General features: G+C 40.2%; 2 protein-coding genes across 12 annotated transcripts in view; both read left to right on the forward strand.

The window, feature by feature from the left end:
* Positions 1-3,232: 3,232 nt before the first annotated feature.
* mast4 (microtubule associated serine/threonine kinase family member 4) lies at positions 3,233-100,425 on the forward strand. Of its 9 annotated transcripts, XM_071466729.1 has the most exons (31): positions 3,233-3,789; positions 20,967-21,120; positions 27,525-27,658; positions 50,514-50,545; positions 59,689-59,769; positions 70,901-70,989; positions 74,557-74,626; positions 74,845-74,865; positions 75,339-75,417; positions 77,771-77,925; positions 78,014-78,089; positions 78,180-78,389; positions 79,382-79,483; positions 80,281-80,413; positions 81,630-81,691; positions 81,813-81,904; positions 82,180-82,388; positions 82,468-82,606; positions 83,981-84,113; positions 84,483-84,648; positions 86,876-86,977; positions 87,635-87,757; positions 87,982-88,091; positions 88,748-88,869; positions 89,705-89,919; positions 90,738-90,938; positions 91,400-91,626; positions 92,538-92,660; positions 93,102-93,238; positions 93,784-93,968; positions 94,059-100,425. In XM_071466729.1, the coding sequence occupies exons 1-31, from the start codon at positions 3,568-3,570 to the stop codon at positions 97,766-97,768; spliced, it is 7,614 nt and encodes a 2,537-aa protein (XP_071322830.1). In that variant the 5' UTR covers positions 3,233-3,567; the 3' UTR covers positions 97,769-100,425. The 9 variants fall into 9 exon arrangements, with proteins under 9 accessions (XP_071322830.1, XP_071322831.1, XP_071322832.1 ...); XM_071466730.1 differs by lacking the exon at positions 74,845-74,865; XM_071466731.1 differs by lacking the exon at positions 74,845-74,865 and having other exon boundaries at positions 77,789-77,925.
* Positions 100,426-125,475: 25,050 nt separating this feature from the next.
* Positions 125,476-144,179, forward strand: part of pik3r1 (phosphoinositide-3-kinase, regulatory subunit 1 (alpha)) — a 22,613-nt gene continuing 3,909 nt past the window's right edge. The window contains exons 1-7 of one of the 3 annotated variants that reach the window (XM_071465569.1): positions 125,476-125,722; positions 126,890-127,529; positions 137,790-137,882; positions 137,995-138,069; positions 138,414-138,545; positions 139,185-139,386; positions 139,740-139,822. In XM_071465569.1, coding sequence (XP_071321670.1) covers positions 127,193-127,529; positions 137,790-137,882; positions 137,995-138,069; positions 138,414-138,545; positions 139,185-139,386; positions 139,740-139,822 — 922 coding nt within the window. In that variant the 5' untranslated portion in view covers positions 125,476-125,722; positions 126,890-127,192. Of the gene's footprint in view, positions 125,723-126,889; positions 127,530-137,789; positions 137,883-137,994; positions 138,070-138,413; positions 138,546-139,184; positions 139,387-139,739; positions 139,823-141,282; positions 141,718-142,744; positions 142,886-144,179 lie in introns of those variants that run through there. The other 2 variants (XM_071465570.1, XM_071465571.1) reach the window with 2 other exon arrangements.

Below are 144,179 nucleotides of genomic sequence, written 5' to 3' on the forward strand. Positions count from 1 at the left end.
TAATGACAACCTCATTGTTGAAGAGGCTAAAGTGAAGTGGATCACTTCAAACACTGAGGCCATCATTCAACATCTGTACAATAACGGGGCAAAATCAAAGACACCAATTTTCTATATTGCCCTGAATCATACTAATAACCTCCATCAGGCCATTTTCAAAGCTCAGTGCAGAGATGGTGCTGGCTTCCAAAAGTCACCTGACACATCGTATCACCATCTCTACATTCAGGACCGGCTTCAGATGCTGTGTCATGTAGATGAAGAGCCACACCAGTTTAAAAAAGATTCACTAGAACAATCTGTAATGCCATTACTGTCTGAATTTAATTTATTCAGTTCATTTTTACACTGAATTTAATACACGAGAGACACAAACTGGAGCTAAAGCTTAACAGCCCTGCTGAGCTATGATAGGACCATCACTGTTCAGGTGAGAGGTTCTGACAGACTATCATCACCTACTGGATGTTGAGCAGAGAGGAGCAGCAGAGCGCACCTGAACTCCTCCTCCTCTGAAGCATGATGGGAGGTGCTGAGCCAGCTGGCTGTTGTACTGCAGACAGGCCAGCAGGAGGCGACAGTGCTCGACGGGGCTGGGGACCAACTCCTGCAGGTCTGACTGAACCAGCACCACCTGCTGGGCCTGGAGACCGATGAAGGGCAGCTGCAGACAGAACAGATGTAGTTTAGAGTGTGATTGAAAATAGAGCAGAGTCAGAAATATCTCCACAGTGTCATCTGTCCTCTGAAAGTTTGACAAGATGTGTAATTTCAATGCAAACAATTGTAAACAGGAAATAAAAACATCCACAACATTTTGAGTCCTGATTATAGTAAGAAATATTTTTAATTTTGTTTCATTTAAATACAATTTTTAATATATATATTGTGATTTACATTACTTTACATTACACCTCCTGAGGCGTCCACCTTGGTGTTCTGTTTGCATCTTTACTACAAAGAGTCAAAGTGTCATTTGCTGCTTCATCTATGTATGATGTTCAATCCTAGTGTCTTTTAGGAGAATATCAACACAAACCAGAAACTGTGAAAAACATGCAGAGGGGTTGGAGGTAGTTTTTGCCACTGTTAATGCTGCAGCCTGTCCTCCACTGCATGTAGCCCCATTAACCTCCACTACTGAAGCAGAGCAGCCTGTATGACGTCAGAAGAGATCCAGGCAGAAAAGAAAAAAAAGTAAAGCACTCCCTTGACACTTTATGATTTGTAATTGTCCAAAACATCACTTTCCACCCCTACTACACCATCCCACAGTGGAAATTATGCTCTGCTGCTAACAAACACCCATCTATCAACTGAATGACAGGATTGATGTGGTGGGAAATCTTGAGCAAACACTGGAAACCAGAGAGATGTTTCCTGGGTGTAGCCTATAGACTGTGTAACCCTGTACCAACAAAAGTCAGTAATGATAGTTTCACTGGTTGTATCGGATCCTCCATAACTAAACTCTTGGGAATTTGTCTTCAATTTGATAACAGGAAGAAAGTTGAAAGCTACAAATAATGTTTTTCTTGTGTTATTTCTTCGTGTATTTTCTATTTGAAAATCTATGTAACATAAATAATGAAAAATGCAGTAAATGCTCATGGTTGTGGTGCCTGTCATTTCCTTTTTGTCATTTAACAGTATTTGCAAATATTTGTACAAGTGGGCCCTCTAGTGGACCCTCTGTATGGTGTGGGGTGATAATCCCACAGTGCAGCTGGTATACAGTATCCAGAGGGATGGAGTGAATTACCTGGAAAACACAATCAAATAAAGACAAATACTTTCTAAGAAGATAAAACAGTGTGATCTGAGGGTGTGCTGGTGAACACGGATATGTTAATGCCAGCAACCGCTATTCTGGGAAATGTCTAAATTACAGTTTTCATGGCTGAAGTGAGAAAAAACCATTTCTGAGAAACAGTCATAGACCTGGGCAGGCCTGTAAGTGGAGAGTATGTGAAAGAACAGATAAACAAATCAACCCACACAAACAGCATTTCTCCTTTGCTGAAGGTTGTCAAGGGTAAAGAACATATACTGGTTGATAAATCTCACCTTATCACATGTTTTATTTATCACCTGCACAGTTTTCTACCACACAGTCGCTAAGCTCCTGGAGCTGCTCTCCACGAGCTGTCAGGGGTTCATTGTGCTGTTCACTTTGTTGTTTAAGAAGAAAAGACCTGACCATGCTGAATGTCCTGAGTGCATTTTATAGAAAAAAAAATCATAATTAAATCTATCTTTGACTACAACTCAGCTGCAGTTAGTGGTGGAAAGCAACAAGAACAAAGTCTTATACATAAATACATTTTTGTGGTACTTGTACTTTACTTGACTATATAGTTTGCTACTTTATACTTCTGCTTAACTCCATTTCAAAGGAAGGTAATGTGCTTTTTGCTCCACATTTATATGACAGCCATAATGACCTTTGTAGCTTAAACATACAAAGCAGTTAAGCTCCACCTCAGTTGCAACATTAAAATGCTGCTTAGGTGATAATCTATCAACAATAATGATAAAACAATGTACTATGTAACGATGATAACAGCAATTCTGCATAATGAGTGAGAATACTTTGAGTTTTGAATTTTTCCAAAAGTACATGTGCACTTCTACTTAAAGTTTGAGCTTCACTGTGCAGATTGATGTACTTGTACTTGTAATCCACTTTTTCTAAAGAAATAACCCTGAAGTTCACTGCAGTCTTTTGTTTTACCGTACACTTTATAAACATGACTGATGCATACAGAAATATCATGAAAACCAAATAAAACATGACTCCGGTCAGGTCATCTTTTGATTTCTCACTGTGGGGGTTCTGCACATTTATTTTATACCCAGACTATAATGAAGACCTAAACTGTGATAAAAATCATGCTCTATAATGTAAAACCTGAAATATGCAAAGACTGCAGACTGTAGAGATTTTCTTAAATGTGTTATGAAAACTTCATGACTAATGAGTCTTTTCATTTATAATTCTAATAATTCTGCATGCATTTTTGAGCTACACCTATAATATAATATAATATAATATAATATAATATAACAGTAGCCTATTTCTGCACTCTTGGCGTCTTGATTGTCCCCCTGGATATTAGCTGCTCATCTGAAGATGGTTCAACTATCTCTCTGGTTTGGCAGCAGCTTTGATCTGATTGGTCCGCCCTCGCACCTTGTGGGCGGGGTTTATTTTGGGCACCAGGCTTCACTGGTGCGCCGGGGACGCAGCAGCATGGACTCACGCTGCCTTCAAAGTCATGAGCGACAACTTACAATAACAGGGGGCAACTTTTAACTCAAGCGGACTCCTTAGCCCGGCGGTGGACTTAATGTTCAGCAGGGTCGATAAGTATTTTAATCGATATCCTCCACTTCGGGCAGCGTCGTGGCTTTGGTTTTACTCGGTGTTATCCTTCTATGGGCTCCCGCTGCAGAAAAGTGAAGCCGCAGGTGTGTTGACAGGTTAATTAATGGCTGCGTGCCGCTTTGACGTCGCTTCTTAATGGAGTTGTCTTGGCTCAGAAACTGCTGCTATTAGTTGACACAATGGAGCGGGACCAGTTTTTGGCAGAAGTTTCTGGAGGCAGCGAAAGTCTGTCGTCGTCCGGTTCACACACCTTGTCTGAGAGTGAAGAAATTACGGCCGTGCTGCGCATTGAAGTCTCCGGAGATGGAGGCGAGAGTCTCCACTCGGGCTCTGGAAGTGTCCGCGGAAATACAGGGTACGACAAGGAGGCAGCAGAGGATGAGGAGGAAGAAGACGAGAAGGTAAACACACAAACTGATGCGTTTTGAAGCCAGAGAAGATGCAAATGTGACTGGTCTTGCCTAAAAAGAAGAGTACACAAAGACACAGAGTTAATTGGAGGCGTGTCGGTAATCCCTTTAATACCCGGAGGAAGCGGAACAGAACATGTGAAGACAGTAAAACTCATTAATTTTTGGCCCCAGCTCCTGTCAGAGTATTTGCAAACAACCACCTGCACCAGCTTAGCTCATGTCTGGTGGGTTGCACATGTCATGAAGTCAGTGAGCAGCTCACAGTCTAAGTATAATCCATGCTGTGTGCTCCTTTGACTCCATTGACAAGTCCTATTAGTCTTTCAGGGCAGTGTGTGAACGGCTGCACAGCTGTCTGTTTAACTTCAGTGAGTCCACTCTCATTCTGCCAGAGCCCAGTTGGATATAGGCCATATTTCTATTGCTTGAATATCATTTAATTGCCCAACTTAAGCCCCAGTTTGTGCCTCTCCTGTATCGCCATCACATTTAAGCCTGCTCTAACCATCTGGATGAGAAAAGTATTTTGTCAGCTGCACTGAAATCAGGATTTCTAACCCATTTCCCAAGTTGCTCATTTGTTTCCTAATCCAAACAAAGATGTTCGCCGGAAGTGGTGTACATCCTTGCTCAAGTTGCACAATAAGAACCAAAGAAATACTGATGTACACTCAGTCTATTACAACAGTCCTGCAATAAATTCTCCCTCCATTGAGCTTATAATGTTCAGTTTTCATTTTACTGGGAGATGTTTCTAATATCTTACCCCCCCCCCCCATGTTTATCAATGAGTGCTGGCTACATTTTTAAACACCACTTAGTGTGACACCACATAATATAACAGCACGACAAACTACTTATAGTTTAATAAATGCATCAATTAAGGCAGGAGCTATTGCTGTTTTAGACTGCACTACTTTAATCTAGGTGTATCTAATAAACTGCCAATTAAGTAAATAATTTCATGCAAAAAATGTTGTGTTAATGTTTGATTGCTTTTACAAACAGAGCAAGGGCAAGTCATTTCTGGCCGCCCAGATTTGGAAATACAGTAGCAACTTGAGAAACAACAGATGGAATATAAGGAAATTTAGGAAATGTCCTCATAATAGCGTTCAGTATTGCTAAATGACCTGCGTTTTTCAAAGATCTCTGGGTATCCACACATAGATGCTTGGCTCTATGTAATATAACGGTAATGCATGAGAGGCACAGACTGGGACCTGCCTGAACTGCAGTCATTTAGACAAGGGTGCAGATACTGTGGTGTCTATTCAGGAAACAGATGGGGAAAATGAGGAAGACAGAGTTCATGTCTCAGCCTTTTTATTTCGTACGACAGTAGGCTGCTACATACTGGTTTGACTTGCTCAGATGTGTACAGTGCAGCCTGATGTGTGCAAGGGTGTGTTTGAGAATTCAAGCGTTCGTCAAACCCATAAATCTTTTCATCATGCAGCATGACTTTAGGCTGTAGGTGTGGTCGGCTGTCATCCTGTATGATGTCCAATATAAGCAGCGGCAAAATACATAAAATTGTGCAACGTTATCCATCCATTACTCCACACTTTTTGACTCATGATGTCTTGGATGCAGTGCGCCAAGGCAGTACAGCAATAGATACCTCATTGCTGCTTTTTTGCATGACCGAAGGCCCCGTCATGAAACAGAAAACTGAATAATCACTTTGTCATACGCAGACCTGAAGACCAGGCCCAAGCCATATTTCCTGTGAGGGTGCTGAAAGTATGAACCTAGAATGGAATTTTTTTTTTTTTTTCTTTCAGTATTTGTAAAGTGACTCTCCTCTCATGCACAGACATCCCCTGGAACATGCTCCCTGGGTGGTGCCATGTTTGCTAACAGCGGTTATAGCTGAGACACAGAGGATGGCAAGGACTAAGTCTGATCTCTTATTTTATTTTCTCTTAGTGAGCCATTGAAATATATTTATTTGACTAAAATAATAATAATGTCTTTTCCCCTTTTTGGAAAGCAGATGTAATATAATATTGGTGTTTCAGATTATATGTCTCCCAACAATAATTTTACTAAAATAAAACCAAATGTATTAGACTTTGAAAACATGCCTGCTGTTCTCTTGAACCAGTGCGGCATGTATGGGATGAACCCTGTGGCCTTTTCCCCTCATCCCTTTGAAATGTCAGTTTGAAGTTCATTTAAAACCGGTGACCTCTCGTACACAGGCTACAGAGGAGATGTAATTTGAACTGTTACACTGAACTAAATAGACACCAGCACCACAAAGCAGGTTAGGTGACCTGTCAGTGATATTACAGTGGGGTTAATCAGGGAACTCTGACCTTTGACGTATGATTTGGCGCTGTGGAGTTAAACATGGAAAGACTTCAGAGAACTTGGATGACATCATGCTGACGGGCTCAGTTACCACTCTGTTTCCAGACTTAGCTCTGTGCACTGTTTCAAGCAGTGCACTGCTTTCTATGGAGCTTAATCCAAAGTTTTTTTTTTAATATCTATCTTCACAAAATCTCAGTGTCATTGCATCTTTGTCCATCACAGAAATCTAAATCAGTCCAGTGTTGTGGGCAGTGACAAAGAACATTATCTACAGTCAGGATGAGATTATCCCACGCGTAATCCTTTCTTTCATGCACAAGATAAAATAAAAGAAATAGATAAAAATATTTAGAATAGAGTCCAGATTTATTTTGGCTCAAGCTCGCTGGATGTGAACTGTCACTGTCAATTATGACACATCATTACAAGTTTGAGATCAGGAGTATCAGTAGCAGTTGCGCCTGCTTTTCACCATTCAAATATAAAGATAACGGCATTACGTTTTTTTTTTTTTTGTTATTTTTCAGCTTCAGAAAATATGTTACTTGGTCTGCCATTCAGAAGCCTTATACAGCATAGTGTTCAGTTTTTGTAGTGACTTTTTTAGTTTCCCGTCTGTCTGATTTAAGGATCCAAATTGACATTTGTCAGACCAACAGTCCGAAAAGCCAAAAACATTTAATTTACTATCATATGTGACAAAAACAAGCCTCATTTGTGAGAAGCTGGAACCTGCAGATATTTGACTTTTGTGCCAGAGATAATTGAGTTAAATTCTTTCTTTTTGAAAGAAAATTGGTAAATGAAGGATTTACTTCATCTGCCTAAACATGAATTTTGTATCATACAAAAAAATCCTCCCTTGATACAGACATTTGAACATGACTTGAAGAACATTTCTGTGCTTTCACTGCATGTAGGACTATTAGAGTTTTCAGATAATACTTGTGTCCAACACACATTGAGTCTGACACACTGTTTGTCAAGTTACACGATCTGTCAGTGTGTTAATCATTGTATTTCTTATCTTTATACGGTCTGTCATTCTGCTTTTATATCTTCTCATAATCGTAAATCCATACTTTATTTCTGCCTCCCATGTTGTGATAGCAGAGGACAAAGTGCCTAATCCCACCTTTTCCTATTTTCTTGCATTTTTATTTGTTGCTGCAATAACAAATGTGTTTCCCACACAGAATCTCTAAAGATCAGATTATCCTGTGGATTTCAGCTTTAAATGTATGATATTTGAAACCTGTATTCCCACTGACACATGATTAGTAATAAAAGCTTGAAGTGGGAAGCTCATTTTGGCATAAATCAGTGAACATCTTTTAACAAAAATGACAGATTATTGTCAGGAGAATTACCTTTTTCCTGTTCTTCCCACACGCTGGCTTATTCTTTCAGCCTTGGCAATGGCTGCAGATGTTGGTGTAGAGGTTACTAGACAGTTAGGTGGATTATATTCAGAACACAGTCTAAGCATCAACACAAACTGAATGACTTCCACTGTGGTGGGGTAAGATTCAAATGTGTTTCGTCATGTCCTCCTCTGTGTGAAAACAATATAACCACATGATGACCCTACAAAGAATCTGTAGCTCCTAAACATACAGCAGTCAGTATTGGGCTTATATTCACCAAGTGGCTGGTAACATGACTCCAAATGAATGATAATGTTGCTTCGTAACTGCTGGATGTGTAAATAAACTGTTTAAACCAACAAATTCACCGTATCAGTTTAAAAGGTTTAAACCAAGGTTTAAATGAACGCATTCAAAGAGGAAGTTAAGAAATAGTTTGGAATGGTACCATGGTTTTTACGAGCAACTTTATTGTACATTAAAGATGGTTTATTTGCTTCTAACCCTCTTTTTTTATCCATTACTCCCTTTCAGCGACACAAAATTTATTACTCAGACTTTATATCCATTCATCTTTATCTGTCAGCGAACTGGCAGCTGCTGTCAACTGTGACATTCAACTATATTTGCCCTTGCATGGGTGTTACTCTGAATGGTGTATAGAGCAGTTAAACCTTTTACAACAGGACTGCACCAGCCAAATAAAAAAATAACTTCCCTATAAGCAAAATCAATAATGTTAGGTGGCTGTAAAAAAACAAAGAAAAACAAACAGGTGTAAGCAAGAAAATGACTTCACTGAAATGAAATATCTTCTTCAGCACTTTCTGTGGAACAGCTTGGTTTGAACAGGCACTCCTCAGCAGTGTGTAATGAGTTTGTTCAGTCGAGGACTAACCATGTGTGACACTTGGCACTCAGCAGACTGCATTAACTGGAGGATTAAAACAGCCACAAAGCTTTGTTGAATTGGAGCTGCTCTGTTTAGTTTAGCAGAACACTCATTTATCTCATGAAAGACATGTTCGTTTGGTCGAGCTACACAAGTTTAACACAGACTGTAGACGCTTCTGGAGAGAGGTTTGTTTGTTTAAAAATGTCTGTATGATGAGGAAAAATGTTTTTACAAGGGCAGTGCCTGTTCAAAACATGCTTGTCATCTCATTAATAGTTCAACATTGTATTCAGTCATCACTGTTGAATTTCCACATCACTGCTGTGGTATGATATTATCAATAATAATAATAAAAATAGACCCACATACACTCACTTCTCAGTTTTATTAAGAACACCTCACTGAAACTAATGCACTATAATAATCAGTTTGTATTGAATCTTAGGCTTTAGTTTGAGGAACCATATGACAACAGAAGTTCAGGAAGGAACAGAATTCATTTACAGTTATATCATTAAAACACTTTACAATCATAACCTTTCTCTTGTCCTCCATGTAAACAGACTCAGTGTTTATGTTTGTATACAAGAGTCATTTTCTACAACAAATATCTTCAGTGTCCCAGTTAATGTCCAAACAATATGTAGGTTTAAGTTACGGCCGTCAGTTTGAATTATTCCAACTTTGTCATTTTCATATGGCAGCTAGGTAAAATACTACAATACCCAGGAGCCTTGGTCACCGTTGCTATGGAGAAAAAGCCTGTCAAATAGTGTCAATCAAAGCAGGAGTGAATTTATAACATTTTTTGATTAATTTTTCACAGTGCCAGTTGCTGAATTCATCAGAAATGTATCCAGAATCTGGAAGTGAAGTGATTAAAGCTACAGACCTTATTGTCAGTTTTTTTTTTTTTTCAGCGTTGTAATCTTCAGGTTCAGTCAGTGGTTAACAACACCGGCCATAGAGTTTTAACCTCAGTGATATTTTTCACAGAAATTTACTTGGAAGTTGAAGTTAACTTCTCCACCAAAGTTTTTTTTTTAAATTTAATTATGAGAGTTTCATTCATAGAAATGAATGTGTGATTTTGTCGTCAAAAAAATGAATGGGACTTTGTGCTACTTCCTTTCTGCTACACCAGTTAGTGCTGAAATTAGTCAGGTGGTTAGTATTACTCATTTATCAGCATCAAACACAGTAGTTTCAGTGTCTCAAATGTGAGAGTTTGCACAATTAGAAGTTGTCACCTTGATCTGTGGAAATTGTCACATTTTACTATTCTAGACATATTAGAGACTAAGAAGTAGATTATAGATAAAACGATGTACAGCAACAGATTTATTGATAAAGAAAATAACTGGTAGTTGCAGCCTTATGTTTAACCTTCCTCCACCACCTCTGCTTCAGTCAGTTTTCCTCTGTCCCAAAGTGCCTGAACATTGTAAATATTTGTAGGGTTAAATGTGGCCACTGATCTCGGTTGTGTTTGTTCATCTTATGCAATGGACTGACACATGTTCATTGTTTTATTTATATATTGATATGGCGCATGTTTCCTACAGTTCAGTCCCTGTTGTTAACTAGCTGCACTGCAACAAGGAAAGTATCTTTAACCAACAGCACATTTCAAGTATCTGAAATTTGTTCTTTATACGTTAATGAGTGTTGAAAATCAGAGGCTGACTGGAAGTCTGGAAATTTAAATTCATTCAAAACTACAAATGCATCCAAACTTGGGGCATGAGTAGACAAGTATAAGTTTATAGCCTAAAGCAAACTACTATAGCTGTGCTTGCTGCTGGGCTGGGCGTGTTGTGTTGAATACAATATGAGAAAACAGTGACTCAGCTGAGCACAGTGATGTCACCGCTCAATGAGTGCTGTTGTACCTTCTGTGTTTTGTGGATAACGATGCTTGAGACAAAGGAAAAATAAATGTAAACTTGACAATTCGACTTAAGAGCAAAGATTAAAACAATCCAATTTCACTTGTGAATTTCTAATTAATTCCTAATGTTAAACAGTCAAGTCTGTATCTCCTTTCTACCATCCGTCTCAGTCTGACATAATCCTTGGTTTGGCAGAGTGGTTTATTCCATTAGAGCCTGCTCACTGAAGTTGGAAGGGTAACTGTCTGTCACGCATTGCATTAGTGCTTACTCGTATATCAGTGTTTGCTTCTGTTTGACAATGTTTAACTCTGTCTCCGTGCAGTGGTTCTAACCCTGTGGTGTGCCCCTAAATAAGCAGCCATTTATTTAAGCAGGCTGCTTGTCAGGGTGATTAGAGGTGCATCTAGTGTTAGTGTATGCTCTGGAGCTAAGAGGATTAACACAATCTGGTTAAGACCCTTTTTACGCCTACTGTGGACTGTGTCTTTCAAGGATCCATCTTTGATTTTTGACTCATCTGTCTTCTGTCTTTTGTACGCATATATACATGTCTGGGTTTAATCAACCTGTCTCTGATGACCGAGCATTCAAAGTGATTCAGGAGCTTAAGTTTGTTGGTACCTAAACAAAATGTCTCTTGGGAGGAATTTGCCTGTCTGTCAGTGTACATCATCGGGTGGAGGCAAGGTAAGAGACTCCAGCAGTTAACACCTCTGATTGTATTGATAAGTATGGTAAATCTAAAGTTCCTGTAATGTATTTTTTTAACATTGTCACCTTCATGGAGGTAGGATTAACTGTAGCACTGTTATATTACACTGCATTAGTTTTAGCTCGGTATACCTAATGAACTGGCAACAACCTGGATAAATTTACCTTAAAAAATGAAGCTGTTGGGCTCAAGTTAGAAAACAGTTTGTCTCAGGATCATTGCTGGATGAGAAGCACAAAAGCAACGCTAGTGGTCGTGCTGTTACACAACTCTTCAGAGATTTCTTCTGTTTTCATTTTCACTTGACTTCATTTGGTTTTGTTTTTCGTGGCGAAATTCCCAGATGTTCAGTTGTTCCCTGGCCTAAGGCCTATCAGTGCTGCGGATTTTATGGCATGTTTCTGATTCTGATCATACAATAAGTCTTAAAAGCATCTGCTTTAGTGCAAAACAGAGTTTCTAGGTGGAAGAAATAATCTATGGTTTTAATTCTTTACAGTGCCGCAGTTAATAAATCTCATCATGGTGAATTGTATGCAGTTAGAGAAGGAAAGAACCACTGCAGATCGTGTCAACACAGGAAACTGAATTCCCCTGGGAGAGCTCACAAAGTTCAAATACTCACAGATTTTCGTCAGATAATGTAGGGACAGTGACTTTCTAAGGAGAAGAAGTGTCCATCGGGTGACTGAAATGTGGAGCACCCCGTGGAGAGTGTTGATCACAAGGAGCAATTTGGTTTTGAGCCATGAGACTTAAGTGTTCTGTTTTCTTCATGAGTAAACACAGAGATCCTCGGAGCAGAGAGCAAGGGAAGAGAGGTTCAGGCCAGACTGGAATTCGGGGAGAGTTGAAGAGGACAGATGTTGGGTGACGAGGTCGGCCACAGCATAGTTGACTGTAGTTGACCCTGAGAAAAAGAGCGTTGAACGTGTTCTGTATCTCGAGAGTTCACTGAGTACAGTTCACAAAGATATAAGCATGGCATGAAACGGCCATCACATTATAAAATCCCACTGCGTGTTTGTTTCTGGAGGTTTGTGGGCTGCTAAAAAGGAAAGAAGAAAAAATGTCTTGGTTTTCAGTGTTTACAGAGGCAGCAAAAACAGTCCTTCTCTCGCATGTTTCTTCGAACAGCTGCCAGTTTGCTAAAACCCCTCCCCCAAACAGCAATCGTCCAATCATAGCTTAGCAACCATAGCTAGGCATGGCAGGTTTTCGATTGCTCCACAACCTGAATCAGTGAGCACACGACTATAGTAGGAGTGATACTCATCATTTAAGGTGTTTGGAGGGTGATGTTGTAGCTTTTCCAGAAAAACATAAGACTTGCAAACGTGCAAGTAATTAATTAAAATGTGTGTTTATCTGCTTTAATGTAAGCTGCAATTATTAGAATGACCGGCCAACTAGTTCACCTACAGTAACAGAGCTTTATGTCCAAAGCCAAGGAGCATATCATTAGATAATTGTTAGTTTGTGAGGTTGCAGGTTGTGGTAAAAAGTGACCCAGTCATGAAAACACACTGTGTACACTGTGTGGAAGGCAGTCCTGGACCTCATCCATTTAGAAAGAGCTTGTCCTGTTTTTTTTATTGGATTTGGGGAAATTTACACTCCAGCACCTCTGGCCAAAGTCAGTCAGTGTTCACCCTAAAAACCTTTTCTCTTGTAACCTTAAAAGTGAAAACACCCTTTGAAAGGGTCTGTCCTTACATTTTTGCTCATCATGCTGATGATACAGAGAACAAAACTGTTTCTTTCTTTACATGTTTTCTAGTGAGGATGTTGGACATGCATCTTTAGCCTCAGTCTTTTATCATGATATCACATGTAGCCATCAATTGCAACCAACTCATGGAGACAACATTAGCTGAATTAGCTAGTTAGCTACAGCAGATAAAGCTTGGGAACTCTGAAGATTGAGAGTGAGATGAAGAAGAAAACCCAAAAACAAACAGATGTGTACAAACCACTGTTTCACACAGAATTATAGATTTCAAACATTATTAAACAGCTGTGCTCAGATTAGCTGATTATAGAGGCTGTGGTGCTTCTCTCTGAACAGTCTGTGATTATCTTGTTGAACTGTGAAGCATCAGTAACAATAGACCCTTTAATCTCATGCAAACGTGTTATAATTATACACTAAATTAATTTGAACCAGTATGTTTATATGAATTAGGAGGGAGTGCTCACAATCTGAAAATAACACTACTTCAACAGAGAAAGGTAACTGCTGGCAGGCTTGTAATTTATAATTATTATGAGACTCATTACTTGACAGCAATTGCTTTGAACATAATGGAATAAAAAAATAGACTCAAGTTGAACTACCTGGTTGATGGATGACATTCAGTTTCTTACACAGTAAAATACTAACCTTGATAAAGTGAGGTTATGTAACAGGCTCACTCTGCTGTCTGTGGAGCTGCTCTTAAATGCAGCTACATGTGAAGCTGCAGATTTGTCATGTTTGTGTTATTTAGTTGTATTGTGTGAAAAGTGTGACGAAATTATTACCCATGTTTGTTATCAGTTTGGAAATCGTGATAGAGAAACAATGGCAGGGGTAGTGATGACTGTTGATGTACGGGGTCTCTTCCTGTTTTACTGTAAATGTGTAATCATTGTATCTTAGCAACCAGTGATGGATATCAATAACAATTTGTTCCTACTTGTAAACAGTGTCCTTTCATCCATCTCCATTGAAATGATAAACAACACTTCAACACAACCTCTTCAAGTTGAATTAATTTCCCGGGGTGTGGATCGGTTTGTTCACTCTCCCTTTGTACAGCTGCTTTACATTTTTATTTATTTATTTATTTATACGAAAATCGTGACTCAACCCACTTCATCTTTTGTAATGCAGAAACATGTTAGTTAGTGAAGTGTATAATATGTTTAATATGTTGTTAACAAAAGCATCAAGAAAAACAATGAAGTTGGTGTTTGTGCTCTCACTTGTGTTGTTTTCACAGCTAAACCTTGTGGTTTGGAAGCATAAACCACATGAAGCGTGTGAATTTTCCTCAGCTGGGACTGTTGGACTGTTTATTACCTGACTGTCAGGACAGTTTCTCCTTCTCTTTCATTCTTGCATTTGCCTGTGTAGGATATACAGCTCTTCCTGCTGCTCTCTGCTTTTGTTTGCCAGTTTGTTTGGGTTGTGTATTTGTGCTTGTGTATATACTGTTGTAGAAAAAGTGTTTCATCTCTGCAGCCGAGCGTCTTTTCCCACCCGCGTTTTGTTGTCTTTGCTGTTTAAGGTCGGCAGCAGCAGCAGAACCTCTGCTGAGTGTTTTCTCTGCTTTCTATGCTGGAGCAGCTCTTTTTACTCTGTGCAGTATTATTGGTTTGGTGACTCTTGGCATACAACCTACGCACCAAATTAACTTTTTTTTTTTTTTTTTCTATTTCTTTGTTTTTCTGAATTTCTCTTGCACATTGTCCAACTTGATTCACTTTTTTCTGTGCTTGCCTTTCCTCTGATACAATAACGGCCTTTTATTGCATATTAACAACATTTACTAGCAGCCTTACGTTATCTGAGGATTATTAAAGCTACTACAATAGATATTTTTATAATAATGTATCACATAACTGTGAAAGGTGTCACCTGGAGTGAGGAAACCTACAGAGAATTTTCACCTTAATCTGTTTTACGGAGCTTTATTTTGGCTCACTCCCCCCACACTCTTGCAGGGTTGTTCTTGGCTACAGCAGGTGCCTGTTTTCTGTGCAGAAGGTCATAAAAATCCACCATACACCACCTGACCAGCACCAAACGGACACAGTTAGGGAATAGCTGGTGAGTACAGGGGCGCATGTAGCTTCAGCTAAAGAACCACATATTTCTCTCAAGAGTAGTAGAGAACAAAAACAGAGTGAATATTAAACGTTGATTCATGAGGTGGCCAAGAATATGTCACCAAATGAAACTGAAAATCCAAACTGCCAGATGTATTATAGATAACTGTTAGCGAACAAGGTCACCATATCAACTACTACTGCTACGTTCACATCAATCAGTTGTCGTAATGTATTAGTGATTAGAGTAAAGCATTCATTATAAGGTGTTTAGTTCAAACTAAACGGATATTGTGGTTAAGACCACAAGGGCATCATGATATCACACTATACAATCTCATGTACTGTCAGGGTTGTTTTGTAAATGGTAGGCTGCTATTTATGATAGAGGTGATGATGGTGTGACACAAATAAATAAAAACATGCAAATATAGAAATAAAGCCTCTTTTTGTGACACATTCTGTGTCGGTTAAGGTAGCCTCATCTTTCCGTTGGTAAACACAACTGACTTTGCGTGTTGTTCAGTCCATCTTCTTTGTCTTGCTTGTTTGCCGTCTGTTCTTTGCTTTGACAACAAAGGCTTGTTGGTACTGTCCACTGTGTGTGAAGCTGAGGGTGGAATAGAAGATGGAGGAGGGAGGGGCAGGTCAGGTTTGATCTTGCTTACAGGAGCTCTGCTGCAGGGAGAGAGGAGAGGAATGGTGGTAGGTGAAAGGGCACTGGCTGCTGCCAAAACTGCAGCGTGTGTGTGCTACTCGCTGTGCACACAGAAACCAGACTGTGATTGGCTTACTGCAGTGTTTTCTATGTAATCGAGTAGGCATTTAAAGGGCTTACACCCACTGTTAAAACTAATGCAGATGTTCTGGACCAGCAGAAACTTGACTAGTATCCTTTAATAAAAGAGCTTATAGAAGGGCTCTCTCATGATATAATATAATAAAATGCGCTGAATGGGCAGTATGGGTTTACTGATTAACCAGATGATCTTTTATAATTGGCTGATAATGATGTTTTAGCTCAGCTGACAAAAATCAGATGAAACTCTGACAGACTTTGGCAGCTTTCCAGTTTCCACAAGCTCACATTTCTGCTTTGTGGTGCATCAACCAAGCCACGAGGATGAAAGCAAAAGGTTGCATGGATTACAAAGTTTATATAGAGTTGTGTTTGCTATTTGTGCTGAGTTCAGATTGTGCTACATGGTTCCTTACTAGTTATTCTATGTAGGCAGTAAGAATAACCCTAATGGTCTCTGTCAGTTTTAAAAAGGCATGTATTTAACAGGGGCTGGGTATCACATACTGTTCCTTGAGTTGCCCAGTTTTTTATTTTAAAATATTGATTATTTCATATTTGCATTGTCAAGTGAAAGCAAATGTCAGACTTAAAAAATGTTGCATGCCTCCAAACTTCAGACTTTGAACCCAGTGCACAGATAGCAAGATACTGAGAGCTGATTATCTTACTTCCTTTAAGACTTGAAAGTCAAGTGCCAGAAATAGCCACTATGATCTGATCTTCCTGTAAAACAACCAATACAGTCAAAACAGAAACAACATAACATTACCTCTTTCCTTATGCCATTTTTACTAGTGTACGGTAATGAAAATACTGCAGATGATTTCTCTTAAACGGCCTTGAAGGAAAGAAGATGATGAAAAGCAATGGATGCTGAAGTCTGTTGAGAAATACATGACTTCGATAAAACGACTCTAAGGTCATTTGTGATGTAGAAAACTTAAACATTGCGGCTCCACAGTCATTTAACAGAGCTACAGACCTCCAGGTCACAGCACATGCACCATGTATTATTATGGTGCGTGGTGTTCAGGTGTTAAGGTCATAATGACCTTTCCTGAGTACGTTTGTTTGTAACCAGATGCCTCTGGCTCTAAACAATGTGACTGGATGATGTGGGAGTTTATCACTGATTGTTTCACAGCATAACTTTAAGCTGCTTACAGATGCATTGCTTAGTTATTATCTGTCTGCTTTAAATTACATAACTGTCCGTCCATTCCTTATTTGATTGGGATTAATCTGAATATATCTGCCTTTAAACACCTGGAGACAGCTGCAGCAGCTGATCATCAGTTCAGACTTTGTTTATCACATGGAGATTTACAGTGCAGATATTATGGACATGGTTTACATCACATAAACTAGTTCTTATGTAGAGATAAATATTTGTAAATACAAACTAGCAGGTGTAACTGTTGCGCTGCTAAATGAACCAACTGACAAAGCTAAACGTAGCTTGTTAATACATGACCTGTTTTGACTGAATGGTAAAAGAAGTGAAGAGTGACACATCTGACCTGACATTTCTTGAAATGTTTGAAATATATTTCACAGTTTTGTACCAATAACACAATAAAGCATACCTCATAATACAAAACAGTATGGTAAAAGTGTTTGCATTAATAGCCTGAGCTGAAACAATTAATAGATTAGTTGATTGGTTGGTTGGCAGAAAATTAATCTGTAACTATTTTGATAATCAATTAACTTTTAAAGTTAAAATGCCAAGAACATTAACAGGTTCCAGCTTCACAAATGTGGATACCTGCTGGTTTTCTTGGCCTTTTATGCAAGTTTATTTTATCTTTTGGCCCCATAACTGTTGTGGGACAGCTTGTGATTCTACAGACTTCCTGTATACATAGTTAATAGCTTTTGATTGGATGGCGCTAAAGATATTTCCTAATAACTGATTGGCACGTTACTGAAGTCTTAACTAGATAAAAGATTTCTTAAGTTTTAGAGATGCAACCTCATTTAGTAAACGTAGCCAGTACTACTAGTACTAGTATTAATTTAGCAAGAATTGTAGAAACACGTTCACATAAAGCTTTGAAACTCAGGCCAGATCTTAAGACATGATTGAGCTCTGCTGTTATTGTTTTGAAAGATCACTGAGACAGGAAACCAGTGGTTGCAAAACAGATCAGCCTTTGCACAACATGTCAGTCATTGTATTCCCCTGGATATTATTCCGTCTAAAATGAGTCAATCATCATTTAGTCATACAGCTGCACCTCTGACTAAAAGAAACATGGGAACTGGTTTCCTGTCAAGGCAGCTTGTTCGTTTCTAAATTTTCAGATATATTTCATGATGATGATGATAATAATGACGTTTGTTTGTATAGCACATTCATATTCATACAAGAAATGCAGACAAAGTGCTTTACAACAAAGACATGACATACATCAAGTGCATCACATGAAAATACATAAAAGAAAAAATAAAAACATGGTAAAAAAATGTAGAATGAAAAGCATTAATGTAAAATGATTTGGAATAATAAAATTACATCGAAAAAATAAATGAAATGAATACAAAATTGAAATAAGTTAAGAATGGATTACATAGAACACACAAGATCAGTAATACATCAATACTTATAACAGCATCTAAAAGAAGTGCACAGTCTGGATGATGGTTTACATTATGGTTTAGGTGTTTATGCAGTGAAAGCAGTTTTTACTGAAAACAAGATTTAACCAGATTATTTGAAGCAAATGGACATTTGGGTATCACTGTTCTCCATCTCTGCCTCAGCAGTGTGTACTGGCTCAACATTAGATGGTGGGTGTGTGGTGGGTGTGTGGTGGTGTTTGTGTCCTGGGCCGAACTAGCTACAGCACAGTGTTTATGAAAAGCTTAATTCCTGCAGGTAGAGGTTTAGATTTGTGAGCAGCAAAAATCCACAGTAGACTTTTTAAAACAAACACATTTTCAATGCATAGGAATGTGAAGTGTAACTGGTCACAGTTCAGACAGAGACCGCTCTGACACAGTTCAAAATACTGTGCATATGGGTCTGTGGCTCAAACACAGTTGTTTCAGGGGCACGTTGCAATGTTTGACAAATTCCTCTATTCAAAAAGCTCGTACTGAGGAAACGACTCATCTGAAAACGCCAAGTTGACTTCCTTCTCACTTTTAACATTTTTCTGGTTATAGTCATGTCTTCCAGCTGCACAGAGGATGTTTATATTCCCTCTTCTTTTTTATTGTCGTCTCTACAGCATACGGTTATATAATAAAACAGACATCTTCTGTGAATACATACAGTATATTTAACACATCCATTCCACAAGAGATGTGACCGTGAACTTTTTAGTGTATGTGCTGCCTCAGTGTAAATAGAGTTGATATCAGTGTTTAGACAGAGCTGAGAGATAATACCTGCTCCACCGTCCTGCTAATGGCTGCCGGTCTCTTCTCCCTTCATGTATGTGTAAGAGCACGGCCTGAGCTCAGTCACAGGACTGTGGGCATGTTCAGTAATATCTCCTCTTGTCATTAAAGGGTAGAGTTTGTTTCAGACAAACAATGAACATCACAGTTATATCATGTCAGGGTCATGAGATCTTGATGCTGCAGATTCTGTTTGAGCTTAAGGCGGATCAATCAATTACCCCATAACTAATCAGTTACAGATGAGCAACATTATTATTGCATCAAAAGAAAGAGTTTCTATAATTAGAACTGAGAACTAAAGAACTCGTTTGTACTGTTTCTGTACTGTGTCACTCTTTCCCCGCAGCTATGTGTTCACTGAGAGGTCAAGACACCCTACAGAAAAATTGCTCCTAGTTGTCTTTAATAGCAGTTAGATCATGAATCATCCTGTGGAGAAGCAGGGGGTATTTCCTTCCACCTAATGCTCTGAGCCATTTATATATCTTTGTATTCTCAGGGAGGGCCTCTTCCTCACATCACTGAGCATTGTTATGTGGTCTGAGCATCATGTAAGGTCATTATTTTCTTAGAATACAATAGGCTGGTGTAATGTGCTTATGCGGTATGTTTGTAACAGCTTTCTAGTCCTTGATTTAGGCATGTGCATATTTTTATTACCTTTTCCTCACTAGAGTTACGCCTAAGTATCCTGTGCTTGTCCTCTGACAATATTTCTTTTATAATATACACTGATTACTGTCACTGAAGACTTTGGGCACTGGCCCTGCAACCACAATGTTTCTCATTCATGGGTGTGGAAATCTTACAAGTTTGAGCTTGAGAAACAGATTCATAAACTACATTTTTTTTTTTTTTTGTTACTAAGCAGTGAACGAGAACATAATTTGGAGGACACCCTGGGAATCCCCCTCCTAGATCATTTGAGGAGTTGAGCCCCGCCTGTAGGGTTCCCTGAGGTTTTTAGATTTGCAGCTTTATCTCATTGCTCCAAAATCATGCTCCCTTCATTTTTGTGAATTTCTCTTGCCCTAGTTTTTTTTAACTTATGTTATTTTGCCTGATACCCGATCACTGTTCAACATATATTTTCAAGTATCAATGCTTTCCATTGCCATGACAGCACAGATAGAAAGTTGATGGATATATGACATCAGTTTGGATTTCCAGAAAGAAGAGGGCGAATGTGTCTAGAGCTGCAATAATAAATCACTTAATTGATCAAGAGAAAATAAATCTACAACTAATTTGATTAATTATTATTAAGACAATATTCAAGCAAAAAAAGCACAAGCAAGACACTTGAATTAGCATTAATGTACCAAACACTTTCCTCAGTACATTTACCAAACTAAATGTGTGAACTTACTGATTATTGTAACTACAGATGTACTGATTAACTATATTATTTGTTAACAGCTGGTTTCACACTCCTCTCCCTGTTTTTTATTAAAAGCACCTCAGATCTTTATAGTAGCTCAGTGCACACAGCACTCCTCACAGCTGTGCTAAAGCTCAGTGGTGTTTGGTGTGTTGGTGAGAGCTGTATGCACATTTCCACAAGCAGATAAACTTCTTCAAACAAAACAAAGAAGAAGCTGTTTATAAAAAACAAGACCCCAGAAGTCTTGCTAGATATTGAATAATGCAGACAACCATGGAGGAGAAAAACAGTGTTATTAGTTTATTCCACCAGCGTACCTTTTTTTTTTTTTCTCCATGGTTGTCTGCATTATTTAATGCAGACAAAATGTCTACATCAAGACTTGTGGGATCTTGTTTTTTGTACGTCTACCTGCTTCACTGAAGAGCACCTGTCGGATGAACCAGACTCATGCAGCGCTCCCATCCTCCTCAGAAAACCTTATCCTTATATGGTGAGAACTACAACACTAACCTTAAATGTATTTTTTTTAACCCACTGCTTTTTTTCCATCTTTGTCTCTAGTTGGACAACATCCTCTACCCTCCCCCCACATCCCTCAGGAAGTCCAGTAACCCAGAGTTGACTCATGGATTAAGTCCTGCTCTCAAATTTAAACGACATCTCAGTGAGGATGGAAAACACGTTCGAAGGAGGAGTCTGGGTGGCGGGCTCACAGGTAGTAGCTTTATATTTGGTCTTCCCATTTCAGTTTGTGTGTGGGTTGGGCTGGTTTAGATTACAAGTAGTTTACTGTCTGATTGACATATTTAAAAGTATCTCAGGCCACACCAGTGCATTGGTATGTTTTACTGTTGCTACTGTAACAGCTGCTTTTTTCATGGTCCGTGTTTTCTTAATTTCCCATGCAGCTGTAAATCACAGTTTCCGAATGTAGCGAACACATGATCAGTGTATAAATAAGCACTTCACTGAATATGATCTGACTCCATATGCCTGTAATAACTCTTGTGCTTGATTAATATTTATAACTGTTGATTAATATTTATGTGAAATTTGATTCATGCGTTTTACTCCATGTGGGAGGACAGTTTCCAAAGGTTAAATATATTACCCTTCTATTTACAGTGCAGCTCCTGTAAAACCTGATTTATCTTTACTGTGACTAATCTCTCTGTATGTAACCAAACATTAAGAAAACATATACAGACTCCGGTAACCAAACACAAAAGTCCCTCATTAATAAACTTGATCACTCTCCCCTCCCTCCCTCCTGAAACTCTCTCACCTTCACATATTGGTTCCTGCAGCTTGAAGATTTATTTGTAGGGGTCGACCCCAGAGGGAGAAAAACGATTTACCATGTTAATGGCCACAAGCCAATGACCATCTATCACTTATATGATACACAGATGCTCCTTAATAAGCAATAAATAGGTTTAAAGAATAATTTCATCTAAATAAAAAAAGGTTTCTCTCTTACCTTGAGTCATGTTCAGCCGTGGATGTAGATTTGTTTTGTTTTACAGTGACTTCCACTTCATGCCACCTTCCCAAAGCAAACTGGAGCGAGTGGAATTTAATTTGTGGAGTTCAAAGCAATGAAACTTGAAAAATGCACTTGCAGAAGCTGCCTCGGTTACTCAGGATAATCAGGATAATCCACAGACCGTGCTGTGAGCAGTTTTAAGTGTTTTGTTACCTTAGTGGGGAAAGAAGTTGTCAAGGACAAGCTTTGAAGTAAAACACTTCAGATGTATGACTGCAAGTCGTGATAAACACTGGCCATCTGTCTCTTAAACCTGGTACATTTGGCAGGACATCATTCAAAAGTGCATCAGAGATAAGTCTGATGAAGCCAATGGGATTACATCATTAACTGTAAACAGCAGAAGTCTGATCCAACCTGCTATCATCATCATCATCATCATCATCATCATCATCATCATCATGGTGTCAATTCAGGACCATGTTTACCAACATTTGCTATTTATTAAAGATATGAAACATGCTTTATCAATCAGCTTCACACTATGAATGATGGGATACGACAAGAACATGCAGCTTCCTGCCAGAGTTGGAACAGTTTTGTTGTTTCATATGAGAGATTTCTCATCCTCGGTGGTGTTTTGTCAGTACTTCTCTCTCTTTGAGTGCATTGCACACATGAGGAAAGAGATGATGTCACATATCTCTGTGCGCCAGTGAGGATTTAGCAACAATCAAATCAAAATGTGATGATAGTTGGGTTGTTTGCTTATGATGCCAGGCCTTGTCTGATCAGACCACATCCCCAAAGTCCAGGAGAAGCAGGTTTACGCAGGTTTTTCAGGGTTAAAATCTTAATAAATATAAACATAAGGATTTTCTTTTATTATTAGAAACCAAGTTTTCTAGTGCTTTAAGAAAAAACTACCCATCCAATTTGTTGCGGGTTTTTCCCTCAACAACTCTTGGCATAGCTGAGGCATATCTGTGAGTGCATGTCTCAGCCTGTTGTGATACATGCACAGATTTTCTCTGGAAATAAGGAATAATAAAACAGCTTACTTACTTACTTGGTTTACTGTCCGTGGGACTGTGTGTGTCTTCCCATAATGAAGCGCACTGTGTTGTAGTGATGGGGAATGTGTAACGTCAGCAGAAGGCTTTCACTTTGTAAATGTAAATTGTCCAATGTGTGAGGATTTGTGATTTAAGTTAAAGGGTAGGTGGCAAATCCTGCAGCCTAGAGTTGGAGAATATAAACTACTTTACTAGATTTAATATTCACAGCTGGAATTACTGTATGATTTGGCAAGAGCTGAACAACATACAATTTACAACAAGTTTCCAGTGACAGCAGATCTCTAATAGCTGGGCAAGCTAAGAGTTTCAGTGTGCCTCTGGATAGACGAATAGGAGCCTGGTTCACATGAGCATTGATACATTCCTGCCTCTTGACAATCACAGATAGACGGCTCTTGTGTTTTGACTGCAGCCTTGTTTGCTTCCATTCAGAAATCTGAAACACCACAGGCTGATGTTTAAAGGCTGTGAATAGCTTAGTTTTCCTTGTGATGTTTAAGCAGAGGATCTTCACCTCACCAATTAAAATGTTGACCTTTTCACAGTCAGTGGAAGGTTGTTTTTTTCATCGGGTGCAGCTCTGAATGAACGCTTTACCCTTTACTAATTAGTCTACATGAAAACAAGGTGGATAAACAAACATGAACCTGAGTCCATTGTCTCGGTTGTGTTATTAAAGCACAATGAGTGTGATCTCTGTGTTTCTAAACTCTGAAAAGATTTGAAAGAGATTGGGTTTTCTTCCTGCTATTGATTTTAGCATTTGTTAATTTACAGTAAAACAAGTTAATCGTTGAAAGTTTTGTGTTATTCAGCTGAAGCATGCCTCTAAAGTCCCTCATGTAGCAGGAAAATATTGCATAACCCCAGGCGTTACAAATGTTGTTGTTAGGACACCATGACATTGTTTTATCTATTAAAAAACAATATCATGTGTTATAAGACTAATACATTCCAATTTTCACATTGGAATAAAAAACTTCTTTCAGCCTGTAGTAAATTTAATACAACAATACTGGTCTTTTAAATCCCCCTGAGGAATATTAAGGGATAATAATGAGAGAAACCGAGAGTTAGCATTGACTTTTTCACCTTTTTGAATCAGACATGATGAACTTAGGTGACCCCGGCTGAGATACATTGATGTAAAATGTCCAACTGTATGAAACACAGCAGTGCAGCTGTGTGCAGAGGTTTTTGTTTATTCCTTTTGATTTATTTATAATTCACTTTAGCATTCAAGCATGAGAGGTGTTCTTGACACAGGGACCTCTGTGGTTGGGAACAGAGTGGTCTGACCTTGCAAATACCTGTGTTGAATAAAAAACTACCCCACCCATTTCTCCTGATACCCTACTTTCTGAAAGTGTTGACTAGTGTCTGACGAGAGATTTCCTTTATGCCGGGATGTGATGGGCTCTAGTGAGGGAAACATTTGCCGGTAAGGAAGGAAGAACCACAGTTTTCCCTCCTCATCCTGTTTGGTCTCCTTCAGTTCTCCTGGTTTTACTGCAGTGATCACAGTCTTTTGCATGTGTGTGTACTGTATTTATTATCTCTGCACAGTGCAAAAGAGAAATTGAAAGGTAGTTTTCAGTGTTTCAGAGGAGTGAGAAAAAGAACAATACTTTAGGTTAAAATTAACAGTGGCAGTGTGAACTCAAAGCAAGAAATTGAAAAAGAACAACAGGTAAAAAGTAAAATGTTACTATGTAGCATGAAAACCTGTCTACCTTCAAGCCATGAAACGAGCTGATGGCTGTACAATAAAGGCCAGTGAGGTTCCCCCCCTTAAGAACATCTTTATCATCTGACAACAATAAAAGGCAGGCATGATATCCACTGCTGGGGATTTCCTCTCCTAGGTAAGTGTAAAGTCTGCAGTTTGACTTTCACACGGGAGAGAGATGAACAGAAAGCAGTTAGGCTGCCTACATGTCAGGAAGAGACGTTCAGAGGATTAAAACACAGCACTGTGTTTTGAAAAATGTTCCACAGTAATGTGAAGGGCACATATTTTGGAGTAAATGTTATTGTAGCCACACTAGAACAAGATATCTACAGTGTGTGCTCATTGAATTGTGTTGTTATAGATAACAGAAAGAATTTAACATCTCCTTGTTTTGAAAATACAAAGGTTTGAAGGATTTCCACTACTACAACATTAAACAGTTTATTTTTTGGGTCCTTTCATGCTTTTATTTGAGAGTCGGCCATAGGAAGATGACAGGAAATGAGAGGAGAGACAGAGAGATAGGAAAGGAAATACACGAAAGGTCACCTGCTGGACTCAAACCAGGGGACATTGCAGTTCATGATAAATGCCACAGGCTACCAGGTCACTTCTAAACTGTGTGTTTGTAACACAAGACATTGCATTTTTACAATATGCTGCATTTATGCCCTGTCAATGGTTCACCAGTCTGATGTAGTTCTGGCCTGGTTCTGGATCTTCCACCTCCCACGGTTCTGGTTTGTTCAGCGATTTATTCAGCACAGGTCTGGTGTTGAGCCTGTTGACAGCCGTGTCCATCGATTGGAGAAACAGTTGACATATCAGTGTTGGAGGTCGGACAGGGAAAGTCATCTTCCTGTATAGTTTATCAGCATCACAGCCATGAAAAGTAGCGGAAGTTAGCGTGGATGAGATAAAGGCAGCTCTACAGGTTGTTTTGAGTCAGAAAAATGACTTGTTACTGATTTAATTATGGCAAAACAAAGCAAAATACTATAAATATATATTAACATCCGAGCAAGAACATGCTAGAATACTAATAGGGTGTCTTTGTATTTTTAAAATCTACAAAATACAACTTCATCTAGCAATTTTAATAGACTCACATCAGCACAGCAGAGTAAATTTATAAACCTGCCCTCTCCAGTTTATAAAAGCTCAACACATCTGATGAAAGGAGATACTGGCTTTGGACCATTTAGACTTGAGATCTTCCCTGTGTTTACTGTTGCTTCCTTCACTGAGCCAAGGTTGTTAATACTTTTCTTTGTCTGCAGAAGTGTTTATTTAAACAGGAAATGGAAATATACACATGTGGATAAAAGATGACAACACTACTACGAATGATTTTTCAATTCATGGAATGCCAGTGGGGCAGTATGATCTGCTAATACAGATGCAGAGGCTGTTTATATTGTGTTTTAATCTTTGTCTTGCCCTGGTGTCTTGCCTGTGGGTTTAGGATAAAGAAGGTGGATGAAAGTGGATAAAGGATAGAAGCAGCGTGTAGTGCCATCTAGCTGTCAGCCCCGAGAGCTGAAACTGGAGCTTTCTACCTGAAAAGTAGCTGTTATTAAAATCTGTTGTTACATCCATGCATTCCCCTTCAGAAGACTTCGAGGTGGGCTGGTGCTGTTATGTAATGTTAGGATTGTCAGTGATCTCTTAATGGGCTTTTCCCTCCTCTGGCCTAATTTAACCCTTTGACATCCGGCCTTGTTGTGCAGGGTCAGGGGCTTCAGCTTTACATTACACTCCTAACAAGATCGGACAGCTGGGATTATCTTAAGTAACCGGTGTGTCATGTGACCTGTTTTCTTCCTCTTATTGTGGGTCTGGAGTTGTGATGTACAGTAGTTTGGTTTCACAGTAGTATGTCAAAGCTTGTTGCCAGCTGCACAGTGGAAACAGTTCAGATCCTGAACCAATGCTTTAATGTAAAAATGCACCACTGCAAGTGAGCACTACAGAAGTATTATCAGCAGAATGTACCTAAAGTACTCAAAGTTAAAGTACTCATTACATCTCTGACTGATATTTTACTCTCTATCACATCTTTAAATAGTTAATACTGAGGCGTCTTTTACTGTTGGAGCTGGTTTTAACTATGATTAAGTGTTTTAGTCCGATGGTTTCCAACTTAGGGGTCGGGCCCCGGGAGGTCACAAGATGAATCTTAGGCATTGTGAGATGATTATGGAGAAAAAGAACAAATAAAGTTCTGCTACACAAATTTGCATGAATGTTTTCATCTTTTTTATGAGTGAAATAATGGATGATTCACCACTAAATTACCAAAGAGAAATTATTTAAATGAAACTAGCTGAGATATTTAGAGGGGAAAAAATGTGACCTACCAGGCAGTGCTGCCTGATTAGTGGACACACAGCAGCTCGCAGCAAAAACAAACAGAGAAAAGATCTGTTGATGGTCGTATTTAAATCATACCAGCAACAATAAATACAACTGACACCTTCCACTATGGTGTCAATGTCTAGTCTGAATCTGAATATGAGCACTAATATATTTTAACCATTTCATAAGCTACATGTGAAGACAGTGTCTGTCAAAACTAAATTAGAACTTAATTTATAATGAAGAGAAATCCATCATTGAAGTAACCCACAAACGCAACGCAGGCAGTGTGTTCCCGGTGTAGGGGGGCGCAAGCCAAAGAGATGGCAATGGTTTGTATTTTATATGATTAACATATGTTTATTTCTCTAAAATACTAACATGAAAAGTAACTGGTAATTACAATACATGAATGTAGTCATGTAAAGTATATTAATTCACAACATCCTGTTGTTGCTCTGCAGGAAAGTACCTCCTGCTGCCCCCCAACCCCCAGCAGACACAGACAGCATGTCAGCCGTCATCTGAGATCTCTAACCTGGTTCGTATATGTTCCCTGAATCTGGGAAAGTCGGACCCCTCCCTCACCTCCAGCCTGGTGAGTACTTCCTGCATCACAATATCCTGTGTCCTGATCCAAGCAGGGGGCTCCCATTACCTGCTCTGTGTGAATGTCACCGAACCAGTCATGATAGGTAACATTACTTCAAAAGATCCGATTTGCATGAACCACAGCGTCTGAATATTCAGAGCTCTATTGCAAGAGGTGAAGGTGGTGGTCACAGAATTCATTCAGCATATACCCACAACAATATGGACGTGCTCTTACACATTTCTATACATATACTGCACATATTGCTTAGATCCTACTGAAAATAAATCATGTACTTTTTACAGAGACACAAAGAGCATTTTCAAATTCATATTTGAGTTATATTAGCATCAGTCTTGTACTTAGTCTTATTGGAAACATACACATATAGTAATGCACCAAAGTGTAGCTGTGAAAGCAAACTGATAAAGGAATCTGGGAAAAAAAATTACAGCTGCCACAGTGGAAAATCTGTTAGGCTGCTGCCTCTGTGCAGTTCTAAGGGTTTTGTATTAAACATAGATAAACCAACTATAATCAAACACAAATTCTTATTGCTTACAATTAGTTAGTTTATTGACTTAATTAAAATTTAAATATATAAAGTATTTTTTATAATAATTTTATATTGTAGAGAACAATAGGTCCAAACAGTATTCCTTATACAAAACATTTCTCTAAACACATTTATTCATGTTCCTACATTTTCAGCAACATAACTAAAACTCTATTATCTGTGTTTATACAGTGAGCAGTGAACTAAGATGAAACACACATTATAATTAGTTTTTACCAGTTTTATTTTTGTGTAACTTGTGTATTGTGTCTGACTTCTAGTTGAATGAACGGCCTGTATGTTTTATGAATGGCTCTGCAGGTTTATAAAGGGCTTTGCTTATAAATACATTTATTTCTATGGATCCAAAACATGACATGTCACACAACCTCAGCGTTCACATCTGTCAAAGATAATGAAATACACACATAAAGGCAAATATTTAAGATTGTTGCATGTCTGTTTAAGTCACAGAAATGTCTGCATCTTAAGTTTAAATGCTGAAAAATGGAAAGACTCTTGACAGAAACAAAGAGAAAAAAAAAGACATGTAGAATAACCCCGAGTGCATCTCTAGACTGGGCCGAGTGAAGTCATGAAGACAGATGACCTTCAGCGTGGTTGTTCTCTGTTCTTTCAGATGACACTGATAGATGCTCTATCGTGATCTTGTTGTCTGAGGAGTGAGATGCGATCAAAAGCAGAGGCTAATCCAATGCTGTAAATCTATGAGTCATCCCCAGTGTGTGCGTAGTATCAGTTAGACAAAAGGTTAATGTAATAAAAAGCATGTGAAGCTTTTGTTTGTGTGTGTGTATGGGGGTGCTTTTGAGAGTAACTGTGAGAGTATATTTTGGTTAACTGACACTTACACCATTAGTGATCTGAGTGGGTCGACCCAGAAAAAGTCACTGTAACCTGAACCAGAAGAGGTTGAACTGTGTCTCAGATGACTTACGACATCTCGACCGCCTTGTTTACACTAATAACATAATGCAGCAACTACAGTGCATGATCCTAATGACTGAATTTGACATGTAAAAATATAAAGAATAAATAAACACACAACATTAATGATTTAAATAATGACTAAAGACTTTGCAGGTGATTTTATTTTTGAATCTAACCACTGGTGTAAGTACAGAATATCTCAGCTCATTCCCTACACTGGGGGGCACTAGTGCATTTTCAGTATTTGGAGCTTAAATACATGTGTCCTCATGTTTCTAAAAGCCACAAATTAATCCCTTTGGTTACTGTGCCCTGCAGAGGGAACAAATACATGATTTCCTGTAACATAATTGTCCTGCAGTGAATAAATCATCCAATCGATGTGTTGATTCAATTTAAGTTTTACAACTTAATCATTTAAATGAATCTGTAACATCTTTAAAATATTGTGTTTTATAATATTTTACTGATACCTGTAAATATTTCTTTCACTTGCCAGCCATCACAACGCAGCAGCACAGAGTCTAGGGCGTCAGTATCTTGCTCCAGGACACTTGAGCAGGAGGGAGAGAGGTTCAGTAGCCACATGCAGTTTGTCCACCTCACCAGGACTGAATAACCTCTGACTGAAGAAACTTTATTCTGTCTGTCTAGAGGATTTGCATGTGTAATCAGGTCACATTGACAATACGGGTTATCTGATATAAAAAGTGCAGCTGTGGCACTCTGAGTCCAGATTCAGTCTAAAGTTGGTGGAGGGGACTCTGCACTCGCCCCTCAGGTGAGGCTGTAAGGTCGTAGGGACCCAGGATCCTAACACAGTTTTTTCATCAGATTAAATGGGACCACAGACACGTGGTTTAAATTGGGCTTGTCACTAAGAAAAGCATTGGGTTGCACCATGCTGCGACTCTCCACCTCCAAACTGAGTTTTCATGTAAAAAGCCTGGTTAACAGTTGATGCATCCTGTGTGAAGAGGTGAGGAAATTCATCAAGTATCTAGAAATATTTTCAATGACCACTGTTGATCAACGGCCTTGAATACAGCTCTGCACAAAGGAGTTTTTTGATGGTGTTATTTAGTCTTTTATGCAATACCAAGTGCAACTGTAACTGATTTCTTTAGATAAATGGCTGAATTGTCTGAATTCTGTCCAACACTGTTGTTGATATAATAAAATGTAAATTTGTTCATGATGAACAAACACATTGAGTCCTAAATATGCATCAGGTTTACATTAGTCTTGCACCTCCCTAAAATCTTCCTACACTTTGTAACCCCACACTCTTTTGCATGTATACTGTACAGTATCAAGCCAAATCTTTTAGTGGATCATCTTCATCTGCAACTCAAATTTCATCATATTCCTGTTCTTATTCTTAATGCTGTTTTCATCCCCTGAGGACTCAGTGGTTTGTGCCAGATGAAAATGAAATGCTGGTTACTGCTGCTCAGACTCTGCTTTGTGTAGACAGAAGCTGACTGGCTGATGTGTTGCTAAATCTCAACGGTATCTTTTGGAGTTGGTTGTGCTGTCACCTCAGGGTTTCATCTACAGCCACTGTGTTATCCTGCCTTCAGAACAAGCTTAGGAAAGATGGTGAAATAGTGGACCTTGGAAGAGGAGCGAAAGAGACAAACACTTCAGCTTCTAGCCACTGAACCTGGACCCTGTTATTCTTTGTTTTCCTCTTTGTTTTGGAGGGAATTTTTCCACACTATAAAATTCTAGCAGCAACCCTAAGTGTGCTTTAAAAATAACAAAGACTGCACATCAGTCGTATAGACATTTGTCATTTGTAATGATGGTTTTTATTTCGGCAAAGCACGCCAGTCCCTGGCCTTAGTGACATTAAATGAATGGAGGGCTGCCAGCAAACAGAGCGTGTTGCTGTATCTACTGCGCTGAGCTTGAGGTTGTTGTCAATTCTAACTGCAGTCACATTTGGCAGCTGTATCCATGTCTGAAAAGCTTTAATGGGCTATTTGATTTGGTTCTTTCAATGGGCAATTTTAAAACGTAATGATGCAAACGTGGGTTTTGGGTCTGGCAGTAGTACTTTTTTGACTAGAAACACAAGAAAAGTGACAATATTTTATAAAAGATGAATTGCATGGGCTTTCAGGAAAATGTAGAAATTAATTTGAGATTGTGTTTTTCATTTATTAAGCAATATTCACTGCTTCATTGCTTCACAGTTCTGCAGAGTTTCTAAAGCAGCCAAAGGGTTTGTGGAAGTGAAATCTCTGTAGGTAAAAGTTACTGTTTCTCTGGCAGTATTTAAGACCAGAATGAGATGAGAGCTGCATTCGTTTCCTTGACCACGAGCATGGATGTAGGTGACCTCAGTGATGCGTTGTCACGACTCTGACTGCTCCTGTAATTCACTGAGGTGACATTAGTTCTGCAAAAAATGGTGTAAAAAGACAAAAATTCTTACTTGTTGCTTCATCTGTAGTATGTAGCGCTTAACTTCTGTCTATAAAGATGTTATTAAGGTTAAAATAATGTTGAAACTTAGTCAGTGAATCCCTCTGCACACTAAGTAATGGCTACTTGTTTGTTTTTACTTTTCGGTTTTTTTTATGCCTCCACGCTGGGACAGGGTGGGAGGAATTAATGTTTTCAGGTTGTCCATCTGTCCCATTCTCTTAAGCGTGATATCTCAGTAATGTCTTCACTAAATTTCTTCAAATTTAGCACAAATGTCAACTTGGACTCAAGGATGAATTGATTAGATTTTGGTGGTCAAAGGTCAAGGTCACTGTGCTCTCATAAAACATATTTTTGGCCACAACTCCCAAATTCATTTACTGATTAATGACAGTAATGGCATTTTATATCCAAAGGTCGTCTTCACTGTGACATCATAATGTTCTGCAAAAACACTTCTGGCCTTTATTCAATGCTGTAACTCAGGAAGGGGGGGGTTTTGACCATATTTCCTGTAACTTTGCTGGTTGGTGGAGGTGTGTAACCATGATGAGGTCATTCTAGTTATCTCTTAATCTGCTGCTGATGATTTTCTCATTCATCCGTTAAAGATTTTCACTATAAAATGTAAGAAAGTCTTAAAATGCCCATCACAGTTTCCTAGAGCCTTAGATGATATTGTCAAAGTGTTTGTTTTATCTGACCAGTCTTCAAAAGCCAAAGAGAAAAACAACACTGACAAGATGGAATCAGTGACTTCACCAATTAATTTTCATTTAATTTGACTAATCAATTAATCATCTCATTTACAGGCTTTTTACAAGCATTTATATACATTAGAAAATGCAGCTGTTCTCAAGAATGTCAAATACACACAATAGGAATGTGACTTTATTATTAATCATTCACACCTTCACTGCAGGTTCAAGACCCCTCTGGTTCTGTAAGCCAAGCTTTGACCCCCCTTTGCCTCACAGGGCTCCCGTTATTGCTTTTTACCTCTTTTCCTCCTTTATGCTCTCCCATCATGCCCCTGGGCGTGCATGGCTCTTTTACTAGCGTGGCACATCTCTCTTGACTGTGATGCTCTTTGGCAGAAAATCAATACTTCACTTCTGGTGTGATATGGAGATAAGACTGTCATAATCCTGATGTTGTGCCTTTGTGGACTCTCATTCTCCCTCATAATTGAAGTCAGTGATGTCCTTTACTGATACCGTCGTTGCTGTTGTTGTTGTTGTTGTTGGAGCAGTTTGTTGTTGCAAAAGAAGGAGCTGCAGTTTGTGTGAACAAACATAAGGTACAGTGGTGTTAACAAACACTGGATTTTTTCAGTCATCATTGATCAAGCCATCTTTTTTTAATATTAACCTACTGGAAAAAAACAGTTATCCAGCTGAGTAGCTACCTGCCCACCAACACAAGTTACCAGCTGCACCTTATTGATCCCTGGGTCTCTGTCTTTGTTCTGTGCATGGCTGCATGACCTGAGCTCCAGTGTGTAATGTCTTTTTATAACTGACCTATAATTTGACAATACAACTGTGTGTGTGTGTGTGTGTGTGTGTGTGTGTACAGTATATGTTGTACTGGTGGAAGTATGTTTTAATTACTTCATCAGCAGATCTGTCCAAGGTTTGCAATGTGGCAAAGAGACATTAATCTTACCTGCCTTCTGCGTAACAATTGTGTGTATTGCTATTATTGTAAAACAATTAAATACAACTGCACACACACACAATGCACAAACCTACAAACTAAAGAAAGAAATGATTTAAGAGAATTGGGTCTCTAAATAAATGTATAACTTAGCAGTGAACAGTTTCCCTGCAGGGAGTATCAGTATAATTGTGTGTTGGTATTTCAGCAACATTGAGGAATAGTAATAACCTTACTGCATAAAAACCTGCTGTGTATGTTCCACAGGATAGAAATCTCAGAATTAGAAACCATGCATTATGTGACTGTAAACATCAGAGTGTGATATAAATGAAACTGTCACTGTTGATAAAGTACATTCAATCTGTCATCTGCTGTTTGAGACACAGTCTTCTCCGCTCTGAGATTCAGATGTGACAGTGTTGTGCACAAACGAACTTTGTGTGTCTTTGAAGGGAGAAGAAAACCTATTGCATATAGCAAGTGGACTCAGGCTGACATAATTTTCATCTCATGAATGCATACATTTACATGGCTATTCCAATTTATTCACAATTGAAAAATCAGGGTGGTATAGAGAGTTATGCACTGCAGCCATTGGTTCGTCTTGGTTACTATCTTTGCACTTGTTGTCAAGGTTAAAGACTTGCCTCATCTGTCGGGAGGTTGGCTCTACAGCTTTTTATCATGGTTAGATATTCTTGCTCCTTTGGCTCTGGACAGATGGATTCTTTGCACTGCTTTGTGTGGAGAGAATTGACTCCTTCTTTCCTTCCCGCCCTCTTCACAGGCCATGTCCCTCCTCTGTCTGCCTTACATCTGCAGGTTGCCTCTTGCTCTGATAAGCTCAGAGCAGAGGCTGTGGGTTACTCAATCAGCACTCTCTGCATGCTTTCAGAGCCACCGATCCCTTTTTTCTCCAGAGGCAGAGGAAACAACCTAAGCTGCCCACCTGCCATGAGGAAATGAGTCACAGACAACCCCTGGACTTTTTCCAGAGGCTATTCTTTGGCAGTGCACCAAGGCCACTGGCACAAACTGTCTGCCTTCATGGCTGCCCTGAAACCCACCTCAAAGCAGCTTCACTTTGTGGGATGGTTTTCTAAGCACTGCCCACTTTTTCTTTTTAGTATTTTTATTATTTGGAGTAAGACTACAGGCACAAACACCTACAGTGCATTCAGAAAATATTCAGACCCCCTTCAGTTCTTTCACATTTTATGTTGCAGCTTCATGCTTAAATAAAAAAATAATATTTTTTCCCTCATCAATCTACTCTAAATACTCAAAACAAGAATTTAGGATATTTAGCAAATTTATTAAAAAAGGAAAAATTAAAATATCACATTAAAATAAGTATTCAGACCTTCTGCTATCACACTTGAAATTTACCTCAGATGCCTCCAATTTCTCTAGTTCATCTCTGAGATATTTACAATTCATATCAGATTGAAAACCATCCATGAGGAGGAAGGAGCTGCCTGCAGAGCTCAGAGATGGGATTGTGTCGAGGCTCAGGTCCGAGGAAGGCTACCAAAAAAATTTCTACTGCACTAAAGGTTTCCAAGAGCACAGAGGTCCCCATCATTCTTATATGGAGGAAGTTTGGAACAACTAGGACTCTTCCTGGAGCTGCTCTCTCTGCTGAGCTCCAGAGCTCCTGTGTAGAGATGGATAAACTTCCAGAGGGACAACAAACTCTAAGCTTCATGTCTGGTTTCCTCCAAACATGATGTTGGTTTCATCAGACCAGAGAATCTTGTTTCATGTAACATCCTTTTGGGGCTATATTTTTTTTTTTTTTTTTTTTTGCAAACCTTCACTGAGGAGAGACTTCAGTCTGCCCACTCAGCCATAAAGCCCAGATCAGTGAAGTGGTGCAATGATGGTTGCCCTTCTGGAAGTTGCTCCTATTTCCACACAGGATCGTTAGAGCTCAGACGGAGACCACTGGGTTCTTGGTTTCTTCTCTTTTATCAGCACTGATGAGGTAAAAAATGTATCTACACAAAAAGCTGCAACATAACAAAATGTGAAAAAACTGAAAGGGTCTGAACACTTTCCAAATGCACCGTAAGTTGTTAAGATTATTCGTTTTATTATTATATATCGTTTGGTATAGAAAATGCTGGAAAATTCTGAAAACATCCATCACGATTTTCACAGCTCAAGATAACAAATAATTTAAGTTTGAAATAATTTATTGTTTCAGTACAAGGATAGTGGCTGTAGTGCTTGTCGCAGACATGAGACAGTTGAGAAGAAGGGACTTTCTGTATTGAATAAGACAAATGACCCCTCCCCTGTGGACTGCAGCTTCTCATCTTCATTATTAGTCCTATGTGGAAGTTTTCTTAATTGTTCCTTTAAGCAGTCACAGACTGAGCATTGACTCGAGACTAGTCAGATGAGCATAGCAGGATTCTTTAATTCCCTCAGGTAATCTGGAGGGCATTGTTCAAGCTGGAAAAGTTGACTACTGTAATCCTCATCCTCTGAGGTTTTAAGGGGTTTATTCAAAAACAGCCTGATTACCCGTGCACGGACCTGGGCTTTCTAGTCTTGGCTTTCTTATCAGCCCAGCAGCACAAATGACTGTTGCCCCAGCCGCTGCAACACACACGCTGTCAGTTCTACAGGCTTCAGAATGGGGAAAAGTTGATGTAGTGGTCACCTGTCTGATGATCCAGCCCACCTCCTCCACCAGGGCCGTACTCTCTAAGAGAAATCATTTGAGCTTGGCTGGAGATGAGGAGAATGGAAGGGGCCCACTTAATATTCACAGAGCACTACCACAGTGAATGGAAATGAGTGAGAGAGAGGGTGAAAAAAAGAGAAGGGGGGGGGGGGGGGGGCAAAGAAAAACACAGACTGAAACAGAATGCAAAATTGAAGGATCGAATTGGCAGCATGGCACTGGGAACAATTTATTTTCCAAATGCTAATATTTCAGGAGGGAGCATGGACCTTGAATTAGAGTGTGTGAAGATCTGTGGTCACTTTGCGTGGAGCTCGCAGAGACAGAAGCAGGGCATGAAATTGTTGGAAATTGACATAGGATTTGCAGTTGTATACATAGCAGGTCGTGCAGGGAGGTGCGGCTGGAGAGAAGAAAACGTTTTTCTTTTTACAAATTGGTGCGCAACAGTTTGTGTGACATTCTCACAGCAGCTCTGAAAGGTCTTGAGCCTGTTTTTACTCGGAACAGCATGCCCGACTGTTATTCTTTCCCTCCTCCTAATGCGATGCTGTGTGAGCTATCCTCTCAGCCATCATGTTTCTGTCACCTGCCTAACCTTCAGGTGCGTATTTTCTTGCAGTCTCCATGTGACTCATTGGCTGCAACAAGAGCAGGGGATCTGTTAGCCTGCCTGCCGCAGACAGGATGCCAGATTCATTGTTGGGGTTGAGGCAGAACAATGCTGGGAAGGATATCCTCTCATTTTCATGGTCACCTAGGGTGCCCAAAAAGCGTGTCTGCACAGAGAAATGAGTCTTGGGGCTCCCACTTGTCCCCGGTACCCCCCACCACACCGCCTGCTCACCCCCACCCGTTGCTACGCTAAATTAGAACTGCCTATCCTCTCTCTCTCTCTCTCTCTCTCTCTCTCTCTCTCTCTCTCTCTCTCTCTCTCTCTCTCTCTCTCTCTCTCTCTACACCTCCCTCTCTCTCTCTCTCTCTACACCTCCCTCTCTCTTCCTCGCTCTATCTCTCCTTCACTCCTGAAGTTACAGAGGAGAGGAACAAGAGGAGGTGTCAGCTGACTGCCTGCCTCCAATCAGATAAGTTCTGATGGAAGTGTTTAGCAGCTGCTAAGATCAGATTTAGCCTGAGGGAGGGAGGGAGCAGGAGGCTGGAGCGAGGCAGTGCAGCATGGCTCTGTACCAGTAGGGAGGCATGATAAGTCGGGGCTCTGTACCATGGACGAGTCCAGCATTCTGAGGAGACGAGGGCTACAGGTAGGCAAGCAAATGAGCGTGGGGCTGTGTCTGCAGGCTGACTTCGTACTCTGTGTATTGTGTGGTTTCTGAGGCTCCTGCATTGGTTGCTCTTTTAGCAGAACACAGTCAGGACTTTGAGACCTTTTTCTGTTAACACTTGGCAGAAGAGAGTGAGCAACATTTTGGCTCTGCTGCTGTTGTGTGCTTGTGTCCTGCGTGTGAGAAAATCTCTTGGGAGAACTGTGGAGACAGTTTTCAGTGGGAGTACAAAAGAGGATAATTAGGATATTGACTGAAATCAGCCTGCAAATGTTTTAATCTTCATGACTTTGTCTCTCTGAACAGATCTGGAGAGAATAGTTGACGTGGCTGTGGATTTGTGTCTGAACGGTTTTACTTTTTAAACAGCCTCAAATCATTTGTCACGTTTCACTTGTGTTGGCTGCCAGCAGGGGGAATGAGAGCAGTGTATTCAGAGAGCAGGATTGATTATTGTATGCTGTGTGAAGGGCTTTCTTGATCTTTATTGACTTTTTATGATAATGGGATGCACTTTGAGGCTTTTGCCTTTCTGTCAGAAATCTTGATTGAAGTGTGAGCTCAGTTCAGGACAACAGTGGTTAAAGACATGATCTAGTTAATCAAATTGTTCCTGCCGTCACTCTGACACAAGATGAGATATAAATGAAAGTGGAAGGGGAGGACAGGCTGTTCTGAAATATGAAACTTGTATTTTACATCACACTTCACATGAGTTTTAATCTAAGACCTTTCAGACATCAATCATTTCCTGCAGCCGAGCTGACAAAGTCTGCACTAGGTGTTACAGTAAAGTGTAAATTGGATTTGATTTATTATTTGGCTTACTCTTGTCTCGGCCGCTCGCAGAGCAATTGATAAACATGTTGATAAGGACGCCTCTTTTAAATTCAGCTCCAACTACTGCATGTGTTTTTAATCACAAACTCCCTGTGATCCATTTAATTAGGCTGCACTATGGCTTATGAATTAAACCAATAAAACAGCGTTTATGATCCATCAGTCACTGCACAATGAATAAAGGTAAGTGTTGCTTGTTTGAAAACTAATTTTTTCTCTGTAATGTTGTATTTATTGAGCTGGTAACATTTGACTTTCATGTTCACAAATTTGGTGTCCATGTGTTCCTCTGTGATTAGGAATCTCTATGAGAATTAGACTGAAGAAATGCTGACATTTAATTTATGCTCTTTGAATTTTTTTTTTTTTTTGGTCTTAATGGGTTTCTCAGGAGAAACCAATAATATATATATATATATATATATATATTTTTTTTTGTAATTGCATTTGCTAAAAGCTTCCCAACAGTAATTTTGTGCACAGTTGCCCTAATCTCTGTGCTCCTTTGTTGGACACCACAACCTCCTCCATTTCTTCTTTCTTCTTCACAAGAGTTCTTTATGTGCCCCAACACGCAGCTAAACCAAACACAACGGTCGCTCCTGTGGTTTCAAGCTGCCGCAGCGCTCTAACTTTCACATTCAAAAGGAAACACGGAAGTTAGTTTGTCAGGCAAATGAGTGTAGCTGGTTCAGCTCCACAGTTTCCCATTCATCCTCAGGCCAGGAAGGGATGACATCATTCCAGTCAGACCTGAGGAAGAACTGGACTATTTACAGCACAGAGTGTGTCACTGTTTTGGCCTCAGGTGAAGAAGATTGAGATATTATATTTGTCTTCAGTACTTTTACCGCCTCACTTTTTACATCTTGATATAAAATAAATTTTTTTGTAAAAGTTAGGTTCAAATCTTATAGGTTCAGCTGTTTAAAAAAAAAAAAATAGTGAAGAATTATTTCTTATATTTTAAGACCTAACCCTTTATTCATTAATGTATTCAAGAAAATGTTTGGCATGTTTGGAAAATCTGCTTATTCACTTTCTTGCCTAGAAAGAGATGAAAATATCAATAACACTCTTACGTCTGTATCATAAACACAAAGCCACAGCCAGCACCTTAATATCTTAGCTTAGCTTAGCTTAGTTTACCTTAGCTTAGCATAAAGACTGGAAACCGCCTGCCTCTGTCCAAATGTTACAAAATCCATATGTCGGAACTAAACCTCACAAAAATAAGACGGTAAAAATGACAAGTTGTGTTTTTACAGGTGATTATTATGTGCTGGACTGTGACAAATCAGCTGTTGGCTGTTCTATAATGGACAGAAGTTACAGTTGTACTGATTTTCTCATCCATCTCTTGGCCAAAAAGTGAATAATCATATTTGGCAAACTGTCAAACTACACATCACGGCGTCTTCAAATATTTATCCTTGTGGCTTTTCTGCATTATTGATTAAAGTTCCATTTTGTGTGAGAAACCTTAAATAAACTTAGGAAGAGACATTTTCATAAATATCCAAAAGATGGGAAATATAAAAATGATAAACACAGATGTTATATGTGCACATTTGTGCCACAGAAAAACTTTTACTGTGATATTCAGTCTGATCATTGACATTTGGCTAAATTTGGGCAAAAACATGCCAGAATTTTCCACTTGATCATCAATCATGAAGAACAAGAGAGAAGGCTTTAGTGTGCATGTTGATGCCTAATGAATGTGACAGGGTGCAGAGTTTATTTTTAGACTTTCTGAAAACAACAGCAGACTAACAATACGCAGGAGAATTATTGTTTCCCAGTATCAGACCCATTAATGAGTTCTCTAAATAAATTACCCAGCTAAAGAGTGTTCAGTTCAGTTCAGTTCAGTTCAGTTCAGTATGAATGTCTATCAGCGGCATCTGTATCTTGTGTTCGCTTGTTCTGGAGCAGTAATGTCAAATAAAACGTGATTTGAGACTGAGTGGAATAAGATTAAGTTTTATGTCTATGATGATCTTGTTTTGTTGATAAATACTGATCTCTGTTTCTTTTCTGCACTCAACTTGATTTACTTTTATTTTGTAGATGTGGTAAATGTAATGAGAGGAGCATTGACAGGGGGACGTGATGCTATTCTGTAATTGCTTTCTCTATAAAAGTAATTAACTTAATGGATATACGAGATGCTTTAAATGTTTTTCATTTTGCAGCATCTCAGTGGATTTGTATGTTTCTCTGGCTTGGCTGACCTTGATGTTATAAGCTTGCCGTTGTTGCTGAAATCCTTAGGAATGTGTCAGGGCATCTGTAGCAAGGCGTCAGTAATGATGCTGCCAAATCTGAAGGTATTTGACTTTCATGTGCACGAAGCACCTCTGTTCTCCACTTCAGTGTCTCAGCTGAGATGATCACCTTCAGTTTGTGGCTGTGTCTCTTGTGTCTCACAAGGTTCGTAGTCTGATTTTGATGGTGTCATGTTACCTCATTATATAAAATTTGTAGGATTTATATAGATTTTAATGACCCTTGTGATACAAGTGTCCTTCATCTTAATTAGGAGCAGCCTGTCAGAAGCTACCACACTGCATTGGGAGCTTTACTGTACTTCTGACATCCATCTAACACCGCCTCATAATAAAAGGTAGCAAATCAGACAAGTACAGTGACATTGTGTGTCTCCAAAGAGCTGTTTGTGTGAAGTGGTGTGAGCCAGCTGGTGTTATACAGCCTGGCTGACAAAACATGATGGTGCAGCACCAGAAAGGCCATCCCCTTGCATATTTTACGTGCATTTTTTATGGCTCAGCCTTAAATTCAGTTCATATTAAATATCACAATTTAAAAACTGATATTCCTCAGTCATTAGATGCTGCTTTTGTGCCAATTTAAATGGTAAATGGACTGTATTTAGATAGCGCTTTTCTAGTCTTAACAACCACTGAAAGCACTTTATACTACAGGTCACATTCACCCATTCACACACACATACAGCGCTTGTTCTATACAAGGTGCTTCTCATATACACTGACACTGATTTCAATTTTATTTGTATAGCGCCAAATCATAATATACATTATCTCAAGGCACTTTACAAGGTAAGGTAGAGACCTTACTTTGTTATAGAGACAAACCCAACAGTTCCCACAAAGAGCAAGTGCTTGGCGACAGGGGGGAGGAAAAACTCCCTTTTAACAGGAAGAAACCTCCAACAGAACAGGGCTCAGGGTGGGCCACTGATGGTACATCACTGGGGGCAATTTGAGGTATCTTTTGATTAGTGGACAACCCACTCCACCTCCTGAACCACAGCCATCCAATTTTCCTGAGTAAGTAAAATAGTTGTTTCCACAGTGGAAAGAACCATTTTACTGGAGCACCAAAGAAAACCTCTCATCCAGGGGGGATGAGTGAATAAGGCAAGCTCTCTTTAGTTAGAAGCAGTAAACAGCCTCTCTGCTGAAGTGTCCTTGTGCAAGACTCTTGAGTTTCTATCAGCTCCAGCAGCACTTCATTGCCGCTGTGAAAGGGGTCAGGTCAAATTATTAAACTTCTCCTTGAGGAAGAATAATCACTAAAGAAAATGTTCATCATCACTGGAAAAAATGATTTCAAACTCATTTAGCAAGAAACACACACAATATGAACAGCTTTGCATATTTTGCATTTGATATTTTTGTTTAAATAAATCTGTCCTTGTTTAACTGCTACAGGAGAGATGATTGAAATTTTACACAGATAATAAAATGGTGCACACATTTGTTGGTGATGGTGTGTAGAGTTGTGTGCAATAGCAGCCTCTGGTGTGGATCCAAGGAGCTGCCTCTTGTTTGCTCTTCCAGCAAATTAATGTTGTATATAAACCATTAATTCATCTATTTTTGATCTGACTTATACACTGAGGGAGAGTCAAACTACTTACAGTTGGATGTTTATAAAGGAAAACGCATTTCCTCCATGTAGATTAACAGGATCTGCATATATATCTGCTCTTCAGATAAGTTTATTATTATCCTGGCTGTGTTAAATGTTAACTTTAATTACTATATTACCTCCTCTCACTATTCATTAAAAATGAAATGCTGTAATTTCCCAAGGTGAAAATTCTCTCTTCTAAACTACAGCTTTTTATTGGATCAATAGCAATCTGATAATCTTACCCATGAAAGGTCATTTTTCAAATTTGTCAAAAGCTTATTTTTTATTACCATTTTCTCGCTATTATAAAACTTGTTGTCCTTTTTACTGGAATTTATATCTTTCTGATGCCCTCACAGGACCTACTGTTCAAACTGGATGGACGTATTTAGTTGCCTCCTCTGTCATCTCCAGCAGTTCGACCCGTCTGTTGTCTGAAGTCGTACGTCACTGCTGTCATTTGCATTTGCTCCTGTCAAACACCAACAGAAACAAGAAACAATGATACCGGTTACATGCAAATGCCAGTTAGTAATGTGCTGTAACATCAACATAAACATTTGGCTTTTTACCAACAACCTGTGGCAATTATCAAATAACAGAGTATGGAAGTGCAGTGAAATGCATAAACACCAGACTGTTGAGCCCTTAGGTCGTTTGTGCAGCAAGTTATTATGACCTATAATTACTTGTTGCTAGGCGACACCTAGTGGCTGTAGTATTTATGACAGGAGCAAAGGGAAAAGTGCGGTGATGCAGTTTATAGAGCGAAAACAACTCCTCGTCAGGAGGAGGTTGGGCTGTATGGATGGTGTTCGATTCCCATGTGAAAGTAGCAGTTTATGTTGTTTCTATTATCCATGACTGTTTGACAAAGTTAAGCACGTTGTTATTATTGTAACCATGACAACAAATATTGTCTAATGTTGAGGAAGTACTTATTTTAACCCAAATCATCATCTTTTCCTGAACCTAACCAAGCCGTGAGCGTTGTTGTAGTAGCTATGGCGACAAAGGAAGGTACACCGTTCTTGGTACAGTCAGCATTTTTAATTGTAACCACCTGTATGGTTGTTCAGTTTGGAGGCCTGGTTGGTAAACACATGTGTACAGTAATATATCATCAAACAGTTGAACAGTATTTAATAATTCATCAGAGCCAATGTTTATCATTGTCAGCTTTTAATGGGCAAAGTTTGATGGTGAAATTTTGAAATGCTCCTTTTAAATCTACCACTAACTGGCCTTTTTTTGATTTTTCCGCTTGTGGTAAATGTAACTATTTATAACTAAATTATAAAACACTGAACACCTATCTCAGCATCTTAATTCATGTTCACAACCTGTAGCTACAACCTGAACATGAGAAAAGCTGCTGAAGACACTCAGACACTCACGGTTCTGCAGTGTTGTTACAGAGTGATATGTCTCTTCACTCACAAATGATCTTTGGCTGAGTACGGACACATTAACCAAACAACAGGGAGATCAGGCCGGCGATACTACTGTTTGCTTCAGTTTTATCCCACTGGATGGTTTTGCTGTCGTCCTACAGCCAGCATTTATAAGATGGTGTTTGAGGAGAGTCAGCAGAGAAGGCCACGACTGTAGTTTGGTTGGCAGTGATCTTTAAGTCCTTTGGGACTCTCCTGGATTTGGCCGTCAGAGATTCAGGATCAATAACTGTGCAGCATGCATTTGAAAGGGTATCAGAGAAATCCCTGTCTAAAAATCCTGCAGCTTTGGACAGGATGTGTACTTTAAACTGTCCATGTCTGATGCACATTGGTGAGGAATGAACCACAACAGACATTTCTCATATGAACAGAAAAAGAAATATTTTTTGTCAAACTTCTGTCCTGTAGGTATCTGACTGGGTGCAGTTGTAGGTTTCCTCATCCATTTATTTTGGCTGTAAGGTTTCATTATTGTTGCATTGAATTGAGCTCCTCATTAAAAAAAAGAGGGATCACCAAATTACAGAATCATTATGCTCAGTGTCAGTCTTGAAATGAATTGTCTCCCTTGTACAGTATTGGACGAGGCAGTGGATTAAACATTTGTGACACCTAACATCCTGCTACGAGAAGAAATGTGAGGATGCCAACAGATTTAATCAGCAAAGCTTTCTAACAGCGTCTGTGTGCTTTGGTGTTGAATCTTCCCCTGCTGGTGGAGAATCAATATCGTTCGGATCGAGCCGGGCGTGATGGTGGAAAATATTACTTTAGACAGTGGTAGTTTGGGTGTACCGATGTAATATAAGCCAGCTGCTCACATGTAGTTCTGTGATCAAAATTCAAGTCACTGGTGGTTTGTAAATGTCCAGGCTGCTTTGTTTGCTACTTGAGATCAATGTATGCACTTGAAGACGATCTTCAATCAGTCCTATAACGTATAGTCTGTCTGTCTTCCTGTACTAAACATGTGTTGGGAGCAGATAAGTGGTTTTATTGATCTGTTTGACCACTTCTAATCTCCAGATAAACTTGGTCTCTGTCTTTGAAGCTGCATTTAGATTAGATGAAGCTAAGATTTAATTTTGAGTAAAGTCTTTAATCAAGATCCATTTGTTGTTCCCATGGTCATTCTGCAGACCAAGAGGCCTCAGTATTCATTAAAGTATAAAAACCACTGAACTGTGCTCATCTAATAAATGTACAAAATATATAGATGCTTAGTCATGTTTCTTTTGCAACAGAAATTTATTGCGATGGTGATAATTAAAAAAGACAATCATAATTGACAAGTCCTTGCAGTGTATCCATGAACCGCTCTGTATACTGTATAGAAGTAATGACAATAGACACAGAGCCTGTTTCCCAGTAATGGATGATCTTACTTCCTGTGTCACCAAAGACCATGCTGAACATACTTATTTAACTACCTTATAGCCGTGCTATAAAAACATCACAAGGTGTTTATATTGTAAACCATATAGTAGATATGTTTTATACTTCAGTATGAAAATTATTATTCAGTCTACAGCTGCTTGCTGCCCTTTATGATTCATGTTCATTGAGTGGAAATAAATTGAAGAAAAAAAAACTTTGATCCATTTTGCTTCTGCTGGAGGAAAAAGTTCCTCTTAAACTCACATTTAACCCAAAGTCAAGCAGGGACAGTTCCTCAAACTTTAATGAATATGCACATCAACCTTTTCCAACTAATGGCCCACTTGAAAATCTCAAAAATGTTGGTGGCCCACATCTGACCCCATAAAAATAGAGAGGCCAAATACTGCGTTCGTAGAGCACTTTTTTATTTTAATGATAACGATGGAAAATAAGGGAGAGGTCACTTGTTGATTCACCATCTGTCTCTTGACTCTTTTCTTCTAATTCTTCTGTCGCAGACCAGTTTCCATTTTTAGACTCCAGTTTTTTGCCAGGGATGTAATTTAGTTCTTTTAGCGCACAAAAAATAAACAAGTATAAGATGTGGTCCGGCCTGCACCATCATTGGCTTATCACAGTGATAGGCCTTAATACATCATGTTTAATGTCGTTAAAGGTAATTTCTTTATAAAACTTTAAACGTTATTTATATATATATGTTTGGGGTTTTTTTTTTTGGTTTTTTTTTTAAGAATTACATCCACATCACCAAAATTGTGCTGTTTTGCAAATGATTTGTTGGCCAACTTCCAGTACCTCTGTGGGCCACCAATGAGAACCGCTTGTTTTTATCATGCTGTCATAATTTATGTATTAAGCATCCAGAAGCAAGGAAAGAAAAGATTAGGGGAATATACAGTGAAGACCATAAGTATTTGGACAGTTGGACATGTTTTGTTCCTCAGGCTGCGGCTTCCACCAATTTCTTTCTATATTGATGTAAATCTCCTCAAATTAAAACTGAGACTCTCCACTTTGCTGCAGTATCAATTATTTTATTTCAAGTTGAATGTGCTGAAGCTCAGAGCCTGAAGAACAATAAATATCTTACTGTAGAAGTACTTACTCTGATGCCACTCAAGGTGTTGATTTGACAACATTATGACTTAATATGAAAACAGGGATTTTCCTGCCAGTCAGCAGCAAAACCACGGTAAAACCAAGCACACTTTTGATCTTGAGATGTAGGGAAATTCTTAATGCATCAAGGAGAATTATTAATGAAGCATTACACATAGGCCTTTTTACAAGAGCAATACCACAGCTTTGATGTGGTGTCTTGGAGATGAAACGTTTTGCTAGAAGTCATTCATTGACATTTACCCCGTGGAACAATAAACACCTTCAGGTTCATCATGTCAAGGTTGTTATCACTCAAGCACTGAAAAGATTACTGGATAAACAAATGATTAAATGTAACATGTTTACTTTCATCACCAGTTTGTCTTCCTGACTGACACTATGGAAGATGAAAGGATTTCACGCAATTACTCTATATTTTGTATTGACCATTTGACAGCTCTTCAGCCTGTCAGAGGTAATAAAATTTAATGGAAATACTTGTATTGATGCTAAATGTTTGAAATCCATACATGTCAGGACTTTTGTTTCAGTAAGTTAAATCCTCAATGTCACAAAAAGTGGAAAACTTGAGGCTCTTCAAATAAATTTTATTTAGCATTTGTTCTCAAGAGCTTATGTCTCGCAAGATCTCATATGAAAGCTAGAACCCTGAAACCAGGGATTTAATTAAAAAAAGATCAATGCAAAGTTCTTAGTTTAAAGTGTTATTGAGTATTAGAGTAAAGGTTCTTTCAGAATATGGTGAACCAACGATAACCCAATGAAAAGATTTATTCACAAGGGAAACTGCATCGCTGCATTATGGCTTTTGTCATCAAAGGTATCAAATTATAAATTGTATTGTGCACAACATCTATTAATCTTCAAATGTGGGAAACACATTGACCATCGCTGCTCAAGCTCCAGTCTGACTCTTGAGTGCATCAAGAGAAATGTCTGTAAGAGAAAAAGAAAAATGTTCCCATGCTAATGCTGTTAACGCTACCTGATAAGTTTTAATAACGATTTCAGAACAACTGGTTCATCTATTTACAGTGCAGCCAAACAAATTCACGTAGATGTAATATTAGTCATAAGTTTTAATCAGTCAGGCCTTTTTCCATCATGCCATGACCAAACACCATCTGACTTACTGCACACAGTAAAAGCATATGAAACCTGCAGATCCTCATTTTCTCCCAGCAATATTTCAAAGTGATTCGTTGTCAAAACAAAGCAGAGGATGACCAAGTCTTGTTTTGCTGATGCATTTTCCATTTGTCAGCACAAACCTCAGTAAAAAAAACACATTGTATTTTCTGTGGCTGCTTCATGCTGCCACCACCTCCCAATTTGAAAGCTTTTAATGTGAGCTAGCATCAGTAAGAAATGTTGGATTAACACTAGCAGTAACTCAATATTCAGTGACTCTGGAGCAGTGTTAAGAAACTAAATGATAAACAGTGAGGCACAGTGAGATAAATTGTAATCTTACCTGTGAATCTCTTGTGGGAATGGCCAGCCCGACCATGTAAATACATTAAATGCCTGGGGTTTTGAGTTCATGAAAATATTGAGCTGAGGATTACAGTGGCAAGTATGGTAGTGGGATAAATTAATGTTAACTAGAGTTGTCATCACTTTTCTCTAAGCTCAGAGTTTCTGGTGTTCTGGTGTTCTGGTCTCTGCATAATCTTTTAAAAGAGACCATTGTTTGTGGTTGTTTTGCAGGATTAAGTGCATTCATTTGGTTTCCCAATGTCTGTAGAATGCTTCATTTATACTTGGAAACCTAATTTTGAGACAAAGACCGAGCCAAACGTAAGTTAGAGGAAGAGTTAGGAGTTTGGATGTGTCTCACAGCTGTTTCATAAAGACTCTGTCATGTGGTGCAGTTTGAATACACTTGCTGTCAGTAATAGACATTTTTCTCCGTCAGCCTTGCCTGTTTAGAAAGCATTAAAAGCATAAATAGATAAGTCCTCACAACACATTTATTTAGCTTTATGGAAATATTTCCCTGAAGTGATTTCACATGAATATATGTTTTTCAATAAATCAGTTTATTATCCTCGTGTTTTTGCTCTCAGTTTGCCTCTATTATCGACTTCAAACAGTGATTTGGTGAGCTGTGATTGGTGGGTATCCCTTCAGCGTAAGTCATTCCCTGATGGTAATTAGTGTTGTGTGAGCTGCGGTCATGTCTCCCAAGGAAACTCTCTGCCCTTGGTCTTCTGTAGGCAGCAGGGGAAGCCAGACATTAAGCCCTAATTGATAGCAAAGGGAGAGTGGGGCTTAGCACTTTTTTCTGCTGACTTGTGCAGCCAATTCACATCAGCTCAGCGTCCTACACTGTCTCAGACAAAGGACCTCAACCTTATCAGGTTATTATTAGACACTGAAACATCTAATGATCAAATGAGTGGGATTTGTAGTCACAAAACACATCGGATCTAAAGCCTGGTTATTTATCAGTTTCCTCTTCTACAGCAGTAGGGAGGGATTTCAAATAATCACAGCTGGAGAGTTTTATATTTGTCCCACACTAGTAGTAGAAAAGAGCACAGGGAAATGTTGTGAAGGTGATAAAAACAGCCTCCTTTCTGCTGTGATTAAACAAACTGTTGTGTAAAGTCTATGGGGGATGTAGTGATGGGTACACTGCGCGCTTGCCTGTCACTGTGGCTGATGTTGTTCGTTGGCACGCCAACAGATGCTGCAGCAGCATCATTTGTGGTCTGATGTACTTTACTTTTTCATTCCTGGCAGCTTTAGGAGAAATATTTCCTTAGGAACATTTTAATGTAATGTGTCGTGTAATCTCTGTGAAGGAGCTCAACAACACCTTTCCAGATGTTGTCCGTATTTACAGCTTCACACACTGAAGGTACATTTATATTCATCACCAGTCAACCAAACTCAGTAGGGTGCTGAGTTTAACAAGAGGCAACATTACAAGAAATACCAGGCAACATTTTTTAAAATGTTTGTTGCTTTATAGCTGTAACAAAATTGGTATTTCATTTTTTTTTTTACATAATGATGAAACAGACTTTTCAATTAGGATGCCTAAGAACTCAGCATGAAATGTGCAGAGCAGGGAATTTTACAGGTGCAAAATAAAACTGCCCTACGTACACAATACACTGATACCTATGTACAGTATCTGCAATAGATAATATCTACTGCAGCCTAAGCTTCACCATTTACATTAATTCAATAACCTGCATATTTCACAATTTTTTTTATGTGATGCTTTAAGTCAGTGCTCAATAGAAAAGATTGTGGTTTCTTATTGATCCAGTTTAACTACTAATAAATGTTCTGAAACTGTTCTACAGTCATTCAGTTTAGTCACACCTCACTGAAGCCTGTAAACAAGAAAACGTGATTAAATATGGGAAAAAGGAAAAAAAATATTTTCATCATTATTCTCTTTGTGTTTCAATAGAGAATATCCAAAATATACATACAGATAAGTGAGATCAAAGACCTTTGTACATTGTGTGAACACACTGAGTCAAATATGTTTAACGACTGCAAAGGCTTTGTGATACTACAAATGTCTGCCAGCAGTATTATCCTTTAAGCAACAAGCCTGTGAGAAAGCATAATCCCTCAGGAAATCAATGAGGGCATTGTTGGCGCTTTTGCTGGAGTGTTTGAGTGCACACAGTAAACTCTGACCTCTGTTACTCTACAGTGGGCTTCAGCAACATATACACAGAAAATTAAAGACGCCAAACACATGTCCAGGTCTACTCACAGAGCAGATTGTTTCATTTGATTTTCTTTGTGTAATTGTCTTATCCTGAGCTTCATTTACACCTGATTTAGGTGTAAAGTGAACTTCCCATTTTTAATCACAATTATGTTAATTAATCAAGAATGAACTTCCTCTCTCCAATTTAAATTTTCATCTCCAGGCACTTATTAAGAGGGAAGAGGGTTTGGGAGAGCGGTGTCCTTCCATTGTTTTGACAATCACTTGCTTCAGTTTTCATGTGATTTAAGTGAACAGTTTTGTCTCCATACTTTGTAAAGTTGTCTGTGATGGGATGTAACAGTTTGACACCTGCTCTGTGATCTCCGTCCGTATGGTGGCTGTTTGTGAGGCTGTAAAGCTGCAGCAGCAGCAGAGAAGTGCTGCACTGTTGGTGTTGTTATTTTTGACAGAACCCCGGGCTCTTCCCTCATTTTCACTTTATTTTTGTCTTTAAGGTTTGATGTGCTTTTGTTGTTCGTCATTCGGTTTGTCTCAGGCAAAGCTATGTTTTTAAAAATCCAGTGAAATAAATTTATACATGTTGATTTCCTCAAATCTGGAGTTTCATGAATCTGGCAAATTAAACAACTTTGTGAGAATAACTGTCACCTTTACACTGTGAAACTGTGTATAAAGTGATTTTCTCTGTTAATGTTCATGGACTCTGTTGCAGTTGAATGAGAATAAATGCTTGAAATGAGCACATGAGGAAGGTCGATGTATAAGATGTCATTTAACTGTTGTATCATTGAAAGTTTATATAAAACTGTTGAGTTTTTGTATTTATAATTCTCCTTTTTTCATTTACAGAAAGAGCTGAGTCTTCCTCGAAGAGGCAGTTTGTAAGTACCTGTCAATATGTTACATACTGTACAGCCATCTGCTTCAAACTGAGTGGCTTCATTTGTCTGTTAACAGGAAAATCATGTAATAAACCTTAACCTCTCACCATACTACCCACCTATTCAAATTAGCTCAAGCAATGTTTAGGTTTATGTGCAAGTAGTAGGACTGCATAATATAGTTGAAATCAGTATCTATCTAATCTAATTAATATCATAGTTCATAGTCATTTCTACCCATATAAGAAATTTTAGATGAAATATTTTACTCTTATGTTCCTGAAGTGAAAGGTGATGAAGCTGAAATGACATTTAAATTCATAAACTCTGACTGTGAACTCATGATTTATTGCCATACATGAGTGGGCTTTTCAGTTTATTTATTCAATACGACCAATGCATGTTAATGAACATCAGCACAAAATATGTGATGTAAACAAACTGGATTACAATAAAAATGCTAATTTACATCCGTTGTCCCTAGACAGGTAGCATAAAGGAGAAAACATTACAAGTCACAATGCACAAATACAAATATAAAGCACACAAATAAACAAAAATACACTTTGCTGCATACTGAATTAAGCCAGTGTTTGAGATGTGTCTTAAGGTGGAATATGTCATTTGTATCTGTGTTCAGTCTGTGCCAGAAGACAGGCTGTAAATTGGTGTAAATTAGCTTCACACAGTTACAACATACAGTTTGGTTTGTGTGCAATTCTCTAGTGGTATTTGCTCAGTATAAATGGTATGTTCAAAGTTTCAGTTTGTTGTTATTACCAGTTAAAGATGTCAGTTAATTTCATTGACTGATGTTAGTGTTCTTGATCTGCAGTGAGCTACTGAGCCTGTTTGAAGTTCAATGAATTATTAGTTTTATTTGGTCTGTGAAATCGAACCTGCATCATAAACACATTTTACAGTGATTCCCTGAAATAGCCACATAACTGACTTTGTTGGCACAGACGTGACTCGGACAGGTTCTTGTTGTTCTTTCACATATTCTGCAGTCGCCCTGTCACATTTAATCAGTGTCCTCTGTGTTCAGTCTGTGTCAGCAGACGAGCTGTAAATTGATGTAAATTAGCTTCTCAATAAGCAGCATATAGTTCAGCCTGAGTGAGTGTGCAATTCTCAAATGGCATTTGCTAAGTATGCATGGTATATTTGAAATTGATAGTTTCCGTGATGGACTATTTAAATTTTCCAATTCAATGCAAATGACAATATAACATGAAATGGAGAATTAAAGTAAAATAGGAAAAAAATACATCATGACCACAGACAGAGAAAAAAATTGAAAGAAAAAAAAAAAAAATAGAACTAAAAAAATAAATAAATAAATTGGGCCGCCCCTGTGGTTCACCTGGTAGAGCCGGTGCCATGAGGGCTCGGTCCCTGCCGCAGTGGCCCAGGTTCAGGTCCTCTCTCTCTTTCTCTCTCTCTCTCTCTGTCTTTCCTGTCTTTCGCTCACTGCATTTATAATAAAGGACAAATGCCCCAAAAAATGTCAAATAAAAATAGACAAAAAATAAAAAGCAATAGCTCTACAAAATAAAAATAATAAAAATAAAAAACTGTGATTTATGGATGTAACAGCACTGCTTGCCAACTGGTCTCAGTGACCCCTCAGTCATTCACATTTTAATGATTTTTTTATGAACTGGAAAAACCATTAAACATTAAACGCTCAATGTATAAAAGTGTTACCATTACAGATGATACTCCTCCCTACCAAGCAGCCTGCTTTACGTTTCTGTTTGATGAAGCTGGGAGATTGATGATAATGGATAAAAACACAATATTAAAAAGAATTAAAATAAATGAAGAAGTCTATAAATCTAGACTGGTTGTTTTGATAGACGCAACATCCCCTCAAGTAAGAGCCACCTTCTTCTGTTGCCCTCAACTGATTTGACCACCTCTCTGTGAACTGTTCATTCTTTAATCTCAACACGAAAGTCATTTTTTTCCCTGCGTAGATTCTTTCAATTACCAATCGCCACCTGTCATGGATTCAAGGCTCCTTCTTCTTAAGCTTTTCTTTTCTTTTTTGGTAGCTACCAGTAGTTTGTGCAATTTTTCTCCTGTCCTGTTCATTTTATTTGGAAATACCACAAAGGTGGGTAAGAGCTGGCCTCTATATTTCACTGCAGACTTTACCCAAGGCAAGACAAGACGGGGATATTTCTCCAGTACCCTGCTGTTTACCTGGAGGTCATTCTGAATACAGAGTGAAAGATCTGAAAAAATATATAAGAATTGTTTTCTGGTTTGTCACTTTGTGCATTTCTGAGAAAATGTTTTCCCTCACTTCTATTAGGACTCAACTTAACATATTTACTTATACAGTGTTTCAGTGCTGGAGGACAGAATAATATCTATTTTTCAAATATTACAGAGTCAAAAAGTGGATAAACCTGCCTTTGCTCTAATGGTCTATCTGTACCACTATGAGTCCAATAAAACTGTCCCTTGGTCGGTTGGTTAGAGTTTTGTTATTAAAATTAAGTTATTAAAGGTGATACCTGGCCAATGATATGTCAGATCAATCACAACTTTTAAACCAGGTCAAGACACAATAGAGTTCCATACATTTGATTTTGGTTTAGTTTATAAATATGTTTTATTACGGAGGAGAAAGATTTACCCATGACACCTTGCTGCCCTCGCTGCCACCTCACCAGAGAGGGCACCCACTGTAATAGAGGTGAGCCATTACTAATGGTGATCTGCTGTGAGATCCGTTTATATTTAGAGGCTGGAGTCTGTAGTAACCTTGGTATCCATAGTAAAGGTGTTTGGATATGACTGTGTCAGATTTATCATAACTACAGTTTATTTAAATTACTGTCGCAAGTTATCTAATTTGTTACCTTGGAGTGAGCATTGTAATCCATATCTCATAGGACAGGTGTACTGACTTCTCTTGGTTGGTATTACAGCTCTAATCTCTGACTGTGTCACTCGTGCTTGATTTCAGTGGGGGGGCCTTCGTGAATGATGGATCGTACCTTTTACACTGTGTCGTGTGAAGTTGTTTTCAACATGAGTCATTCTAGTTGAGCCATTTGGAGCCTATTTATAGGCTGACCTTAATAACTGGGGGTCTTCAGCTGGGTCCAATTAAATAACTGAAAATCAATCATTTCTATGTGCTGGCAGCTCAAAACGCAGTCACTGTTGACCAATATGTTAGATACTCTTCCTGTTTCTCATCCTCAGCACAAAAATGCAGCCTGTCACAGTTTCAGCTCTGAGGTACCAAAGCTGCTTTGCTGTGCAACTGGAGACTGTTGACTGTAGATCTGTTACATGGGCTTTTTATGGGGATATTCAAACAACAGATGCTGTCAACCGTCCTTCATGGACAACATGGCAGATTGTTGTCAGTGGTTAGTCATATACTGAGATTTTTGAGTGGTAGTTTTATGGCTGTTGTCCTCTCTGGGGTTTTTATAAGCACAGTATTTTCTCTGTTGCCAAGTATCAAATATATCCTAGCTCTGGCACACACCTGCTGATGCTGACCTGATAACCTGAACAATGACTCGTCCTAGGGTCAATGTAAATGTATCTTGTCAATTTAATGCAGAATAGAAGGAAAGTAGAACTTGTGGTAGAACCTTCTGCACATTTTCACCCTGAATCAGCAGGTTTTTGTACAGGCTGTAAATGTTCATAAATCAACTTTAAATCAACTTTAAAGCTGCACTTATCAATATTTTTATATTATTCAAAAGGCCAAAGGACTGTGCACAACGTGAATACTGTCGCTCGTACTACTTAGTTCTCCAGTCAGAGCTTTTCAGCATCTCTAAGTTCGTTGTTTTGGTTTCTGCAGCCCACAATTTGCTGTTTTGTGTCTGTCTCACTGCAAAGCAAATGATTTTTAAATGAATAAAAATGTTTCTCCATATCTGCCGGAGGAATTATTGGGTAACTGTTTGCTATAATTTTGCCATGTCAGCTTCATTTATGATGTGATGGTACATATAATATTTGTCAGTGTTGTGTTTACAGCTTGTTGCGCTGCCCCCAAGTGGCCAAAAATACTTAAAACTACTCAATGCAAAGTTAAATGAAAGCACAAAGACATTAGTGTTTTAATAATTCATATTCTGCAGTGTCGGCCACATTTCTGTCTTTGTCTGAAGGATTGGCAGTGGCAGTGTCAGTGTCTAATGAATACCAAGCTCTTATGTTAACAAAGCCAAACAGTGTAAACTGAGGTGTTGAAAGGTCAGTGATGATAAACATGATAATGTCTGAAAGGCTTGATATTCATAAGCCCTGTAGAAAATGACTTAATATGTTTATTCCTTAAGGGGAAAAGTCAGTGGAGGTTTTACAGGTGTTAACAAAACAAACACTGCTGGACGATAATGAGTGGCTGCTCCAGTAGGAACAGAAAATGACTGTTGCCAGACAGTAAGTGCAGCAATTATCAGGAATATTCTTCAGCTTAAGTGTTGCATTGTGGTTGTGAAAGTCACAATAGTTACCTCACCTTCTCCTAATGAGGATGATTTGTTCTAAGATACACCAGCAGACATGTTCTTCCTATTCTGTGAGTGTGACCTCAATTAAATAACGTGGTCACAAGAAACCGTCATAATGGAGCAGCTTCAGACGACAGCTGTGGCATTAATTAAAATGTGTTAATAGGGTTGTACATATTCCTAATTCCACATTAAGGGACAGGTAAGAGGATGGAGTATAGTGTTGTATAAGTGAAAGGCTTTCTGAGCCACGTGCTGTTGAACTAAAACGCTGATGTGGCTCTACTTTCTTCCATCAAGGTATGACTGATTTTTCAAATGAATTCAACAATAGAAGCTCCTCGGCACATTGTGCTGTGAGTCAGTCAAAGTTTCTCTCACCCCAAGTACAGCAGCATTCATACATTATTATGAAAACCTGAGTAAGTCACCTTCCTTCACACAAATCACCAGAACAAAAAAAATCACTTCGACGAATGGTTTTCAAACATAAATTCAGTCCAGATAAATTAGTTTGGCTGAATGTTTGTCTTTTTTATAATATGATATGTAGTAAATACATTTAATGAACTGATTTATTTTTGTAGATGCCTAGCTTTAATTCATTAACTAATCTCTGTGTTGGTAGAAAATGATACGAGCATGCATATCTCAAAGTGGAGTCCTGCACAGCACACAGCTGATTTATCCGGTGCACTGGTTTCCTCAACTGGTTGGCTGGAAAGTTTAAGGTCGGGGCGTACTTCAAACGAACTCCTCTCAGCACATGTGAAGGAGTGTGAAGTGTTTATAACTGTTCCGAACAGCCACGCTCAAAGGAGGCGCGAGACATGATGATAATTTTTCAAGTGGGGATAAGAGTTTTTTTTCCCTCAATGACCTTCATAGTGTTAGTTGTTGTTGTGTCAGTATTTATGTCAGGAACGAAGACAGAGTTCAGACCCTCTGTACTTCAATTCCTTCACACGACCAGCCTGTCACTGTCTAAAATAGGCCTGTGTGTCTGTTTTGGAAAATTACAAAACTCGTTGGATGGACGTTGTTATTATCCATTATTGAATCCACAGTGCAAGTGGGAGATCAGCATCAAAATACTTTGAAGTTACATAGACAGTAGTTGTTTTTTTAAACTTTTTATTCATGGTGGTTTTACATAATTAATACAAATAGTCGCCGGCCAGTCGGGAGTCGCCGGTTCGACTCCCGACTGGCCCAGCTCCTTCCTGCATGTCATTGCCCCCCTCTCTGCTGCTGTCCTATCACTCTCCACTGTCCTGTCAAATAAAGGCACAAAAGCCCAAAAAATATCTAAAAAAAATAAAAAATAAAACAAATCATGTGGAGTAACAAATACTATACTTACAAATACAGTACAAAAAGAAAATAAATAGATAAATAAATCACCTTATTATAGTAAAGAATAATCATAAAGTTCCCACCCACCCAAAAAAAACAACATTCATGTTGACTCCAAGTTTGTACTCTTGACCTGCTGTAGATCTAGATACTCTAGATACAGCTCTGCATCCTCTTATGCTCCACTTCCTGTCCGCCTCCACTACTGGCTCTGTGGTTAATGCAGTGTTCAGAGTCATCTGCAGTGACTCTTTGCTCCTCAAACATGCTCGTAGTAATAAAGAATTCATTGGTGCACTTGATGAGTGAGTGAGGCAGCAGCCGAGTGTCGTTCTGTTCTGCTCTGCTTTCTATACTTTCTCTCCGAGCATCATCATACAGCTGTTAGCAGTTACAGTTATTGTAGCTGACTCATTGCAAACACTACACATTTTAGTGGTGTAATTTTTTACAGTGTGCTGTCAAATTATCTAAATAACTCCCCTATTCAGTCATGCAGTAGTTCATCCTTAGACACTTTCCTGCCAGTGAGTCATTGATTCATTTTGACTTATTGGAATCTTGGTGGTTCGGCAATAAAGCGTCTGCAAAGATAAGTGTGGGTAAAATGCATCATGGGTGATTCTTACTAATGATAAGCAGCAGCCTCTGGGGTGTTTTCAGTCCCTGCAGGGGCTAGGACAGGCTGGTGCGTCATTGTGCTTTATTACTTTGAGTTTCAGTATTTGATTCCACAATCACACCCTACACTCATATGCCTCCCTAATTTAAGCACAAACACTGAATTCATGCTTCGATTTGCCTGCAAGCTTCAATGTTACAAACAAATTCCTCTGCAAGTTGATTTTTTTTTTTTTTTTCCCTCTGCTTCTTTGTTTTTGTTTCTATTTCTTGGAGCCAGTCAGCTGTACACTGACTGATGTGGACAGACGGGTAGTGGTGCATTATGTTTTTCTTTCAAAGATGACATCATCTCTGGTTGTGGTGACACTGCGTGGTACGGTGCGCGCCACGTGTTGGCGCCTGTCAAGGTGACTGCGTGTAGAGGAGCAGACAAAATGCAGATTTAATTTATTGTGTTCATTTCTGTTATGTAGGAAGTCACAGGCTGGGGGAGGAGTTGTGGTTGGGGTGGGGGGTGGAGGGGTGGGGGCGCACACAAATGTGCATGCATTTGTTAAGGAGCAGGGGGCGTGTATTAGGGGAGGGAAGAAGGGGTATTGTCCTGCCTCCTTGCCCTCCGCAGGCAACTGAGGATCTCATTTGACAGCTTCAAGGTGGAACGTGGAAAGACCAAAACAAGAACCTTGCCACCCCCCCTTTTTTTACCCCCCTCCCTTTTTGTAGGGGGAGAGAAAACCAGTCCGTCTCATCGCACTGTGGTGGCTGGGTTTGGCTCTTTGTCAGTGCAAGGGGGGACGGCAGGCAGGCAGGCAGGCAGGCAGGCAGGCAGGCAGGCAGTGTGAATGCATATCATGACCACAATAGAGCAAACGAGCACAGTTCAGCCATGAAAGCCCAGCGGGAGAGGCTGAGAATTCCAGGGCTGACGCTAGAGTGAGTATTTATCTCCGTTATCCTACCGGGGAGGCAGCTCCTCTGCAGTGTGTAGCTTCATCTGTGTCTGTGTCATATTTGTTGCTGTCGTTCAGCTGTGTGTTAGCTTTAGCAGCAGCAGCAGCATCTGCAGCAGGAAGTCTAATGTCAAATCCTTCACAGCTAGGCAACAGTGGCTCACTTTGTGTTTGTGTGTGTTTGTTCACGCGTTTATGTCTTCATGCACGTGTTTGTGATGGAAAGATTATGTGTCACGCAGAGGAGTGCCGCAACTGCACAACATGCTTTATTTGCTGGGGTGACACATGTACACGCACACATAGGAAACACACATACTCACAGCACAGGATGTGATCAATAAGGTGAAATAAGTGAATCACTGTGTTTAGGCGGCAGGTTTCCCCTTTTATCACAGCCACAGTCATTTTTTTTGGCTTGATACATTTTTTATTTGGGTCACAAGGCATTTGTTATGGTTCCCTCCCTGTGAGGCTTCAAACCCTGAAACTGAGAGAATATCATTGGACTGATCATCTAACCTGTATCTCATTTAACAGACAATGAGGACTGTGTTGTGTTGTATCAACCAACATGTTAAAATGACTATTCTTCAGTGAACTGTAGCCACTGATCATAGGACATTGTGTTTTTTTTTTTTTTTTAATCAGTGCTCCTTAAAAGACATGGCTGCAGTATTACTGTCAACAAATCTCGTGAAAAACCACAACCAACAATGATTTAGTTTCCAACTTCCCCAACCTGCCTGTGACACTTACTGAACAAACATGTATGGATCATAAATATACTTCCATTTCTTAAAAAAACTAAATAATGTCCTGAAACTGCTGAACACTGTAGTTTTTGCAAACGTTTCTAAAACAGGAGCAAAAAGTGCTTTCGTTGTGTTTTCATCAGTGGATTGATCCACATTTGGTGCCCTAGTGAGTGTTTTCTGCAGCAGCTAGAGGATGTATGTGTGATGGAGTCAAAATAAACTCGTGCCCATGTTCATCGTAATGAAGGAACATGTCAGGCACGCTGTGGTTCACGGTTTAACAGTAGAGCTCTGTGGCCCAGAGGATTAAGATGCATCTTATATCTTAGAGGATACTGGTGAGCATCATCAGCTCATTGTTGTTTTTCATACCTAGGATATAGAAAAGAAATATAATGAAAATATAAACAAATCTTTAGTGGGTTTTATATGTGAGAACATAGTGATGACTGACTCGCGACTGCCACTGCAGTAAAAGTTACTCACCTCTATGTGACCTAATGCTCTGCAGTGCCACTGCTGAAAGTTCAGTTTAAATCGGGCTCAGTGCACAGCATCACACTGCTACAGTGGACGTCCTCTTGTATGATTTGAATAACAGGAGAACCACTGTTTCAAGCTTCATTTCAAGCATTTAGGGTTAATCTGTGACTTCTTTTATGATCTTTAGTATTTCAGCAGGCGTGCTTATTTGTCTTCTTTAATTTCTAGCCTGAATTGAAACAGTGCATGGGGTCAAACAAACATTGCAGAACCAGACAAATGCCTTGGCGACATGCTCCTCAAACACAATTTCTCTTCACCTGACTGGGAATATTTACTCTTCATGATGCTGCTGTCTTCATCCAGGCACGCGTCAGAGCTGTGGGGTGGAGGGTGGGTATTGGGCAGGGGGGTTTCTGTCCTGTGTGTGATAAAAGACAACTATTCACTACACTCCATTTAACTTACAGCCTCACTCCCCGAAGCTTGAGCCCCACTCCCACTAGTCCTTGCAGCCCGTGCAGCCCGCTGCACGCTTTTCATTTTTGGAGGTAAGCAAGAGTTTTTCAACCATGACTGTTTTGTTTTGAGGCCTGTTAGTGGATGTTTGGGTCAATCTTGTGCTCATGTGTCATGAGGCTGGAAGTGGGTATTCAGCCTGCGCTCCTATAATCATCTGCCATTGAAATGACATTGAAAGAGGAGGACACAGCACTTATATAATGTCGATGGTTTCACCCCTTCCCCCATCTTACCCCTCTCTCCGTTCTGAGGTTTATGCTCTTCTTTCATGTGCTAAGTAGGATTTGTGGCGTTTGCAATACATCAAAGTGAAGAATGGTCTCAATCTGTCTGAATCCCGGCTGATTTGATTCATTTAGGACTGAACCGTATTCAAAACAGTTTTAGATTTTTGCAGTAATCGTTTCATATCATAAGCTTATTGCTCAGATCTCAACTAGTTCTGATTAGTATTTAAAAGCCTGTGTCTGCTGATGGAGCTTCAGATTGTTTTTTTATGAACATCAAGACTTTTATCCTTGTGTCACTGAAATGATTTTTTTCTCTGGGGGTTATCGCACATCAGTGATGTCTGAGACGGAGCATCCTCTCTGCGAACTCCACATTTCACCCGCCAAGAAGCTGTGAATCTGTCTGTGCTCTTGGACAGGCCTCGTTTGGGGTTTCACTTTTAAAAAGCTCACTAAGGTTGAAGCCATCTTGCTGTGGTTCTGTTGGTTAACTAGTGTTTATGAAAAGCGGCGGCCAGTGATTCATTTCCTCTGGATTGCATGACAAATAAGAGTGTTGTCTCTATCGTTGACTCATGTTAATCACACGTAAATATTATCTTCGAGATTAAAGGAAGCACCAGTAGTTGTAATTTAAGGTGGATTTTCTCTCTTTTCTCATCATATTAATTTGTTATTTTGTACAATCAACCCAACTTCATGTCAATTTTAAGAATTTTCTGCAGCAGCTTCTCTTAACCACAGCTAACCACACTGAAACTTAATTACTTAAACCATAGACTTTTCAAAAGTGGAAAGCTCATGGGACAAGAATTATGTTATTATATATCTTATTGATAAAAAGTTCTGTCAGGTTTAGTTGGTTTTATTCTGGCTACTTCTTATGCAGGTTTTGTGAAGAGAGAGTTGCAATGAAACTTTTTTTTTTTTTTTTAATTTTAGAGCTCATTGAAAACACTCAATTTTGAGACTTATGTGTATCAATGAATAGCATGAAACACCCACTCATGTCACCTCTGATCTCCTCTTGTTCTGCTCAGCTTTCATGCAGAGTCAAGTAGAGCAGGCATTCAAGTGAGTCAGCTCCATGCAAGACTGTAGAGATGAATTTTTTATTTTTTTTATTGATAATTTCAGTTTTTATTCCATCATGTACCAATACGCAAGGTTTGGTGGTGCAATGCATTGTATCATGATCAGAGAAGCTAAATCTCTGAAGACTGTGCAGTGGGTTGCTTTATATTGTTGTAAGATTGTGTCTAAAGCTTATACATAATGTGAGTATAGATAATAGATGTATATGCTGACTCTTGGTAGGATCCCCAGCCAATGGTGGGAGCCCACCTTTAAGCAGCTGTAATCAATACTTTTATATTAATAATGGATGTTGTGACGACTTGTATGTGAAAGGTGCTGCTCACAGTGATGCCTACAGAGATTTATCACCTGATTCAGCTTTTCCCATCAGCTCTATGCAGCATTTCAGCATTTTAACTTATGTCACCGGTCGGCAACTTCAGTATTTAGTTGACTCTCATCAGCTTTGTCTTTTCAACAAACATCTCTAATGAACCCACTGAACATGAACCAACCAGGACCAGAAAACAACCAAAACAGAGAGGGACTCACATTCATCAGGTCGACAAATGACCCCAACTGAATGCTAATGTCGCTCCATATCTGATGGATGTGTCCAGAAAAATAGACAACTGTTTGTGTGTATAAGGTGATAATATGTCAGTGTTTATGGCGTGTTTGCGTGCCCCACAAGTGGCCAAATAAATCTTTTATTGCAGCTTTAAATGAGGCCGACATCAGAGCAGTGTGGTTTGAAAACATTTATTTGCTCACCTGTACACAAAGCAAGTAATCGTCCAGGTGAGCCCTTAAAAAAGTCTTAACTGGCTTCTGAGACGGTGATTTCACAAAATCTGCTGACCTTTCACAGAATTTATAAAAGATTAATGTTTGTGCTAATGACTCTGCTGCAAAAACTTACATTTTAGCCCCTGTGAGTCATTATGGTAGAGGTTCTTTTGATAATATTTAATAACAGTTCTCTAGATTGCTACATAACACTATTAATTAGAAAAATATACATTTTATACTTTGCATGCTGCTATTTTAATTTCTCCAAATCTAAAACTAATGCCATATTTAAAATAATTATCTATTAACTACCAGAAAACAAGTCATAAGTCAGTAAGAGGACAGTCAGGCACATTTCCTGCCTGTGATGCCAGCGTTTCCGGTGACCTCCCTCTTCGTGCTGCTCTGTGCAGGTTTGACTTTGAACCATCTGAACCATCGTTTCTTATGTGGAACGCAGAAACAGAGCAGAGCCATAATTAGAGTGAAGGCTGTCACACTGGCCTGTGGGGATAGAGGCTGAGCCACTCCAAGGGATCTCACACACACACACACACACACACACACACACACACACAGACTTTATACTGAGAAAAATGGCCTCTGATAACACTTTATTACAGAAGAGGTCCATGCAGGTACAGGCAGCAGTTATGTGCCAGTCATGGTGGTGTTGCTCCTTTGTCGGCCTCGCTCTCCGTCTCTCTTCCTGAGCCTTTGAATCCCTTCCAGGCAGAGCACTTGGCAGGTGATGGGTCTCATCTGCAGCATCCTGATGGTCCTCAGGTCTGACTGTGCACTTCTGTAGTGAAGCTTTCAACCAGTCTCAGTCTCTGGACCACTGACTTGGCTCTCCTCTCCACTGTTAACTGTTATTTCTTTATTTCAAATGCTTATATTTAAATGCTGGTAACTGTTTCTCTGCAAGTCTTTTGATTTTCAATGAATAATTTAAGTAATTTTTCAAGCTGAAATGCCAAAGATGTGATGCTACAGCTGCTCAAATGTGAGAATTTGCTTTTCTTACATGAAAGTAAATTGGACATCTCTGGGTTTTAGTCCGTTGGTCAGACAAAACAAAACATCTGAAAACATCACCTCGGGCTGTAGGAAGTGGTGATGGCTGGTTTTCCCTGTTTCATGATGTTTTATTGGCTGATCAATTAATAAAGAGAATAATCAACAGATTAAGATTAATGAATGTAATTGCTGGTTGCAGCTCAGTACTTGTTGTTGTAGATCATGCCAGACACGCCAGGGAGACACCATAACCGAGGCATGTTGATAACAGGGTATATTCACATTATACAGCATGTTCAGAACCTGGGGCTACAGCTACCACATTGTCAATAAATCTGTTTTTCAATTAATTGATTAATCATTTGGTCGTCCAACCGACAGCAAGGTCTGGCCAAGTGGTTTACTTTAAGACAACTAGCTGTTTTTTTTTTAATCTATAAAATTACTTAAACTATTAGTCAACTCACAAATGTTTCTCATGAATTTTCTTTCAATCAACTAATTGTTTCAGCTTCTCTTGAGACCCCTTCAGATGTCAAATCTATTGTAGCTGAAAAAAAACAGGCTTTGTTCATAAATATCTGACATTAGTCCACATCTCATCTCTGGTTTTACTTTTTCATGTGAGGTCGTCGGCTACTTCTGTTTCCGTTATGACTTGAAGTAGTGCCGGGCGATCTGATGATTTGATATCCTGAGCTAACAGCATGGAGGCTGAGGAGCTGGTGCCAGTGTCAGTATTGTGGCAGTGGTTTGGCTCAAAGTTGGGCAACGGTCGGCACTTCTGGAAGTCTGGTCAACCACCTTAGAGGGAAGCAGCCAAATGAACATGCCAAGTGTTTTTACCCATCTGTATCTCACGAGGTCATGAAACATAAACAGCTGTCATTGACCAACGCTTCAGAGCAGTTGATAAAAGGAGGTGACCGAGGTGGTCACCTTCTGTCCAGCTACGGATGTGGTGCCATTCAAAGCTGTGGACCAACAGATTTTAGACAATGATGCACGTGACCATTTTGAAAACGGTGTCATTAATGCAACATTGTGTTTTAGAGTCTGGGTATGCTCAACAATACATTTCAAAGCTGGGAAGAAAGTCACCGTTCGGCACGAGGATCATGATTGTTTTTTGGGAAGGACACCCACCCTAAATTTGAAGCTCGGATAAGACAAAGGTGAAAGTAGCATGTACTTTATACCTACTCCATCAGTCATGTGATTACACACACACTAACAGTGGCTCTCTTATCGCAGCTCTGGAGCTGTATAATTGCAGCAAAACACAAGTGTGTTTGCAGGACTGAACTTTGCTCTCTCCTGTGGAGAATAGTCATTGAATAAAAGTAATCGATGTCTTGGGACTAAGGTTGGATTCTTTCTGAGAGGTTTATTATGGTTCATCTGGTTTTGAAGATGTTTTGTTCGTAGTTTTGACAGCTACTTTTGTCTGCACACTCTGCTCCCCACAGGCCGCTGTCAAGAGCCGACCCTAAACTCACACATACGTGCAGGGCTTGAAAGTCAAATTCATCACTCAACTGACGAAAGACCAGTTTTTGTGTTATGTGTGCAAGTGCATGCACGAGTGGAGCTCTTTCTAACAATTTCTCCTTTTCTGAAACTTTTCTGAAAGTTCAGATTTATTATAATTAAAGCAAACCTATTTTTTAAACAATGCTACAGTAAATTTGCTTCATTATAATCCTGGATGAATTTTCTGACCTGCATATTTGACAGTAGCTGCTTGTGTCTGTCTGCTTATCAGCCGACTGAGTCAATAAGAAAGCATGAGTCAAGGATCAAAGGTGTTGAAGTTAAGGTGAGGCTCTCATCAAATGAATGAGGTAAGACTGTCTGTGCAGGGAGGGGACAGTTGAGCAGTAGCAGAAGAAATCCATGCAAAAGCACAGCATTTCCATTTCAAATAGGTCCTGCTTAATACACTGACCCACCAGACGTTTGGAGGGGTGCCAGTTTGTGAAAGCAGCGAGTGCACAGCAGCATCTGCTGATGATGCAGTACCCCTCTGTCTCACAACCCCCCCTTCACAGGATGTGAAGTGGTAGATGCCTGTTACATGATATGAAGCATGTTGAGCGAGGGGAGCAGGATGAGTGTTTGGGATACAGAACACAGTCGCAGTGAGACGGGAAAACAAAAAGTCAGCTGGTATTAGGTGTCATATCCCTGCAACAGTGGAGGCTGTCAACACCTGACCTGGATCACACACTCTGTGCCTTTCAGGATCCTCCTTGGGTTACTTTTTTTTTTTTTTTATTTGAGGACAGAGTAGGACAACGTGTCCTCTCTGCCAGTGTGTTTATGCCGCAGCTGGCTGCAGATGTGCCTGTGCAGAGGAAGTTTGGACCTAAGCAGAGCTGTTGTAGGAATACCTGTCAGGACTGCACTGGGGGTCGCTTCCTCCTGAACCCTGAGAGCCATCGCTTCTCCTCACCAGGTCTTCAGAAGCCCCCTTTGCCTCTCCCTCTTTGGCATGACTTGGACACAATGTCAGATTCTAGTCTGTGGACAGTACTGTCCAACTTTAACATGCCTCATTTCTTCAGTGGAGCTCGTCTGCGCCGCTCGAAGAGGTAACATTCAAAACTGTTTTTAGTAATACCTTATTTTCTTGTCTGTACTGAGGTTGGTGCCTTTACAGACAGGCCTCTTTACAACCTGTGATTTGATATAGAATTTATTTTCTTTTCCACCTAGCAGGTAATTTGATATAAGTTAATATGACATGCTTTCTGCAGCGGTGGGTGGTGGGTGGGAAGGTTTTCCACGTATTTACAGTAGGTCAGCTGGGCTGTTTTATGAAGCCTCATCATGAATAAGAGGCTGGGTGTTCCCTTCTTGCCTATTGTGTATTATTTGCTTTGTGAGTAATTGAAGAGTAATTGACTGTTTGTTGTTGAGGCAGTCTCATGTTCTTTACACAGGATGTGTGCTCTCTGATGTCATCCCCATTTATTAACGGATGGAAAGTCAAAATGTTGATTATTTCCTTTATATTTGTAACTGGTTGTTGTTGTTGTTGTTGTTGCAGTTTCTCTCCACCACAAAATGTTGTGGTTTCATAACACATCCTCAATTTGCTTTGACTTTTTCTACATTACTCTCTGTGCAGTCAGTGTGTAGCTGCTGGTTTATAGCTAAGCCACTTTATCCCACTTTTTTTGTATATGGTGGGGCTACAGTATTGGTGAAGCCTTTATAACTGATATTTATTTTTAATCCCTGTCCTGACCTATTTTATAGTGCAGAACAGCTTAACATGAAATACTGGCTGTTTTTGTACATCTTGCATTAGTGCATTTTATTTTCCATTTGAAAACCACTGTCAGATTTAGTAGATATTGATAACTGAAGCTTTTTTAAGTCTCAGAGACCACAACCAAGTTTTTCTGCCTCTGTTTTATGAATAAAATGAGAAATTAATGTAAAGATGAACAAATAAATAGTTGAATTTAATACAGATTTTGAGACCAGATGGAAGGTTGCATTGCAGATGATCAGTGATTTCCTAAACTGAAATGAAATCAGCTGTTACCTTTTAAAATGCTTTGCATGTAAAGCACTTTTTTTTATTTTTTTTATTTTTTACAGTAATGTCCTCAGTCCCACTCTTGCATTAAATCAAAACTCTGTGAATCGAGTTGAAGTAGAAAATAAAAACTACTGTATATATTCTGTAATATTGAAATACATCTAACTGTTCTGCAACTGTTAACCATGTTACCATCAAGTTAAACACGTCATGCACTGTATCTGAAAATTTGGGATTTGACAAAGCTGTGATGTAAAACTCTGTAGTATTGTACATCTCCAGATGTGTGGCCTAAAGAAAACAGCTGTCCTCAGTGACTCCAAAAATGATCTGCAGTGCTTTTCACCCAAGCAGCAAGTTTTTAAATACTATTAATAGAGCAGTGTGTGTCGCATGTCTGACTTTGAATTTAGGTTTGTCAGCACGGAGCAAAAATTTATGCGGCATCGCACTTTGTCAGCTCACCTGACAGCTCTGACAACAGAGCCAAACTCGCAGAAGTAAAAAAGATTAATCATGGCTTTTTGTTGGCATGGGTCAGGATTAGACATTTCAGATTCATCAGGATTCATAGTGTTGGAAATCAAAGGGTTTTATCTATTTTTGCCTCTTTTCTCGTACCCAAAATAGGTAATCGTACGGAAATCTGAGGAATTGTCTTTGACAGATTCAGATTTCTTTGTAATAATAAAAAGTGCAGTAATGTAGGTCAACTTAAGATATGAAATAAAATGTAAAATGAGTGCTCTATGTAAAATATCTATAACTTTGAAGGTCTTTGTGGAGCATTTTTAGCCCTGTAGCCAGGCTCAAGCAGATTGCTTTGGTAATACAACAATGGCTTGACGAGGTTGCGGGTTTTGCATATAACCGAGACGGTTAAACCTCATATGGATCTGTTCCAGGAATCTCACACATCTGCAGTACAGCATACAACACTGCCCTACTTTCTCCCTATCATCTTCGCCCAGAGCTTCTTTATCCCCCGTTTAAACCCTCACTATCCCAACACGGTTTTCCCGCCCGCTCAGTCTCTCTGGCCTCAGAGGTGTCTCCACCAAAGCTCAGCTCAGCATCAAATGTGACGAAGACGACCTTCGTGCCATCATAACCTGTGGCAGTTTTCTGCAAAGTAATCCAGAGGCAGTCGTTTTAATGTCCCCATGAGTGGCTCTCAGCTCTCTAATAGGGGTTATGATGGTGCAAACACTGGGGTGGGGTAGTGAGAGCAACAAGAGGGTTGACTGGGCAGCAGTGTGGTATTCTCTTGGCCTAATCCACAGTGAGAGGGTATAAATAGATCTCGTTAAATCTGATCCTCTTTGACCGAGCACCTGTGTACCAGATATTATTCACTCCCTCCCCACCGTGATAAATGATTCATGGCATGTGTCCACACTCCTGATTGCTGGGGTTAGCCCTACAAACCACTTGAGTAAACAAGGATGAATGGGATTTCAGTTAAAACAGGGTTTCCCTTCTGATTTAGGGAGATGAATTTGGATTTTGGTGTGACACCGGGCCAACAACAACACTGCAAGGAACTGCGGGCAGCTTGGGATATTTCAGTCTGTTGCTAGTTGTTGTCTGAACAGGTGTTTCCTGCAGTACGCTGAAAAGGTGAAGGTGAAAGCTGACCTCAGCGCCTTCAGATTTGTTTATAAATTGCACCTGACTGGTTTTCCTCTAGTCAAATCTTGTACAGTTATGTGAGCCTTTCATACAAAGGCTGTTATCTTCTATACACATGGTGCAAAGCTCTCAATATCCTGCAGGCAAATTATCTTTGTCTGTGATCAGGTTGCATCACATTGAACCTTCAGTTCAGAAACTAATCACCTCTGCTCCAAGATCATTTCAATCTTGAATTACTAAATACCAGACATTTGCTGCGCATCATCATCAAGCATTATCAAAATTAGCATCTTCTCATTTACAGCACTGAGCCATCATCACCACTGACGGCTTAATATCTCGTCTCTGTGTGTTTGTTTGTCGTCTATTCATCGTCACATTAGTCATTAGTACGTGGCTAATTGCTCAGTCATTTAGCAGGAGCAAAGCTTCCCCTGTCCACTGATATTTCCGGTATCATTGTTGAATCGATGCATCAAATTTGAGGGAAATTGCCCGTTGATAATCAACATCAACACAAGCACAGAAAACATCCATCGGCCCCTCGTGTATCACGCCCTCTGCACTGATCCCACCTGATCAGTTTCCCAAAGACTCAGCTCCTGATTTACTGATACTAAAGCTTTTAACTTAGAACTTAGAACTTTTAGCGTTTATATATAAGCCTTTATTGTCATTTTAAATGCAACAGGATATGAAAAATACAACACCTGGTAGGTAACACATAATTGGTGCAGCAAATATCTATCAGAGGTCACATCCTGTTTTCATGTCAGACCAGAGTCATTGTAATCATCACTTTCTGTGTCATAAAAAGTTTCACATCAACATCCAGGTCTTGATTACAAACTCTGACGTTTCTGAAAGCTCTGATAGAACTGACTTGTCTCATAATAATGTACAAATGCTTGAAAACCAAACAAACATGGATGCCTTACATTGGCCAAGTACGTCATCCAGGGTAATTAAGCCCAAATGTAATGGCTGTATTATCATTGCACATCATTATGCACATCATTATCAGCTCTTGTAAAACGTTGCCTTGCTCTTCACTCTTGCTGATGTGACACTGAAGCCCTGAGGGCTCTGCAGTGGCACCTGTAGGAGCCGCTCTGCAGCAGTGTTGACAGTGCGATGAAGGCCGCCTGCATCATCGCAGAAGCCCATGTGCATTTGATCGTTCTGTGTGATCAGTGCTGCAACACACAGACAGACTTTCTCCCTCTCCTGCATGGATGCTTGTTCTGTATCTCTACCACTGGATGAAAAGGACTTTTATGCAGAGCACTGTGCTCTTCTTAAATATATGTTCAGCTCTCAGCTTATATATTCAAGGAAACTAGAGAATGCATGTATTTTTCTGTTGTTTTTATTATCCACAAGATTTAAATTATTATTGAATAACATCTTAAAAATTCAGTTGGAAGTGGTTCAGTTCTCTGAGGAGGTTATGTAAGGGGATGTCATTGAGTCTACGACCTTGAAGTGAATTCATGCCCTTCAGGCTGTATGCGTTTCCACTGACAGCTTCTCATTTGAAAGTATAAAACCAAGACTAATCGGGACATTGAACACTGAAGCCGCTTTTACGCCGAAATATTTGATTTTTCTCTCAAGGTTAAAAACTGAGCTCCATTTATGAGTCACATGTTGTTGATCACAGTGGCTCCTTGTGAGTCACAGTCCTGTATTAACATGACCAACCAACATAAAAGCATTTTGAATGCTGCACAAAGAACCTGTTTTTTTTGGTGACAAGACTTTTTATTTTGCCGTATGCACCAGTATTCACTGTCGACACCATGACTGTAGCTTTCTCTGCATCAGGGACCGTACATTATCGTGAGGACAATTTAAGAAGTACTGTTAGAAATATATGTAACTGAGTGTTTGAAATAAGTGTTATTGGGTCTGTAAAGAGGGGGTGGTGGTAGAGGGGGCTGTCTTTGCTTTATATGAATGAAACAAGTCAGAAATTTGTTTGTTTGTTTGTTTTTTTTAAACCAATTTTAAAAGCATTTTTCTCTTAAATAAAAGCAACTTTCTATAATAATGATCCTGTAGAGCAGGACTGGTTTCTGACTTTAATTTACTCAAGCCATTTGTTTGAAATCATAATGTCATTTCAGGTGTAATTTAGTTGTTGATGCAAATGTGTTAAATGTGCAAAAAGAAGCCATAACAATCTGAATTTTCTTTCTATGCAACTTCTTCTTTCTTTCAATGCAACCAAATACTTTATTGTGAAAAGTAATGAATCATTTTTAGTGAAATTAGATTAATTTTCTTTTACTTTGAAATCCATTTTGAACTTTCCAGAAGGTAATCTTGTGTTTTGCAAGTTTTAATTTCAGGTTTGGTTTGGTTTGGTTTTCCCAAATTCAGAAAAAAATGAGACTGTAGTCTGTAGTCTGGACCAAACTAGTGAACAGCTGACTTTGTCGTCATGAAGACTTGCTGCCAGCGTCACTAAAAAAACAATAAGCTCATATCAGGTTTTCGAAGTTTTAATTTTCTCGTGGAAGTTAAAAAAAGGGTAAATCTACTACATAAATTCAGAGAGAGGATCTTTCAAGTAAAATTTTTCAATGCTATGAATTCACTGGTCTCTTAATTTCAACATTGACTCTCACTCTGAAATTCCAATTATTATTGCATCTCTTTGCTTCCATGGTATTCCACTGGCATTGCTGGTTCCTATAAGCCCACTGTGTTAGAGAAAAGAATATAAGCCTCTCTGTTATAGTCTGTTTTACTTATTTTTCAGAGTCATTTGTTTTCATGAAGGAAATATGCTGTAAGTAGTTTCTTTGTCCATTGTCCTGCCTAATATTTGCCTCTGTGGTTTTGCAGCTGCAGAACGAGCAACAGAAAAAGCCTGATAGGAAGCGGCCAGTCCTCAGGATTACCACGACCTCACTCCCCTCTCTCATCTCTCACAGGTAAGTGTATGTACAGTGCATGTGGATGTCTGTTAATGTGTATTCACTGTTTCATCGCTCCAGATTTAACACATAACCATTGGTGCAAAGAGAAGGAACCATCAATCCATAATGTTCTCGAACAATAATGACGTTTCCCTCTCCATAGCTGTAAACCTAATAGCAACAATATTGATTCATCAAATGGAGAAAAAAAAACCCTTAATGTACACACTGACTGACCCTAACAACAGAGGATGCAGAGGCTTGTCTGGTGTAGAAAGCGAAGCAGTAAAAGGTCATCATTAAATGTTTGTTGTCCTTCCTCGTGAGGTCAACTCTGTGGTGTTTGGGTGAGAATTTAACTGTACAGTTGTGAGCCAAAAGGCAGTGATTGTGCTGGGTGAGGAAGTGGTGGCCTGCAGAGAGGAAATGCACAGGAGCAGAGGGAGGGGAGACCTCATTTACCACAGGGCGTTTTATTTCCTGGCATTGGTCAGCAAACGCACAGCCGCAACTCACAATGTTTAGTCTGTATCTCAACCTAACGAAGGGGTCCAGGTTTTAAGATGGACTCAGAGTCAGACAGGCTCAATGTTCTTGCCAACGAATGTGTCCAGCTCTGGGATGACCTAACACTGTGGCTGAGACGTAATCTTGGTACCAAAGGTAAGAAAATCATCCTTTCAGTCCCATTTACAGCAGTCACATAACTGTACACTGACGTACACACTTGTGACGCACAATAATTAAGCAGACCTGATATTTTTCCTCTTAATTGTGGTCTGTAGCTGTCAAGTTGCTCTGGAGCAGATCAAACCTTTGTTCATGATCATGAATCATTTATGTTTAACTTATGTTTACCAATTTTTCACGTTCTTCCTCTCAGACTATGTTCTCAAGAGTAGAGGAAATAAGATGTATTGTCTGTTGAGATGCAGTCTAACTCCCACAGGCGTAGGTTATCATCTGTAATTGGCTGTAATCAAGATTACGGTGCAATTACATAGGTGGGATTTATCACTAACAAGATCCTGTGGCTCTGTCGTTTTTCCCTGGTATGAAACAGACTCGTCTTTATCATCACAGTAGGTGGTGACATCATAGCTTCTGGTTAATTAACTGTTTGGTCCCTCCCTGTCTGAGGAACGTAATTACGCCTGAGTAATGCAGAGCCATAGGTTTGTTTTAACACTATGGATGAGAAACACAAAGGCTAATTGGTGCCTGTCAGAAAGTCCCTACAGTATAATATGTTCAGTGGCCCAAAGCCACAGTATGTAGACGTTACTAATGTAGGTAAACGGGGGGGAGGAGGGGTCCTGTGTGGTTAGTGGGGCAAATGGTGCAGAAACTTTAAGGGTGGTGGTGGAGGTGTTTCTTTCTTGTTTGCATTTGCATCTACAGATAACAACCACCTTCACATCTCACCTTCTTCTCATGTCAGTTCAGTGTGTAAAAACAGTTTTCCCTCACAGAACAACCAGAACAGAAGAAGTAAACAATTAAAAAAAAACTTTAAAAAAAAACTTCATGCAAGCACAGACCAGCACTCTCTCTTTATATCTTTCATTTCCCTTCGTGTCAGCTGCATGGATTACTAAATGAATATCTAGCAAACACACAAACACTGTTGGATATTATAAAACAGGCAGCAGAATTTTTTGTATAATAACATTAAATGATGAAAATTATGTAAAAATGTATCAGTGGATTCACAGTGAGAAGATGGGCTGAGCGTCCAGTTGAAAAATAAGTTTTCAAATCCATCAATGACGCTTGTTTTCTCTTTGTGCCAAATATTTCCTCAAATATCATGTTTGAATGCTGTAAGGAACGTTAATATTAAAGGTTAATATTAAACTCAGCTATGTCTGCATGACAAAAAGTGCTCACTTGGACAAACAGGTGAAGCAGCAATGTTAAAGATTCCTTTCAGCCTCTGAACGTAGTCAGGAGATGCTCGTTTTATCCAGTTCAGATGCCAGAATCCTTGTAGATGTGCTTTTCTGCGGCCGACTCATGACAACATGACATATCCAAAATGCCTGGCAAGATCTGAGAAGTTTGATCATGTGACACCTGACCTGATTCCTTTGCATTGGCTCACGAGACAAACGAGGGGTTGATTTCAAAATCCTCCTGACTTACAAGGTTTTAAATGGATTGGCTCCTTCCTACATCTCCTCACGCTGTATGCTCCATGATGTGCTTTATATTCTCTTCATGCAGATTTATTTAACAAAAAAAAACTGTTGGGTAGGGTCAGGAGAATTTAGTTTCACTGGGTAAATTCTGTTTCTGAACTTTTTAAAGGCCTAACTTCAAACCTGTTATTATATTCACATTCCTGGCTGCATGGTTTTGATTCTGCCAGTATATGTGTGTTTATTTCTGCACATGAAGTCTCACAGTTGTGTGTCTGATGTTATATTTTAACCTGTAAAATGTGCGGAGGCTCTTTGCATGATGTGCAGTTTATATGAACTGAGTTTAAGTATAACTGCACATAAAAGTCCTGCCCCATTTCTCTAACACTTGCATTTTTATAGCAACATCAAGGCAGGTTTGATAAGTCGTGCACCTGTCGATCTTTGCTGCGTTTACAGCAATCACATCAACAAAGTAAATCACCGGCTCTCAGAGGTTCAACCATTTAAGATCAGAGAGGAGAGAGTATTAAACTACACCATGCACTGCCATCAGGCATCACGTGTTTGACATGCAGAGACATTTCTGCACGCCGTGTGAAAACCAAGCAGCTTTTAAAAACAACTTGGTCAGTTTGTGCTGTTTTATGATTACTGTCGAGTGCATGAGGACAGAGATGACATTTGACATTAAGCCACACAGGCAGTTTGCTTAGCTGGAAAAAGTCCACAACAATGTGCATTCAGTGATGATGCTGTTGGTGAAAATGATACTTGGGAATGAGCTGTGGGTGTATTTAGTTTGCCTCGTCGCTGACCTTGTTTCGAACTCTCCTGAAACCAGAGCACTGTGATATGTATGACTGTAAGATATCAAAAACTAGCAACTAAACCTGTTAAGCTACGACTGTTAACTCGTGGTTAATGTGTGGTCGCCAGCTCTGCTCAAAACAAATGTCTAAATACAAAGTTTCATGTCTTCTGTTGGTTTTAGAGCTGAAACATTGAGTTAATACTTGGTTACTCAGTCAGTTTTGATAAATAGTTCATGGTTATGATAATTTTTTTCAACAAACATTTTTTTGTTAGAATTTTCTTGATCCTATGTGATAATAAACTGAACATTTTTGGGTTCTGGGCTGTTTTCATGGCATCGCCTTTGGCTTTAGGAATTATGATGAACACACAGGCCAAATGATTAATTGATTCATCAAGAATGTAATAATTAATTAATTAAAATAATCATTACTTAATTGATTTTCATTCAACATTCTCAAAATAATAATGAATAATCTGTAATAAATGTCACTTGACCTGGGATTGGCTGTAGCTCGCTCATCACCTGAGCTGTAGCAATAGAATTAATTTTAATTTTGTGTAAAAGTTTTTTTTCCTCTTTTGAATTTGTTTTATCTCCACTTCTGTGTTTTTCTTGCAGGAACAAGCCCACAGGACAGTCCTAGAAATTTCTCTCCTAGTGCCTCTGCTCATTTTTCCTTTGCACGAAGGTAAAACACAAACATGGATGTTTACTCGATTTGCAGCCAGTAAAGATGTAAATAATGTTGTAGCCAATGAAGACATTAACATAAATATTTTCTCTGCCAGCATAGAGTCTAAATATTGAGCTTCTGAAGTCTATTTATGCTTTCAAAAGCACATATTTATTTTATACCATTTGTCATCATAATATCATGTAATTGTGTATTTTTATTATAATCCACAGTCATTGCCACAGAGCAGACAGGTAACTTCATGTCAGGCTTCTGTTTGCCCTTGAATTTTCATTACCCCACATTTGTGACGTACACCTGAGAGTTCATACCTTGCTTCATTAGTTTGTCTCACCTTGAGTCTGAAGTTTAATTTTACAATATTTTTGCATCTAGTTTCACTTCTACACTCAGTCACTTTGTTGCTTCTCTAACTTCTACTTTCTCTGCATCATGTAGCTAAAAGGTCAAGTTCATCGTAAACAATAGCAGAGAAAGGTCATCAGTCATCTACAACCATGTGATCATTAGAAATGTAGAAGTTATTTCACATGTTTTGAATACAAACATGGAAATTAAGCATATTTCATGTCTCTAAAGTCAATCTTGCAGATTTGTCTTTAAGCAAAGACAAATTCTTGGAAAGAACTGGAAGTGTGTTTTAATTCATTGTTGATTCATGGGTTCAGTTTGACGTTCTCTGTGCATCTGGGCTGTTGTGTGACAGGACTGATGGTCGCCGCTGGTCGTTGGCCTCACTTCCCTCCTCTGGATATGGAACCAACACGCCCAGCTCCACCGTCTCTGTAAGTATCGCACACTCGCCCAGGCTGACACAATACAACTCAAGAAACGTAGCAGGTCAGACAAATCAACTCAACTGAGTAATTAAAAGTAGGGCTGAAATCTGTAATTGTGATTTTTCTCACCAATGTTGCAAGTATTCTATGAATTAAACTACAGGCCTGTGTTTGTGGTCTGCATAGTATTAAATAGTATCAGAGTCAGCATGAAAAGTTTATAGTAATCATAAGGTTTAAAAGACTGATCCAAGAATCCCGGAAGTCTTAATTCAGACTATTTAAAGTCTTAAGCTGGAGTCAAATGTCCAGAAAATGACTAGACCTGTCTTATATAGTTTGTTTAGTTGTTTCCAGCTATTTTTAAACATAATGAAATTATTAATTTTAATTAAGGTAACAGTCTGTTTCATTTGGTCGACTGTCAGTGGCCTCCTTATCCCTATGATTACATTGCACCTGAGTGTTGTGGTTGTCTGCCAGAAGTTGTCAAAATTGACTTTTTATCCAGTTTAAAGCCACATTGTTCACATACACTTGCTCATTTTTAACTTTATATTTTAACCAGATGAAGGATTTAAGTCATCAGACGTCTGGATCTTCAGTTATCAGAGAAACAAGCTGAGCTAACGTTAGCCGCAGCTCAGCTCCAGGACATGCTGCGTCCACAGATCAGTGTTAATGTGAAACTGCTTTATTCAGTGTTTTGAAGTTGACACCGGAGGGATCCTAACTGACTGTGGTGACAGCAGTGGTTTTGTTATTGTTTTGATTGAGAAACCTCACAGCAGCAGTTTAAGATATTGTGCATTTAAAATAATCATGTGACGTATTAAAAGTTTAACCTTAAACTCTTTTCACAGGCTGTTTGTCATTTTCACTGTACAGCTGCTGTCTGATTGATGTGAGCTGATCACCTCAACTGTTTATGCAGAAAACAAGACGTGCCACATACTGCGCACTCTAAAAAAAATCATAATAATAATGAAAAGTTTTGTTCTTTCTCCAGCAAAACCAGAGTGTCCAGACACTGGTGTGCAAACATTGAGCATACTAATGAGGCAGCACCCAAGATTTCGTTTTTGTTGTTTCTCCACGTCATTTAATTATCATTAATGTCCTGCAGCAAAGTAAGTTTATAGACGAGCTGCTGAAATCAGGTTGTTAAGACACAGTTAATTATGTAAATTGGAATTAAAATCTCAGCTCTTGTGACTTGAAAATTTCATATTAAATTGTGCTTTCGATATAAAAACATTCAGCCACAATTAAACACAAACTCAAATTGAAGTGGCCCTGAGGAACCGAAGAGAACCTGAAGTTAAAATGACTCTAATGTGGAATTCAGTATTAGTCTGAGGCTGCGTATGGAGAGTCTTTGTGAACAAACACTCTGCACGAGAGGCCACAGATTTGTTCCAGAGAAAACATGGCTGACACCAACACACACACACACACACACACACACACACACACAGAAACACAAACCCACACACTCCCCTGTTTCACCCTCTCTCATTGTGTCTACTTCCTCTGTCTGCATCTCTGCGTCTCTGAAAGAGAATAATTGTATTCAAGTATATCAGCCTTTAGGAAACAGACAGAGCTTACAGCACATTCACATACACTAACACACATGTACAGGAAGTGGCACAAGGATTGGAAATTACCCGTATTGATCATTGTGTTTTTGTTTTGTGTGATGTCTGGACATCCAGTACATTTCCTGCCATTCACACCATCTATCGAAGGAAGCATGTTCTCGTTCCCCCTGTAAAATTTCAGTCATGAGTGAAGTCGTAGTAGAAGCACTAATGGTTTTTAGAATGAGGTAAGGGTCGTTTTTTGTTTTTGTAATTTTTTTCGCGCTGTGTCACATGTTCGTGTTTTACTATGAATCCTTAGTACACACAGAGGCTTTAGAGGAACAGTATTAACACGCTTATTCACTTTCACTCACTCTGTTAGACGTGAAGCTCCAGCCAGCAGCCGATAACAATCATATTACATCTGAAACTGAAATGTAAAAATGACAAGTTGTGGTTTCACCTTTTTAGCTAGCTGTTTCCCCGCTTCCAGACTTTATGCTAAGCTAAAATACCCGTCTCCTGTCTGTAACTTCATCCACAGTCATGAGAGTGATCAACCTTCTCATCTACAACATCTGTTTCCCAAAATGTGAAACAGTTTTCCTTTTAATTTGGCATTTACTTTACAGAAATTGCCTAAACACAGGACTTTCTGTTAGTGTGTGTGTTTATTTATTTATTTATTTTATTTTTGTTTTTAATCCACATAAAAAAATGCCATCTCTTTTTTTTTTCTTTTCATGTTGAATATATATTTGTTTCATTTCCAGTCATCCTGTTCATCACAGGAGAAGCTGCACCAGCTGCCCTTCCAGCCTACGCCCGATGAACTGCACTTCCTCTCCAAGCACTTCTGCACTGAGAGCATCTCCGGGGACGAATGCCGCAGAGCGACGGCCATGCGACCCCGCTCACGCAGTCTCAGGTATTAGTTTCCCCCTACAAATGTAGCATTATCTTCACATGGTGATGCAAACCAGAGGGCACTAATTTTACTCTAATTTATTTTGCAGCCCTGGAAGATCTCCATCATGTTACGACCATGAGATTATTATGATGAATCACGTCTACAAGGAGCGGTTTCCTAAGGTGAAGCCTCACAATAAGTTTTCCATGGCCGTGTCTGGTCATTAATTATCCTACGCTTTACCAAACTTGCACCTCCCTCTCTCACTGCAGGCCACAGCTCAGATGGAGGAAAGGATTCAGGAGATCATCCGCAGCAACTCTCCGGAGAGCGTCCTCCCTTTGGCAGATGGTGTGCTCGGCTTTGCCCACCACCAGATAATTGAACTGGCCCGTGACTGTCTGGAGAAGAGCCGGCTAGGACTCATCACCTCTAGCTACTTCTGCGAACTCACTGACAAGCTGGAGAGACTCGTTCAGGAGGTGAGCACGCCTTCAATCAATCATCATCGTTACACAGGAGAGGTTTTTGGAAGACAGTTCACAGAAACACCTCGTACGCCTCAGTTTTTCTCTACAGAGAAACGGCATGAAAACGTTGTGGTGGCAGTGTTAATAAGGAGCCATTTTTGATGTTTGCAGTTCAGCATCATGTTTCACTATTACATTTGAGTCTGGTTATCTGAGAAATATACACCCAGTGATCTTTCACAAACTCAGAAGGTCATTAACAACACCTAACCACCTCTCTGTAGGTATATCAAGAATCCTTAAAAACTCTAATAACAATCTGGAGGAAAAACTATTGTACATTACACAATAAAAAATATTTTTCACTTAAATTGTGGCTGTATTTCCTCATCCAGATTTTTTTTCCTTTTTTTTTTTTTTAAACAACAAGCACAATGTTAACGTGCTATTTATTATTTTTGGAAAGAAACATTAATATGTATAACAATATTAGATAATATGTTTTGAGAAAGGAGATGTGTTATTTCCATCTACTGTCATTGTTGGGTTTGGAAAAAAAGGCGCAAGTTATTTTTCATCCAGGAGATAAGAGAAAGTCTTGATGAACTTTTTAACCATTATATTGGTATATATTGATGTTTCCTTCCAATATTTTATATTTTGATAAATAATTGTGTTTGAGTTTTACAAAAAAAAAATATATATATGTTTGGCGTTCTAGCATTAGGAAAACGCATAGTTTGAGAATTGGGTTAAAAATCTTTGTTATTAAGCAACAGACTGATATATGTTGTTAGGATTCTGGATACCTGTTGTTAAACAACCCTCTAGGCTTTTTCAAAGATCACCAGGTATTTATTGTTCAGTATATTTCAGTGAAAACACATCATGAGCACAAACTGGGGTTAAAGAACCGTGCTGCCTCTTGTCTATACTTAACTTTGACCAGTTCATGATAACATGTGAAATGCTGATATCTTTTATCTCTGGTTGGTTCGATCTAGTCCACGGAGAGATCAGAGAGCGAGGAGGTAAACTTCATCAGAGAGCTGGTGAAGAAGATCCTCATCGTCATCGCCCGACCTGCTCGACTGTTGGAGTGTCTGGTTCGTTTCATATCACTAAACCCTTTCACTTATTAGCAGCAACAAATCCAGTCTTCTTCAGCAGCTTGGTTCAGATCAGCAGGTGTCAACATTACTTTAGCTACCTCCTTCATCATTAATGTCATTTTGTCATTGTTTGTGCCGCCATTTTCTCTCTTGTAAAAGAGATCATGAATCTCAAGAGACTTACCAATTAAATAAAGCAGCAACAGAAGATATTTTTACAGTGATGAAGCTACAGAGAATTATCACCTGATTCTGCAGCTCCCTCAGCTTTACAGAGCTTTACAGCTCACCCACTATTTTCCTGTTTGTTAAATGTGTCCAATATCTCCCTCAGGAGTTGGTGGAGACCAAAAACAGAACTAAAAGAGACTAAATGTTGGATTTTCTGTCATCATGTGGCCAAAAAAATAAGATAAGAAAAGATATTCCTTTATTAGTCCCACAGTAGGAAACTTTGCAGTATTATAGCAGAAAACTGCAAATGTAGGTATCAAATACTTGAAAAAAGATAAATAATACATAACAATATAATATACAAAATATACAATAGCAGCAGATAAGGGATATTGCACAGTTGGTGTGTGAAGTTATTGCACATGGTGAGCTGTCAGTCATTACATTGCTCTGTGTCTGCATCTGTCTGTATCAAAAAAAAAAAGTTCGGCACATCAACTTTAAAGGTGATGATGATGTTAATGTAGTTTGTGTGTATGTGTGATCCAGAGAAACACCAGGTCCAGATTTGTCGTTCACCTCCATTTGAACTCACTGTGTCCTCTTTAACTCCTCAGGAGTTTGACCCAGAGGAGTTTTACCACCTTCTGGAAGCCGCTGAAGGACACGCTAAAGAGGGCCAGGGCATCAAAACGGACATCCCTCGTTACATCATCAGCCAGCTGGGACTCACACGAGATCCTCTGGAAGGTACAGGAAGGACTCAGTTTATCATCATCATCATCATCATCATCATCATCATGATAATAAAATACAAACAGAACTGTTAGTGCAGAATTAAATGGGATATATTAATAATTAAATATGGGGTCTGTTATTCCACTATTAATGCTGATAGAGAGAGAATATCACAGTTCCTGCATCAACGACAACAAAATACAAGGTAACTGTGGTGAGGCTGTAAAGGAATGAAAGAGTTGAGCTGTGGCAGGAACTAAAAGACAAAAGACACTCTTGACTAATGTCCTGTACTGAACAGACTGTCTTCTTAATGACCCTCTGTCTCTCTAGATTCAGTAACCAACAACATTCATTATGACTAATTAGAAAGGAATGGCCTCCCCACAGACCTTATACAGATCCACGCAGGCTGCCTCATCAGCCCATCTTTCCATTCAGTTCCCCTGAGTGTCTCCTGCGTTTCGTTTGCCCAGCGCCTTGTGCGCCTGAAGCGAACCTACAAGGAAGGACAGATGTTAAATAGAACTGGAAATGTGTTTACAGCCTCTCCAGGGATGAGACAAACAGCCCCCTGTGAAATTACACACATGGACTTTGGCATGGTTGCACACAAACACACACACATACACAAAGAAAAAAAAAAGACATAAAAGATGCAAGGTGGTTTATAATGAGCACTTGTTCTGGAGTGGTGGTTTTCAAAATGAGCGTGAGACATGTGTTTGTGTTGCCGCATCTGATTTCCGCCTCATTTATTCTCAATTCAGATTATCTTGGAGTCAGCACCTCAGACTTAATAGGTGAATAAAGGCTAAAGGCTGCGCTTTTCGTTTTGTTTATAGGTCATGATTTCTCAGCATTTACGTTTCCTTTGTCCTGAAAACAAGCGTCACTGCAGAACAGGCTCACATTTATTGTACAGCAGCAGCCTTTATCTCTAAAATGATTTGATTGGAATGTTTTATGATCTATATGTATTTTATTTAATCATTTATTTTATTGTATTCCTGTTTTTACAGGTTTTTCTCCCTTTATTTGTAATTTTATTGTTTCTATGATTACATTTTTATCATTTGTATTTATCATGTCCATTTGGTTTCCAGTTTATATATCTACTGTCTTATTATCAGCCTCTCAGTCATCTAACCTGGACAGTAGCTGCTATATAGATAAAGTTTGATTGACTGATATGATTAAATGTATTTTTTTTCTGTTTTCTGTGTAGAAATTGCTCAGCTGACCAGCTGTGACAGTGGGATTGCAGAAACCCCAGAGACAGATGACTCTGTAAGCACTCAGAAACTGATTATTGTATTGATCTCCTCTGTCTTTACTGCAGGCGCAGCAGTGAAATCCAGATTTTATCTTTTTGATTTGTTTTGGTGTTTGTCTCTCTTCTCGCCCTCAGTCTCAGAGCCTAAGCACAGCCCTGCGGTGCCGGCGAAAACCCTGTGAACTGGACTTTGAGATGACAAAACTCATCAGCAATGGTGCCTATGGGTAAGGACATCTTATTCTAAACAAGATTATCTAATCTGTGATCATAGAGGGTTTGTTATTGCAACAACAATGAATCACTTCAGAGCTTTTTTGGCTGTTTCTTTTTCTGTTTTTATTTATCTCCCCCTGCCTCTTCCCTCCCTGTTTCCACCAGATGTTAATTATATTGGCTATTAAAACAGATTTGATGATCAATGCTAAATTTTACAACTTATTCTGAAAATTGTTCTAATCAATCCTATCCCCACCTGACTTGTAAACTGTTTATTACGCAGGGCTGTTTATCTGGTTCGGCACAAGGAGACTAAGCAACGGTTTGCCATGAAAAAGATCAACAAGCAGAACCTGATTTTGAGGAACCAGATACAGCAGGCCTTTGTGGAGAGAGACATCCTCACCTTTGCCGAGAACCCTTTTGTGGTGTCCATGTACTGCTCCTTTGAGACCCGGCGGCATCTGTGCATGGTTATGGAATATGTTGAAGGTCAGCAGCTGGGTTTTTGAAAGCGGTGAACTCTGTAATCTCAGACACATCTGTGACCTCACTCTGCTGATCTTTACAGGGGGAGACTGTGCCACCCTACTGAAGAACATGGGTCCTCTGCCTGTGGACATGGCCAGGATGTACTTTGCAGAGACAGTACTGGCTCTGGAGTATCTCCACAACTATGGCATCGTCCACAGAGACCTCAAACCAGACAAGTGAGACCTCACACATTGTGACACTGCTGCTCTTTTGCGACATGACGGCATCTTTACGTTAAAAAGATCACTTTGGAAAACACTGAATATGAATTACAAGAAGGTTTTTACCTCCTTCACCTTTGCCAGTTAATTTTTTATCGATTAAACAAGGAAAGTATTTAAAATATATAATTAATGCACATTATATTTATTGCACAGCTTTCACTCTAAGGAGGAAGCTGCAGCGTCAGTTTTCGTTTCCATTTTTCATGAGTGGAAAGACTTTTTGTACCCTCAGTAGATCCAGAATTAATCTGATGTCTTGGCTCCGGGGAAGATGGTGTCAGTCAGTCCACAGCTCAACAACCATTCACTCGATTACAATCAAATTTTCCACATGTGTTAATGTGTCTCAGAGGATGAATCCAAATCATTTTGCTGGTCCCCTGATTTTTCCCCTCGGGCTATGATGAGGTTTTGAGTGAAATACCTCAACAGCTACAGGATGAGTTGCCATGAAATTTGGTACAGATCACCCTCAGGATAAATTCTGATAATTTTGATAAACCCATAACCTCTCACTGAGCGCCATCATCAGGTCAAACGTCTTTTTGTCCAGTTGTGGTTTGTGGCGTACCGTCAGCCTCACCTGTACTTTGTGTTTAGCACTAATTAGCAAACATTAGCACTCTAACTCTGTACACTAAGATTACATCTGCTATCAGCATAATAGCATTAGCATTGTGAGCATGTTAGCATGCTGGTGTTAGCATTTAGCTTGAAGCAGCAACTACAGCATCAGAGAGCTGCTGGAGTTGCTGTAGACTCTTAGACTACTTTATGTTGATGCACAGACTTCTAATGTACCTTAAATGTAAAACAAACATGGCCGCCATGATTTGCTGGTCGTTATGTGGGGTTTGAGTTCATCATTTTCAGATTCAGTTCAGATTTCAGGGAAGAGTCAAACCCAGCTTAGAGACCTTTATAACAGGCAGGTGGTCTGAAAGGTTACTTCCCTTCTGGAGTGCCAGGATTTTCTGGACTGTTACCTTCAGGTCGTCGGTGTTGGGTTCCCGTTATGACGACCAAGAGATACAAGTTTCCATTTGTTCCCACTGCTGTTCAGATGATAAATGGCAGATAGTATTTTACTGTTGTCTGGAGCTTATTTGATTATTTGCACAGACTGTTTACTTGACTTTTGCACTTTGACCTTGATGATTGAACTCTTACGTATCACTCTGGCCATCGTGCCATACTGTCTGTTGATGTTGTTTGTATGTGTGTTTTTGTATAGCCTGGCTGTAAATACATTTCCCTGTAAGAGACAATAAAGATACTTTGATGTATTCTGACATTTGATGCATTTTTCTGTTCTCCTCCTCACAGTTTGCTGGTTACATCGATGGGCCACATTAAGCTCACAGACTTTGGGTTGTCCAAAGTTGGGTTGATGAACATGACCACTAACCTGTATGAGGGACATATAGAGAAAGATGCCAGAGAATTCTCTGACAAGCAGGTAAAACACTAAAGAGCCGCAACAGCAACCAAGAACATTTACAGAAAGTCCTTTATACCAAATGCAATAACTTTGTTGAACTCATAAGAATCATTCACACAGGAATCATGTCTGTTATTGTTGTTTGTGAGCTACAATCAATCAGCCTGTGAGGCCAAAGTCAAATTTCCACATCTATGGACAATAAATATTATTATTATTATTATTATTATTATTATTATTATTATTATTATTATTATTATTATTAAATACTTAATATATATATATATATATATATGCATATATAAATAAATACTGTACAGGAGATGAGTCTGACGATTCAGAAACCTCATCATGTTTAGAGTATGTCATGTATTTTTTTCTGTATAGGTCTGTGGAACACCTGAGTACATCGCTCCAGAGGTCATCCTGAGACAGGGTTACGGGAAGCCGGTGGACTGGTGGGCGATGGGCATCATCCTGTATGAGTTCCTGGTGGGCTGCGTGCCTTTTTTTGGAGACACGCCAGAGGAGCTGTTCGGACAGGTCATCAGCGGTCAGTGTTTCCTCCACATGAAGTTTCCGTGATGTTACTTTAATAGCTGCTGCTCCAACCTCACTGATAGATCTCCAGTGCCACCAGATAATTTAGATAATTTAAGACAGTAAATTCAGCTTTTTATTTTCCCCAGCCATTTTTCCATATAATACTTTAATTACAGTGCATAGCATGAAATTTCACTGAGGAATTGATTGTTTTGCAAAGGTATCATTTGCAAAACCCATTAACTTCCTAATTCCTCATCTTCTCTGTTTGTGTTCAAGATGAAAATAAACTCTAGTTATCTATTTATTTATGTAGGTTTATTGAATACAGACTTTTACTAGATATATTTTCTGCAGCCTGGGGTTTCTCCATATCTGGCATGTAGATGCTGTTGAGCACATGGGGAGAGATTCCCAAACCTCACAGTGATATGAATTAAACATTTGCAGTGACCACATGGAATTAGTTAGTGTGCATATTTCTCAATTTATTGAAGACTGAGATTTCCCTGTGGGCTACTAGAAAAACAGATGGCAGTAAGTGGATTTAGCTTGGCTTTAGACCACAAGTGAAGTTTTAATATTATGATGATGTTACTTCATTGTCTTGTAGTCTCATGGTGACAGTGGTGCAGAGAAAATCTTAATTTTGTAAACAAGAGCTTTTATCTTGTCAGCGTTGTGGCTCAGATGAATTGTGTTCTGTGGAGTTGCTGGATAACTGCCTCTATCTGTGCCGTGGAAATGAATGGCATGCCACGACTGATTTGGTATGCTCTCAATCAAACTGTACCAAGCCTCTGAGAGTGACTGTTAATTAAAAGGGCCTGAGCACACTGAATGCATGCCACCGTGGCCTCAGGCCGCACATGCATATTCATAGCTCCCCTCCCAAATTTGATTAAAATGGGGGGACAAACGGTGCACGGAGCAGACAATCAGCGTGGCACAGACAGGCTCCCATTTTCAACGTTTATCCATGAGGCTTTCTCTAAAAGCTAAACTGCATGTAAATTGTCTCATTCAAACATTATGCTTACATCTTAGAGCTGGCCTTGATTTTTTCTGACTTTGCAGGTGAAGCGCTTCAGAGCAGAGTGTGGCAGATGTCAGCCTTAGTTAGTCACAGTTAGGTAAAAGTAGTTTTTAGACAAGGCCAAAATGGAACATTTAATTTAAAGATTTCATGATTCTCAGTATTTGTAATTTCTCACACACATTTATGCTTGAAATGATTCTGTAATTGTTTTTATAGTTAGTTATTAATTAATGATGCTGGTGTCGCAGGCAGCAGGGGGCTAGAAAACACATCGCCTTAATGTCATAACAGATTATTTTCAGCATTTAGTGTGATATTACTGCTAATAGCAGTAATAAGTCAAACACAGACTGCACAAAGTGACAGCACGGATTAAAAGCAGAAGCCCCCCACTCCCCCTTCCCTCACACAAGTATCATTAGCATAGAAGAGATACATTAGCATCTATGAAATTCCTGCTGTTTGCCTGCAAGTTAAAGCAAAGAAGCTCCCTGATGATATTATCTTTCAGCAGTATCACATGAGAGTGAGTGATGTTTCGGTCGTAGGTAGGAGGCTGCAGACCAACAGTTCTACGGGCGCCGTATTAGTTTACAGCAACAAGCAACAACAGGTTATGGTTTGTTTGTTTATTTCATCATATAGTTCTGCAACTGGTCTGGTACTGGACTGTTGCTAACTAACTAACTATGGTACAATAGATTATATCATACCAGACATTAGATATATGTTAGATGTGTTTTGTGTTTTCATATCAGAAGTATTATTTAGTAGCCACACAGGATCATGAAAAGACTGAGCACTTATTTGTGATTTTTTTTTTTCTCCAACCTATGAAAGATTGTGATGCCCCTATCAGCTGTCGCCAAACTAAACTCTGACAAACAGTAGCAGTATTAATCGAACAGCCACAGAGCTGCAGTAACAGTGCGACAGTTACATTTTCTGTCTAAGGAGAAAAGCTCTAACCAGATGCAAAAAGCTAATTCTGCCCTCTGAGCTAACAGTGACATCCTTCTCATTGACGGTTTACTCATTCATGCAGTTTAAGGCTTTAAAACAACCTCTTACATTGATCTTTCTTAGTTACTCTACTTTGTTTTCTTCTCCTCACTTGTATGTGCAGATGTAAAAGCAGCCGACTTTCATGGGCTTGTATGTGGAGTATTTTTGATTCTAACTGGTTTTGTGTTTCCAGACGAGATCAACTGGCCTGAGGGAGAGGATGCCCCACCATCTGACGCTCAGGAGCTCATCACCTTGCTGCTCAGACAGAATCCTCTGGAAAGAATGGGCGCAGGTACAAACACAAAGAGCAAAGAAAATGTGACACAGCCAGTAACTCGGCCAGGACTCAACAGGCCACCATAAATCCTCATGTGACCGTTAGTGCCACCTCAGCACCGCTCGTTATTCCAAGTCACCGGGGAAGAAATTGAGGTCATCCAACAGCAGAGCAGTTTATCCTGTGGCCTAGTCACCTCTTCCCTTTGATCAATTGCAATTATTACCTTGTGAGTACATGAATCTAGTTCCATGCATGATCAGGCAGGACGAGCGGGTAGCTCTGCAGACCGGAAAAGTGGCCGTGACCCGGGACAAAAGCTTTTAATCAGAGGGACGCATGTAGTCAGTTCACTGCGGGGACAGCTGGACCTCCTCGTTCATCTAGATCTCCCCACGCCAGGCTGCCACTCACAAAGGCTCCTGCTATTCCACGAAAGGTCACAGGCAGGAAATTGTACTGCATAATTTATGGTCATGATATGCAGGTTTGGCCTTCAGCCACTAGGGAAAAGGAAAACATAGCGTTAGCATTTCTTCACCTCCTGTGTCTCACTGACGCAGAGTTCAATGTCAGTGTTTCGTGTACGTGTTTCCTTCATTAGCAGTTTCCACGTTTGTCCTGAAGATTGTGTTCAAACTCATAATTCATTTGTATTTGCACCATCTGCAGGTGGAGCTGCTGAAGTAAAGCAGCATCAGTTTTTCCACAACTTGGACTGGAACGGGCTGCTGAGGCAGAAGGCCGAGTTCATCCCTCAGCTGGAGTCTGAAGATGACACCAGCTATTTCGACAGTGAGTTATCTAACACATTAAAACCAGAAACTCGGGAGGGTTGACGATTACCCAACATACTCTGAAATAACGATTTATTTCATGTGGTCACTCTAGCACTGGCTTGTGAATAAAGGGAGTGAAACTCAAACAGAAAAGCCTTGGATTCCTCTGCTGAAGTCACCTTGTGGCATTTAAAATAACCTGAATAACAATTAAAAAAATAAACTTCCCATCATTCCCAGCTCGCTCTGAGAGATACCATCACCTGGAGACGGAGGAAGAGGATACAAATGATGAAGACTTCAACGTGGAGCTGCGGCAGTTCTCCTCTTGTTCTCACAGATTCTCTAAGGTGTGTGCCTCATCTCCCCTCTCAGATTTTCCTGGTCTTAGACAAACACGTCTGCATTATTACTGCCAAAGATATTCGTGATGTAAATGAGTTGTTGCCCTCATCTGTCCTGACACTTTTCTCGTGGGAAACAAAGCGTGAGCTGTCGTTATTTCATATGGAAATTTGTGTCCACCCGCTCCCCCTTTTACCCCTACAGTATTAAACATAGATTTCGGCTTTGCATATATTTTCCACTTGCAAATCAGATTTTTTTTCTTTTTTTTTCCTGGTGATGTGGAACACGCTACACAATACAGTCATACAAGCCGGGAGTCATTGTTGTGCTGCATTGCAGTATGCTCCCCTCTCACATCAAAACAAAGCTTTACAGCGTGTCTGAGAAAGCAGCGGGGCGTCTCAGAGGAAGTGTTGAGCTACACTGAACCTTCCCCTCAGCTGCACCTTAACTCCTGATGGAGTCTGCAATAACACAGTTTCACAGTGTTTCTGGTCTCCACCCAGCTAAAAATGTTAAAAACACAAGGTCTAAACTATTTTAATTTCCTTGAACAATGTATATTTGTAACTTTTTCTGAACCTGACAATGTGTTTCCAAACAGGATGTTGCATTCAAAGCCTGCGTGTACTGAAACGGTTGTTTCTGTGTGTGTCAGGTGTACAGCAGCCTGGATTTGTCTCGTGGGCACCTGGAGGAGAAAGGAGAGACAGAGGAGAAGAAGAGTGAGAGCCCGCTGACTGTGGACTCTCTCAGCTGGACGCCAGACTTTGCAGAGATGTACGCTCGCCTCCATCTTTCATAAATACGATCCAGTGTGCAGCAGAGATGAAGCGTGCAGCTGAATGCATAATGACTGAACTCAGATATCACATTAAACACAAGATAAATAAACATCTTTACTTACAGACAGAAGTAGAAATAGAAACAGAAATGTGATGCTGGTTACAGATATTTGCCTTTTCCCTGAAGTCAAAGTACCCATATATTAATGTAAAAATACTGCATTACAAGGAAGACCAGGGGCAGCTGTGGCTCAGGAGGTAGAGCGGGTCGTCCACTAATGAGAAGGCGGACTCCTACGCTCCATGGGCAAGATACTAAACCCCAAATTGCCTCTGATGGCTGTTCCATCAGTGTGTGTGTGGTAGAGCACTGTATAAGTAGCAGAGAGCGTTGTATGAATGTGTGTGTGAATGGGTGAATGTGGTTTGTCATGTAAAGCACTTTGAGTGGTCGATAAAACTAGAAAAACACTACATAAGAGCAGTTCATTCACTTGCGTTTAAAGTCCTACTTCAGTATAAGTACAGAGGTGATATTAGCAGAGTACACTTAGAGGAAAAGTATTCATTCTGTGGAAATATAACTTTTGTTATATTTTGCAATATTATCATTTATGACATTAGATTGTTCAGCAAGTGGTTCTCAGCTGAGGGGTCTGGCCTCCTAAAGTTCAGCTTTTTTTTATGAAATAACAGATAATCTGACCCTGAAACCATCTGACAGGTTGAGAGGGGAAACGTCATCTGAAACATAACCCAAGCCACAAGCAAGCTGACTTTATTTTATTTTGATAATCTCATGAGAATCTCTTCTTCTCTTTTTCATCCAGGCCCTCGTTGTCCCACTCAACAGACACAGACAGTATGAATCAAGGCCCCCGCCCCGGCTTGCTACCGAAGTTTGCCATCTCAGCCGAGAGCGAAGGAGACGAGACCTCAGGCCTCGGCGACCCCAGCAAGGCCTCCTTCTCCATCGGGGAGCTCCCGCTGGATGAGCCTGACGCCACCACACCAGGGAGCACCCACAGTGGAGCCACGCTGTCCGGTACGAAACGGCAGCGTCTAGAAACACACGACATATTTGTGCTTGATTTTCATGTGACTAATCAATAAGCAAGCAAAGCAGCAAACTGCTCCACAGCTGACAGCAGTTTATTTGTACTTTAATTGTTCAGTAGATCAGATGATTATTATTTTTAGAGGTGGACTCAATGAGCTTGTTTGTAGCTGATTCTAGGTCCAGTAAATATGAAAATGTTGATATTAATAATCTTCATGTATTTCTTTTTTGTATTTTGACTGTTTTTCAGTCAAGTTAACTTGTTTCATGGAATATTTACAACTTTTTTTTTTTTTTTTTAAATCATGAAAAATGCATGGTTGCACAGTAAGTCTGAAGCTATAGCCAATAGTTGATTATCTTAAATCATCATAAAGTTAACAGCTAGCCTGGATCTGTTCAAAGGCAATGAAATACACCTAGCAGCTGCTTTAAAACTCACTAATTAACATGTTATATCTCATTTGTTTAATAGATGCAAGAACAAAATTTTTGCTGAGTTTTATCGGGGTTCTGTGCTGGATTATTTCTTGGCTGGAAGCAATGACTACTGCAGTTTTGCTGTCACTGTAAAGTTTCCAACCAGCAGAGATTTCTGTTGCTGCTCCCAGCCGTGAAAACAGTTCAGCATACAACCCCCCATATAAACTATAAGAGGTGGATTTTGTTACCCCCCAGGGGCCAGGCTAGCTTTCCCCCCCCTTTCCAGACTTTGTGCTAAGCTAAGCTAACTGGCTGCTCTTCTCGTTCTTCTCATTTTGAGTTCTGAGCTTTACTGAGTACACATCATTTGTAATTATTAGGAAGTTTCTCAGAACATCTGGACCAGTTGACACCCAGAGGTGAAGGGGTGGAGAGCCCCGACAGCACCAGCCATACCTCCACGGACCAGGGTGCTCAGACCACCTCACTGAAGCCTGAGAGCGCTACAGAGAAGACCGGAGCTGTGGCCAAAGTCCCAAAGTCTGTGTCAACTGGTGCCCTCTCCCTCATGATCCCTGGGGGTAAGTCGAAGAACACAGGTTGACATGCAGAGAATTGTGCGTACATAGGCTGAAAAATATGATCTGAGCCAGTTTATAGAAGGTTGAAGCGTGTCAGAGCAATAACATGTCAAGAATTACAATAAGAGCAACACACTTTGAACAGATAACGTGAAAGAGATGAAAGCGCACTATAGACGTGTGCAAAATTGGCCCAAAGTGACACCTGCTGTGAGTTGCATTTTACAGAGCGGCTGCGAGCGAGTAGCCGAGTACAAGCTGCCGACGAGGAGAGTAAGCAGGCAGGGCAGGAGCAAGAGGTCTTCTCTGCTGGGAGAGAGAAAATCCCATTAGTTTCACCCACAGCAGGAGCAGAGTGAACCATGAGCTTTATAACATCAGCTCACCACTCACTGCAGGGGCAGGCCACGTCTGATTGATTAAATAAAAGAACCCACTCAGGTCATCTCTTATTTCTCCAGATATCTTCGGGGTGTCTCCACTGGCCAGCCCCCTCTCTCCTTACTCCCTCTCCTCAGACCCCTCCTCACGAGACTCCTCTCCCAGCCGAGACTCCTCCCTCTGTACAGCCAACCCACGGCAGCCTGTCGTCATCCACAGCTCTGGGAAGAAGTTTGGCTTCACGCTGAGGGCGATCCGGGTGTACGCCTGCGACGGTGACATCTACACTGTCTATCACATGGTCTGGGTAAGGATCACCTCAACCTTGATCCGCCTCGAAATAGACTCTGGTGCAGTTTGTTTGTGATGTGAAGCAAAGCGGAGCAACCACAGGACTGTGTGGCAGTAGATAATAGGTCATTATAGCTGATTTTGAACTGTGGTAGAACGTGGTCTCCCAGTCTGTATAAGCACCGTTCGACCTGCTCCACATATGTGCATCATCGAGAAGTGCGGGGAGTTCAACCAGAGTAGAGCTGCAACAATTATTCAGTCGACATTTTGATAAATTATTAATCATTTCAGACAATTAGCAATCAAAAATTCTAAACATCCTTTGGTTTCTCAAGTTTCTCAGATTTAATATTTTTCTGGTTTTCTTTGTTATATTTAACAGTCAGTTGAATATCTCTATATTTTGGACAATTGGACACATTCCATAGACTTAATAATTAATTAGAAAACAATCCCCAGAGTAATGGTTAATTAAAATAATCTCTAGATGCAGCCCTTAACTAGTTCTTCTCCATTTATAGAAACCACGCAGTCTCTGTGATAATCTCTCTCAATCTCTGTGATATTATAACAGAAATGCCTCTTTTTTACACAAGGTCCAGTTTCGCCCTAATAATAATAATAATAATAATAATAATACTTTATTTGTATAGCACTTTTCAATACAATTTAAAAAGATAAAAGATTTTTTGTAAAAATGTGTCTTGAGGTTCCTCTTAATCTGCTGTTTCCTTGTTATCTCTTTTTAAACACAGAGAAGATAAGTAAACAGATAACGTTCAATGAACTGCTGTGACAGAGGCAACAACGCTTAACTTTGTCCCTGTTCTGGACCAAATGAAGAAAACTACAGATGTAAAATCACCCTTGAACTTTCCAAAGAGAAACTGACCATGATGAACGTCTGTTGTGTCTGTTCATCAGAATGTAGAAGACGGTGGGCCCGCACACAAAGCAGGACTCAAAGCTGGAGACCTCATCACTCATGTCAACGGAGAACCGGTCCACGGTCTGGTCCACACTGAGGTGGTGGAGCTCCTGCTCAAGGTAAATGAGAACAACCTGCAGCTTCAGTTTTCAAACATCCACCTCAGGTTATTCTTCCCTACACTCTTCATGGTGCTTCGGAAATGTAACTTAATATTTAGTGTGGATCAGCTGAATAATTTATCCTACCTATTCATTAAAGGACATAGTGCTCATGTGTTGTCACAGTACTGAACAGCTGCTGAAGTTTGTGGTAAACCATTGTAAATGTAGATGCTACAAGCCTGAGTGACTGATCAGCGGCTCTTTTGAAAGCTCCAGCTGTGACACATTTACTCAAGCTGTGCTTACTATGTAGACCTCTATAATTTCATTTCATTTCTTAACTTCTCTGAAATGACCAGTTGTGTTGGCTGATACATATAAATCACAGTGATGTAGCCACAAACATCTTGGATATAAAAAGTCCTCTTGACAGAAAGTTGTGTCCCTCCTTTTCAGAGCGGTAGCAAAGTGGCCATCTCCACCACCCCCTTTGAGAATACGTCAATAAAAACGGGTCCAGCCAGGAGGAACAGCTACAGGAGCAAGATGGTCAGATGTGCCAAGAAGCCCAAGAAGGAGAAGACGCCAGAAAGGTACAAATTTTATTCTCTACACAGCAGATGTGTGGTTACAAAATGTACCCACAAGGTGTTTCTGGCATCTTCAGTGTCCTAAACTTTATTGAGGACAGTAGATGACAATAGCTGTGAGCTGTGGTTCACTGCAGACACATAAAAGAGGAGTTTTGTTTTGTTTGAGCGAGGTGAGTGAATGATTCAGTGTTTGGGTGTTTCCATGTTTCCTGTTGGCCTCTAGGGGGCAGATAGACAACACAGAAGGAATATTTGAATGTGAGTGATGCATCGACAGGATCAGCAGGTTGTTCTGCTTCTAAAATAGTAAAAGGAAATATGCAGAGTATAAGAAAATACGTGATATAGAAATGCAAAGGAGCTGCTCTCTGAATTTAACAGCACAATTTTAATCCCTGATTCTCCAGGTTTCATTAATAGAAGTATTAATTAAACACTAGTTATCACTACCTATCACTACCTAATGTCCTTTTGTAGCTGTATTCTTTAATGAAGACATCATTTTATTGATTTCTTTTTTCTTTCTGTTGCTTTTCTTTTTCCAGGCGTCGCTCCCTTTTCAGGCGTTTTGCGATGCAGCCCTCTCCTCTGCTGCACACAAGCCGCAGCTTCTCCTCTCTCAACCACTCGCTGTCATCTGGTGAGAGTCTCCCTGGCTCCCCCACCCACAGCCTCTCCCCTCGTTCCCCCACCACCGCCTTCCGCCCCGCACCAGATTTCACCCAGTCAGGTGACTTATCTTGATGAGTCTGACTCTTTTTACCTTTGTTTCATATGTTTAATTACTGATATCCACTGTTTTTATCTATTTAACTTCCAGGTGGAAACTCCTCCCAGAGCAGCTCCCCCAGCTCCAGTGCTCCCAACTCCCCCGCAGGCTCAGGCCACATTCGTCCCAGCACTCTGCACGGCCTCGGCCCCAAACTGCCAGGTCAAAGGCTTCGTCAGGGGCGCCGCAAGTCTGCTGGTAGCATTCCCCTTTCCCCCCTGGCCCGCACACCTTCACCCACCCCCCAGCCAACATCTCCGCAGCGCTCGCCCTCTCCCCTCCTGAGCGGACATTCTGTTGCCATTTCCAAGACAACCCAAGCCTTCCCAGCCAAGATACATTCCCCGCCCACAATTGTGCGGCATATTGTACGCCCCAAAAGTGCTGAGCCGCCTCGGTCACCCCTCCTAAAGCGAGTGCAGTCTGAGGAGAAGCTGTCGCCCTCTTACTCCGGAGACAAGAAGCACCTGTGTCCCAGGAAGCACAGCCTGGAGGTTACCCAGGAAGAGGTGCAGGATGAGGAGCTGAGGCCTGGGGAGCGAGATTACACCATCCTGCAGAGCGTGGAGGAAGCAGCCTGCGAGCCACTGGCGATCACCCGTGTACGACCTGTTGAGCAGGGCTGCTTAAAGAGGCCCATCAGCCGCAAGATGGGCCGGCAGGAGTCTGTCGAGGAGCTGGACAAGGAAAAACTGAAGTCCAAGATGGTTGTGAAGAGACAGGACTGGTCAGAGAGGAGGGAGTCTCTGCAGAAGCAGGATGCCCTGCGAGAATCTGACTCATCCCCTATGTGTGGTGATGACAGGGAGGAAAGTTTCCTGGTCCGAGGCCAAACCAAACCCCAGAGCAGCCCAGAGTGTGGCCCTCTGGAGCCTAAAGCTGCCAGCACCACACTCAAAGATGTTCTGTACAAGAAACTGACCACACGAGTCTCTGAGGGCATCACTGAAGCAGCTGGTGGCAGCAGTGAGAGTGAAGGAGGACTGCGAGCTCTCTGCTCCATTCACCCAGAGTGGCAACTCTCCAGGCAGGGGAAAGACAACATGAAGCCAGACAGACTGGACTTCAAAGCTCCCAACATCGAGTTCACCAGGAAGAGGTTGTCATTTGAAGAGCGAGAGGACTGCATGTGTCGGCTGTCCTCTGGCATCCATGAGAGCCTCCACTTTGGCTCCACCAGGTCCAAGAGCCTCCAGCTGGACACGGCCATGCCTCATGACCACATGAAGGCCGGACTGGGAAGTGTTCACTCTAGCCCTGAGGGTCTGGCCCCCAAGCTTTTCTCCGGCAGAGGAGAGAGCGCTGTGGAAAAACTGCAGCTCATCTCCTCAGCAGAGTCTCCCCTTCGAAAGACGTCATCTGAATATAAACTTGAAGGACGCCACGTCTCCTCTCTCAAACCTCTGGAGGGAACCCTGGATATCGGCCTGCTCTCGGGGCCCCGAGTCTCCAAAACAGAAACTTGTTTATCCAAGATGATGGAGACCACAAGTGACTCTGTTTCTGTGAGTCCTCCAAAGTGGCTTCAGAGCCCCACTGAGAGACAGATAACCATCCCCCAGCTGAAGACTACAGACAAGGCAAAGAGCCCCCTGACTTGTTCCCCGAGCCCTGAGGCTGTTCCCTCTCTAAACAGTACAGTTGTAAATAATACAGCCACTGAGGTGAAAATCAGTACAAGTGACGAAAAAACACTTAGTGAATCATTAAAGGTCCCTGTCACCAAAGTGGAGGCCTCATCCTTTACTGTTAAACAAGAGAGCAGGACTGGTATGAAGGCTCCTTCATCACTGGCTCATGAACACAGAGGCCCTCGTCACAGCTCCCACTTCTCCTCCTGTGGGAAAACGCCCTCCATACGGGAAGTCAGCAATGAAGATCAGGAGGACGAAGCAGAGCAGCAGGAGGTTACGCCGCACACTACGTCACAAAGTCCTGCCAGCGCCAAGACAGTCGTCTCTTTGACTTCACCCAAGCTGGTGGTGGACATAAAGAGCTCGCCTGCTCCTGCACACTCGGGGAGTCCGGCTGCGGCTGCCAGTGACGCATTACCTGTGTCACTGAAGCAGAGTGTAAACCATGGTTTGGATACAGGTCAGCGACAGAGCTGCGAGGAGAAAGCAGTCACTGCACAGAGCTCGAAAATTACCTCTGTGTCTAAGAACAAGTCTGCAACTGTGCATGCTCCAGAGAACGTGCTTCTGCAGAACATCTGCTCCTCAAATACACAACCACAGGTTTCTATCACAGCATCAGCTTCTGCTTCTGTACAGAACAATAAATCCTGCAGCCCAAAATCAGATGGTCGGGTCTGCTCTGTTAGTAAGGACAGCGCACAGTCTAGCAGGTCAGCTGTGAAAGCGGCCGGTGACACAGGCAGCTCAGGCTCTAAGAAGGAAGTCAACACGTGCGCCACAAAAGTGGAACTGAAGAAAGAGGTTTCCACAGTAAACGTGGGAACCTCATCACAAAATGTTACAGACGTCACACTGAGCTTAAACAAAAGACAGAACACTGTGTCTGCTGGTAAAACAGAGAGCAGTAGCATATCAGTGCAGAAGAAGGATGATCCCATATCACCAAAGACAAAGAGTAATGTGAAAGAATCAGAGCAGCTATCAAAAAACCATCCAGCTGAAAAAGCACAACACAGATCATCTGATTCAGAGCGCTGCACCTCGAAAAAAGAAGAAACCATTATCACCGTGAAAGAAAACACTGTGGTCCTCTCAACCAAGCAGAAAGGTTCAGCTTCAGCAGCTGCAAATGAAAATGTTTCAACTCCCAAAAGTAAATCAAAGCCTGACCCACAACCTGCGGCGCACAGCACTGTGAAGGCGGAGAAGGAGACCAAACCTCCTGAGGGGAAATCTCACGGTGCAGCTCCTCCTGTCTCAGCAGTGAAGGGCAGTCCGAATTCAAAACAGACAGATCTGTCTAAAGAATCCTCAAACCTTCAAGTTACCCATGACGCTAAACGGAAAGAAGCCTCGTTGTCATCTGCCGGAGGTGATGTGAAGCGGGTGGAGTCGGCGCAGCTGACACATTCTTCCCCTGTAACTGATGTGAAGCAAAGAGAGACCCAGCCCAGAGGCTCTGTAGCAACCACAGCTCACACAGTTAAAGAAAACACAGACTCAAAGCCAAACTCTCTCTCTCCTAAATCTGTCCCCTCAACTTCAAAGACATCTGTAGCTGCAACACCCCCTGTTAAACAAACTGTTGATGCCAAACATAAAGACCCCTCACCCAAAAACCAAGCCCCAGTCGTTAAAGACCGTCATGACTCCAAACCAAAAGACATGAACTCACCTCCACATCAGCTGCAGCAGCTCAGGAAGGAGCCTCTGCCTCCGTCAGATGTTTCCCCTCAGCCTGATCCTCCACCAGTGCTGCCAAAACCTGCAGCCAAAAAAGAAACGCCCTCACCAAGCAGCGGAGCCGCCTCAGCCAGGGTCTCCACCTGCACAGCCCCAGAGACAGCAGTCAAGGTGTCCAAGTCTGAAACACCCAAACCGGACAGTCACAAGGGCCCAGAGACCCGAAACACCACCCCTGACAAACAGGCGTCCTCCGGCCGGAAGGAGCAGGCCGAGAGGAAGAAGAAAGAAACGTCTCATGACGCCACATCTGTACAGAAAAACACGAAACGAGACGCACCCAGAGCTGCTCCCGCCGCGCAGAAAGACACTTCAGACAAAGATGGCGGCAGGTGCAAGCAGCAGAAGGAGTCACCACGTAGCTCCAGTAATAAAAAGTAAAGAGGGACGAGAACAGAGCAGCTGACATCATCACTTCACAGAATCCAGATGTAATAAAATGTTAGAAATGTTTTGTGTGAGCATCATCATGCCTTCTCTTTGTTTTGTTGTGTTTGAGGACCGGGCAAGCTGTTACATGCCGATAGAGAGGTAGGTGTGTGTGTGTGTGTGTGTGTGTGTGTGTGTGTGTGTGTGTGTGTGTGTGTGTGTGTGTGTGTGTGTGTGTGTGTGTGTGTGTGTGCGTGCGTGCGTGTGTGTGTGCGTGCATTAATAACATGACATATGACAACAGGTTAATGTTTGTAGGTCTGAATGTAGGCAGCCACGCACTGATGATCTCTGGTGTTCTCTTCATTGAGTGATTTCCTTTTAACTGAATGTTTTCGTTTGTGTCGATCATAGAATGCTTAGTGCAATCACCGTGTGTCGGGGGCAATAGGAAGGAGCCTTACAAAGGTCGTGATGTACTTTAGAGTCAGTGCCATAATGATTTTGAATTGCACTCTTACTTCTAGATTCGAAGGACCTGATGTTGAAGTCTTTTAATGCAGTAGAAAACTTGCAGTTTTGCTCATCAGTGCAGCAAATGTATCACATGTTTCTGTTCAGTATAATCAGATTCTTTTTGTAGTTGGGTTTTTGTGCAGAGGGAATCCACTACGTCCCTGTGCTTTTCACCTAAAACTTAAAAACACACACACACACACACAGACATCATCTGACGGTTCTAGGAATCATGAATTAGTGTAGGGGCCTTAGAATCATGGGAAATAAAACTTGCTGTTGTGAGCAAGATGTGGTGTTTATTCACATTCCTCTGACATCTGTACATATATTTTTGATTTTTATGCAATATGGTGTAAATATGATAACACTGTAAAACTGGGATACATGGGCTTACATGATTGTCGTTTGTATTATATGTATAGATTTTGCAGTGTCATGTTCGTATGCTCAATATTAAGAGTATCATGTTCTGCTTGATAACTCTGTGGTCTGAAGTAAGCTACTGTGACGTATCTCATCAGCTCATCCTCTTCTTTGTCACCTTTGACATGTTTTCACATGTTCCAAAATTAACTTGAAGAGAAAGGAAAAGTCGGTTAAATGGGCTATTTCTAAAAATGTAGCATTACATAACAAAACTGTGAGGGCTGTCAGCGTCTCCCATGAATGTCTTTATTGTTGATGATGTTATTCGCCGGCTGACTGCAGCTTGAAGAATGATGATTGTGTAAAATATGAAATATTGTGTTGGATGAATGAGATGAACCAGCAGCTCTGCACATGTCCGCCAGTCAATTCTGCAGTAGATTTGTTTTTTTTGTTTTTTTGTTAAGGCTCTGGGCATCATCTCTGGCAGTGTCCATGTCTGTGCAGAGTGAGTAAGATGAGTTTAAATACGCAGAGTGCTTCACTGTCAGTGTCTCAAAGAATTTTTGGAGGTCAGGCTTCGGTCAGTGTTGTTAAAGTTGTGTGTTTGTGTTTCGGACTCGTCACGATGAGCAGCAGCTTCAAGCTTCACCTGGGTAAAGATTTTATATTAGGAATCCAGATTATTTGCGTAGTTCATGTCCATCCACGACATGCATTTGATGTTAATGTGCAAATACTTGGTACTAAACATATAGGCTGTCATATATCAGCATAAACACACACAAACACACACAATTGTGATTCTGTCCTGTAGATGCCTTTAAATTACAAACCCTAAATGAAAACCAGAAAGTAGCCTAGGACACTAAGTATGTAATGCAGTATTTGCTCTGTTGTGCTGGCTATATAAAAACAATAATCTTGTCTATTACATATACTCTGTGTTGACAAGTCAAACAGAAAATGCATTTAACATGACACAGGATATAGTTTATCTAAACGGCATACTGTATCTGAGAATGACACCGAACCACGAGACTGACTGCGGAGATTTTAATGTTAAAAGAATCTGATGTTTACCTGCATTAGATGTTGTAAATGTATTGCTAATGTATTGTGAGAGAATAAAAGCACCTTAATGTTCGCCAGTGTTCAGTTCAGAGGGTGAGTAACGGAGGAGAATATGAACTGAAATGGTTTCTGAGTTGTCCTGACTGCAAATTGAAACAAATCACTGAATTTTATTTGAACAATTAAATGTGTATTATTTTTTTCAACCACACACAAACACACACACACACGCACACTCTTTTTTTTTTTTTTTCTTCCTGTGACAACTGACATTTAAATCCTCAAAGCACATTCAATGCTTGTTTACAAAGCATCATGGATGTATATTTTGTATATTGTTGATTTGCCAAATCTATGTTCTGTGTCACAGATAATGTTTGTAGTAGTGTGAGACTTTGCTCCGTTGCCACCGGGATGTTTAATAAGAACATTTGTTTGTGCAGTAATCAATGTCTTTTCATACGTCAGGTTCTTCTTTGTCTGCTTGTCTTTTCAATTTTCTTTTTTTTTTTTCCTCCTCTGTGCAAAATTAGTATTAGATGAATTTGCTTACAATGGTTTGTCTTTTAGAATATGTGCAATAAAAGTGTTTTGAGTTTTGTATTTTGCCCAAGGAAAGCTCTATGGATGTCATAGATGTTGTATATTAAAACAGATATTTATACTTCTAATGTTGCGTAATACTGAAAATAAAATGGAATTATAAATTACTCTTTTTATTTTTCTTTTGTTTATCCTGGCATGTCAAATGATATTATATTGAACTTAATTCCAGCTTTAATACACAGAAATACATGATGCTACAATAGAATGAGTGAATTATATTAGTTTTGAAATTGACAATCCTATTTTTTGTTGATTTTACTCCAAAAACCGGTAACCCTTTTTATTAATTAATTTTGAAATGATCAAAAATAGGTTTTTAATTTAAAAAAAATTGAAATAATTATGTAATTTGGTACAACTTGCACAAAAAAAATAGAAGTTCCAGTGATGCACCTCATATTAATTAATTCCATTGAACTGCCACTGTCACTAACAGTAGTCTCTCAGTCAGAGCACCACAGCTCATCTGCGACAGGGGGCAGTGTGTTTCCATCTGTGTGCTGGGGCGGATACCGTTCACAGAGGTCCACTGTTACGCAACATTCATTCAGTAGAGATAAAGAGGACTAATGTGGTGCAACACTGTGTCGAGAAATCCTCTCAAGATTAGGGCGAAGCTGATAAAGCTGCATATTTAAACAGCCTCTTTAATACACATCACTATTTACTAACTTCACCCAGTTAAATAAAAGACATTAATCTTCATTCCTCCTGTATTTCAAGGTTAAATTCTAAATATTCTGTCATACATTTTAAACTGTATGCCACATTTATGAATTCATTACGGGTGCTTCCTGCTGAAAACAAAATCATTTCCATCTCAGAGAAATACACATTCAGCATATTTGGCCCTTTTAAGTCGCACGATTACAGTGTTAACGGTGCAGATGGAGCCGTGTCCACACAGACTGATTACTAAGCAAAAATATTAAACAGAGGAATGAATAGGGAAAAATCCTCTTAGGGGTTGGGAATGGAGTTGACCGTTGGGAGAGGGGGTGCTGCATCAGCCAAGAGCATTGAAAGAAAGATCGTTGTAGTGACTAATTTATTATCATTAATTGACCATATGCTGCATCCTTGAGATGTTTTTCAACAGGGAGCAATTCCCTCCCCATGAGGAATTTCTGTCTAATGTTTCACTGCAGCTGTAGGCCTGCGTCTTCATGGCTGCAATGTAGAAAATGTTAACCCTGTTCCTCTAATCAAGTGTATATTAAAATAACCAACTAAGCCCAACACTCTTAATATCTCACCTTACATGCGGCATGCTGTCTACAGTCATGTAGATATAAATCATGGCACATAAAAACATCTTAATAATGCCACCACACCAGAGAGCTAAATCCTGATGATAACTTTTTCACATATCCCTTTGTAGCATGATTTTTTAATGTGTTACAAGGGAGTAAAACAAACCCCCCCCCATCCCTGTTTCTTCATTGGTGTGAATCAAACACTGTTGTCATCTTCCTGAAAGTTTGGACTCTCAGCTTTTACATGACTCCAACACACTTCACTTAAAAATAGAAACAAATAGAATTTCTTTCATTAGATTGTGGGGATGATAAAATGTATCTTCTTTGTTTATGTGACTGCTCCCAGAGAGTGGAGGCCGGCTGGGTCGTAATCCATTTGAGAAAGACTGATCAATACTAATGATGTGACCAACCGTGTGCTTTGTTATCAACAGGGTGTGGAGCTGAAGGGGGGACAGTGTGTGCACACTGACGGACCTGCACATTATAGAGAGAAACAACAAGTGAGCAACGAAACAAAGAGTCCACGGCCACGTTAGCAGCTCTGTGAGCTAACGTTAGCATGCATGTTTACCATGTTCGCTGTCTTAGTTTGGCATGTTAGCATGCTAACATTTTGCTGACTGGCAAACATCAGGACAACATCTAAGTTATTAGAAACCACATGGAGGGGGACGTGAATGTGTGCACCAAGTCTCTGCAGTGTTTCTAATAGCTGTTTAACCAGAGCACTCAAAACCCAAAACCTCCAGGTGGAGCAAGAAGAAAAGTCAATGGATCATCAAAGTCGTTAAGATTGATCCTCTGGGTACCATGACTGTCAACAGATTTCATGGCAACCCATCAAAAAGTTGTTGATAGCTCAGTCTGTACCATGTTGCCATGGCTGAAAATAAGACTAACTTTCTTACTTATGTACTTTAGTTGTGGCGCAATCACTTAAAACATCTGATTTTCCTTTTAACTGCGTCTTTAAAGAGTTTGCAGTCAATTAGACGACAGAAGAGAAAAGTGAGTCTCATAAATAAAGAAGCAGACACGGTGAAAACAGTGGTGGGAAGATTACTCGATCCTGTGGACACATGCAGGCTGAGACACAGATATATAAATCCACTCTGGCCCGTATTAACTTTTGCTGCTGGAAGTTGTTCAAGTACATTCTGTGACTTGGGGTGAAGCCAAAACTCCAGCCCAGCTCTCATATCTCATGTTGCAACTAATGGCTTCTGGTCGAGCTTCAGTCCTGAGCCACTGGCCCATCACGGACATGGGGAGGGGCGATCTCACTGTGTGGGACAGGGTTCACTCTCATATCAGGAATATTGGAAACGACTGCATTTGTGTTAGCGAGTACAACTTTCCTTACAGTTTCTGTTTTTCACTTTCAAGGCAATTTTACAAAGTGCCCATATTATCCCGACATGGATTCCACATTCACGGCTTTGATCGCTCAGGCTGCTGCAAATACTTTAGATATGAATCAAGTATTTCTCTTGCTTTTGATCATTAAGTAGAAGAAATGGATCAGGAGTGAAAACGTCTGATGATTGTAACAAGTTCAAACTGTTCTGTGTCCCCTGTGGCAAACCTCATGTGATATTTACTGTTGTAACACATTTCACGTTGTTTATATAGCCCTCTCAGCAAAGTAATACAAATGATGCAATGTAGACACAAGGAAACGTGTGTGTTTGTGTGTGTGTGTGTGTGGGTAGATGGCAGCTGGGTGAGTGAGTGTGGGCGATCAAATGTTAAAGTACACAATATAGAGGTTGTGAACAGTCTTGAATACCAGTGAAAGAATATTATTTTCAGAATTCATGGAAATGCTCGTGTCGCAACAATAAAATAAATAAACATTCAATTATAACCGAGCCTCCTGCTGCTGTGATGAAACGCTCAGTTTGAAATAGATTCTGAGACTTGACTCCTTGTGCAGACTCCTTGTGTGGCAAAACAGAAAGAGCATGTTGATTAAAACCTTCAAGGCCTGTGTAGTTACAGCGAAATGAGAGGATGATGTATGACTGGATGATACTGTGGTTTCTGTGTGAGTCTGGTAAACGCTGGGTGTACTAACAATCTAAGTACACAATGAGCTATGGACAAAACCTGATTCATCTGCTTGTGTCACTGCTGTACGTTATACTTAGTTCAATGTTATATCATGACTTCATGTTAGTCTCTAAACAGGTGATATCACTGTTTGGTTTTTAGGTGTGGACTCACTTTACCGAGGGAAACATTTAACACATAAATCCAAATTGTGGTTTGAATGGACGAAAAACACACATAACACATAACTTCACGCTACTTTTTGTTTGGTAATCCAGTTTGTTTTTATTTATTTTATTTTATTTTTTGTTTTTTAAAAAACACCATCTTTTATTCCATACATTCTCAATTTGTTCTTATCAGAGTGCCTACATTTCCCACAATGCAACTAACTACTTCGGTCAGAGATTGGGTTAAATCATGCTGTAGCCTCAAGCTATCAGAGATAAGGAGCAGGCTACAGAGGTCTGTTGAACTCACTGGACCCCATTGGACTCAAGTGACATCACTTGAGGCAATATATCAGACGTCGCACAACCTCCTCTGGAGACATAAAAAGCTTTATACAACTTTTTTTCACATGTTCTCAAGACCTATCAACAGATTTTTATGTGTTAAACCGCTTTAACTCAGTGTTCTCTTACTAGCTTTTTCAGGGCTTTCAGCCACATCTCCTGGTCATTAGTGAATTGAAGGATTTCACTCAGCTCTCCACCAACTTCAGCCAGTTTCGATTTGCTGATGTCGACCATGAGAGGTGGTTAAAATCTTTTTAAAAAAAGGTAAGAAATGTGTTATATACATCTGCATTAAATGTAAACTGTGGAGTTTCTGACCACTAGAGGAGCTGTGGAGCACAGGGATACAACACAGGTCTGACCCTGGTTTCATGTTATTCCACTGGCTGACAGTTGGTGGCGCGAACCTGCATGGAAGCGCAGAAATGCACCAATAAAGTCAAGGAGGAAGAAGACGGCAGCAAGTAAACATGGATGTTAAATATTCAGAAAAACTGATTTGCAAATGTTTTATAAAATATGAACTATATCCAACCAGGCCTCAAGGATCTGCATCTTGGTGAGTGATACTGGATGTAAACATAACTTTATTTAAGTGATGGCTGTTTACAGACACGGAGCAAAATATGTGTTTATTCAGAGTTGTGTTTGAGTCCACTTTATGACTGTCAGTCCAATATTCAACCTCCTTTTACCTCAGTTTTGGTTTCCACCAGCTCCAGAGGGAGACATCTGTCTCTTTAGCTGCTAAACGCTGCACTGTGTTCAGCTGGTCTCTAACTGGGTCTGCTGCTGTTTGCTGCTCTGTATGTAGAGAACAGTTGGTTTTTTCAGAGCTCTTTCACTAAATTAAAATGCTGCCCGCCACATCTTGAAACAGTGAGCATGAACTAAAGCTGTGAAATGAGGTAAAAGATGCTGAAAAACACTGTGTAGCGCCGAGGTCCGAGTCCAGCTTTATCTGCGGGTTAATCACCATGTGCACCCTTTCCTTCACAGTAAGATATTGATTAGTGCAGCTTTAAGATTATTTTGCCAAATGACTATACCCTTGGTTACAAACAAGCGTGGGCCATGAAGTTGCATAAAAAGAAAAAAAACAAGGACAATCAAAGCACTCCTGATCATTTGACCTCTGCTTTGTTTTCTTTTTGGTTCCAGTCAGGCCAACTATGACTCTACACAAACTTAAATAACCTCCACAGTGAGGCTGCAGAGCGGCCTTTGTGTGCGTTTCCAAGGGAATCAGAGCACAGATTGTTGGGATCAGCTACAGCTATAAATGTAACAATACACTCACATGTTTGCAGTGAATTCTGCTTTAATAATAGAGGTGCTTTTCTAATTCTATTTGTAGAACTGACCTGTACTAGAAAAGTCAGATCAGGACATAAAATGAAAAATGCAAAATGTAATAGGCTGCAGACTAATATGGATGCACATGTTCAGACAGAATATGCAGAGTCTTTGAAGAGATCTATTGATCCAAGACGAGGGAGACCTTTTAAAGATGAACGTCGTCGTTCTGCTGTGAGTTAAGAAGGGCACTTGATCTGAAGCTAATCGCTCCTCTCTCTCTGTCCTGTTGCTGTCATATTTAAAGGTTTGGAGGGGATAAGGAGTGTGAAAGGTCAAAAGGTGGCAGAGGGTGAGAGGCAGTGGGTAGAGAGGGAATGAAAGAGGATGAAGAGGAGGACGGGGGAGGAGAAGATCCCTCTGTCAGACACAGGACAGGGGTCTGGGCTCAGGAGAGTGACACGACCTCAGTGTGGTCCCACACACCGAGCGCATTAATGAGCGTCTGAGAGGGATTTAAGGTCCACAGCTTAGTGCAGATCAGGCGCTGAATCTCTGCCTCAGGAAAAATAGGACGCGAGTCTGAGCTTCCATTATGGAGGCTGTGGCACACGCTGGGAGAGACGCATTAAGGTCGTCTCTAATGACAGCCGCACCTGAAACTGGGAGACATGCTGTATATTATTTAACACATTAGAAAGGTGGAGGCTCGGTGGGCTTGTGCTGTCTGTTTATCTGAGGTTCAGAATGATGCTCCCATGCACGACGTTGTTATTGTTACTGTTGGTTCGACTTTACATCACCACTGGAAAAACTCTCCACATAAACTGCAAAGCTTGGACTGGATGTAACTAACATTTACTCAAGTACTGTACAGTTTTGTGTGATTTTGCAGTACTTGTCTGACTATTTCCAAATATTGGCAAATATTGTGCTGTTTAATCCACTCCATACAACTGACATCTGTGGTTATTAGTTAATTTTCAGGTTAAGATTTTACATGAAAAACTCAGCCACAAACACAACCTGGTCAGGTTTCGATGAAGATCCAAACATCTGATGCTGCTCTTCTTCTTCTTGGGAGGACGGGCTCAGACCACCAGGGCGCCACTCCTTTTATGGGCACAAGGCCTTCGGCTAGGGATGTGTTTACAAAAGGCAAGTGGTGAATATATTTCCCCGGATAACATATTTAAAAAATGAACTGTTCTGTCTACTGAATACTTTTGAATTGAATTCAGGACTTTTACTTGTAATTTTGTATTTTTACACTGTAGTCTGGCAACTTTTATCTGAATTCTTCTTCTTCTACTACTACTGCTGAAAACAGACTCAGCCTGCGTCTGAACCCTCTCCCTCATTCACTGTTTCGCTGCTCTATATAAAACAGACACTGAACAGTCTAGTGAGCACTAAATTGAGACACCAATCGATCATCGCCATTTTGCCTCATCAGTTACAGTTGAGACACAACAGTAATTATAAATTACAACGCTTTACATTGGAGGCTTGTTAGTAGAAAATAGAGTGATTTCAGACACAGCTTAATTAGATTTGATGGTTTTAGCAGCTGAGTAACAATGTGAGGAACAACTGTAAGTGTGATATATATATGGTATAGTCTTGCATGTTGTTTCTAATGTCTCAAAGGTTATACTTTAGCTTATGCATTTTTCCATATGTGCGAGGCCCATCCTTTCATCTGATCATTTCCAGCTGCACATGAGCTGTCCTTTGCTACAATAGTAAAAAACAACAAAAAAAACTCTTTGGAAAGTTTTAAACATCACAATAGAAATGACTCTCTAAGGAGGAATTTTGTATTATTTGAATTACTGTTTTCTTTCTTTTCTTTTCTTTTTTTTGTCTTTTCAGTACAAATTATACTTACAAAAGCAAACAAACACTCTCTGTGTCATGGAAATTGGTTGCTGAGTTTAAAGGTTGCGTTTTGAAATGTGTGGACCTGTCACGCAAAGCTGCAACCGTCCTGCTCAAATAGTAACTGAAAGAGACTTTGAACTCCACAATTGTACATGCTCATATTGTATTTGTACGTGCTCATATGAGCATCTAAATATAGGAACCAAGTCTCTAATGCTGAGCAGTTTCAACACAAAGCTAACCAAGACGCAGAAAAATAGTTTGGCAGGTTTTTGAGGCTTCTCATTCTACACTCATCTCTCAATTCAAATGTGTATCTAAAGATAGAACAGTATCAATAATGAATATTGTTTATGTTGCACAATTTAAGATTGTATTAGCTTCACTAATCGTCCATACTGTATGATTTACGCATTTCATTAATAATGGGGGTGGGTAGAAATAAATAAATAAATGCTGACTGCAGTGAGACTGCCTTTTCAACAATTCTTTGTGCCTTAAAATAGACTTGGAGTGAGGAAAGCTAACTGCATACCTTCAACTTTCTATAGAACGTGCTGTGTGAAGTGCAAAAAGCCCAAATAAACCTTATGTAAACACATTCCCTGCACGCACCGCCCAAACAGCCACAGCTGGCTGAACTTGCGTAAGAGGCCCTGGCTCGTACTCCGTGTATGCCATCCGGGTTTGTAGATCACTGGAAATCTGCTTTGGTTCAAGCCTGTGTCACAGGCACCAACTGCATAGCACTGCAACGGATGGATTAACATAAGTGCAGGATTGAGGTTGTCCCACATAACTGGAGAATCAAAAGAGACTCTTTGCCCTGAGTGATTTCCAAAAGAGTTCAGGAAACTTTTCAGGGATTATCTGAAGGTTATGTACTGGAGTGTAATATGATCCACATTCAGTGAAAGTTTTTGCTGTTACAGCTTTGTCGAATTCACCTGAATGTCTTTGGACTGTGAAAAATGAGAACACAACTTATGTCATGTAGGAGCACAGAGTGGGTAGTTGGATGACTTTCTGTTAAGGTACAAAAACACATCTACCAGCACTTTTAAAGTTTAACTAACTAACACCTAACATTTTGTTTTTTAATGTCATGTAGAGCTGACACATTGGGGTTTTTACAGGAAGTGTTGGAACTATTTCTCAGTCGGGGATATATTGTGCTCCAGAGGTGATTCTAGCTATTTCCCCATTTGTAGTGTTTATGCTAGACTAAGCTAAAATAAGCTAAGCTAATCATCTGTTGGCTCTAGCTACACATTTAGCCTACAGATGCAAGTGTGGTACCGTTCTTCTCACCTAATTCTGAGCAAAAAGCTAATAAACGTATTTTAAGTGTTGCAAACGTTTTACCAACATGAAGGTTCTGGTTGTTTAAAGTGTTTTTGCTTGCAGCACAGATAGCCAATAGCCGTAACTGCTGTCTTGAATTCTGATAGCATATTTTACCTAGCTCGAGTGAAATGCCTCTCAGACTTTAAAATAAAAACTCAAATAATGGCTGTAAGATGCTTAGGACAGAGCCAGGATGGCGCTTCTCCCCTGATTTATGCTAAGCTAAGCTAATCACCTGCTGGCTGTAGCTTCATATTTACTGTACAGACAAAAGAGTGGCATCCATTTTCTCATCTAATGTTGACTCTCTGCAAAGAAGTGAATTTCCAAAAAAGGTGGGCCGTTTCTTTGAAGTTGCAGACTCAAAAAATTCAAGACAAGACTTTGCAAATGGTAGAAATTAAATTCACCACGGTTGTTAGACCTTGCTTAGCTGTCCAGCCGACAATTGTACTAGTTTGGTTCACTCTCATAGGATAATTGTTGGCCAAACGTTTCCTCCAGATGTTTCCTCAGGGGTTGGTAGAGAAGAAAACAGAGCTACAAGGAGAGCGAGTGCTGGATTTACATTTCCTAAGTGGCCAAAACCACAACTCGGAATAGATGACAATGTTGCTCAATGTGTGGTGTAAAGAGGATAAATAAGAAGCCGCTTGTTTACAAGTCTGCCATATCAACTTAAAAAATGTTGATATGTCACTGTTGTCTTCCAAATGAGGTGAAGTGACAAAGAGTGAATGAGAACACAAGGTACCTTGAACTTATTCATATATGTTTATTTACAACAGAATGGTAATGTGTGCTTTAATGTGTGCTGATAGCTGAGGCGGGAACCCAGAAAACATTTTCTTTATTCCATACAAAAATACTACTTTGCATATGAATAACAGAATTCACTACGATGGAAAATTACAGCTAACTTGCCAGAGGCAGTTACCTTGGCATGAATATTGGGGGAAGATTATGCACTAACAAGTACAACCAGGCACTGATTAGTGGTTAATGCACTTACTTCGTTAAGTGGAGTAAAAGGCTCTGCTGTATAATTGGAATAGACTGGATTTGCCTCACTTGGTTTGCCAGCATGGCACCGTCTTAACGGTCCCAGGAGCACGTAGCTATCAGCTGCTCGTTTCATCAGCTCGAGATGTCAAACCAACACAACAATGAGCCACTGTTGAACAGAAACCTGGAGAAAAATACAGCAAATGAAACACCTTAATATGAGTGAGGCTCACATTAGTGTTGGGACATGTTTGCATTTATTATATTATATAGCATATTGTGGTATGAATGCAAAAGCATTACCAGGTTTTCATCCTTACCAGGTGGAGAAAGTTTTGCTGTCACGGTATTTAAATCTTTTACTTCAATAAAAGTAACCATATCACAATGTAGACATTCTTAATTATAAATGAGTGAATGTTATGTATTTTTAAATGAAAGTATTAGTCCTAAAATGTACTTAAAAACTATAAGAACATTATATTATTGAATATTATATTATTGCATTGTTAGTACTCTACTCTGTATATTGTTGGGTTTGTAATCTATGACAATACAAGGTCATCAAATGTTTTGTATGTAAAATCTTAATCTGCAAAGTGACAAGTAACCACAGCTGTAGAGGAGTAGAAGTGTGAAGTAGTAGAAAATGGAAATACTCAAGGAAAGAACAGTATTTTGACGTATATGTTTGTATTTCAAACATTATGATAATTTTTTTGAATATTTAAGTCACACTAACTCTATGTGTGAAAGATTATTCCCATCTAAACTGAGGTCATTCTTTGAATTGAAAGTAGACAAATCTGCTGTTGGCAGATTTCTCACACTGTGCAGACCAGTGGCGACAGACTAGTCAAGCTGCAGATGTTCACAGATTATAGGCTTGTGCAATAATCAGCTTGGTGGAGACGTGTTCACTCTCTCATTACAAGTGGCCCCGTGTGGGAGATGCAAAGATCTTTGTCCTCGCTGGAAACTGTACAAGTTCAAGTTTATTTTTTAACTCAGCGTGGAAAAAGTAAGCAAATTAGGGAAATATGTGATAAAGATGTGTGCACCGGTGCAGTTTTGCAAACACACACAAAAGGAAAGATACTGCAGCCGTTTCCAATGGATCACTTATACACATCTCATGCTTGTGCAACCACCAAAGATAAACTGGTCACAAGTGAGGGCCAGTTATTCATGAAAGCCACATGATTAATTCAGAAAGATATGAGAGAATCTCCCCTGGTATAAGGCCACTTAAGGCCACCTCTGGTGCTGTGTATTGGACTGGTCTTCCAGGAAGTATCTAGTGCTTGGTGGGGGTGGATGGGTCAATAATTCAGCTGGGCACAACCTGAAAATGTCATGTGGACCATGAGGTTTGGGCTCAAGTCTCGTAAAGGCAAAGGGAGACAGGCGCAATCCAGTGCAACACAGTCTCAACAAAAACTGAGCCTCACTTATGCAGTATTTATTGCAGATTGCATGATGGTGTACAGAGAGCTCCTGCTTTTGCATTGACCCCCTAAAGTGAGGTTAACTTTACCGCCCCCTAAGTGGATTATTACGACCAACAGGCCATAAACTGATGACTAAGCATAAAGGAATTTGCATGTAATCCTGCAATACATCCATAAATTTGGAGGTTGTGCTATAGAGCACTGCATAACCCAAATTCGCTGGAAGCATATCTAAATATTTAATGTAAGGTCACTTTGCAGGAGAAAGCAGAAAAGTGCAGAATAGTTTGCAGGAGCAGAAACCTGCAGTCTGATCTCTTCTAACATATTTCACCGAGCCTGATGAATGTCCTGTCCTTCACTGAGTGGACAGTGACATCAAAACACACAGCCTGCACGCAGCGACACAACAGCCCCTGGTCATTTAGAAAGAGACTAAAGTATGGCAGATAGAGTCAATTAGATGCTAAGATACATATGTTTTACCTAGACCACCACCACTTCCACTGAAGCATTCATTTAAAAAGCTTCCATTAAAAGCCGCGAACAAGTAGCAAAGCTAACCTCTGTAATGACACAGACTATTTTGGACTCTCGCTCAGCTCACAGGAAGCGATTCTCTTTAATGGATGACTCATGCTGGTTGTTGACAAGAACATGGTCCAATGTTCCCTGAGGAGTTGTGCTGAAAAGCCTCCCACTCACATTATTCATTTAAGGGCTCAATCAAGAACCAGGTTATCAGATGAGGTAAATGCTTACTGACCTTCTCCTGCACGTATCCTGTGTGTTCTCTGTTCTCAGTCTGAAGATATTTGTCAAAAGGTGGATACAAACGCTGCGCGGCCTGGTGTTATCTGAGAGGCAGCAGTGTGAAAGTGTATAAAGATTGATTTGGGTCTTAGAACAGAGTCATTCAGAAGTATGGTAATCAGATTTTACACCAAGGCTTCACTAAACATTGCACTGATTTTGTCACTAATAACATTTCCTGTAGCATAGAGACAGCTCATGTGAAGAGAAAGACAAATGTAAGACTGTAAAGAAAGAATACTTAACCACTTTACACAGATGAATGCATGAAGTCAGTAACAATCAGCTAATTATATCGATCTGCGTTCCAGTTATCCACTAGTGAGCGGACAGAAAAAAGAAGCAGTTTGTTTCGGTGTGTAACAACAAAGAGCTGGCTGTTCAGCTCTGTGCAGGGTCACACTTCTTCATTTATGTAACCTTTTATTATAAGCAGTTCCGTAAGTTTTACCAGAGACAGAAAAACAACTTGGAAATGTTGAGAAATTTCTCGCCAACAACCCACAAAAATCAAGTTCCGACTAATATTGATACAAGAATTTACAAACTCATAAAGACGGTCGGTGGCTGGGTTCTCACTACTTTGAAGCGTTTTTATTTTTTAGAAAACTGAATGTGAATGCGAAGTGTTTCCACTGAATGATGTTATAAGAACAAATCTGGGTTTTTTCCTCTTGCATCATCATTCCAATTAAACGTGACGAACACATTTCCCGCAGTCTGCTTCTCAGTTGGAATTGTCCCCCAGGGGAATGATACAGCAGGCGCCACAACTTTAAAGCGAAAGAAGTGTTTCCATTTCAATTTCACAAAATATTGTTTTGTCAAATAGTCTGAAAAACCACCTCATGTGAGCGTATACATTTATTTTGTGACATTTGAGAGTTTTTTGTTTTTTTAATTCACTTGTTTCCATTAGTCATTTTTAAGTTTGCAATTTGCAGGATATGTCATCACCTTATCAAACATTGGAAATGTGTGGTGGGGAGGGAGGGGGTTTCAGATGCTGCTCAGCCATCCAGCAATCACGATGATAGTATCAGGCCCAGCAAGCAGAAGTATTTGAAGTATGGTCCTGCTTATTTATTCAAGCAGAAAAGTCCTTATCAGACTCACACAATTACAGTCACACCTGGGAGCTGCCAAGTGCGACCACAGCCCCGTCCTGTTGGCTACCGAGCAGCTCCAGGCCAGTCAGGTGTTAAGGTTATGGGCTTTGCTGAAGGGCACCTCAGTCGGGGTAATGACAGTGGGGCACTTACACAGTAAGATTCCAGGCTTCCCACTTCTCTCATCTTTAGGCCACCATTGCCCCATCTTTAGCCCTGTCTGTTGGTCCAGACTGAAACATCATGGATTGACATGAAACTCACAGAGGAATGACTCTGATGATCCTCAGACTTTTCTCTCTCAGCCTCAGCTGTACTTAACATCTGTGTTAGCATTGTTGTTGTAAGTATGTTAGCATGCCGATGTTAGCATTTAGCTCAAGCTGTGCCTGAGCTGCTAGCATGGCTGTGGACTCATACTCTCCTGACATAGTTAAGCACGAAACAAACATTAACGTGCACATTTATAAAGTGAATCGTAGCCTGAGCGTTGAGCTGAGATCAAATACCAAAGGGAACATTTCCAGAGATGAGAGAAGTAACCATTTTGAGTCGAGCACTAATATTAGAAAGGAGTTTCTTAATGAGTTTGGCAGGGAGAGGGTTGAGCAGACAGGATGTCTGATTCTAAACAGGGACTGGAGCCCTCTAACATACCCACTCGACTCACTCAATCAGATATGGTGCTGTCCCGGGAGAGGAGCAAATCAAAGGCAGTACCACTGCCACGAATCTTTTAAAGCAAGAAAACCAAACGTGTGTGTAAACAATGAGGCTGCTTTAGTGAGGGGTCCGAAAAAATCCCATCAACCTTGGATTGCTTGTATCAAAGTGGTTTTCCTCTTTTCTTCAACACAACTACAACAAAATGATTGACTTCTTTCTCATTTACTTGGTAGGGATTCAAACATACAAAGGATTCGTGCAGTTCTTGTCCTGCAGCAGTCTCTGGGTCTAAACCCTCCTGGGCAGATTTGAGATTGCTGACATGATCAGACAGGGAGAGTGAGCTGCACTATTCTTTATATCATTTCCTAGAGTGATAAAATGCCTCGGAGCGATGTTCGTGACTGTCAGTCATGCCCCGGTGGAGGACTGCACTGCCGAATTAATATTATATGGCAAACAATGCTCAATCTAGTTTTATGAGCCTATTCCGGATGCACACACAGTCTGAGCCTCCAGTCATGCAGACCTGTCCTGGCCTGCACAGTGGAGTCAGACCAGACGCTGAATGAGCTGTTGAGTATTTTATATTTAGTCTGTTTCTTTTAGGTCAGAGGATGTTTAATGAATGGCATTACTAGAGCTTGCAGTTTTTCCTTTTTTTTTTTAAATTTAAGTTATTTTTCTGGGCAATTTGCCTTTATTACAGAGAGAGAGAGAGCGAGAGAGAGAGAGAGAGAGAGAGAGAGAGAGAGCGGATGACATACAGCAAAGGGCCACTGGTTGGACTCAAGCCCAGGCTGCTGCAGTAAGGACTAAGCCTAAATGGTACGTGCTCTACCATCTCTTTTTCTTCACTGAGCTCAATGTTTCTGCAAATCCGAGGAATACAACATTTTATTTATGTCTACTTTAGTTTTTCAATAAAATATTCCCACGAGGAACAACGTCAATAAAATCCTACCTCTGCCTTAATAGACCATCATCTTAATAAATGTGATATTGGACCTAAACAACCTTTGAGAATCATGTTTTAGTCTCATTGGAAGAATTTACAAAATATAACTATTACTGACAACTAATGCTTATGTTTATTTGATTATCAGTTAATAATTCAAAAGCCTGGGGTCTTTCTGTGTGGAGTTTGCATGTTTTCCCTGACCATGTGTGGGTTTCCTCCGGGTTCTCCTGGCTTCCTCCCACAGTCCAAAGACGTGCAGGTTCTGGTTAACTGGTGGCTCCAAATTACCTGTAGGTGTGAATGTGAGCAGAAATTATTATTTTACTCTCTATATGTCAGCCCTGTGATAGACTGGAGACCTGTCCAGGGTGTAACCCAGCAGGTCGCTCCAGTGCCCCTGCAATCCTATGAGGGTAAGCAGTGTGGATAATGAATGAATTGATGATTCAGTCTATAAAAATATTTTTTAAAAACCTGTGAAAATAGCCATCAGAATTTCTCAGATTCCATTAGGCATCTGCAATATCTTCACATCCAAACAGTCCAAAATCCAAACAGTCAATTTATATTGATATAAAACAAAGAAAAACAACACATAATGTTGGCATTTTCTTCATAAAAGACTCAATTATCAACATTGTTGGTGATCAGTTTTCTTTCATTCAAGTAGATGATTAATCGTTCTACTTGCTTCAGCACGTTAATACACTTAATGGGTAGGTATGTGGGTTTGGGCGTTGTAGTCTGGTTGTCTGTCAGTCTCTTAGGAATAACAAAACTCCAAGAAATCGCCGCTCCCAGCCAAGAAATACAACCGCAAATAACCTTGACACTTCCGTTTTTGTACAGGTGATACAAACAGGATAAAACATATTATTTAGTGTGCTTTATGCTAAGCTAAGCTAACTGACTAGCTTCATATTTAATAGATAGACTCTGTAGGAAGACTAATAAGTGTCGTTTGTTCCCATAAAGTTGAACTATCCCTTTAAGGTTTTGGATATAGTGAGAATGCAAATAGTGTTACAGGATTAATTTCATCATGTGTTTTATGAGCTTGAACGTAAAATCTGCACCTGTTCATATCAACATCTCCTTCGAACAGTATCAATGTGGAAATGAAAAGCTAATATTTCAAACATTTGTCCCACTTCTGACACAAACTGCTGTTAAAACAAACCCACAAGTCAGTCTTGACAACTACTTTTCAATGTAGCTTGTGTTTGTCTCACGTGATGAACGCTCTGTGGGGCCTCTCTGCTCCCAGCTTTTTTTTATGATGCCAGATGGTTGGCCTTCTACACAAAGCAGCGCCCTCTCCATCATGTGCTGCTCGCTGATACCTCAGCTCGTGGTGGGAACTGGATGCGTAGTCCAGATGAACGTAGCAGCTCATTGCTCAGACTGTTGCTTTAACTGGTCTCCAGAGCCCGGAGCCTCTCTTTCACCGCTGCTATCAAAGCCTCTCTTCTCTCTCAGTTGTTCTTCCTTCTGCCATCTTCTCGAGGTGTTTTGATCCTCTTGCCATCTGCTGTCAGAGTTGGGCCAAATGGACATTAGCAGGCATAGTGAGGGCCCTGTTTGCCTTCCTGTGTCATAAAGTTGAAGATTGTACAGTGAAAGAGGTTAAATCCCTTTAATCAAATTAAAAACAGAGGACATTATGGGTACTACAGTTGATAGATCCTAATGTTATCTCTAACTTTGGACTCAAGCCATGACACTAAGCTTGTTTCCACATGCAGGAATCTCACAGTCAGCCCACAGCATACTCTGTATCTTTTTTTTTATTTCCTGAAACTCTCAGCTCAGCGGCAACTTGAGATCCTAACCACCATGTTAAAGATTGTACTAAGACCATTAATGTCACCTTTATGAATTATGTTCATATTGAATATGTTCATTATTACATGTAAATGTAAAGTATGAGGAGTAGAGGTCTGTCTGGGGGGGGGGGGGGGGGGGCTGTTATGACAGCTGTGAGGCCTCCATGAGTCCTGCTCTGTTTGAAACTCTTCTGTTTTAATTAAATATTTCCTTTCAATTACCCCTGAAATAAACTGAAAACTAAGTATTAGTAAGTATTTATGCAATGAAACATCTGTCTTTCAGTTCAGGATAATGCCATGCGTGTGTCAATCTTTTATTTTTTTAAATCTTTTGTTGATTATGTTGTTTGCATTTTCTGCTATTTTCTGTTGTATATCAGTTGAATGCATGCTGCAGAGTATGTCAATAAGACCGGATCACAGACTCTCTCCAACAATCTGAATGAAAATGTAACAGCAGGCCTGCAGTGCCAGCGACAGAGGGATGAGTATCTACCAGGAAATTCAATTTGCAGCCAGATCTTATGGCCCCCTCACGTAATTCAAATCGACAGTTTGAAACCCTCGCTGTATGTTGCTGACGAATTTGAAATGCAGGTGAGAAATAGCTGGACAGATCCTTGGTGTTGGTGTAGAGCGAGGAACAGAAACAGTGTATGTTCTGTGCTGAGTGCTGAAGGCATCCTGGGACTATCTATAGCTGAAGTTTATTAAACTGCGTTCTTACAGTTAGAAATAATACATGCTGACAAAATCATGTTTATGTCATGCTGTAAAAATAATGCAGTCATTGCAAAAGATATTTAAAGATGAGTTGAGAAAACAAGATAAGTATGCAGCCATGCAGGAACCTCTGAAGCTGTACATAAATGGAAGTGTCAGCATACTAACAAGCTTACAGTGACAATGCTAGTATGCTAATGTTTAGCAAGTATAATGTTATATAATGCCATGCTGATCATCTTTTTTGAGCATCTTAGCATGCTAATATTTGCTATTATCACTAAACACAAAGTAAGCTGAGTTAGTCATAAACTAAAGTACTGGACAAATTAAATATTTTGACCTGATGATTTTTCTAGATGGTAAAGTCAGGGGATCATCAAAGTTATCAGTTAGCATCACATTACAATTTATCCTCAGGGGCACATGAATGTCTGTATCAGGTTTTGTGTCTCTCCAGTGGTGGTTGAGATATTTCGCTGTTAACCTCATGGAGGTGCTACAGTGGATCAGGGAAGCACCAGAATAGGGTTCATCCTCTTGTAACCATGAATGTCTGTACAAAAAATGCCAGTCAGGTAGCTGCAGGGCTATTTTACTTGATAAGTGAAAACAGTGACCTGCTGCTGGTGCTAGAATAAAGTTCATGGGCTAACTAAAATCATTATAGGATTCATCCTCTGGAAACCATGAATTATTTGTTCCAGATTTCATGGCTATGAATCTGATAATTGTTGAGATATTTCAGTGTGAACCAAAGAAGTGAACCAACCGATATTTCACTATGAACCTAAAAACATCAACCTCAGAGGAAGGAGTCAGGGGATCACTTTCACGCTTCAACCTCAGGACTGTCTGAATAAACTTTCAGGGTAAAGTGGTTGATTGACCAACCGACTGGCATCACAATCCCTTGAGCCCAACTACTGACATAGATCTAAAAAATAACATTAAATATCAAATAGTCTTGACCATTCTTTAAATGTGAATAGATTTCAACCTTGCCAAATAAATCCCTACTGAACAAATGGACTAGCAGCGGACATTGATCTTGAGGCCAAGTCAACCACACAAAGTTATCATTCATTGTGTGTTCGTAACGGTGTTAATCATGTCAAAGGGAAAATCCCATACTGGGACAAAATGTCTTTTCCGTTCTCTGACTGATGGTATGACAGGCTGACACAGTGGGCTCGCTCGCCTCGGCCCTCTACCCATCCAATCTCTGTGAATTATTTCCTGCCTCACAGGGAGCGCGTTGTGGCAAACACATCAAACAAGATTACACCTATGGAGCAAGGGTATATTTACTCCCCCTCTGAGACATATTTAATTTGCTTGTTGCCTTGGTTACATGGATCTCGCAAAGAGTGGCTGTGGCGTTGCCTGTAATTATAGAGCAGGCCTCTTCATCAGAGGCTTTATTCTGAAAAATGAATACACTCAGGCTGTCAAGCAGACCCTGTGGCAACTCACACATGGCCTTGGACACCATGAAATAGCAGCCACAGGAATTAGGACTCATTATTGCTTTTGAACCCATGAACTTGTGAAATGAGCATTTAAGTATAATTTTAAAATAATGGGGAATATGGCAATTGATGTCGCTATTTCCTCTAGTGTTACACAAAAACAAGATATATATTTTGACAAGTCAAGCTTCTGAAGGGTCACTGCTGTTTCTGGTCAAGTACTGTATGTCAATTTAGAGGAGTAGCTCAGTGCTTTTGTCTCACGTTGGGGTGGGAATAAATAATTCAAGCCAGGAGAGATATTCCCTCCAGAGGCACTTAAGAAAACTACCATAAAGGAACCGCATGTAGTAATGAACAAGGAGGAGAGAGCTTAAATCTTAAAAAGTGAGTTTCATCAATAAAAGTCTGCAAAATAAAATAATTAAAATAAAAGTGAATGATATTATGGATAAACAGTTTTAAAGACATGCTAGCAGCTCTGTGAGGCTAATGCAAACTTAAAAAATGAAACAATGAAACATACTGATGCTGGGCAAGTAAAATGTTTACCATATTCAGCATAGTAATAACATTTGTTAGCAAGCTAACATTTTATTATTGGCACTAAACACAAAGTAAAGCTGAGACTGAATATCATTGGTTTTGTATCTATTTCTACATAAATGAAAGTATTAGAAAAGTTAAGGGTCAATCCAAGTTATTACATACCATGAATATCTGCACAAATTTTCATGGAAATAAAGACAGAGGTTGCTGAGACATTTCACTCAAAACTGAAAATGTTCAATCAGCTGATGGCACTAGAGGAAAAGTCAGAGGATCACCAACATTGTGAGAATTCATCCTCTGGGAGCCATGAATGTCTGCACCAAATTAAATGAAAATCAAGGAAAAGCTCAACTGTTGCTGAGATATTTCAATCGGGACCAAAGCGGTAGACCAACCATCCAACACGCAGACAGATAGACCAGCACTGCCCTCCCTAGAGCCGTGCGTGGCTAAAAATATTAAAGAGGAAAAGATAGAGACATGAGGGCAGAGAAAGCAAGAGTAGACACGGGGGGCTGGCGTGGAGGAGAAGTATTCAGGTCCCACCCAACCAGAATCGTGTCTCGTCTCTTGGAATGGTTTCAAGCCCCACTGCTCCAAATGAGAGGGCCCTGGAGCAAGGGTGCAATCTCTGCTGGCGAAATCACTGGCCTGTGCTCATCAGCCATAAACATGTCACTGCCAAACTAGGTCACTGTTCTCTGCGTGCGCGCATCAAACGGGGGCCTCCAGTGCTGCACTTGCTGGTGCTGCGACTTTCTGTGCTGCACCTCCACATGATGTGGCCCATTTTTTCCTCTTTTGTTTATGTGACATGTCACCACCTCTTGCTCCCACAGCATGCAGTGAAGGAGTGGAGTGGGGGCGTGGGGGTTAGGGGGGTAACATGGAGGGGAGCATCCGTTGGAGAGGCAAAGAAAAGGAGAGTAACAGAGAAAGAGAGGAAGTGCATATGTGTAAGGAGATGTCAAGAATAAAAAGAGAAGTGTGGCGGGGGCTGCAAAAGGAAGTCTTGTGGTTTGAAACGTGGAAAACCTCACAAAGGCGTCTCTGTATGTAAAGTACTTACTAAGAGGACATTGTAAGAATATCTCTAAAAAACTGTAAACATTAACCTTTTCTAAATGACGGTGACTCTTTTGTTTAAGGAGCGACGTCTCTAAACAGTAGGCTACCCTTCTGCAAAATATTTGAAAAAGATAGAACAAAGACAGACAGAATAAGAAAGAAGAAAACTGTCCAAACATTCACGTTAGATGACAGCTCAGGTTTCTGTCTGTCAGTGATTTCCCAGAAGTCTCCACTCGGGTTTGCCAACATTATTCATTAATCACCTTGCAGTGTTTTGTTCCAAGACATCTTGTTAATGCAAGGCAGAAGTTAGTGGAGTTTTGGCGCGATGTTCGGCTGACATGTGGCAGTAAGCAGCACACGTCCCATTTTCTTCCTCTCTCATTTTTTTGTGAATTATTGATCATGATAATAAATGCTAAACAGTTTATCAACTATGGATTTAGACCTATTTGCTTTGTTTCTGACAGTGAGATGAGAAGTTTCATACCAATCTCATGCTATGAGTATAAAAATGAGTATATTTCCCGTAAGATGCATGATCCCTTTAAGCTTGGCAACATTACAAAAATGTTCTACACTATAACACGTTGCTGCAGTGTGTCAACCTTTAGAGTCATTAGCACTTTATATTTACTTTTTGCACAGTTTTTCATTACCAAATGTTGTACATCCCAAGTGTTTCATTAGTTAAAACCTTTCACAGCATGTAGATACTGTTATAGGGAAACACTGCACACAAACACATACACAAACCTCACATGTATGGATGTGCAGAAACACACAGGCAGCCTTATGTTTGAAAGATACAAGATACAGTTACAGTTATAAAACATGAGCAGCAAACATTTAATGTCCTTTAATGTTTTTTGCATCAAAAAGCTTCTTTTCAGTAAAACCTCTAAAATCTCACTGTGCAGTACCTGCCCAGTACCTAACAGCAGACAGACAAAGTTAGCAACTAGCTGGTGAACATAGTGGAGCATTTATCAGCTACTGAACAGACGTTTCCCTCAGGAGTCGGTGGAGACCAAACTGGAGCTAAAAGAAAGTGAATATTGGACTTAAATTCCTCATGCTGCCAGAAACATGACTCCAAGTGGATGTTTTTGTTGCTCTGTGTCTGCTGGATGTGTAATGAGCAACTGTTTGCTAACACCATATCAACTAAACAGTTAATATTATGTCAGTTATGTGTTTAAAACCACTGCCTCCAAGGGGCCCAGGTTCACTGCAAGTTTAAATTCTATAAATAGGATTTGCCACTAATAGAAAAAAATGGTTGAAATGGGCCACAAAGACATGTGATATAATTATATTATTTTTACATATAGTTATAGTTTAGTTTTCACATTTGTGCAAATCTGAAATGCTAACATGAAATCTAGATTCACAGATGCAGCTCCTTTTGTTGTCAAACCCTTACTTATTCCTCTACATGTCTGTATGTTTGTTCTCCAAAGCAAGTTGGAATTCTTAAACTAGAAACACTTGGCTAGTAGTGAAAATGAATGATTTATGGTCTGGACCAGTGAAGAAGGTCATTGTCTGTCTCATCTGATGAGTTGATGGTTGAGTAGAGAGAAGTGTTCCTTCATAACAGAGGAATGTTGCTACTGACAAGCACACAAGCCAGTCTGTGCACTCTGTTGAGGAATTTGCAGGGGTTTCTTTGAATTGCAGGATGTGGAATTAGCAGCATAAAATCATCAAGACGAGAGAATGACAGTAAATTCCAAACAATATGAATTTGTCTGTCAGGATGGGTGGAAACCATGAAAGAAGCATTGTTAAGTTAGAGTCATTAAGTACCACTTCTCTTGCATGTTTTTTCATATGCAAAGAATATACAGGAATTTCCCTGTTGTTTAACTGTGATACTGAAACTAACTCACATCTCAACACTGCCTGTCAAGCTGATTAAATTAAGCATGTAATAATGAGCTAACATGTGAACAGCTCTCATAACTGTACCAAATCTAAAGCACATATTAAATACATGCTACTACTTAAACATAAGTAATTACTATTAGAGACTAACAAGACTCTTTTCATTCCTGTTGTGGATATTTGGCACTTCACTATGAAAATTAAATAAATAAAAATAAAGCACAGAGCGGGCAAATATCAGGAAGTAACTAAGAGTCTGGCAGAGAATATTACTGTGCCGACAGGGAACCAAAACATAAGGAAGAAGCAGCGTTTTGTTTAAATAAGCGTTGGTGGGTGATGCATTTCACAAGTTCAGCTTATGTTAGTGAGCATTGTGGGGTTACCCATGTGAGAATTCTCAGCTTGCTCACAAAAGTAAAAGAATCAGTGAATGGAGAGAGAGAGGGAGAGGGAGGGAGAGAGAGAGAGAGAGAGAGAGAGAGAGAGAGGTGCTGGGGGTAAAAAGCTGGGAGCCTGAGAGCTCTATACACTAAAGTTAGCCATTATTAAAACCTTGAAAACACTGCATAGATTAATGGTTTAAGGGGCCCAATCCACGCAGAGTATATTCTTTAAAAAGTAGGTCCCACTGTTACAGCATGAAAGGAGCCCTCTGCCACATACCTGGAGCTCTAATTCAGCATCTGAGAGCCCATGAACCCCCCAAAGCAAAACCATTTTGACAGATTCTGGACGACAGAAAGACTTTGTTTTGTTTTTTGTTTTTTTTTTTTGTTTTTTTGCACTACACATTTACAAATTGCACGTTTACAATGCTATTCTGAGAAGTGGTGAATTTAATATCAGCATAAATAATCTTTCTGCTTGTTTATGCTTGTGAAAGAGCACCCATTTAACTTCTGTGTTTGTGGTCATATTTTCCTGTTGTGTTTACACGTATGAAGGTATCGTTTAACATGTAACCCTGGTTTGATTTGACACACATTTGCAATATTTTTCTGAATTATGACATTGCTGACCTATTTTAGATTGTTTTGGTACGCCATAGCACAGTTGGTGGTCTGAGTGAACTTCACACATTGAAAATTACCATGATAAAAGCCAAGGAGGCCCGACAGTGTGACAGATCGCAAGTACTTTTCAGTGAAATGTGTGTCAACTGAAAGTGCTTAGCTAGATAATTATTCAAGAATCGTATTTAAAAAAAAAAAAAAATCTGAACAATAGTTCAACATTTTGGAAAATGTTCTCTTTCCTGCCTGGAGTTAGACGAGAAGATCAGTGTCAGTCACAAATGGGTCTGCTTAATATAAAGCTACCCATCAGCAGCCCCTGAGCTTAGCTTGGCTCTCCATGAAGACTGAAAGCAGGGTGGAAACAACTAGCCTGGCTCTGTCCTAAGGTAACAAAATCTGCCAACCAGCGCCTCTGATGCTCACGAATGAACATGTTCTGTCTCGTTTGTCGAATCTGCACAAAAGCGGAAGTGTGAGGCCAGCTGCCACAACTTGTACTGAGGAGTGCAGAGGAAAACATCATCACAGCAAAATATTCTTAGCATAAACACTTTCATTGTCCAGTTACCCAGGGCTCATGATATGGTACAGTAAGGGAGCGCTACATCACATATATTTATTGATAAAATATGAAATCAGTTTCTATGAAAAACTAGAATATGGGCAACAGGTAAAGCTATTTTGATGTTCACTGGGTGAGATAATTAATGATGATAACAAATAATTGAGAGATTTACATATTGTTTGGAAATGAATGCAAAAGTTGTGATATATACAACCAAAATATGCTTGTGTGGCCCATTAAATGGAAATACAAAGTTTAAGTTTCAAATTCAAGTTAAGGAGTTCAGCTGCTGTGGTGTATAAACACTTAATGAACAGCTCTCTGACTGAAAAATAACCACTTTTTTTTGTAAACTCACCATATTTTGACACAACTTGACTTGCTTATGCAATATTCCACTGTGCAAACAAGCCAAACAAGGTAAATAGGAAGTATGATGTACTTTTCTGCTAGAAAAGTCTCGAGAGATAAATGTTTTTCTGGGTCCAGGTAGAGACCCTACAACAGGAGCAGTTTGAGGATCTGCAGGGCAGCAGATGGGTCACCAGAGTCTGACTATTTAATCAGGGGGTGAGGTGTGGTGCAGGCAGAGTTGGGGATTATATGGTCTGGTGGCTCAAATATTCATTTCCATCATCTGCAGCAGAAATATAAATCCTGTCTTTAATATTCAGTGGCTATCTACCGGACAGTTTGATCTGGCATTTGAAAGAGAGAAAAACTACATCCCCAGGGAAAAATACAGTAAGGTGTAACTGATTAGTGTGGTAGATAAAAAATGTGTGAAAAAATTTGTGCATATTTTCCTTTATGATATGCGACTCAAAGAAAGACGTCAAAAGTGCATTTTGTTCAAGTTTCTCAATGCACCACAAAACAGAAATGTGAAGTTCCTAGTAACTGTTGATTTCAACACCACCAACTCCCCTGTCTCCTATACTCCTTCCTCTTTTTCTCAGTGGTGATGGCCAGTGGTGCCTATGTGACTGCGGAACACTTAAAGGGGCCTACCCTGGTACAAAGCTGCTTACAGCCTCTTTTAGCACAGCCGGGACAGTACGGTTTATACTTGATAGGGGATTTTTGCAAGCCAGCCTTCTCTCCCTACCATAATTAGGCCACCCACATTCACAGTCATGTGCCTCAGATGGTGACTCTGAGATTTTGGGACCGTCCACACTGAGAACATGTTATGACTTATATGAAAAAAAAAGTGAGACGTAGCCTACCGCTTGAATAAACATGGTTAAGTGCTGTTTCTTGAAATAGCACAAAACTTCTTTTGATGTGGATATTACCTTTCTGAACACTCTTTCAGAGTAGTGAGGAATCAACAAACCAATAAATAAATAATTTTCACACATTGTGGAAACTGATATCTTTACACTGTCTTTAATATTCTTTATGTTAACCTTGTAAAAAAAAACAATGTCAGTGACAATAGAAACCAGAAGAACTTTGCTTTACATTAGGACTGAGTGCAAGTTATGTAATTTCCATAGGTGTTTCGTGTTGCAGGCGAGAGTACATGGAAGGGGGCGTGTCCGCTGAGAGCGAGAATCTGATTGGCCTGCTGGTGTAATGTTCATGATTGACAGAGACGCGGACCAATGAGCGGCCGTGCTTTGTCTCGCCCCTTGCTGGCCGCAGAGGCGACGTTCAAGGGAGCGTTTGTTCGGGACGGGGGAATCGTGCCGTTATGTCGAGTGACTGTGGCTTTTAACAGTTTGTACAACTCGTTAAACCGGATTGAAACCGAAGCGGAGGATTCCTGCTCTTAGCCGTGTTGGTAAAAGAAATATTTAGGGCTGCATTTTATTGATAGTTCGCCGCAACCGTGAAGTTTTAAGGACGTGGAAGCGCCAAGTGTGGAGGGAAGAGGAGACGTTGGATGTGACTGGATTCGTGCAGACTCGGTATGTAACTTGTTGTACAGGGTCGCAGATGTTAACATTTACACCATTTTTTTAAAATAATAAAACCATAATTTATAAAGCTACTTGTTCGTCAAGGTACATTTTCCTAAAGGTAGTTAAGTTTAACTTAGTTTACTTTCTACCCTTGCGTTAGATGGTCGTCTTTTTTTTTTTATTAACGTCCAAATGTTGTTTTTTTTAAATCATGTTTATAACTATTGTTCCGTTTTACCCTCTGTTGTTTGCTTCTGATTAACTTTAGGACAACTTTAAGTAAATTCTCATCGTAATTTCCTCCAGCAAATAGCTAATTAACCCCAGTCGCTAATGTTAGCAAGCTGCTAAGTTAGCTAACCACTCCGGTCCCTCGACATCTTTTCAGACACTGTATCCTTGCTGCTTTGGGCTCTTTAAAAGTCAAGTAGAATAAACTTGCAACCACGCAAAAGTTTTCCAAATCCACAGGTTTACTGGCAACACATTTTCCCGTCGTTTACACACCGAGGAGGTTGCTATTTAATTAAACAAGGGTGACAGCGCTGTGAATGTAAGATGTCATGGGTAATGCTAATGTTAGCAACCATCTGTTGGCTGAACATTTCTAAAGTCGACTTACTCTGCTAGAAGCTGTTAAATATAATTGTTAGATTAAGAAAAAAAAATACTAATGAGTTCTGTATCAATAACTTCTTTACTGTTGTGAGACTCAGTCACAAGCATTCGTGCAACGCCACCATAAACTGAAGAAAGTCATATTTAATTAAGTGACTTGATGTTACAGTTTAGTAGAAACATTGCAAATACCTCTTCATCAAAGCAAATATGATCTGCCACAAGCTTGGTATTTGGCAAAAGTTAGTAGAAAGTAGTCATAAATGTTAAATGCTTAAAAAAAGTTGAATAAAATGTCATCTGTATCAATGCATGCTGTAAATAACTTGAAATAAGGCGCACAGTATTAATTCACCTTGTGCTTCAGCTTAGTTTTCTTACTGTAAATATAAGCTCAGCCTTTACATTCTGCTTTTCAGCAGGTCTATCATTCAGTGTTAATGTTTATAATGATCTTATCTCATAAACTTAAGTCTGCTCACATCTGAGCATTGTGTGTGATGCATGATTGTCTTATGCAATGGGTTGCAAATGGCCTCTACTCTCATCTTACAGGTCTGGATAGCATTCTCAAGATCACAGCTGCAGGCCATTTACTGATGGGTACATACAGTGCGGCAACATACCAAGAGAACTGTAGATCATTCACAAAGGACAGGAACTGTGAAAGAATGAAGACAAGCTAGATATTGTCTCTACAGAGCTGTTTAACTGCAAATTTTTTGGAGGTACACACATACGACCATTTGAACTTGTAAATGTGTACCTGGACTAAACAGATAATCAGAGAAACCTGAAAAGAAACTTTGCTGGTTGAAGTTCATCTTCAAGAGAAGGCCTTGACACAAAGAGATCAATATGAGTGCTGAAGGATATCAGTACAGAGCGCTTTATGACTACAAGAAGGAGAGGGAGGAGGACATTGATCTGCATGTAGGGGATATACTGTTGGTAAGCAAAGGAGCTCTGGTGGCTCTTGGGTACACTGATGGGCTGGAACAGAGGCCAGATGAGATTGGATGGCTGCCAGGCTTCAATGAAACCACTCAGGAAAAAGGGGACTTCCCTGGGACATATGTCGAGTACATCGGAAAGAAATGGATCTCTCCCCCCACACCCAAGCCAAGGCCCCTCAGACCTTTACCTGTAGCTCCAGGCTCCTTCAGGACAGAGGCAGACTCTGACTCAGAGCAAGGTGAGTTTAAACACCAGACACCACACAGGACTGTATAGTACGGAGGGCTGAAGCTAAGCTAACAGTTATTTTCATTACTGGTCAATCTACAAATTATCTCCTAAATGAGTTGACTGGTAAATAGTGAAAAATGCTTATCACATGTTCTCAGAGCTCATGATCCCATTCTTACATGTCTATGTCTGTCCAACCAACTGTCAAAACGCCTTAGATATTCAGTTTACTGCCATAGGGGAATAGAAAATTAGAAAATACTAACTTTGGAGAATCTAAATCGAGTGGAATGTTTGCTTAAAAAAATACTTAAATAGTTACTATCATCAGACTTATTGATTTTCCTGTTGATTGATTAATGAAACAGTTGTTGCAGCTCTGATGAAAAAAGGTAGTCAGGTACAGAAAAAAGAAATTTATTGCTTACAGTGTCGTGGTGGTTATTGTTGGTGTACACTAGCGTAAACAAAATCCATAATGAAGCAGTTGATGCAGAAATACAACAAATCAAAAAATTCTATCAATTACACAACATTGTCATGCATGCCTAGTGTACATAACTGGGTCATGTATGTGTGCGTTTTCAAGTGTGAATGCAGATTGTTTCTGATACAGAGTTAAAACGGTCGTCTGGATGGAGATCGTTTTCATTTTAAAACGCAGATTTACAACAAAAACGTAGTAGTGTGGACGTAGCCTCGGGTTTATATATCGTGACAGTTGTTTCATTGTTCACCGCACCAGTGTTATCTACAGGATGTGGACACAGCCATATTTGAAAATTAGTGTCAACCATCATTTGAGATTATAAATTGCTCAATGCTTAACAAATTCACATTGACTGGTAACATTTTGCGTCTCAACATATACCAGCTTGTTGGGTAAATGAAGCCACACTTTGCATTTTACATTAGTGAGAACTTATGCAACCTAAGATTAAAATATTACTGGTTGTACTGATGATGATTGGAAGGAAGAAACACAAAGTCAGCTCTGTCGATGACACACAAATTCCAGTTTTAATTTGATAAATTACTGACAAAAATCTAATTTTCAGTAATTCTCTGGCCTCCATCAGTGGGTGGAGTTTGCTCAGTTGTCATAGTTCTTATCATTTTAAGTATGAACTTTCCATCATGTGATAGCGGGTGATTATGTGTGTGTTTGTGTGACGTTAACATCCTCATCAATCTTTCTTTTTAATTAATTGTTGAGTGAAAACATAAACAAGCAACTCACAGATAAAGTGTTAGAAAGATGCTAATTTTGCACAACGGTTAGTCTTTAAGAACAAGTGTCTCTGCCCACCTGCCCTGAATGTGAACCAAGCTCAGTCCCAGAGGATAACGGGGCTGCGAGCCTCTTGTGCTAGCCATATGTTACTATTGGATATCATCTGTGTTTCTCTGCAAAGCCGCATCTTTAGGGAATTTAATTCCCTTATCACTGTTGAGACAGATGATTAGATCACTATGTATGGGACATTAGGGCAAATTACTGCCCTGTAAGCCCTGGGGGAACAGCTTGGCTAACTACGTCAAAACTGAAAACATATATCTATATCCCCTCTTACATCTTTAAAGCTGTTTCATTCACTTCATTTAGTTTGTTACCTAGCAAGCTAGTTATCAACATTTTGAGTTATGTTCATGATAGGGTTGTGATTAAGAGATGCTGTAGGCTGTCGCTGCATCCAGTGGCTCTTGGTCAAAAGCTCTGGTAGCTCCTAAAACCACGATGCCTCATTGGCCACAGCATATACATAAAACAATTTTGGTACTATTAGAAGCCATTTATTTTCAGTTTTGGCAAAGTTATATGAGCAGCATTCCTCTCTTTTAGTACAATGCTGGGCTAAACATATCTGATCATCTCTGTAGCAGACACAAAGAGATTAAAGCAGTCTTTTATTTGACTTCGTGTGTGACGGCAAACAAGTCAGAAGTCAGACTGTTCCCTTTTGTGCAAGTTAGATAACTCAGTAAGTGTTTTATGTGACATCTATAAGCAATAAGTTCAATTACAGTTGAGTATGGTTTTTGCTCACTGACACGAATTTCCCTTGGAGAGAGCATTAGTTCTCAGGCCGCAACTCTGAACTGTAATTAGAACCAGGATCTTTTTAAAAACACTGTGGCTTGTATGAATGTGTGCTTAAAGCTTCCTGCTCACCTAAAAAGCAGCTGTAGTCAGCCGGTTTCTAGTTTCTGCTCTTTGCGGTACGATTGTGAGATTCTTTGCTGTGGTTTGCAGGGTGAGCAAGGAGCTGTATGAAGGGGGCATGTGTTGAATGGCTGTGTCGTGGTTGAGTGGCAGCGCTGAGGCTGCAGCGAGTGTGAATGTAGCACCGGGAGAAGAAAAGTCTCTGTGTCCTGGGCTGCGAGGGAGCTGGAGAGGCGGGGATGGGGGTGGGGAGGAGGCCCTGAGGTTATGAGTAAGGGAGAGAGAGCCCCTGTGCTAGCTAATGGGTCGGGATGGTGTGCAAAAGGATCAGGACTGGAGCTAAGCTGGGGGCTTGGCAGAGGGGCTGAAGCAGGAATGGGATGGGGGGACCTTGGGAGGGACTTGGGTTCTGCATGCTCAAGGGGGCTTTGAAGAGGGGCTGAGGGCTCTATGATGGAGGCAGGGCTCTTGTTGCTCCCAGAGTGTTTGTGATTTATTACGCACCACCAAGGGATCTCGCTCCCTTCCTCCTACTCCTCAGCTTTTTTTTCCTCCCGTCCTCCTCCTCCTCCTCCTTTTTTTTTTTTTTTTAATGTTTTGATAGTTCCTACAGTCAGCTCTGGCACTGGGAAAAGAGGTGGAGAATGGAGGCTTGGAAAGGGGCCTCTCCTCTCTGAGCCACAGGGGTTTACATGAGTGCAGCAGATGTGGAGAGGGTAAGAGAGAAAGAGATGAGGGTTGGGCTGGGAAACTATTCCGTCTCATTCCAGCTCTCAGCCCTTTTTTTTTTAAACATTAAAGTGTTGCTCCTTTTCTGGGCCTCTCAGTTGAGAGAATATACATGTGTTTGAGCCTGCCAAGGAAAAGGAGCTCAAAGATTGAAACCCCAAGAACGAAGCCCCATTAACCTCAGATTATAGCTCAGTTAGCTTGTTTGATTTCATATAGAAATGCAGAATTAATTGAATAAAATCTCTCCCTTTAAGCGCTGTACATATGGAAAAAAATGTATAGAACTTATGTTTTATCAAAGCAACAAAGAAAAAAATTCACAAATGGGGAAATGACACTTTTCGAGAGGCATTTTATCCTCACTAATTTATAGTATGTTTCTTAACAATGATAATGCCATCAGTTAAGACAAACGTTAAATCAGAATTCATGGTCTGAATCATTACGGTGCAAAAACAGTTGGTTGCTGCAGTTTAGGAGTATCATGTCATCCATTTAGTCATTTGTTACAATAGAGAAGTTCAACAGTAGTTGGATATTCGTATTGCTCAGGCAGTGAATCTAAATGGTTAAATGTTATTGTTTGGAGTTTTTTTGTGTGTGTGTGTATAATTGCCCTTTATCTCCCAACAGCCAGTCTGAGTGAACATTGTTGCAAATGTTAGAGGTAAAAATGTGAATAACTGGTTGTTACTCTACATGCTCTCACAAGGTTGAGCCTACATGCTCAGTCTTGTTTAAGGAAGTATTTGATGCCATCGGGCTATCTTCTCTTGCTTCTGAGGCTTATCAGTATGTTGGGGGTTTTTTTTGTAGCTAACACTGCACTACATTACTAAAATGAAAGTGACATTGCGAGTGATCATTATAAATGTATGTTGTATTTAAATCTTTTAGAACTTTCTGTTAAAAACATTGAAAAGCAGATTCTTATATGTAAACGTTTTTTCATCACCAGAGTGTGTGGACTTACACTGTATCTTTGTGCCATAGACTAACTGGGCTGAAGTGGTTCACTTTATATGTATGAAAGATAGACAGAGAGAGCCTACTAGAAGGAAGAGAGAAGGGTACACAGAGGAAGCAGTTGCAGGGAGAGCACTGTGCATAGCTGGAGATTGAGATAATGTAGCTCTCCTTCTCTGGGCCTCTTTAGCACTCAGGCGGACATCTGCCGTATTGAACACTGTTTCTGTCAGCGCTGTTGATTTTTCTCTATTAAGAATTCACTTCTCTCTTAAATTCGACACGTAACAGCTTTGGTTTTGGTTTCAAAACGGTGCATATTTTAGTATCTTTTCAGAAAGAGGACAGTCACTTGTTGCTAAATCCATCATAGTCAGTGGCAGAATGAACAAAGCGCAAGTTTTATAACGTGATAGTTTGCTCTGATATAGCGTTCCTCTGTGGGACTAAAGGCAGCTGGGGCCAGGAATGTGTTGGCGCTTCTTTGGTGGAGGGGTGCGCACAGACTGCATGGTAGACTGATTTGTAGCTTTGTGATGAATCAGTATTGTGCTAAGTGCTGATTGCAGTAACTCAAACAATGCAACTGGACAATAAATGGTTGCACACTGAACAGGACCCCAGCGATTGCTCTTTTACGCTGTCATTGTTATCAGTGTACATGCTGCTGCTATGAGGCTAATTTTAGTGATTTAGGTTTCTTTGACATTTAAATAGGAAGATTATTGTTTTTAATGTAAAAGCTCTACTGTGGTAAAAATGTATTTGTCACATTTGTTTATTTTAGTTGCTAAATATTAGCTTTTAATGCTGGCATCATTAGTGGGGTTTGGGGAGCGTGACAGCGTCAAATCCACTGGCTGCTAACGTCAGACTCAAGCTGGATTTAAATATATTTTTGTCTCGTCACATTCGTAGTTTCCAGCATTAAACTGTGTCACAGAGGAGAGTTTACAAAGTGACTGTCATCTTTTTTCCCCATGTTCCCTGAGACATTTTTTCACTTTTAAAATATGAAGTGTAGCTTTTCTGTGGTTGTCTATCAGTGTCAACAACTTTCCAGTGCTGATAAGACACAGACTTATCCTTCTCTTATAGTCCTAGCAAAACATGTGAAATGGAATAGCTTAGTTTGCTAATAGAGGTTGCAGATTAATTTTCTGTTGACTGACTAATCATTTAATCAGCTATCATTGTTTCAGCTTTACCTCGTAATTCTTCTTGTAACCAGTTTTCTGTTTTAAAAAAATGATCCACACAGAAGAACGTGGTTCTCTCCTATGCCCTTTTCTAAAATATGCTGTTTTATGCAAATTTTAGGGCTCAGCAAACTGTTTTTTTTTTTTTTTTTCACCAAATTGCATTAGTGCATAAATCCAGTAAGACTGGGGTTGTGTGCATGAAAGCGTGCATAACTGTTTCATTACTTGATTGTGTGCAGAGACTGAAGTCTGAATTGGCAAATCTTCTTTACTGGAGTCAGAGCATGTCTGCCAGCAGGATTAGGAAAGAGAGAGAATAAGGCAGAGAGAGACAGACTGATGGACTCGAAAAAGCTGTGCAGTAAGACAGAGGTGAGATTAGACAGAATCTCAGAGTCAAGGAGATGAGAAAAAGTGTTTCAAATATGTGATGAGAGAGGAAGGGAGATAAGGTGGACTAGCTAGGGCACATAGGTGCTGTGTGTGAGCCTCGTGCTGTGGAGGTGTGGCATTACATAATACTTTGAACAAGACAGATCACAGGCTCTTACAGTGCTTCAGTTATATTGAAATGTGAACTCATTTATCTGGTTTCAGTCACAATGCCAGTCAGCTCTATTAAAAATAGAATCAATTCGCTTCCTGTATGTCTAAATGTGCGTGTGTATGGACTTGCTAGACAGAGGATCACTCAGAGAGATGTTACAGCGCACCTTTCCAGTGTAAAACTCACAATTCAGTTGCACAACTTTAAACAGTTGTGGTTAAATAACAAGTACAATGGTATGTCTCTCCTCTGTCACGTCACCAGCGGTGCAAGATAAAGATGACATCTCCCTGATGCAATATGGAAAGAACACTGAAGGGCAGTTATTCTCACTATCACTGATAGTTATTCTCACTTTACAGATCTTGAATGTTTAGTATTTGCGCTGACACACCACACACAGTCTGACACATAGTGACATAGTGGGAATAGAGGACCTTGCAAAACCTTTCCACAGTCTGTATTGTGGCAGAGGCTAGTAAAATAAGGTGCAGGTTAAAAAAAGTGCAGCCATTGCTGAATGTGCCACATGTCTCTGTCTGTGCTCATGGATCTAAGCTCTGGCCACTTATCTCTCTAAAGTTTTATTTCATTTTAATTTAAGAGGTTTTATCACTCATGAGAGGGCTGCCCTGCAATTCAACAACTAAAAAAAAGCACAGTGATCTTCAAGCAGCAATTACTTTCGAAAATGTGGCTTGAATCCAGATTTGGCGTCAATTGCACATGAGAAACAAAGTGGTTACTTGTGCAGGTTTCATGATTCAGTGATGGTCTGCTCTCTATAGGGTTAATTGTCACCCTGTAGCAACAGTCTCCTCATTGGCTGTTGCTTAGCTTTTGCACTGCGTCTTCCACCCTGCAGGAGGAGACATTGCCTGCCGTTTGCTACTTACTTCAGCTCAGAGCTGTATCATTCACTGACTTAAAATACACAATAAAAGCATGTTAGTTCCCCTCATACAAATATATTAACAACAATTCTATCCTTTTTTGTTTTATTGTTGAATGTCTGAGCAATGCTTCACTTTTAGTATCAGTTGCAGCCTTTTTCATATAATATAATGTACACACTGTCCACTTTTATACTTGTTTTATGGTATTATTGCTCTATAATGTGCTGTCATGTGTGGCGTGGTGTGTTGTTCTTTCCACGACTTATCGACATTTATTGGCGTGCCTCAGCGAGACCTCTGCCAGACAAGAAGAAATGGTATAACCTGAAAATGCTGGTTACTTGAGTGGGCCATCCAAATTTAACATAAGTGTGTGCTATCTTTAGTGTGTCGGTGTTGCCCCAGCCCTGTCCTGCCCACAGTCTGCAGCCCTTTCAGTTCAGACATACCGTTTGAGCCGGGCAGATTGTCCCCCCACACCACAGCAGCACCAGTGGCAGCTGCATCGACTTCCTCGACGTGTGGTTGACTGACTGACTGGCTGAGGCCTTTTGGGATATCACGAGAAGAGTCTGCCAAGCATGCAGGCTTGTACAGACACGTCCGAGGGGGCCCCTGTCTCCTTACTTTCCTTTCCCAAATTGCCACAGAAACCAGCTTCCATAGAAAATTTGAACAGTCTCATGATGGGTGCAGCCCCTCAGCTGTTCCAGACACTGCAAAACAACAGTATATGTTGTGTTCTCACCGTAGTAACACTGCAGTAAATCAGGGAGGGCAATTTAGTTTCTGGCATTGATTAGAGATTATAGTTTTACTACTGATGCAGGTGTTTCTGAATGTTTACAGCCCTCCAAAATGAACTAGAGCTTCAGCTCCACTTAGTTATTCTAATGAGGTTTGCAGAAAGTACATTCATCTCATGTGCCTTTTGCAAAGTGTAATAAAAGGCCTGGTAAAATCAGCCGTACCTTTTTGCTCCACAGCAGTAAAAGCTTTCTGGTTTTTACATCATTATTATCATTAGTTATATTAACAAAGCGAATGCCTGTAATGCATTTCCATGGTTGTAAGATGTGGCCAGTGGGAGCATGTTTATCGTTTGATCTCATGCCAAGGCATCTCAGAAAGCATCACTGATAGCTTGAAACATTTCTGCCATATTTCGTCCGCTACTTGATACAATTCCATTGGCGTCGAAACCGTCGCATCGCTGACAGTACCAAGAAGCAACTGTATCTCCGGCCTGTACTGTGTCACTCATAGGCCAGCCACGGATAGAGTAAATAAACAGAAACCCGTTGGATTCTCCCATTTCAAGAGTTATCACCAAGCTGTCTGAGAATGCAAGTAGATGCTTTTAAACATACATAGTCTCTGTATTTGATGTATTGACGTGTTCATAATTAAAACATTTTATCAAGTCTTTAAAGAGATGTTACCTTTAATGAAACCAGCCGTCCCTGGGATGTTGCCGTTGGGTAATTTTCATAGATATGAACAGTGGGCAGGTGGATGGGTCGGGGGTTTAAATTTAGCTTCAGGTTGTGAATTGAGTTTCTCAGAAAAAGGTTGGCAGTAGAATGGCAGCCGTGTTAGATATCTTGTCTAGGAGAAAGGTTACACTTCCAAGGTGTGCGGTGGCAACGCTGCGTGTCTCGATCTCTATTTAGGGAAACTTTGGTGTTCCATCTCAGAGGTCACTGCTTCTGAGAAAACCCCCCCTCCTGCATTGCAGTTCCAATAATGTCTTCCAGATGACCAGTTGTCCTAGATGGAGTTTGGTGTGTTCTGTGGTTAGAAGGACTTTTGGTAATCCAGTTTCCTCACACGCAACATGCCAGCCTTGTGAGCTGCGCTGGCCAGAGCGGATGTGGAATTGGATGAAGCGGTTCATTATTTCCCTGATTGGACATTCTTTGGTGGGAGAGGTCCTCGGTAATGAGTAGCACGCATGCATCAGTGGGAGCAGAAGTTGGATGTTTTAATGCATTTTTAAGGTAGAAAGAAAGAAAAATATGGTTACGAGAAAGGCTTCCATTCATAGTTTCGGAGCATTTTGAATCTGCAGATTTTGTGTTGAACAGTCAAGCCTTTCAGGAAAGTGCCCTTTGAAAATGCACCTTTGCGTATCCAAATAAAATCTCTGCCAACCCCTTCATCCTTTCATTTCCACACCTGGGTACAAAGTTCTGAAGGAAAAATGAGGAGAAAACTCAGACCTGGCTTACCTCATATCACAGGGTGTTTGCTTAGCTCCGCGGTCCACCAAACCCTAACTTTAGTGCTCAGCGCCTCCTTTTTCTGAATCGGTCTGTTGTAAATATTCACCTTTTACTTTTTGAAGGCAGAGCTTTGGTTTTGTACCTGCTTCCTTTGAAGTTCTAAGTAGTTCATAAGTCATGTGCCTAATCAGCCACTGCTGGTCAAGATGAAGTGCAGCCCTCACCATTTAATTCCACATAAACATTCATCAAAAAGTCTGAGGTCAAAGGAGGTTAGATTAACTTTATTAGCAGATCATGTAGTTTCTGTATGGGACACTTTTACTTTGTATTTTCAATTAAATTATGATTCCTTTTTTGCTGATTTGACTTAGAAATAAGATACATTTGTGTACAAAAGGGCACAAACGCTCTGAGCCCCAGTTCGGTTCCTAGCTGAACTCTTTCCTTCGTGCCATTCCCCTTCTTTCTGTCCCATTTCCTTTCTCTTAACACTTGTTCCATCAAATAATAAAGACATGAAATGGCCAAAGATATAACTTTAAAAAGAAACATTTCTGTACAAAATAAACCCATTCATTTCACCTCAGGAAGAAACAGGCCAAGTGAAATCCCCAAAGAGCCATTGTGTTTTCAAAACAGCCAGAAGACTGAGACAGTTTATTATTTCATTTTGTCCAAATTTAACAGCTTTTCATACAAATCTCTGTTCTACTGGAATGCTGTGGAAGATATTTATACATTCTGCATGTCTGCAGAAAATCATTCATAGCTATGAGGAAGTGTTTCCTCTTCTATTGCTGGAATTTCTGCTGCGGGCACTGAATGGAATTTATCATAAAGAATAAGGTTGTTCTTTCATCGGTAGTCAGTCATCAACCTAAAAAGTACATGAAAATACACTGTGAAAATAATACAGACCTTTATTGTAAACTGTTGAGAAAAGAAAGAAAAAGAAAATTAGAAATTTGTCATTTGATTACAAATATAATTTAATATAAAAAACACATCAAACATTGTGTACTTTGAGCTTTTTAGCTGTCGTTATTTGGTGGTTTTCTCTCTTATGTGAGAATAAACTGACTGTCTTTAGGTTTTGTGTGTTGCTTTGCAAAAAAAAAAGCTATTTGAAGGCATCACCTTGAACTTAAGGAAATTGTGATGAGCATTTTCGAACATTTTGGAACATTCAAGTAATAATTAGTCTAGTGAATAATCTTAAGATTTATTAGTAATAATAATAATAATTGTGAAGATGAAGTGCTACCGCTAATATTCACTCTATAAGAAAAAAAATGTATTATTATTATTTGGTAGCAATTAAATTGCATTGTACTGACAGTGATGTTGGATTTACACTGACTGTTTTATTTCAACACATTTGTGCTAGTTCCATGGTTTGATTTAGATTTTCAGCTCTGTCCAACTCATCTATCATGTTAGAAAAAGGTTCACAAGACAAGAAGAACTAGCAGGATGCCAGTTTTACTCCTCCAAAAAAATCTCCTTTGTTGATGACGTGTTCTGTCCTCCAGGCTTCTGTCTCCTGGATTTGACGGAGCAGTTCTCCCTTCCAGAGACCGCTCCACCCATGCTGGCCAAGCTGCTGGAAGCTATTGAGAGGAAAGGTGAGCTTGATGAAGGAAATGATAGTTACTCACCATGACATGCTGCTGCATATGTGAACTGAAAGGTATATGCTTTGTCAATAGATGTAATGATTTTACTGACTTTTTGCAGGTCTGGATAACCCCACTTTATATCGAACGTTTACTGCTGGTGCTGGACTCGAAGTCAGGCAGTATTTTGACTGTGGTAAGTAGTGAGGTAGTGTTGTTATCACGCCTTTTTTTTTCTCAGCCTGTATGAAACTTGCAAGTTTCCAATAGTTGAGTGAGTGAGATAAATGCAGACAAGAGGAAGTCTCATAGACATTAAAGAGCATTGACATAAGCAGTGATGATGATGAAGAGCACTAGAAGATTTGTGTGTGTGCATATACAGTAGGTTAAAAACAACAGAAAGGGCCATGATTTGTGCGCAGGCTTTATTGCATCCTTTGCATGATACAGTTTTGCAAATTATATCAGAGCTTAAAGTTATTCTGCAGGAATGAGTTTTAATATTTAACCCCGTCCATGCATTGCTTTGCATTTCAGACCCCCCCTCAGCAGACCTGGATCAGTTTGAACTTCCAGTTCTGTGCGATGGTCTGCGCAGGTACCTGCAGGATCTTCCACAGCCCATCATCCCCACCGCAATATATGCTCAGATGGTCCTCACTGCTAAAGGTGAGAAGAGACAACGTCAGTACAGATGTTTAGCACGATGTACAGTTGGCCTGAAACAGAAGTGCTGACGTAATGTACCCCTGCCCCGCTATTGAACATGCAGTACTTTCAGTACAGAAAACCGCAAGACCTCATCAGTGCCCTTTGGCTCTGAAATAAAACGTTTTATTTCGATTCTTTCTTCGGTCTTTACGCACTTTTCCCTCAGTGTAACAAATGATATATATTCTTTGTATTTAGTCACTTTCTCTTTCCCTTGTCTGTCTGTCTTGCTGCCTCTGTTGCACGCACAGACAAAATTCTCAGCATGCTGTTCTGTAGCACTGCACTCTCTTGGCGTCACATGGCCAGAAACAGGATATCTGTGGTTAATAGGAACTAAAACAAGCCTGAGAGTTTATCTCTAGCATCTCTCAGCAGCCAATCACCTGCCAGTGTACCTTACGCTTATTGTCGACCACACAATCTCTCTGTGGTTTTCAAACTGAACTGCACATGACATTTTTTTCCATCTCCTCATTGTTTAAAGAAACAGCTTTCATTTACTGCTCCCCTTCGACTCGGGTAGGGGTTTAATGCAGGGTCAGTTTTTCACATCTGCCGTGCTGACCTTTCGGCCGTTCTCATCCGTTTCAACAGAGGTGGCGAGTCCTGAGGAATGTGCCCAGCTGCTACGTCGCATCGCCACCACTCCAAATCTGCCTCCCCAATACTGGCTAACTCTCCACTGTCTGCTAAGGCATTTCGCTAGAGTGTGCCAAAATGGCTCCAAGAACCTGCTCTCTGCTATAGCCCTGGGCGAGATCTTCAGCCCTGTGTTTTTCAGACAACAAGCCACCAGGTGGGTGTCAGAGCAGTGGGAGCAAAGATAGACACTCAGAGTGTAGTGTGTGTAGGCTCAGTCATGCAATGCTGAGACACAGGACTCTAACCTGCAGTCGTGCAGACACTCGCATTCAGGCAAACACACACACACACACACACACACACACACAGAGCGCAGTGTGTCAGGCACTCATGGGTTTTAGCTGTACACGGATATAAGTTGGAGCTTTTCTACTTACCAGCTGTGCTGCACAATTAAAGTAGCTAAGCCTGAATTACCATCAGATTGAAACCGGCAGTGCACAGCACAGACTGTCACCTGGGCTGTAAAGCACAGACTTTATTTAACCTGCCTTTCTCACCCCACAGTTGCGAACCCAGTCAGGATGCTCACATCAAGATCATCGAGGTTCTGGTGACCAGTGAATGGAGTGAATGCCAAGCTGCTCCAGGTAGTTACAATTTAATTTTTTGCATAAAGTTTTTAAATCCTGTGGGATCCTGTTTTTGTGTTGGTGCTCAGTATTATTTATTTAAGAAACAAAATCAAGCCTGTTTGCTGCTCTTTCTTAATGCTGCATTCATTATTGGATGCTGCACATGGACACATGTTCTGCAGGGACTGAATTGCTGCAGAATATGAACTGAACGACCTGAGACCTGAACTATTAATAGCTTGAAGAAAGGCGTTGAAACTTGCAACTGCTGCGGTTGTAGAGGGCTTCAGGCTGCACTGTGGTGGTTAACTACTGACATTGTCAAGTTAAAACATTTTATCATGTGTTTTAAGTTGAACATTTCCTGTTGATCTTCTTTACAGTTACACTTATTTGAATCGGGGCTACACTCTCTCTAAAGGGGGATGTCAGTTTCTGCTTTTGTTGTTGATTTTTGTGTTTGTATGGTTTTTGAATTTAGATGAAAACATCTTAAATGTGATAACCGTTGAATTTCCATTTTGTGGCATAGGAGTGAAAACAGAAAATGAAACCTATAGATAAAATCTTGTTTGACATTCTGCCTGGTAATATGTCAAATGCAGAACTGCACAAAGTCCGTTTTTATGGCAGTTCCAGTGGTGGTCTGCATAAAGGGGCGAGTCTGGTGGTGTGAGTGCAGTGCGTTGCGTGGCACAGTTATGTTTTTACAGTGCTAGTTAAAAGCGCTGTCGTTGGCTGAGCCAGAGGCCCAGGACTGGCTGTGGCTGTTTAAACATTTTATTACCTGTTAGAGCTATTTATAATGTTCTTGTGCAAGGCCCACTCTCAGCTGTCAGTAATTTGCACCTGCGGGAGCACTTTGGCAGCAAGGCAGATGGATTGATGAAAGATGGAAGGGTGGATGGGCAGGATGGCAAAGACCTAAATGTTTTTAGTTCTTTTTACACACACACACATGTAAACACATGAGCCTGTCAAAGACACGATTAAGTTCAGGTGTGCCAAACCGGTTTTAGCCACCTGTCTCATACAGACAGCATGGTCACAAGAAGAAAGAGGGAGAATAGCCTACTTAGTAAACATGTACATTCTGTACATGTGTTTCTGTGAATGACCCGTGTGTGTGTGTTCGGGTGTCTGCGTGCCTCCTCCCAGTGACTGCGTGCCTATTTTAAGTAAGCGACAAAAGGCCCACTTAGATTTGGTTGGCTGGAGAGTCGGCCTGCTCCACAGAGCACTTCTTGTTAACCAAGGGCTGCCTCCAGTTTCTAGGGCCACTCTCCCCCCCTTCCCCGGTCCTCCCTCCGCCTGGATCTCCACATGTCCTCTCTGCCTCAAACTGCCCAGCTCAGCAAATATTTGAAACTTTGCAAGTTAATCATAAGACCGAACACCCCCTGCCTCCTCCTTTACAAACAGAGAGAGAGGGAGTGACCACAGAGACAGAGAGACACACACAGGCACACACAGCTGGCACGGGTGGCTGCTCTCAGAACAGGCAGCACTGACACCAGAACAGCTACTGCTAATCATTAACTATCTGCCTCCATGCAAGCGGGCCTCTGCCTTCGCGCAGCTCAGAAAGAGGGAGAGGGAGGAGGAGGAGGAGGAGGAGGAGACTCGGCCCTTTACCACACTCACAGCAGGAACTGAACAGTCAGTCAGCTAGACAGTCGCATGTTGCACCTGCCTCACGCCGCGGGGATTACCTGGATTTCATTAAGAAGCTGCAGCCTTCTGAGAATTAAAACAAGCAACATCCAGTTTCTCTGTGGCCTAAACTATGAAATGGAGCTTTACTGGAGGACTTGAAAGTAACTCTGTTGGATTTAATTTACCTTTTGGGAATAAAAGAGAAGCTACAGAGAAGATATTGTCGATTCACCAAAACATGCACAACTTGCAACGTAAGTTTGATGTTCTGCGTCTTATAAAAAAAAAAAAAGTATTTACTTTATAACTTGTCATTCAAAAGTGGAACAGTGCATTTCTGCTACTTCGGCCTTCAGGCTACAACGAAAAGGTCTGCATGCATAGAATAGACACGAACACCACAGCTTAAGAAGAAGGACAAAACAAGAAAAATAGGTTTTTGTTTTCTTTAAGCTTCCAGTCGCACTTATCAGCAGAAAGTTTTGCCCCGGGCTCCTGCTCATGCCGTGTAGTTATGAGCTGTTCATACAGATTGTGTGTGTAACTGCATTGCTGAGACATGCTGATGAATCTTCAGAGTTGAGTGTCGCCCTTCAGTTTACACCTACTGTTCGAAGAGGCCTTAAAAGTGAGTGTTTCAAACCCTGCAGAAATCTTTAAAACAAAGAAACCACTTAGAAGACTTGTTCATTTAGGTCACGGACAATAAAACTTTTTTTTCCTAATACACTAATTTATAGTCAGTGTGACCTGTTCAGCCACTTCTTAAGTTTAGCATGCAGCGTTTCAAGAATCATCCGTTAATTGAAACTAGAAAGACAATGGCTGTGTTCCATTTGAATCCTTCCACCTTACCGAGAACTAGGCCTATTTTAATTTCACTCAGGAAATCAGGGGAGCTATCTCTGTCATGCTCAGTGTCACGCTGTGGGATTACAGACGTATTTTGGAGCTCTGGATGCCACTGACCGGGCCAAGCATTATAATTTAGCTGCGTACGTGCTGCTGCAGCAGAGCTGGCTTTGTCTGAGTGCCAGCAGTGGGACGGACCAAACCTCCGCACGACACACAGAGAGGAGGGGCTGAGCAACCTGCAGGAGAGGGAGGGAGAGAGAGAGAGGGAGGGAGAGAGAGAGAGAAAGAGAGAGAGGAAAAGCATGGAACAGGCTGCAGGTCCTTTTTTTCCCTCTGCTAGTGGAGAGATGCTGCACATTTGCTCTTAAGGATGCACATTAGCACATAATGCTGGATGCTGCAGACAGAGGATTACGAGTCACTTCAGTTTTCTGTTTAGCTGCAGTGTTGTAAAGAATTGAAGCAAGGGAGGTAAAAGGTAACGGGCTTTCAGAATGACCTCATCGCTCTCAGGAAACGAAAGATGCTGGAGTGGTTGGTGACCGACCCCCAGTGTGATTGGCTGTGGTAAGTGATGTAACACGTTACTGAGCAGGCTGCCCTTAATGGCTTTTCAAATTGGTGTTGAGGTGGCTGTATAAAAAAGTGTTTGTCATGCCTCTTTAGAGAGATTTTTTGCCGTCAGTCATACACTGCAGGATATCACTTTGTAGAAAGAAACACGAGTGTGGAGCTGTTGACAGGCTAATGTTTGACAAGACTGGATCGCTAATGACCGATTTTAAGAATTAGAAATTTCTAGTAATCTGGAGATGAGGTGTGATCACACTGGAGGGCAGATGTGATGAGAGAGTGCAGCGGAAACTGTGTGCTGTGGTTGAACTGCCAGGCTGGATTTTGTAAACCTCTGCATTTTTATGCCATGTCACAGTTTGCAGCTGCCTGGAAAGTGAATGCTGCTCGCAGTCACAATGAACAAAGTCCTGCAAGGGATGTTGCAGCAGAAACGGGGTTAATGCAGAGGGAGTGAACAAAGGCAGTGCAGATTTGTGGGTTAAAAATAGCCTGCTACCATAGCTCTGCTGCTGCCATGAAGCTGTCGGCTTGTGAGCAGCATCTGCAGATTTAAGATTCTTTATAGATCCATAGCTGCTGTTAAAATGTTCTCCATCCAGACCATGGACGCAATGAAAATCTTGACTCTCAGTGCTGCCTTAAAGCTGCCAAAGGAAAAGGTGATTGTGGTTTACAGCCAGCAGGGTATTTACCTGCGTTTACTGCCCGTCTTCTATTTGATTACAAAATGTGCTGTAAAAGTAGTTTAACCTGCAGTTTCCTGCTTTCACAATGAAGAAATCTTTAATCCTTGTGGTGTCACAGTGCTTATTCTGGTCATCATTTTGTGTGCACAGAAATATAAAGCTACATAGCTGTATTTGGAACAAAGAATATTTATAGAGAGCCCTTTTTCTTGAATGAAATTCATTCTCCCTGACTCACGCTTCGTTTCTCCTCCCACTGCCCCGGCATCACCGCCTCTCCGCTGGAGAGGGGCAGTGTTTTGTCAGCCCTGCTAAATCAGTGGAAAGAGGATGAGAGAAAGGCAGAGCCACATAGAGTGTATGTGTGTGTAATTCAGAGCATCTGCAGGGAAAATGCTTGATTTTCTTGCAATGAGAACATAAATTCAGCTATTGTAGTGGCTGTCAGATTAGTTTTGGGTTTTTTTTTCGTAATGTTTTGCAGCTTTAAAGAAGAGCAAATGTTAGCACCTCAGGAGTCTCATTAAAAGCATCGTTACAAGCATTTAACTCAAACTGTGGGCCAGTTTAATGCAAATGTGAGCACATATAGGCTCCAA

This window comes from Trachinotus anak, unplaced genomic scaffold (genome assembly GCF_046630095.1).
Source record: "Trachinotus anak isolate AG129_WGS33_773 ecotype Australia unplaced genomic scaffold, CSIRO_AGI_Tana_v1 ptg000028l, whole genome shotgun sequence".
NCBI classification, from domain to species: domain Eukaryota; kingdom Metazoa; phylum Chordata; class Actinopteri; order Carangiformes; family Carangidae; genus Trachinotus; species Trachinotus anak.

What these genes read in the sequence shown, in the direction of transcription:
- mast4 (XM_071466729.1), top strand. Translation starts at nt 3,568, where the DNA reads ATGGAGCGGGACCAGTTTTTGGCAGAAGTTTCTGGAGGCAGCGAAAGT. An exon ending in CGCCCAGCTCCACCGTCTCT is followed by an intron (nt 75,418 to 77,770) that starts GTAAGTATCGCA and finishes TTTCATTTCCAG; the next exon opens with TCATCCTGTTCATCACAGGA. An exon ending in TGGAGAGACTCGTTCAGGAG is followed by an intron (nt 78,390 to 79,381) that starts GTGAGCACGCCT and finishes GGTTCGATCTAG; the next exon opens with TCCACGGAGAGATCAGAGAG.